Source organism: Ornithodoros turicata, chromosome 1 (assembly GCF_037126465.1).
Source record: "Ornithodoros turicata isolate Travis chromosome 1, ASM3712646v1, whole genome shotgun sequence".
NCBI classification, from domain to species: Eukaryota; Metazoa; Arthropoda; class Arachnida; order Ixodida; family Argasidae; genus Ornithodoros; species Ornithodoros turicata.
The window spans coordinates 95133639-95255534 of NC_088201.1; the positions used below are offsets into that span (position 1 = coordinate 95133639).

General features: G+C 43.9%; 1 protein-coding gene and 1 pseudogene across 1 annotated transcript; one reads left to right on the forward strand and one right to left on the reverse strand.

Moving 5' to 3' along the window:
• Positions 1-83976: 83976 nt before the first annotated feature.
• Positions 83977-86266, forward strand: LOC135379131 (uncharacterized; annotated as a pseudogene).
• A 24988-nt stretch (positions 86267-111254) lies between these two features.
• LOC135379141 (uncharacterized) lies at positions 111255-117937 on the reverse strand. Its single transcript, XM_064612394.1, has 3 exons — positions 117330-117937; positions 116710-116920; positions 111255-113571 (listed from the first exon to the last, which is right to left on the reverse strand). The coding sequence occupies exon 3, from the start codon at positions 113166-113168 to the stop codon at positions 111255-111257; it is 1914 nt and encodes a 637-aa protein (XP_064468464.1). The 5' UTR covers positions 113169-113571; positions 116710-116920; positions 117330-117937.
• Positions 117938-121896: the final 3959 nt, after the last annotated feature.

Sequence of the window (121896 nt, forward strand, 5' to 3'; positions counted from 1 at the left end):
CGAGTTGTCACGTGGGCGTCGGGAGGTGGAGCGACCGGACCCCGCCCCGATTTGATTCAAGATGTGCGCCGTGGGATTCGGACGATGGGAGGTGAAGAGCGCGCCGTTCAAAAGCTTCGCTCTCCTCCGATTCGCTCTCGTCTATCTTTCCTTCTAGCCTCTCCCTTAAGATTTCTATGACCAGCACACCTCTCCGAGTATTCCGAAACTATGCGTTGGGGGCTCCCATAGAGATGTACGTAACCGAAACCGGAAGGCGAGCGATGATATCACTGGAGTGGCCCCCAATCTCGGCTTTACTTCTCAGAGCAATAGGGCTCCTCCTCTCTTTCTTTCCTCCATGGCCGTCAATGAGCGTCTAGAACCCGATGATCCCTCCCGTACGATGCGTGGGCGAGGAGGTGCTCGCTGAGCTTGCGAGAATGCGAGCTTGCGTACATACTGGACTTCGGTGCGAATACCGTATTTACTGAAAATGATACGGGCGTCCACGAAGTCACCATATAGATATTGCCATTCACTGTATAATGATATACACGAATCTCGTCACGCCCACCATAGTGGGGAACAGACTTCATCCGATAATGAAATTAATTCCATTCGTTAACGATTGAACAAAAGAACAATTCAGTTTCAGCTTTCTTCCCGTTCAGTACTTTAAGTTAGTGCAGCGCGAAATTTCCTCAATCACCGTCTCTATACGCGACGACACGGGTCGCAAGCTACCGCAACAAAATCGCGGTAGATCGACGCTAACGCTGCACTTTAAGCATATACACTAAAGCGGTACCAATCTACGGATTTGGCGTTCCGACGGCATACAGGTCGCACCTGTATCAGAGGGGAGGCAATTTCTTTTCTAAGCTCGGGCATTTCGCTATTCCACTATTTAAACGCGTATCGCCGTACATAAAAGAAGACAGCTGTAGTCGCGGCTAAACCTTATCCAAAAATCTGTCAGAGGCAGATTCTTTCCGAGGAGCCCTTAAACGATCGGCGAAATATATGGGCCAAGAAATTCTGCGAGATCTAGGAGGGGCCGGACAAAGAAAGAGCAGAAAACAGGACGTCTTCCATAGCATAAATCACGCCGGGTGCGCGGCAACCATTTAGTTGTGAGATGGACACGATTAACGTCATACGTCCTAACACTCCTCTGTTGGATAAGTCTGAAACACAAATATTTTTTTCTGCTGGGAACGCAATGGCATATGCTGAAGGGGGGATACGAGGTATTCTACCCTGTAACTCACATATCGTCCGTTGTAGAGTTCCAACTCTCAAATTTGGGGCATCACTATCTCGATTTGAACTCCGCGTACATAGTGACAAAAGTCCGCATCGTACGTGACGATGGTTCGCTACCCGCAACAAAGGCGGGCGATAGGACGACGCACGACGAGGTCTACCCCGTCACCGTGCTCGACAGCTCGCTTTTCAAGAACGTAGCCTTTTCTTGAATGAGGCCATGATTACGAATAATAATTTGTATAGCTATAGAAGCTACCTGGATATTTTCCTTCACGCCAGCACCACGGAGCAAAATACCGTGCATAAAGCGGGTCTGTACACGCACGAAGGAAAACAACATTTGCGCTCGTGGACCGGGAGTGGAAATTAGGCTAGTTTTTCTTTCAAGTCTCTGATGAATTCAGAATTATGAAGACCGATCAAGAGCAGCACACACCGTGTCTCCCAGTCTACTCCTCAGGCACGAAACCGGTTGTAGCCAGGGAAAGGGAACAGAAACAGTAACAGAAACGGTATTATACCGGAAATATAGCAGGTAGCGGTAAAAAAAACGGATATCGCACAGTTAGAATACCTGAAACGGAAACGTCATTAATTTATGGTAATAATTCGGGTACCGCAGGACCCGAATTATTGCAGTTCTTCACCATATCATGTAGATAAATTTATCAAATAAACCTCAATGAAGCAAATTAACGTGAACCGAAGAACTAAAACTAAAATGAACTATCAAATAGGAGCATATAAGTAAGTAGTATACAGTAAATAGAAGAAGCATACTTCTGATACGCTTATGGTGACCTGGAATTTGCAAGCGTGAGTAACATTCCTGGAAACCATGTTGATATTAGCTGTTCCCCGAAATCACGTACCGATATGTGTATTTTGAATAAACGTTGTCTCTTGTATGCATGTATCCCTGGTGTCTCAAAATAGAGTTTGTAGAGGGATTAAGTTTTGTCACTGTCTCAGTGCTCTTTAAGAAAAGGGAAAGAAAAGAAAGAAGGAAAACAAAAAGCTGGAGCTGGGGGGGGGGGGGGGGCGGTACCAAACACCGAAACGGAAACGTAACGAAAACGAATGCAACAATGGTGGTAACCGAAACAGAAACAAATAAGGGCCAGTAACGGAGGTGGTAACGGAAACGAAAAATATTCCGCTACCTTTCCCTGGTTCTAGAAGTACAAGGCTCTCTATACACCGGCCGGAAGTGAATCACGTATTCGTGGATAAGAACAGGAGCGTGACACTGTATTAGCGCGCGATGTTCGAGCAAGACATCGAGATACTTTTAAGATACAATGACTGGACTTGGGCACTCTGCCGTGGTGTATACGCTCGAGACGACTGTCTGCCCGCGCTGGATAGACCGGGAATAATAGTGGTCTACACGGATCGACGACAGCAAGGCGGGGAGCACTGGATTCTCTACACGAAAATGTAGGATAAATCTATTTACTTTGATTCCTTTGGGTTGCCACTCATCAAACCCAAACTGGAACGTCTCATCGTCGACGAATATAATGATGTCTGTATTCATAGCCCGCATTCTCCAAAGTGTGGTGTGTATTGTTGTATCGTGCCGACGTTGTTGGCGAAAGGGAAATCACTGAAGAGCATTGTATCCCTGCTTTCCAATAAACTCGCCGTTAATGACCTAAAATCAACAAAAATGCTAGAAAAGTTGTTTGTTGCTTAAAAAGTGTGATGTCCTTTATTCCATATAGCTCCCCACAAACTATCATAAAAAATCTCCAAACGATTCATTTCACAGAACACGCGCACTATTTTTATCGCAATGCGCAGGCGTTTTATTCATTATTTACAATGACGGTCGCTGTCCACGACCAGCGAAAGGTAACTGTTCACTGTCATACACAGCGGGTGCTAACCCACGCCCGACAAAAATTCCAGCATTTTAATTCTCCAGCGACACCTACCGCGTTTCTACTCCAAATAAGATAGTGGAGCCACTTCAGTGTGGTCGTGGTGGTGCTTCTTGACGTCCCACCACAAGCATACGAATGTGGGACCCCTCGGGTAGCTGGTTACCACATGTAGGGTGTGGCACCTGAAATATGCGACCCAATCTATAGCTAATGGATCATGCGCTGAGAATAAGTTGCTGCTCACAGTTTCTCTTCCTAAGACGAGACCGGCACGAGTAACGCTCTCGGGTTCCACCCCAAAAATATAGATACTTCGCCGGGGAAGCCGTCTCTTTCAGATAATGCGCATCTTTTCACATACAGCGAACCCCATCTCCCCCCCCCCCCCCCCAACAGGTAAAACAGATTACCCACAACTATAATTTGTAGGCAATGGCCAGACTTGAGAGAAACGTTTATTGGCAAGGCATCAGTGGTTAGATACTAGGAAAAAAAGAAGGCATACATGACTTGAGCGATGTGCGGTCGTCCTCATGTGTGGCACTTGATGAGGAGCTCAGATGTTGGGTCTTGGTGCTGGCGGCGTTAGACGGATGGCGCCGCGTTGAGATCGATCCATATGTACTCCGGTGGAGGTAATGGCGACGGTGATGGTGAATTCGCTACCTTAGGTCCCACCACCAAAATCCGGAAGTGTGATCCATCAGATAATGGTTGGGCACAGGTTGGGCACATCATCATCTGAAACGTGAAAAACAATGTAATACCCATTGAATAACATGTAACATTTGGTACTCACGATTTTTCCGGAGGTGGCGATGGTGGCAATCAGGCGAGCAGTGTGTGAAGTCCGGGCCCTCGAGACGGCTTTTGTATGCAACCTAAAGCATGGGCCCCATTCCAGCCTTGCGGAAAGGCTCAAACTTTTTTTCCCAGAATGCGTCAACTTGTTTTGAGCGCACAGAACAAGTGACCGTTTGTGGGAATATCAAAAACAAAAGCGCAAGTTCGCGATGGTTTGTGGTCTCCCTGTTTACATGGTGCCTTGAAGCATATATAAAAAAATGAATCGTTAGTTACAGGTTGCTGTTATCTTAGGTGTCGAAAGTAAGTATTCCGAATTCTGTTTACACAACACACCGTGTTGAAACATATGCAACCTTTTTCCGATAAGGATATTACCCTAAAACAAAGGCCACCGCAAAGTGACATAACCTCATTTTGGCCAGGATTTATATGTCATCTAGAGCGGGCGGGAGGCTTTTTTGGAAGGCATGATTGGACACGCGGAAACAAGTGAGCTTTGATAAAAAAGAGATCGCCCCAGCCTCAGTGAACATGTTGTGGCATCCGGTCGGCTCATTCTCAAAAGCTCGATGACCCAATTTCTTAAAAAAACATTATTTACAACCTCCAAATCATGGGAGTATGCGAAAACAAGCGATCTTTGGTATAAAACAGGTAGCCCCAGCTCATTGAGCGTGTTGGGACGTGCAGCGTGGTTGCTGATTTATAAGCCACGGGAGCGTCTCGGGGGGAACAGTCTGCATCGAGTCACAACTCGCTTCGAAAGTTAGTTGTTCCCCTCACTTGTTGCACGTTATTTACACGTTATTCTATTTTCAGGGCCAAGATGCGTTTTCTGCCTTTTTGACCCCACGACGAGTTCTCGGAGCATGACTCTCGAGACGGCATGCCTCATAGACTGTGCGCCCATGTGATGTGATCACACCCCGATGTGGATATACCCTTCTTGCCCTTCTTCCAGGCTTTCAATTCACTTAGAGATATCGTCAAAAGCTTTGTGCTATTGACATGTTTTCACGATAAGGGAGTAGAGGATTTGCGACAACATTTAATGGTTCACTTTCACGATATCGTCGCTATATTGAGAGCGCAGGGAATATCCTTTAGGTTTTGCATTTGTTCCGATGTTTTAATGATACAGGAAATTAGGCGTTATATAATCGCGCACATCGCCCACTTTACGGCGTTTGCTCGTGAAGTTCACAGTGACAGAGCTATCGCAAATACCTTGATGATATAAGGAGTGATTCAAGAGTCCACAGGGCACGTCGAAAATTATGAATGAATTAATTAATTAATTGTGGAAGGAAGTGGGTTCGTATCCACCGACGTCCTAAACGTTCGAATGTGAATGTCCGCCGTACTTTCCGCTAAGTTGGCTAATCCCAGGAACGTCCTAACGAATGTCCTTTTAGCACCGTGTAAGGATAGCGAGTGTTTTAAATACAATACGCTTGCCCTCCTGCACCCACAGGAAATGAATAGATGGAAGCAAATATCAGAACTACGCAGCACAGTACTGGTGGTCTAGCCATTTCCCCGTTTCTTTCTCAGACCTGGACGAACTCGAAAGCAAAAACAAGATATCCCTGTGCGAGTACGAGTACGTCGATCAGGGAGTGCACGTGTCGCCTCCCCCAAAACTGGAGTGTGAAATGAAAATTGGCTTATTGGCTATAGAAGAGCTTTTTTTTTCTGAATCAAGTCCCTCGAGGGACTATTGCGAACGTTGCACGCTCTCTCGTAAAGGGTCTCTGACCAGAAGCTGGAGAGGCTTTTCCGCAGTGGCTACCGATAGAATAGACAAAAGCAACTTCACATACGAAAATGCATGCCTCAACACCTCGTAATTTTCGTAAACTCGAATTTTGAACATCGCGGTTCACGCCGACGCTGGCACACCTAGCGTCAAACCAAGAAAACGTACGCATATATAGCAAACTCATCTGGTCATCCCACTGCGATGACGTCAATCGCCCATGCAATTAGCGCGCAGAATGCCGTCACGTGATCGAGCACTACAACAACTTTCAGCAAGAACCAACATTTTTACGCTGATACGCTGTTGTCACAATATCTGGAAATAAAAAGTATGTATATACTTCGAAATCTGCGACCTGTTTTATAACTGCGATAATCCAATTAGCGACTTCCGTGGAAAGAGGACCTAGCTACGAAGTTACGAGCTACGACGACTTTCGGGATCCAGCGCGCTGTTTTACAGCGTTAGTGTAGTGTGTGTATTTCCAAGTTTTCTTTATTTATATCTTTTGGAACAACCAACAATTTATCGAGGCACACAGACTTCATTTGACATGCTTCGGTTGTGTCGTCAAAGCGAGATTTCTCGGCGGGCATTCAGTTCCGTACGATACTGCGCGTTAAACCGCAGCGGCACATATGGTTGGCAGCGGATTTTGCCAATCGTATTTGAAGAATGCGAACTATGAGACGGACCACTCAGTTTGAGTACAAAGAACCTCCGCCTACAGCAGTCCGCAGAGCTTTTCTTGAATCTATCTTCCAAGACTGTTGCATCTGTACGTGACGAGGTTAGTGTCTTCTCTATATAATTTATACAGTGATTACACTCTCCTTGTGAGAATTACTTTGTGGCATGCAAGTGTAGACAATTTCACTCACGATTGTCTAGATCGAAAACGCACGTCTGGTCGGGAGCATCTTTATTGTCCGACTGCTTCTCCTCTTTCGAGGATGTACATGGTATTGGCTTACATAAACATATATCGGGGTTGGGGGGCCTCTGGGCACGTCTGAATCACGTGGCGGATTGGCGCCGTGCTTTTGTCTTTTCTTAAACTCGAAGTGCTCGAGTTTCGCACGTTTACACTCGGCCATCCTGCCATGCTCTCGTCCCGAGAGCACAATACAGAACGCAACACAGAACTCAGCTACATTACAGTTCATGAGTATCTGAAAGAACGCAAGTTCAATTCAATAACAAAAATACGTCGCAAAATATGCAACAAAACCAAATCAATCAGTCACAAAATACGATATATGAAACTAAACTTCACTGTCGCTGAGGACGTCGTCACAGTCCTCCTTAGTGAGCTTAAACAATTTCATTTGACTTGCATGGGCAGTCGTGGTGTAAGTCGGACGTGTCGACTTTTCCGGAACACGAAGATTGGTTACACGGTAGGTGTCCGCTGAGAGGACCTCTATAACAATGAATGGTCCGCGGTATTTTGGTTGTGTCTTTGTCGGTTGTCCCGTGTGTGTTGGGAGCCTCTTGATGACTACGACGTCACCGATCTTATAGCTCGGTGCAGTGGTGCGATGTTTGTCGTACCCCTCCTTACTCTTTTCCTTCTGCGCCTTCATGGCTTCGATGGCCTCTGCTCTTAATTCAGCTGGTGGCACGTACTGAGGGTCGGGCAGAACACTGTTCAGGTTTCCGCCATGAAACACAGGGGAGTATCCGTACAACAGTTCAAATGGTGATTTTCCCGTTGATCGGCTTTGCGCAGCATTGATGTTTCGTTCGACTTTGTCAAGGTGCGCATCCCAGTCTGGATGAGTGACATTCTCCATTGATGTCGCGGTAGCTGGAATTAGAACGCGGTGAATTCTCTCAACCTGTCCGTTTGCTTGTGGGTGTTGCGTGGACGTAAGACAATGCTTGATGCCGCGAGATTCACAATAGTTCTCAAAGCTTCTGGACGTGAAGCAAGTGCCTCTGTCACGAATGTAGTTCATGACTTCCTTGGACAAAATGTGGAACTGAATGTTGGAAATACAAGGCAGGGATCAGGTACAAGTTTTCTTCTATTTGTTTTCCTTATAATATGCAGCATTCTGCACATGGTAAAGAAGGGCTCTGGATTCTAAACCAACGCAGTTGAAATCCTTAGATCACCCCAAGCTGTGCTATTGTTGTCTAATCTGGGGAAACACCGCAGAGGGCAACTGCGATAAAATTGCAGTGCACACAAAAAAAAGAAAGAAAGAAAGCCTGGTGTACGACAACCATGTCTACAGGTGCAATGTGCTGGACCCTCGTTGCAAAGAGGCTCACCAGGGGTGCCACTACAATCCATCGATCCAGCCGCTCAGCTCTTCAAGCTCAGCTCCTTCATGACATGCAAAATACAGTAGACAAAGTGTTCACTTGGAAATCAGACATTTACACAAATTTGCCTTGCAAATTCAGGATATTTTAGCGCCATCCGAAACACTTGCCATTACGGTATGAAATCCATCACTGTACCACCTTACAAGGTTTCACTGCTACGGACCAACTACGGAAATCAGCAGAAGCCGTTCCTTTTCCGAACAAATTTTTTCAGCTGATTGGAAATGGCCTTCCTGTGTCCAGTTTCAAAACAGAGTTACACAAACTTGTTGAAGTCTTATTAGAGACAGGCCACTCTGTTATGTATTTGTGTGTGTGTGTGTGTGTGTGAAAATGTGCACAGCTCGGTGCAATTGTGTATTTTATTTATGTGGTTGTGATTTGCTGTATGCTCGTAGTGGTAATATCTCAGTTATCGCACACTGTATTGGTGCTACGCACCTCATCAGGGTGATGCCTTTCGTACCTGGTAGCCTCATTTAATTTTGTATGAAATGAGATCCTCATAAATTTATATGGCTTTTTTTTAATAATGTTAGGGTGATGAGTACATGGAGGGGGAAGGAACAGGAGAGGAAGACATTTGGCAATGGTCATGACAGTTATCCGTCAGGTACGGGACCAGTTTTTTTATAAATGTGGTATATAGTTTTCTGTTCCCTTTAAATGAATCTACAGGTGGTGAGCACGCGTAAGGACTTGACATATCTCAATACAACTTAGACCTGCCTGTCGCACATGAGATGTGTGTCTCTACTTACACACACAAGCTTCTGCAGGTTCGATGCATGTATATTTTGAAACATGAAAGACAGAGTGCTAAAAATATATCTGAGGTGAAAAATTGAGCACTTCATTGCAGTAATTCTATCGATTTATTTTCAGCATTGTGGGAGAACTCTGACTTAACATAACAAAATGACCAGGTTTACTCAGACGTTTCGTCCGTCATGCGACGGACATCATCCAAACTGAACGGACAGTGCCAAACTGAATGAGAGATTACACAAGCGGTCGCTATTTAAGGAGATGGGAGTATTGTTCAGGAAGGGGGGCACGGTTTTTGTTACAAACCGAGGGGTCACCCCGTATGTGCCAAGACTCTAGAAGCTTTCTGGGTCCCCATCTTTGTTCTCGAGACAAGGTCACTGCGTTGTCGAAGTCAAAACAATGTCCCGTGTCCCAACAATGTCCTGTAAGCTGCGTCTTAAACCGTGTGGCGTGCGTCTCGCTCTTTATGTCCCGCTTATGTTATTTGAAACGAGTGTTCCGTTTCCTGCCTGTCTCGCCAATGTAGCACGTGTCACATTCTTGGCATTGTAGTTTGTAGATTACTCCAGACTGGTCTTCCGGGGGACGGGGTACTTCGGTTTTGATATGAGACTTCGGAGTCTAACATGCGGTTTAAACGTAGTTCTGATATCCAACGGAAGCAAAGCCCGGCGGATACATTCAGAAACGCCTTTGATATTGGCAACTCCAACAACCACAGAGGGCGCTGCTACTTTTCAAAATGGCGCCCGAAAACAGGTCCGTAGGCACGCTCACACTTTCTGCGATAATGAAATTCCTCGCTTGCACGCCCGAGTCGCGTTGCTTTGTTGAGGGTGAACGTGTGCTAGCAGCAAAACACCTCATCCTTGCTGGCATCACGCAAACCGACGCCCTTGAAGTAAAAGTCGTCGGACTTTGCCTCCAAACTTCGGGCATATACGACCAGCCACATACCGTGGAAGCCGCGTTCTCCATTCAATCACGCGGCAGTGAAACTCCACAAGTGATCAAATGTTTATGTTCTTGCACAGCTGGGCAATCGGAGAAATGTAAACACATTGCCGCGCTACTGCTTCACTGCTACCAGTAAGTAACGTTTATTCTCAATGTAATTAGCACCAGCATGTCGAAAACGTAGCGTCTGTTTGTGACACATGATACAAATTATGGCTACAAATATTACTTGGCTGCTCTGCATATTGCAAGTTGCATATTTGCGCAGATTCTCATTATGAGTGATGACACTCGTTTCCGAGCATTGCCGCAGGCGTAGCCAGAGAGAGGGGTTCTGGGTGTTCAAACGTCTCCTGAAATGGTACCTTTGGTAGTGCATTTGGGAGAGGGAAACGAGTGGAAATCCTCTTCTCCCATGTAAAGTTCCCATAGAACCCTTCCTGAAATATTTTTTCTGGCTACGGTGCTGCCGCCAGCAGAGTAGAGCACTTGGATCTCTACGCCTTTAGATTTTCAGTTTGTTAAACGATTACAAGTGGGCTTATGCAGTATCACTTGTGGTTCCTGTGTTAATAGCATCGCAAAAACTTTTGCTACAGTTAATCTGTCCTTGTGTCTCAACAGTGTTGGGATATCATCGTTGAACCACCTAAGCTGCACTCATGTGGAGTGCGCATGGGCAACCAAAAAAAAGGAAGTTCAAGAAATGTATGAAGCAGTCCCTCTTCATGACTTCTGTCACGTGGCTACAGATATAATGCCTCCCCTTTCTCGCCAAAGTCAAGAAGCCAATGCAAACATCCTACGAAAGGGCTGCCCAGATTCTGCAATCGAACAACATCGGTAATACAATTGCTGAGGATTTGTCGATTTAGAACAGGTACCTTAAGTTCACCAGACCATTTAAGTCAAGTCTACGCTGTTTTGCAGAAAGCGAAAGAGGCAGTTTTCACAAACAGTAGATGGAAACGGCATCAACAACCATCGTAAGCAAATTGATTATGTACTTTAGGTGCAATTTGATATGCTCATGCAATTATGCAAATGTTACAGTTCTGGACTCTGGGCATCCCATTCCGCTGTTGGAGTACATCAGGCTGCCACATGTGCAAGCCCTGCATGCTGAACAACTGCTGCAACACTTGCGTTCTGTATACAGCAACCCTGGAGCAGTGCAGCACGTCGAAGCTGTAACGCGAAACCAGTCGGAATCACCAGCATGGCACAGTCACAGAAAGGGTTTGGTGACAGCCAGTATTGCTCATGCCTGCATGACAAAATGTAATTCAATACTGCGTAGCCAAAAACCTGTAAATTTGCATCCCCTTATTGAGCTGCTACTTCGTAGCAAAAGGGTCTGTACCAAGCAGATGTGGGCGGGGATTGATAAAGAAAGAGATGCACGTGTGGCATACTTGTCACTTATTCGTTCTCAGGGGCATGAGGTCTACATTAAGATCAGCGGGCTTGTGATATATGCCAAGGAGCCTTACATTGGTTGTTCACCAGATGGTATAGTGGTATTTCAGTGCAACTGTTGCGCAGGCAAGGAAGTCCTCCTTGAAATTAAGTGCCCAACAAAAATCGAAAACTCATTTTCCAACTATAAAAAGGGCAACATAAAGAGGGACTATGCCACTCAGATAAATGTACAGATGGGAGTGTGTGGAATTACATTAGCGCACTTTTTTGTGTATGTTGGTCTTACAGACTATTATTTGCAAGAAGTAGTGTATGATGCCAATGCATTTCATAGCCTGTGCAAACCAATCACCGAAGTTTATCGGGAGTATGTGATTGATGAGCTGCGCACCAGGATTTGTGTAAAGTGAACATGAATTATGTTGCCATGAAAAAATTGCTTGTATTAGGTTGTATTGCCATGTATATATTTTGTATGTTATTCTTTGTGAAAGTCTGATAGTGTATAAACACATTCACAGCAATATCTAAGCTTGTAACTTTACTATAAAATTAATAGCATAGGCACATTACAAGGCTGGAAGAACGGCAATAGTATCAATGCTCTGTCACAACTCTACAGCTCATCACAGATGCAGGGCAGTTAGTAATGACGCAGATCTAGAAAACAAGATACTGCAGACACACTAAGCAATTATGACAAGACTAAGGCTCAGTACTTCACACATATACAAGACCAGCCATTGATATACAGAGGTCAATAAAAGCTATATAATAAATATCACAGAAAAGTACAATATCACAGCTTCCCAAGTAAATACAAGGTCAAAAGCTCATTATTATATATTTACAGGAAAAACTATTGCACAAGTCACTGTAAAGGATAAAAAAGTCGAGAGAGATCACAAAAATAATGTTATTGAACACATATATCACAGCTTGAGAAAATGTCGCAGAGTGTATTACGGGGATATCTCCTCCGGAAGTACAGGGTGTTACCCTATAAAAGTCTACCCGCGCCGGCATGCCGTGCTCGCCAATTACTCAATGCAGGCGGTACAATGTGTTGCCTACGTATAAAACTCATAAGGACATTCCATCATGGTAAATATCGAAGTGATTGAGCACCGTAACGCAAAGTTATAGCGCAAAACGTGAGGTTCCCGTAGTCAAAACAGCCAAGATGGCGCCTCTCAGTTAGCAGACGACATCCCTTTTGGGTGTCGTCTGCTTAGTATGCGTCGGCATTTATCGTTCCTCACGTTTCTTACTTCTGAGCAAAATATGACAGTTACACGAAAACGAAATGAAATCTGCAGTTCGATCCGGCTGGCAGGACATGCGACACGTTGTCGTGTGGGGAGCGGCATGTGCAAGCGCTCTTCTCAACGCCGCCATCTTGTTTGTTTTGACTATGGGAATTTCACGTTTTGAGTTATAACTTCGTGCTGCGGCACTCCATCACTTTGAAATTTACCAAGATTAAATGTCCTTATGAGCTTTGTATAAAGATCGCACAATATGCCACCTGCATTGAGTAATTGGCGAATACGGCATGGCGGCACGGGTAGACTTTTATAGGGTAACACCCTGTACTTTGCACAATGTCCTACGAAAACCTATCTGGTGCCACAGCTCGTTCACAAACCTACAGCTCATTACAGGTGCAAGGCAGTTAATGATGTATACGTAGATCTAGAAAACAGTATTGTGCACACACTAAACAAATATGACAAGACTCAGTACTTCACACATGTACACTGCTAGCCACTGATGTACAAAAGATATACAGAAACTAAAATATCACAAAAAAGTTTATCACAGCTTCCAAAGGAATTACAAGGTTACAGCTGGTTATTGTACTGTATGGGACACAGCTGTCTAAAATCAGCACTCCGTGGTTTATCCCATCTGAAATGGCAAGGTGTTGCAAGACTTTCTTTCGAGTAATAAACACGTGCAGCACATGGTCCACCTTCAAATATAATATTGGCACAACACTTTTAAGTTCAACTGAGGTAATACGGGCCGCGGAACTACTGACATGCGATTTTAGCTAACCGTGTCCCCAAAAGTACACGCACGAGAACATCTTACACAAGTCACTGTAAAGAAAAATCTCCAAAGACAATCACAAAAATATAATGTATATGAAAATGTATATCACAACTTTTAGCGAGCATTTGTACTGAAGAAAATATTTCAGATGAAATCTCACTGAGTGTAGTACGGTGATATCTCCTCTGGAAGTACCTTGCACAAATGTCCTACAAAAATCTATCCGGTGCAAAAATCGGTGCAGACAGATTTGTTACACCAGCTGTGATCATAACGATATCATCTAGGATAGGTACCATGCTCCACAACACTCTGGTTGACAGGATTTTGAATACCTTTATTCTTTGAATTGCACGTTCCACATGAACCCTTGCGGAAGCAATGCTTTGCGTCTGTAGAGCTTCACGCTTAGGAAACTGTTTCATCTGTTTCTTAAAAGGTGGCCTCACCACATTAACAAGGTGTTGCTCACAGATTGAATCAATTAAAAATCCCCTGTCCACCATAAGTGCATCGCTGAATGGTTCAAGTTTTTCGACAAAACCGCTGTCCTCAAATATTTTTTTATCAGAGGCCTTACCCCCGTAACCCTTAGAAACAAAGGCGATTATGCCACCAGGTGTAACTGCAATCATATATTTGCATGTAAATCCCTTCTTGTAGTAAGAGTACACGTTAAGTGCACAACTGAGGCACTTTGGCTGCGACACTGGGATTTCAGTGCAGTCAAGAACTGCCCTGACATTTTGAAACTGCTTGAACTGCTTCGGCATATTCCTTATTACCTCGTCCTTATCAGGTAGCACTACAACTGATGCCAAAACCTGGGCTAGAACTTTGACAGTGTGCGTAATTACACTTGAGCATGTTGTAAGCGAGCAACCAAAAAGCTTGCTCAAAAATGTTGTTGATACATTATGTTTCAATTTCATCATTGTCAGCACAATCTTTTCTCTTGCTGACAGCTGGTGCCTTGCAGAAAGAGTAACTATGTTTTCATAGCACTGTACAAGTGAATTGAGAAGTGCTAGTGATGGCAGACCAGTGAAGGATGTTATGTTTGCATCATTTATCATGAGTGTAAACTTTTGTGCAAAGTCACCTGAGGTAACTTGGACTGCTCTTTCCTGGGTGGTAGATGGCATTGAGCTTCCTGTCTCGTTCTGGATGGTGCTCTCTAATGAGAGCATCAGTTCTGCTACCTCGATTTCAGCAGCAGAGTACTGTCTGTCATCTTGGGGCTCGGCCAAGGTGTTTTCGTCACAGCCGCAACAGTGCACCTTTCAAGAAAGAACAACAATTTTGTTGCACAAACTTGGTTTTCTGGTCGTTTCCATTGCTTGGTGTTGTGGTTCAAATACATACATTTAGGCTAAAGTGAATAACATGAACCATGAACACATGGTTGCACTTACGTTGTTTTCTTGGACTTGAGAACGCCGCTCCTTGCGAGCCAGTCTCTCATCGCCAAGCCTCGCCTCTCTTTCAGCTCGTTTGGCATTGAACGTTGATGTTGTAGGGAGGTTTCGACTCGGCACTGCCGTCTTCTTTAGTCGCCTCGTCTTCGTGGGAATTTCTGTGGCAGGGAGAAGACACCGAAGGAAAGTTACAGAGCGCGTGCACCCACGATATTTGCACGCTGAACGAAGTGTACGTAAACTGAAACTTACGTGTACGTAAGCTGTATGTAAGTGAAACTTACGTGGCAAGATGTAGTCCTCATCACGAAAGTGTTTAGAGCAGACAAGCATCGTTGGGGTGACAGTTTTCCCGATGCGAAGGCGATGTATCCATGCTTTGCGGCGATTTGTTCGACGCTGTGGCTGGTCGGAGTGATTTTCGCTACCGTGTGGGAAGTGATGGAAAGATATTGATTTATCTTTCCATCTGGCTGATAGACACTGCGGTACGCTACAGAATTCCTTCGACACACGTTTTTTGTTATGTGGACACATGCCGCATGCAAAACACTCGCAATGTCTCCCTTACAATCGAAGCGGGCCGCCCCACTACCACTACTACGTCGTGACCTGTTTTCAGAAGTTCTAAGCTTGAGCGCTAGGTGGCGTCCGTCTTGCTGGAGTTGCCAATAGGGGATGACAACTCGTGTCTGACGGGTGCGGTTCCCGTCCTGCGGTCCAGATGCTTGTATGCGTTTGCAAGTGTCTTCAATAAACCTGCGTGAGTAGCCACGTTTGTCCAAGTAATCGGCGATCGTCGCGTCCTCAGAAGCCCGTAACTCGGTGCAAGATGATAACTGTTCAGATCGGTGAAATAATGTTCGTCCCACACTCCGTTTGTGCTCCGTGGGGTGGTGTGAGTCAAAACCAAGGAAACTGCTGGTATCACAGGGCTTTCGGTAGACACACATTTGAGTGCCTCCCGAGCTACATCGGCGCGCACACTGATCCATGTGTGTGCGAAATCTTTCGAAATTGGCACCTTCCTATTCGAAGATACCATGCCGTACCTAACTTCGTTGCTGGTTGAGCTCGTAGAAACCGGCAAATCAATGGGGAGCGCAGAGGCCAGCGAAGTACTTTGGGGGGAGGGGGAGGGGGGCAACGTCTGCGAGCCTTTAGCCAGTCGCTATCTATTGTGGTGCGATGGGGGAGGGGTTCTGGAGACGGGCTCAACCTTTTCTCGCACGAAATCCTATCACTGGTAATCCATTTTAGGTATAGTGCCCAGCATAGAGCCTGCTGTGCTCTACCTGGACCGCATTCATGTCGACCTAGCTAGCATCGAGCCGCCCATATAGTACTCGGCAGTGTATAGTACTCGGCAGCTGTTTCCAGTGGAGAACTGGAAACAGCTCCCGAGTACTGTATGGTATGAGTAACAAGTTTGGGGGTGCGCCTTCTTCGCTCTCCTTGAGAGTGTCACAGGGAAAGAGACGAAAACTGAACCAGGAAATGCTTTTGGGGGAGGAAATGCGACGTCCTCGAACGCCCCCCCCCCCCCTTGGGACCGCCACTGGCAAAGGCGTTCCAATGCGTCAAGCAGGTATTTGGAGACGACTACGAAATTCTGCTTCGTATAAAAGAGTACTCTCGTACAGTCACGTTAATTCTTCTGTGGTGTATGACGAACTGGCTCTGCCGGCAAAATCCGCCTTCCGAAACGATCTGACGGAGGAGGATATAAACGACGGAGACTACCAGTACGCGCTGCACGTATTTGAACGTTTTGGATGCTCGAATCTGAGGGTATACAGGGTGTCTCAGTTAAATCCCCGGGCTAAATAATTCGCGAATGGGTGCACCAATCGAAGAACTTCCTCTTTTACAAGTATCTGTCCTATACCACCTACAAGCCGCGCACCATGTGAATGAGGGCGAGTGGCTCAGTATTTAAATAAAAATTCAAATGAGTTTCGTGAAAAAGATGACTTTAAAGCAGGGCGCAGTCGGCATTAAAACACCTTTTAGTGAAAAATCTGTCACCGAAGCGGGTCATTTGTTGGAGTAATTAATTGGTTTCGGTTTACATATTTTTGTCAAGGCTTGTCGCGGTGAAGCGCAAAAGGACGCTCTTCCACCAACGAATTACGTGTCCTTGAGCTTACTTGGCAAAGGGGAGTGCTGAAGAAAAATGGAAAGCATGTGATATCAAGGTACTATGTGATTATCTGTGTTTCGTCCGTGCGATCATAACAGAGAAAGGGCGCATATCAGTTAGATAAGCGTTGTGGGGACTGGTGTAGCCTGTCTGACGCTGTTACTGTTCCTTCAGCACTCCCCGTTGCGAAGTATGCTCAAGAACACGTAATTCATTGGTGGATAAGGGAGTGGAAGAGCGTCGTTTTGCGCTTCGCCGCTACCAGCCGCGACAAAAATATGTAAACCGAAACCAATACATTACTGCAACAAATGACCCGCTTCAGTGGCAGATTTTGCTCTAAAAGGTGTCCACTGAAGGTCCCACAAGGGGTAGCACCCATTTTAATGCCGACGGCGCCCTGCCTTAGAAGTTATGTTTTTCAAGAAACTCATTTGAATTTTTATTTAAATAATGAGCGCCTTCCACTCAGTCACACAGCACGCAGCCTGTAGGTGGTATCGGACAGATCTTTGTAAAAAAGAAAGTTCATCGATTGGTGCACCCGTTCGCGAATTATTTAGCCCGGGGATTTAACTGAGACACCCTGTATAATGCATTGTACGTGAAATCGGATTCCCTACTACATGCTGACATAATGCGGCATTTCCGACGCGCGCGGATTGGAATTGGTCATTGACGAGGACTTCTAGAGAACCCTATAAAACACACACACACACACACACACACAAAACAAAAAACACCAGAATCATTCTAATGCTCTTAGTGGATGTGATTTGGGACATTCCTAGTGTTCTTCTCTAATTTTCCACACCAGGATCCCTGGTGTGTGGCCTCTAGTGTTGCACACCAGGATCCCGTGGTGTTTTTGTGACGTTCCACTTAGAGTTGGGAACCCCGAGGCCTTTTCACGATCCCGGGATTTGGGGATTGAAAAATTATAATCCCGGAATCCGCGATTATAATCCGGGATCCCGGGACATCGGGATCCCGGGTTGCCAGCTCTAGCTCCACTGTTGAACATTATGATGTCTCGTATGCATTCTATCCCGTGTTGTACTCGGTTCCTCGGGACCCTCACGAGGCACTAAAACCTGTGCGTAACTGAAGACGTCAGAGAGACAGCTAGAGAGAAAGAAAAAAGAAAAACACACAGGCAACAGCACAAGCACGGAACCACAGCACGAACACGGAATTTGTGGTATCCTGTTTGTTTTTCCCGTTCTCAACTATGCACAGCTTTTGGAGCCTCGTGAGGGTGCTGCTGAATGCGTCGCTTGTATTTTCTCATACTTGCACTTGTACAGATGTTGGAAAGCAAACTAGGACATATAACGCAGAACTTCAGAAATACATATTCAAAGTTGATCACATTTGTGTGCGGTTTTTACGTTGAAAACCAGGACAGTACGCTACTTCAACTACCTCGTCGAGCTCGGTGAGTTCATAACAGACACTAATGCCGATGGCGCTGTCTTATGTGACAATTAGAGCGTAAAGTTCCGTTACCAAACTCGAGTGAAAGCCGCGAGAGCGTATCAATTTCTACACTCGAGGGAATTATTTGCAAAGCGAATTATCATTGCTTTGGAAAAAAGGTTGCGCTAACGACCTCATTATAATTGCAAATTGCAGTTTTCATGGTAAGAGCGCGTAGTGCTCTGGCGCCTGTAGGTCTGGTGTCCGTGAATCACACCAGTTCGCTCTAACAGTCACGTTAAAACACTACGTCCGTCTACTGCGCACACCGAGCATTCTAGAAGGCACCAGAATCATTCTGATGTTGTAGTAGGCCACTCTGGTGTTGACATCAGGAGAACTCGACAGCATCAGAGTCACCCTGGTGTCACGTCAGATATTTTTAATGTGCACACTGCAAACACCAAGAGAGCCTACTCTTAAGAGAATGAAACCGCTTTTTTTTTTCAATCGAGAACCATTGAACCGGGTGTTAGAGGCAGGATCTGTCAGGCGAGCAGGCGTCATTTGCGGGGAACAACACTCTACGCAGTGGCTGTGACCCCGATAAAGAGGACATACGTGTACATACCATATATAGATTGCAAGTTGTTTTTTTTTTTAATTGCGTTTTTAGATTGCAAGTCTTTACGGATTCAGTATGATAAAACACCTCCCCGTGGACGATTTCGAATGGGTCGAGGATTTTAGCTCCGTGGGTTTTATGCGTCACCCCACAAATTCGGACGTGGGGTGTGTGTATGTATGTGACTTGGAGTATCTAAAATCTATCCACGCGCTGACGTGGTACTTCCCCCTGGCTCATAAGAAGGTGGCCATCCCAAGGGAATGGTTCTCGCCATTCCAGCGAGGGCTCCTCGAAGAACAAATGTATGAACAACGAACAGCAAAAAGTTGTTTTCGGAGGTTTACATTACGCAGCAAAAAGATGCTGCTGACGTGCAAGGACAAGGCCGAGTAGGTCGATTACTACGCGCTGCTCGGGCTCTGTTGTAGATGAGGGTGACGAAAATTCACCGAATTCTAAAATTTCGTCAGGCACTATTTCTGCGTTGCCACACCGAGGACAATGTTGTCAGACGCGTTGCCTCAGGCACGACGTTCGAGAAAATTTGTATAAAGTCTGAAATAATGCGGTCTTCGGGAGAATACTGCTAAATGAATTGAACATGAGGGATATTCGAGTAGCCTTCGATGAGGAACGGCGGAATGCGTGAGGATGGAAATTGTGTGCCATAGGAAACCATAGGATGTTTGACCGTACGGAAGGTGTACGGAATTATTGGACAACGAATGCCATACACTGTATGGTGCCCGCAGACCATTGGTAATGCGGACTCCACTTGCTGTGCTGAGTCCGTCATCCATAGATGATATGGACTCCGCATGCTATACAGAGTCGCTATGCCATAAATAGGGACAGAAAGCAAGTATCAGTTGATACAAACATGTCGTTCGGTTTTTGCAGCTCAAGTGTCCGTTTGGCGGCAGCGGCGGCGTGCGTCTTGGAGTGAAGCAGCCTTTCGGGGCAATGCCGATGAGAGCAGGGGTGGTCAAGTTCAATTTTTTTTTCGCTGCTAAAACAAAAAGTGATGAAACTTTGTAAAATAAGTGTTCAAGGGACACACTATTAAATGGAAGTTGTCTCATATATTTATCAGGACCACCTCAGTGCGCAATTGACGGCAGTATATCTGGTAAAAAGCAATATTTCGAAATTAATGATTCCTTTCTACGTACCCTTCCAAATCTGCACCCCTCAAAATATTTTTAACACGTTCTATACCTCCTGCAATTTGTCTCATATTTTTATCAGGACCACCTGAGTGTGCAATTGACGGCTGAATATCTGGTAAAAGGCAATATTTCCGAAATTCATGATTTTTTTTTTTCTGCGTGCTCTTCCAAGTCCGCACCCCTCAAAATATTTTTAAGACGTTCTATGGCTCCTGCACAACAGCGCTAAAAAGTTTAAATAGCTATGAAAAAATGGTAGAGTTCCGTAAAAAAATCCAAAAGTTCACGAAATTTTACAGTTTTCTCGGGTCATAAATTTTGATAAAAAGTGTCGATCATGCTTCAACCGGTCTTGGCACGAAAGTATTATGCTCTGCCTTCACTCAGTAGAGAATTGGTTGGAATTTGCGAAAAGGCTATTTTGGTAGATTTTTTTTCGCCAGGTAGGTTACATGTCAAATCGCCATCTCCAAGAGGCGGCCCCCCCACGACAAGAAAAACACTTTCTGCGGCAAAAATAAGTCGGGGAGCATTGGCTATACATGGTAACAATCAACTACATTATATTTGAAAGAAATCGGGGTCTGGGACGTTTGGCATGCAATGACCCTAAATTGTTTCGGATTGCCCTGTGCCTGTGGACCATTTTTTGTTGTGTGGTATCAGCAGCTTTAATAGAACGTAAGCACTAGGCGCATTTATGAAAATAGACTTTTGCATAGCAATATGCTACAAAAAAAAGATACAATTGTAAAAAAATGACAAATGCAGAGTGGGAGTAACGAAATTAACAAACATCCGAGCCTTGACTTCATGCATTTTAAACTGGCAATACTAACGCTACCATGGCTGTCTGTGTACATGCGAGAAGCGGTGAGAAACAAAATACGCTCTAAGCCCAGCGACGGATAGGTGCCGTCTAATCAACGGCACATAAAAAAAAATGTGCCAGATGGCTTTAAGCGGCACATGGTGCCTGCGAAAGCTGCAGGTGCCCTGTACCCCGTGAAACAACTGGTACGACATCCCTGCTAACGCCAGGATCCATAGTGTACCGAACGTATTGAAAGGTTACCTGTACCCACTCATACACGAGATAGATTGTGCCTCTCGAGGTCCCTAACAGAAAAATGACCTCGAGGCTTCGCAAAAAAAAATGAAGAAACTGCTCCAAGGGCACCGAACATGAAACACCAAATTTCATTGGCTTGCACATACCTTTAAATCATCGTTTGCCGAATGGAAATCATACACGGTTCACTAATCCCCACACACATATGGAGCACACGTTGCACGGACAGACAACCCATCCGATGCACCAGGCAGTCCTCCAAACGTCGAACACACAATCCTCGAAACTTCGAACAGGCTGGCACTGCAAAGCTCTATCAAGATCATCCTTAGTGACGAACACGACAGTTCCTCAAACGAAATGGCCGACGAACAATTGTCGAAGCAAGTGGCACCAGACACGCTTCGACGTGAGAAGCCGTTCCATTTTTTCACACGTATGTGTGACCGTTGCAACAGATTTCAGATCTTATTTATGCACAATAAACAATGTATACACAAAATACCAACTGGATTGCGAGGTCAAAGCCTATAAATGCAATCCAGTTGGGCAATCAAGTACAATCATCAATCAAGTACAAATGCAATCAAGTACAGCCTTGTGCGATAGAATTAAATGTAAGAATACACAGTACATTTAAGCGTATAGTGACCTGATGTCAAACAGATCGGTAACTTAGAGGCTAACTAAGATCAAGAACAAAACTAACAATACCCACAAATTATGAAGCGTACAGACTATAGTATCAACTAACTTTGCTCAGAACACCGGCGCGGTTACAATAAGCAAAAATTCACACATTTAAATGTTCTGTGTCTGATAGGTTTTGCAACAAATTTACTCTAAAGCTACTTCTCATAGAGTTCAAATTGGCATTTTCCTTAAAGGGACCGAAAAGTGAAAAATAACCCCCATATTTTTGCCCCCTGTCGTGTACAACATAATTGTTTGATAAGACACAGAAAGCACTACTTCTCAATCCGGCATATTTTTTACGTATAAATATTTTGAAGAATGCCGGAACATGGATGGTGCTGCCAACAAACGGCGAAAAAGAGCAACTTGCGTTTCGGGTCCAGGGCTCCCTGGGATTGGTCAACCCTTACCACGTGAGAGTTAATTTTGTAGAGAACAAAGTTGACGTACGATATCTTACAGCTAAACGCCATTTTAAAAGTGACGCTCACACCCATAGTTACAGTAGTATATGATCAGTTCAACTGGCCCACAACTCACACAGTGGCCATGACCTGAATAATAAGTGAATAAAGCCGTGCACCTGTCCCCCTCGCGGTTACTCTCTGAGCTAAATGAATCGCAAAATTAATAAGAAGAGCGGTACTCCCATTCAAGGCAGCACTATCGACATCGTCAAGAATGTTCCTTGTCAAAAAGAAAAAAAAAACTACATGTAGAAGGAAAACATGACAGAACAGGTCAGGGCATGTCAGCGCATGTTTGTCAGACAAAAAAGAGCAAAAAAGCAAAGAGAAACACTTGAACCAAAGCAGAAAACCAACATCAAACTATTTCTATGCACACGCACTCCTCTTATTCAAAAACAGTGCTCATAATAAATCCGTCCAGGACAATACACACCAGTTTTCTATTGCTACACTTTTTTCCAGTAACGGTCAGTGCATTGCTACGTCATTGCTGACGTCATCACGTCCTGTCTGAAGAAGGCAGCGGCAAAGACTCCTATTATTTATTGAATGGCACGATTATTTCCTTTGTCCGACTCTTAATGACGTTCACTTTTACAATGAAATTCAACAAAAAAAAGCACCGTGCATATTAACGATTTTCACCCCAAAGGCTCATCATGGTCATTAGAATCACAACACCAGTAAACTACCACTGCTCTTTTAAAATAATAAGTGAGACCACACAACATCATCACCAGGCTTGTGTAATACATGACCCTTTTTATGCTCGTATACTCGTTGTCTGAGGCTACACCTGCGAGCAAAAAGGCGCGAAAGCCTGGGAGCAAAGTGCCATTCGCGCTCGACGGAAGACTAGAGAGAACGCCGTTACGGGAACATGATGGCATTCCTACTATATATGATTTTCTATCTCGCATTGCAGTTTAGAAAAACTACGCTCAACTATAGTATAGGAGCCTTATAAATCCACTTTCTATGGAAACTATAATTGCTCTGTTACTTGGAACACTATTAATCAAATGCTCCATTTTTTCTCTCTTCCCAGGCGGCGTGCTAGGAATTTCTGTCCTGCGCTCAGATGCAAGCATTTTTGCACGGATACCTATAACAGCTTACTTCTTCAACATACCGAGCTCCTAACAACATCTAACAAACAAGCAGAGAAACCCACTCCTCAGTTGTACCATGCGACTTTCTTCTGCGTAAAATTGCTGAAAAAGGAAAAGGGCAACAAAAAATTGTGCGCACTTGTGCTTGACTTTAAAAACCGAAGCATACGCTAATAAATTAAGAAAAAGACACCCATTTCTGGTATCAGATAATTCTTGCATAACGCTACATACACAGCCGCATTGTCCTTGCGTAACGAAGGCACAGGACAAGGGCACACAAATTCCTTTAAGCGAGCAGGGAAAAGGCTTAAGACCTCGGGAATAATAGCAGAGTCACCGGACATCGCTACGCGGCTAACACAAGATAACAAGGTACTAGCGGCGGGTAAAATTGCAACTCTTCTAAACAAGTTCAGACATGCCATGATGACCTCACAAATCAAGCAAAAAGCACGCACACACAAACATCAGCTCAGGAATGCACAAGAAGACGTGCTTTATACGAATTTCTACTCCACATTCAGATACCAGCATTTCTGCACAAATATCTATACTCCACCAACATAGCTGACATTGTAGTAGCCTCGGGATAAATCTTTTATACCAGCGCCAGCAGAATGTATTCAGAAAAGGTTTCGGGTGTGTAAGGTCAGCCCAAGGCGTGTTGACGGAAGTGCACTGCTCTGTTGGGTACCCAAGCTTGCAGTCAGCGATGCTGGAATGATTATTTGATTTGATTTTATATTGAGTTATAATCGGCTCACTTATTTAGTGGAGGCCTATGAACACATGTTAACTGGTGTGGTTTAAAAATAAAGGGAGCTACATTGTGTAGCGAATGATGTTCACATTTACCCGTTCCACTCTATAGTATTCTTGAAAAATATATGGGTGCAAGGAAATAAAAGGAAAACGAAGTGAATTCACTCCTGCATAATGATCGCTGCGTAGAAGCACGGCACCGTTTTCTCCCTAGATGTATAGCAAACGTGCATTCCTTTCTTTTTTTTTGGTTCGCGCCGGCCGAGTGGCGATATCCTATTACATCCGGAACGAGGACCTATCGTTTTGCGTTCGCATACATGTGTGTGCCGCCTTTTGACGATGCTTTTGACGATGGTAGGATAATTATTGACCTGAGGAATAATATGGATTTATGTGGTTGTAAAAATAGACTTTGTGTTTGGGAGTGTGAAAATGTGAGTGTGTGTGTGTGTGCGCGCGCTCGCTCGCTCGCTTTTCTGAACCAGGGACCCCACTTGACAAGTAAGTTCTTTGTGTGTGCCTTTTCGTGTGACATGAGTGATACATTTATGTACTATTGCGTTAAATAGTGGTTTAAAAAATAAGGGTAGTCGCCTTTGCATTGCTATCTGTAGGATAGGCCGAGAGCGTTTTTAAGAGGAATTGCCTCGCGAACCTGGTGAAGTCTTTGTTTTGGGCAGCCTATTTTATGAGAGCCGGTCCTGTTGCGTTGCATTTGATATGCTTTCCTGAAGCAGTGTGCTTTGTTCTTGTAGTGTGGTTCACGCCTTTAGCTACAATTTTATCAGTAGAAATCAATACGAGTGTTTGTTTGTTTGTAAGTATGTGTCTGTCACGTTCGTAGCGCTGTTCAAGCTTTGTTTTTTTTTGTTTTTGACAAAATTCAGACGTTATGGTATTAAGCTGTCCGAGAAGAAGTGACTTTCCGTGCTCGCTCAAGATAAATTGTGTGTCCTTTTCTTGATGCAGGGGCAATGCAATTGAGTATTTAGCATTATGCAATAATTATCTGATAGCAGAAATGGGTGTCTTTGTCGCAGTTTATTAGCGTGCATGTATTAAGTGCGTGTAATTTTTCGCTGCTCTTTTCTTATTTTCGCTACTTTTACGCAGAAGAAAGCCTCCTGGTACAAGCTGAATAGTGTTCTATCAGTGGAAGTGGGGTTGTTTGTTTGATTTTGTTGGGTGGATGAGGTAAGCAGTGCTTAATCTTGCAGGTTTCTGAGCAGAAATGCTGGTATCTGAGCACGGAGTAGAAATTCCTATATTTCTCTGCTCCGTAAGAAAATCTGTACGTCGTTTTCCAAGCAGACCGCGTTTAGTTTACGCGAAATACAAAAATGAACTTGTGTATGCTCTATGATGACGGGCCGCAGGCTTAGGCCTTTTCCCCGATCACCAGTGTTTTCGAATTCGATGTCGCATGTCTAGACTTGTTCAGTAGTGTCTTTCAATTTGTACCCTCCGCTAATATCTTGTTGTTGTCGTCTAGTGTTAGCCGTTGAGCTTGGTAGCGATGTGCGGTAACGCTACTGTTATTCCTGAGTGCTCCGTGTGTTTAAAGGGACAATCGCATCCGGGAACGTATGTATCATACCGATAGGGTAATGTTCCTCATCGCTTTAGAGTCAACTTTGCCAAATTTCTCTTCCGAAAACACCTTACATATTAAGTAAACGAGTTTTAAAGGTTCGCATTCCATCTGCAGCCAATAGGATGATGACGTAAGCCAGGCGCACGAATGGGAGCGCAGCGCTGGCGATTGTCTCCGAGATCGTCTGCTTGGCGTTCGCATCGCACTATACTATCGGTAAATCCGCTGACTTTCGCTTACCAGTGTGAGTGCAGACGTAACCATGTTACGTGAAACACGGCGTTACGCTCCTGGCTGTACGAACACGTTCAACGTTAACCAGAAACAACATTCCGCGAGCAGAGAAGACGCCGTCCCCTAGCATTCCGCCTCGCCCGCCCGCCTGTCGGTCGGTTGCCAAGGCTACCAAGGTCCCTCCGGCCGCTCCGTGATTGGTATTCTCCATGTCAAAGGGCGCGCAGTGATTGGCCTCGTCCGCGTGACGTTTCCAGAGAGGGAATCCAGGAATGCGTCGTCTGCTCTTGCCATGTTTTATATCAAACTACACAGGAACGACGCTGCCAATTCGCGTGGGGTTTTCGGCGTTATTATCAGTGATGAACGCGGAGTAAAAAAGCACTACAGTTTCGGAATCGACCGGGACGGATGCGATAGTCCCTTTAATGCGTTGTCCTGTGTGCGTGCGTGCGTGTGCTTTTTTCCTCATTTGTGATTACATCATGGCATGTCTGGACATGTTTAGCAATGTTGCAATTTTACCCGCTGCTAGTATCTTGTTGGTGTCATGTTGTGCTAGCCGTCGAGTTTCGTTGCGATAAGCGGTGATTCTCCGATTATTCCTGAGCGGTTCGACTTAAGCCTTTTCCCTGCTCACTTAAGGAAATTTGTGTGTCCCTGTCCTGTGCTTCCTTTACGTAAGGGCAATGCGGCTGAGTATGCGGCATTATGCAAGAATTATCTGGTGGCAGAAATGGGTGTCTTTTTCCCAGTTTATTAGCGTGCGCTACGGTTTCTTGCAGTTACAGCTATTGGAGCACAAATGCATGTAATTTTTCGCGTTTTTTTTCTCCTTTCACTGCTTTTACTCAGAATGTAGATGAGGGGAAACAGTCAGCATCCAGGTAGAGCAGAAGAATGCCGCTTCGCAAAGGAGAGTTCACAAGAATTGAATTTGTTTGTTTTTTGTTATATGTTGTTGAGTGTCAGTACTCACTTTGCTCGATATGTTGTTGGAGTAAGCTGTTATAGGTGTTTGTGCAGAAATGCTGGTATCTGAGTGTGGAGTAGAAATTCCCATAAAGCACGTCTTCTTGTGCATTCCTGAGCTGATGTCTGTGCGTGCGTGCTTTTTTCTTGATTTGTGACGTCATCATGGCATGTCTCAACTTGTTTAGAAGAGTTGCAATTTTACCCGCCGCTAGTACCTTGTTGTTATCTTGTGTTAGCCGCGTAGCGATGTCCGGTGACTCTGCTATTATTCCCGAGGTCTTAAGCCTTTTCCCTGCTCGCCTAAAGGAATTGGTGTGCCCTTGTCCTGTGCCTTCGTTACGCAAGGACAATGCGGCTGTGTATGTAGCGTTATGCAAGAATTATCTGATGCCAGAAATGGGTGTCTTTTTCTTAATTTATTAGCGTATGCTTCGGTTTTTAAAGTCAAGCACAAGTGTGCACAATTTTTTGTTGCCCTTTTCCTTTTTCAGCAATTTTACGCAGAAGAAAGTCGCATGGTACAACTGAGGAGTGGGTTTCTCTGCTTGTTTGTTAGATGTTGTTAGGAGCTCGGTATGTTGAAGAAGTAAGCTGTTATAGGTATCCGTGCAGAAATGCTTGCATCTGAGCGCAGGACAGAAATTCCTAGCACGCCGCCTGGGAAGAGAGAAAAAATGGAGCATTTGATTAATAGTGTTCCAAGTAACAGAGCAATTATAGTTTCCATAGAAAGTGGATTTATAAGGCTCCTATACTATAGTTGAGCGTAGTTTTTCTAAACTGCAATGCGAGATAGAAAATGATATATAGTAGGAATGCCATCATGTTCCCGTAACGGCGTTCTCTCTAGTCTTCCGTCGAGCGCGAATGGCACTTTGCTCCCAGGCTTTCGCGCCTTTTTGCTCGCAGGTGTAGCCTCAGACAACGAGTATACGAGCATAAAAAGGGTCATGTATTACATAAGCCTGGTGATGATGTTGTGTGGTCTCACTTATTATTTTAAAAGAGTAGTGGTAGTTTACTGGTGCTGTGATTCTAATGACCATGATGAGCCTTTAGGGTGAAAATCGCTAATATGCACGGTGCTTTTTTTGTTGAATTTTATTGTAAAAGTGAACGTCATTAAGCGTCGGACCAAGGAAATAATCGTGCCATTCAATAAATAATAGGAGTCTTTGCCGCTGCCTTCTTCAGACAGGACGTGATGACGTCAGCAATGACGTAGCAATGCACTGACCGTTACTGGAAAAAAGTGTAGCAATAGAAAACTGGTGTGTATTGTCCTGGACGGATTTATGATGAGCACACTTTTTGAATAAGAGGAGTGCGTGTGCTTAGAAATAGTTTGATGTTGGTTTTCTGCTTTGTTCAAGTGTTTCTGTTTGCTTTTTTGCCCTTTGTTGTCTGACAAACATGCGCTGACATGCCGTGACCTGTTCTGTCATGTTTTCCTTCTAGATGTAGTTTTTTTTTCTTTTTGACAAGGAACATTCTTGACGATGTCGATAGTGCTGCCTTGAATGGGAGTACCGCTCTTATTAATTTTGCGATTCATTTAGTTCTGAACTTCTGAGAGTAACCGCGAGGGGGACAGGTGCATGGCTTTATCCAGTCGAGGAACAAAGCGACATTATTCAGTTAGCGGCCTGGCTCTCGGAAGGGATGGACATGTCTTGCTGAACCATTATTTTGTTTTTTCCTGTACAGTAAGACTTTGGAATTCCTACAATCTCCTCTCATGTATGGTGTTTTTCTGCAATAGTTCCCTATGCAATCATTATAGTAGAATAAAGGAAATAATCTTGGGATAGTGATTCAATAAATAATAGGTCCCCTGTCTACAGCGTACGCAGCTGCATGATGACGTCATACCGCGACACTATTGTTTCAGGTAGACCATGTCCAGAGGAGCATTAGTGGAAAAAACTGTGTAGCCCTGAGCCAATAGGATGACGTCACGACCAATGAGCAAAGCCTGCGGGGGCGCAAGGATTCACTTCTCTCGTGGGCGCTGGCGGGTGTGGACACGTTAATTTCGTTCCTAGCAATTGCGTTGGCCGTTAGTGGAAGAGCGAAGCTTCGGTGGGGTTCCGTCTGCCTTTGATGGGGAGCGGATGTGTGGTTCGTCATTGGTGAATGGTGTGTGACGAACGGGTTTACAATGAGGGAATGTAGTGAACGTGAATTATGATGGTGGGTGTCTTTTGCACTCTGTTCAAGTGTCTCAGTGTTTGTTTTCCTCTGTTGCTCAGCAGTCGTGCGATTTGTCCTGACGTGTCCTGACATGCCCCGACATGCATGCTTTCCTTTGTTGACGCTTTGTATTTTTTTCTTTTTTGACAAGGAACATTCTTGTCTTGACGATGTTGATAGTGCTGCCCTGAATGGGAATAGTGCTATTCTTAATAATTTGACGATTAAATTAGTTCACAAATCAACCGCAAGAGGGACAGATGCATGACTTTATAGAGGAGAAAAAGCATTACGATTCAGTTCCGTGCCCTGCTGTCGGATGGAGTAGACGCATCGTTCTGCGCTCCTTGTTACCCGTACTCTGTGTTGATTTGTTGAGTGCCTAGTCCTCTTATTAGCCATTGATGGAGTTAGGATATTTTGTTCTTTTGCTAGTCTAATTTAGTAAGACTTTGGAATTCCTACGATCAGTTTTCAAGCATGGTGCTCTTCTCCAATAGTTTCCTATGCAATCCTCATAGTAGAATAAAGGATATAATCTTGGGTTAGTGATTCAATAAATAATAGGCCCCCTGTCTAGAGCGTACGCGTCCTTGAGCCATGCAGATGCATGATGACGTAATACCGCGACACTATTGTTTCAGGTGGACCTTGTCCAGAGGAGCATTAGTAGAAAACAACAGTGTAGACCTGGGACAATAGGATGACGTCACGACCAATGAGCAACGCAAGAAGAGGGCGCAGGAATGCTCTTCTCTGTTAGCCTCTCGCACGTGGGCCGGCTGTGCCGTCTGGGGTTTTTCCTGGGTTTCCCTCAGATGTGTAATAGGCGTATGCCGGCACAGTTCCCCTGAAGTCGGCCCATGGACGCAGCTATCCTCCCTCCGAGCGGATTCCGCTCGGTCTTCCACTTCACCCTTTCCTCTCCTCCTCTCCACCACCTTTCCCTTCCCGAGAAACATGCCGCCTAATCAGGCAGGCAGACCTCTCGGGTTCCTCCCAACGACACTCCTCCTCCTCCTCCTCCTCCTCGCACGTGGTCGCCGCAGAGGGTGCTAATGCGCGTATGCGTAGCTGCCGCGGCACGGCGTCCCAGTCAGTTGCTCGCTCGCTGTCGCGGAGAGTAGACGTGTCCTCGGTCGCTCCGCAGTCCCCGCGCGGCTCAGTTTGTGCCAGGCTGCCGGATGGAGCAGTCGCATCGGTCTGCGCTCCTGTTGTGGTGAGCTGATTTGTTGTGTAACTAATGCTTTCGCCAACTTTGTCCCCGCTTTGTTGGCGATTTTCATGCCCGTGCACGTCAGGTGCTGGTTGCTGTTGTCCGGGCATCCTCGCCATTTTCTATCTTCTTCTGCCTTGGGAACGAGAGTAGCGCTGGCGTCATTCTTAATAATTTTGTCGTGAGATTAGTTGACAAAGTAACCGCTAGGGGGTGCAGCTGCGGGACTTTATACAGGAGAAAAAACCATTACGAGTCAGTTCTCTGCCTGGCTGTCGGATGCAGCAGTCGCATCGTTCTGCGCTCCTGTTGTGGTGGGATGATCTGTTATGTAACTAATTCTTTTTGTTGATTGCTATTGATGGTTAGCATACTCTTGCTTTCCCAGCTTCTGTATTACGAGTGTTTTTCTCCTCGCATGTCCTGAGCTGTCCTAACCTGCCCAGACAGGCCATGATGACGTCACAGCTGACGTCACAGGATGTCTGGAACTTGTGGTCACAGCTGTGATGCTTTGCAGCCTGCCTCTGGCTAGTTCCATCTCAAATCGAACAATCCGGTACACTTGATGTCTCGAATGAACGGGAGAAAAATATGTGTTGAAGCCATCGGTGAGTTAGGAGATATAAACGCTTTCGGAATTCTCTGCGCTGCCCGGTTCGGGAAATAGGAGAGGAAGAAAAAACGGCCTCTCGGAAGACGGTGTCATCGCGCGCAGGTTTGAGCGCGTGTATTTGTCCACAGTGACCATATTGAAGCATATTTACAGTACACTGAATAAAAACAACTTGACAGCGAAGAAGACAAGGTAACGAAGGTAAGAAGATAACGTAAGTAATGCAGAGCATCCTGCGTGGATGAGAGTGCTCGTGTCATCATGAACTGCTTTAGACTGTTGTAGGAGCCACTTTCCTTAATGTTACTTTTGATGGCAGGTTCTTGTCAGATTTTCTTGATAGGCTGTTCTCAGGTTACATGCTAACTCGCTGCAATCCTGGCCACTACTCCGGGATGTTCCTGGCAATGCAACGCCGAAAGCGGTGTCCACTTTGCGGCCTGTCTTTCTGCCATTTCTTCATGTATTTGGGAGTGTTTCCGCTGTGCATATGCCTTCACCAACTTCCGTCTTTACTTAAGCGGTGTGACGTTAATGGCTTCAGATGATATGATTTCTTTGACCACGTCGGGCTGGTGCACAAACGGTCCCTTGAAATGTGGGAGACATTGCTGCTTACTGTGATTGAGCCACCTTTGCTGTGGAGTACTTGAAGCAGCTTCTGCACAGCTAGGCCATTTCTGATACACCTTCCGTTTGATCCGCTAGAACCACATTCTTTATGGCAGCTACGACGATCTCGGAAGCAAAGCGAAAGTTCTTTGTCCGAAGCACACTTTTCCTGTGTGTGAGGGCGGTCGGTGGTCAGCGCAATACACGCGGTCAGCGCTGTACAACGAAGAGGCCATTGAGGTAGGCGTGATGCCAGGACGACACAGTACAGTAATGCAAATGTCTTCACATGCTCTGTATAAGGGCACTCCGTGCACTTCTGTAGTCGACAATGATGCGGAACTTTGTGCAAGGTGCCTTCCGAGAGTTAATCCGACATGGATTTTCCCAGGGTCGCAGCATGTCGAACCAAAGAACATATTGGACTGCGGCGCCAGTCGGGCTGTTTAGGTAAGTTTCACAAAAGGCACCATGAATTAGTCTTGAATGTGTGCGTAAGACAGTACACAACAACACTTTCCTCTGTGGGATTTCCGCTGTCCGAGGTCATGGAGCCGTAAGAAAGGAAATGTTTCAAAGAATGCTGGAAGTCACTGCGTCTCTCGTGACTTAATGTGTACACTAAATATACTTGTTTATAATCACCCTGAACAGATATACCTCTTACAAAGATGCAAAAGCATTCTGTTCTTCACGGGCTCCCAGCACTTGCAATGCATGTGTGACATCCCGCAAAAAAGTGCTAGCACATCTGGTTGCTCGACAATGTACATTCAGCGATTACAACACTGTTATGAACATAAACGCTCAGAACGGCTTCAAACTGTACCAGTTACTTTCATGTGAAGACAGAAGTTGAAAGTCCCTTTGGAAAATTCAATTTTGCGACACGCGGGACACCGGGCCACCACTTCCCAAGCAAGCAATGGCCGATGGCCGACGGTTGGCAGAAGGTCGGATGATAGTTGGCCAACGACTCTTTTGGCCATCCAACGTTGGCGCAGCGTTGCATAGTGATAGGCAGAGCGAGGATTGGAAACCCGTCGGCCAGGGTATAGATCCGTATCAAGAAACGAGCTCGTTGGCCAAGCACTTGCCAAAGCGTTGATTAATCTCGCCTGGGCGAGAGGGAAACGTTGAATGGTCTAGCGCTGCATAAGTTCGACTTTCGATGGACCAAGGGAATTTCTCAAAACTAAAGCAGTAAGAAACAGAAGCATTACCTTCATGGCTAGTTAATACGACAAGCAATTCATAATTTCAGTGTCATTTGTGTACGCGCCAGATTAAACTTAGACACGCCTCACCCTTCATTTTAACTCACACGCGAGCAGGTCTCTCGAATTTGCGGAAGCTTACGCGACAAGCTATGTATAGTATCTGTTTTTCCTCCGGAAACGTTGTGGGAAATACGAGCAACAAACAAATAATGGTATATCGTTACCTTACGCCGCGAGACAATTGAGTCTGAAAATGAGGGACGCCACTGGAATGCTTTGGTCTGTATCTTGGCACAACGTCGGCTGGCCAATGCTTGGCAAATCGTTGGCCAAGGTACGGATCTGTATCAAGAAACAAGCTTGTTGGCCGATGATGTACCAAGCAAGGCCAGGTAGGCCAGCCTAACTATAGCCTAGCTTGGCCCAACCTTTGTTTGGCCCAACCTTGGCCCAACCGCTCCAAGTATAGGGGTGGCTAAAAATTCATAGTGCGCATACCGATCAAGTCCGAATTTCCATTTTTCTTCTGTGCATAGTCTAAGGGACTACCTACGACATATAAAATTTTCGAGGCAATTTTTGGTGGGTTTTTTTAGATAAAGGCTTCCGAAATTCGCCATTTTCCGGTGGTATGGTGTTACTTAAACAGGTATCGCTTATGTTCCTGACAGAGTAGAGTAACATATTATATATAATTTGATAGCCCCATGAATGACAAATTAAACGGCATAAAGCTCCATCCTATCCGTTTTTTACGTCGCCCGCAAAGTTGCAGTGAATATGGTGCTTTTCGGCGCTTTGAGTCAACTTTTATATTTTTTGCAGAGAAACAAAAACCGACACAGCACTGCCAACCCAGGAGCCTATTGTGCCCTAGGTGGTCTGAAGCCAGATCAAGAAATTACTACAATGCTGCAATAAATAGCCTTGTAGAGAACGCTCAAACCTGCGCGCGATGACACCGTCTTCTGAGAGGCCGTTTTTTCCTCCTCTCCTATTTCCCGAACCAGGCAGCGCAGAGAATTCCGAAAGCGTTTATTTCTCCTAACTCACCGATGGCTTCAACATATATTTTTTTCTCCTTCATTCGAGACATCCAGTGTACCGAATTGTTCGATTTGAGATGGAACTAGCCCTCTGTGCTCCGTTACCCAGCGATGGTCAGCAACCGTTCCGGACCGCTTTCTTGAAGATGGCGTCATTGATCTTCAACTAAACTTCTTCTCTCCACTCTATTTCTATCTTTCTATTTTATTTTCTACCTATTCTTTTATTTTTTACCAGCTCAACTAGCCCACAACTCACACAGTGGTCTGGACACGTCTTAGATGCTCCCCAATCAGTGTAATGACTCACTGAATGATCCTAATTACTGTGGGGGGTCCCAAATTGCTCATTAATGGCGTCCAGGCCACTGTGTGGGTTGCAGGCCAGTTGAGCTGATCATATACTACTAGTTTCTACGTTAATAAAGCATTCAGCTGCTTCGCCGCTACGAGCTACGATCCGCCGCGCCATCTGCAGGACCACCTGTGTTATCGCGTTGATTGTTTACGTCGTGGGTGGTCATATTGGTCGCGCGAAGCAGAAAGTGGAAGTGAATGACATGTTCGTGGCTGCTGTGTCACGTATTCGAGATATCTACATATGCCTGGTGTAGTTTTGGTGTTCGGGGATGCAAAAATCGTGTTCGTTCATCTTCGACGGCGGCCGTTTTCTACCACAAGATTCTACAGGGGAGTGCGCGAAAAGGAATGTGGTTCGAAACACTCGGCTATTAGATGCAGCTGTCTTGTCGTGTGTGCTGAGCTCATTTTGCTGCCGCTGACTACGAAGATTCCGCAGAAGGCGAATTGCGAAGGCGTCCGAAGCAAACTGCCGTTTAGTAACGAGTGATTTTGCTTCACCGAGACGACAAGTTCAACACAACGTCTTAGGTATGTACAGGCGTCACACATGTATAAATTATAATATAGCGATGACGTATTCCATTTAACATATGTTATTCTCCTTGTCCCGTACTCATTATTGTCAACATCAACAAATTTAGTTTTAGGGGCCCTTCCAGTGTTGAAGTGGCGCCAGACTGCTTCGTGTGTGTGTGATCTAGGCACTCAAGTTGACATGACAGAAATAGCTGAAAGCAGGTATGCAAAGTCCAGACCAGAGATGGAAGCACTAGATTTGTTATGTGTTGCAGACTTTGTGACATTTTTGGAGTCTTTGGACAGGTGAAGAACATAAGTATGACATCAACAGTACGAGAAGAAACCGATGAGAACTATTAGCTTGTTTGAAGGGTAGAAGAATACTTCCTGTTGAGGTGTAGTTATGCCTAAGGAATGCTAATTAATTTTCTAGAGATGCATCCTCTACACTTGAATGCCCAGTGAAACAGCGAAAGTTCATTGTCTTTGAAGCCCCACTACTGGAATTGTTCAATGTGTGTCACAGTTGCAGTGAGCCATGCAAGGTTACCACATCATATTGGTTCTAAATTTGCAGAGTTCCCTTATCTCGGACGCAACCATCATTTCTCTTTATTGCTCTCCCGATCCTACCTTCTCAGTGATTAATGTGGTTCTCCACGCATTGCATGGCCACTGCCTTTTTCTACTCATGCTTTTGGTTTCTTGTTCTGTTGAATAAATCTTCACTTGAGAGTTTGCAGCCATCACGCTGTCTACGGTGTTTGCTCCTCATCTATATTGATGTGCTATAACGGTATAGCACATCAACATGCCAACAACCTACCAACAACAACCAAACAACATTGCCTAGTCCTACTTTTGGATGGAAACTACACGATGTGGTAACAACCACATATATAAAATTTTAGTCGACAGAGATTTGCTGTTTTTGTACAACCTTCATTGTACATGTCTTTTGTCTCACTTAGCATGCCTGAAGAAAATTGCTCATCTTCATCAAGATGACAGGTCATTGTTGGATCTGCAGCATTATTGTCCCTGTAATCTTTTCATCAACAGAGAATACAAAGGTGCACAAATGGTAAAATATAACTAGCTTGTTAAATTCAAAAGGGAAAGACTAAACTGTTTATACTTCTCTTGTTTGTTTTGTTGCAGGTTTTACAACTCTATCAAGTACGTCAAAACATCAGAGGGCAGGAAGTCATACTCTGTTTCCTAAATCCCTGGACAATAAAAAAAGAAACATATAGTTTGAGTTGCGACAAAATGTTGCATCTACTCTTACATTATATTTCAATTAATGCTACGAAGTGTTTGTCGTGTACACTGAAGCCGATTTCAATTTACAGGGCTATCAAAAGTACTTTACAGCAGTACATCTCAATTACAGTAACAGAGAACTTATGCATATTTAGCCATGTTGGAGTAGTATTGCCCACACCAATGTTGCATGGTTAACTTTAAACCCAGATCAAGGGTTGCTAATACTTGAAGTCAGCCCTGAAGTCCTTCTTTACAAATGTTGGTTGGTGATATGATAATGAATCAGTTACAAGTACTCCTTTTAGCAAAACAGAGCTAATTAAGTGTTAAATCTCAATCTCGGTTCAAATATTAATCGGCAATTGGAAACCTGGTCAATAAGAAGTATGTTAAATGCTATGAACACAGTTCCGCTGAATGACACTGATGAAAATTAACTTATTTACTCACATATACAAGACATGAGTATAACCTACAAATAAAGATATGCCCGCAGGTTACTTAACCCTCCAGGAACAAACTAATAATAATATGCTGTGACTGCAAAGAAAAAGCAATGAGAAAAACTTGCAGCAAGCAAGAAATGAAAAGTTGTTGACATCAATATACATTTCTACAAGTCTGCACACTGATGTGGAAAGCGTCCCTAATAGCATGCACGAGTAAGGCAGGAAGGGTACTTTCTATTATACTTTCTCAGAGCACCCCATATCCGTCTTGTAAATAGCCGACAGGTGATATAACTGAATTTACTGCAGAAATAAGGGTTTTCCGTCCAGTTTTATGTTCAAGTAGCACGTAAAGACCACAGGGCCCTGCCGAGTATGTTGCCATGCCCTTCGGTTTCTCGGATGTACGTAAAAGACACTTGCAGTACTTCGGTGTCAAGGCACAGTATTTCAAATAATTGTTAGTTGTGATGCAATTGTCTGTCTGCTTTTCACACGCATTCTCTACCTCTCGGCAGCAAAAACACTTGCCCGTAGTATCCATCGGTTTGCATTTCCCACATGAACACCTGGACGACGAAAAAACAGCGCTTGTTTCGGCTTACACAAGTGTTTCTCCCTGATACATGTAAATTTCACAAACCAGACCGTGTTCACGGCACGGTGAGGTACTGGTGAGGACGAATGTGACTCCGGTATATCTCTGGGCGAGGAATCTTCTGCTGCGAAGCACACACTTTCCAGCACGCTGTCGCACGAACAGAAGCTGTGTGTGAGCGATGTGTTCTCGAATGCGGAATTCCAGCGCACTCATGTTCGAGAGGTTCGACATCCTAGACATAGAAAGTGGTCACAAATGCCCTCTGCCATTTTCGTTTTCGCCGGATTATAGCAAGCAGAAGCGCGCGTATTACATGCGTCCTCGACAGATGGCGCGGGGTGATGCAATTGTTGACAGACTGCTCGGTTTCCTACTAGGTCCCTGGACATGCAATCATCGGAAATTCGATTACAGAAAAACTACAGCGATTTCAGCGGAGTTCTTTGATATTTTATCTTTTGAACGTTCAAGCTTTTCGCTGAACATAAAGTTTCAAGAGCAGCATTCAGGGACACCCCTTCTGAAACCGGGCTTGACCTGATAGCAGAGGACTACGCAAGGAAGCTAAGTTTACAGGGTGGTGCGTGAGTACGTGAGGAGGAACAGATCTGGGAAGGGAGAGGAGGACATATCTGAAGCGAACAATTCCCTTTTCGCGTCCCGACCTGATAACAACACCGATAACACGCCCGGGTACATTCGCGTAAGATAAAGAATAAGGAGTGATGTATAACTGTGGGAACGAGCATGAGACTTTCCAGACATCGGGAGATTGCCGGATGAAATTGGCAGGTTGGCGCCAGTGATAGCCTTCTGGACGACAAATTGACTAAATGCGAGTTCTAAGAGTGCAGCAAGGACAGCAGCTACGGTCCGCAGACGACACACAGACTACGTAATTTTATGATGATGCCGTCAGTATCAAATTGGTATCAAGAGTTATTACGAGCTAAAATAGAGGAAACTGACAAATTGGCGCCAGTGAGTGCCACTTGGGCGACGATTTGGCAAAATGTCTGAAGTATATAGATTGGGCTGGTTGGTGTAAATCCACAAGCGACCAAAGAACAAACACGAAACAACAACAGAGCGACTTGTGTGTGATCTTGTCTTCTGTTTGTACTTTGGTCGCTTGAAAATGAATGATTTGACCAAACGCTACTTGGCAGGCTCTAGCAAGGGAAACAGGTATGGGCCGAGGACTCATAGCTATTAAGCATGGATATACAGACTACGTAATTAAGTGATGGCATCTTCGATATCACGTTTATATCCAGAATTATTACTAAATGAAATGGAAGATATGGACAATTTGGCGTCTGCGAGTGCTGCGGCGATGCGACTGGTGGCGTCTGCGAGTGGCAATTATGTGATCAAACGCGACTTCTTTGGAACAGAGATTTTGGAGCAGAACTAAATACCAGATTTGGAGATAACGCTAAACAAGTGGTACGCGCCCTCGAGTACAGTATTTATTTCTCGCTTAAGATGAAGCAATGCTTAGATCAGGGCAATCGGGGCTCTCACACACGCGGGCCGCATGTGCATGGCTTGAGGTCAGCTATTCAGTGTCCTGAGGGCTCTTGACCACTAAATGGAATAAAGCTGCCCCCCCCCCCCACACACACGCACACACCAATAATGAAGAATTTGGAATGAAACCAGGTTTTCAGGCATTGTTTTTACCCTTGCTAGATGTAGTGCTGCTCCTGTCGACGTTAGGAAGTACATTCACATTCGAGCAGTTCTTGTGACTCATGAACCTCAACAAGTAGTTATAGCGATCTGGTCTGAACGTGCATTTTGATAAACTACACTGTAAGTAATATGATAACTGAGAAGTAATAATGGAGACAAGTGCAGAGAATGACATAATCTTAATTATTACACTAAGTTTATGGGCTTACAGCATAGTAGCAGCCTCTCCGGATATCATGCGCGAAAAACTACATACGGAGCACAGAGAGGTGCAGAGAAAAAAAAAAAGAAAAAAAAATAGATGGAGTAGTAATGTTCGAGGGTCATTGTGTGAAAATTTTTAATTATCTCTCTTTCCCAGATTTTTTTTCTTTTTCACGATAAAAATGCAAGCAAAATCAACAATACAGTGTGTAAACCGACAATTTCAGTGCCCCTGAACGTTGGGATAATCGTTCGTGAAGAACTATGAACGAAGAACTTGCAACGCCTTTCAAATTTTCAATGTCTCATTTGGAAAAGAAGCTCATTTGTTTCTGTTGGCGTGTCAAGTGAAGTTTTTCATTGACGAATTGTATTTGCGAATGCCTAATAACTATACCGCTCAGCTGTTTACGCTAAGGTACTTTGCTATAATTGCGGTCCTTTCCAGGGTTATAACTCCCACCCCCCAGGAAGGTGCACACTCCCCCTGAATTTTTCCAACCACTCCCCTGTAATTCATGAGATTTCCCGATACAGCTTGGCCACCAATGCATCTACCCATAGATATGTATCCATATAGATATACCACCCTATGGTTCGCTCCACTCGAAATCACACAGACATCTTATCACGCCGGGTACCGCATCTTGTCTTCTATGCGCATTGATGATAGTGCCAGCCGCAACAACAATGACAAAAAAGAAATTGTCGTTCCTCTTCGCTGCTGATACGAGTTGCGCAACGGACTAAAAGCTGATACCTTCCGTTTGAATTCAGCATGAGAGAGCCGCGACGATATGGCAAGGTAAAAAACTTGCCAAGCTACGGGGCACAAAAGTGAACTTGCACAGCAAATCGCCGGCAGTCCGTTTACACGGCAACAGACACCAACGAGCACTGGTGCTAAAGTCTGAAGAAAAGACATCATAGATGAAAATACATATCCGTTACGAAGCCGTTTGAATTTCACTGTTCATGGTAATCAACCAATTTTTCTCGAAGTGCAGCACGCATAAAGAAGTCCATGATTCGCTTACAGGTCGACCTGCAAGAAATGACCCACAGTATCCTTCTGAAACATTGCATCACTTGCCAACTTCTTTGAGAAAAGTAAAAAGTAACCTTTCTGCAACCCCAATGATGGCAGGGGCAACCAAGGAATACACCACAAAGAGTCACTGGTGTATTCTGCATAGCGAAGCCATTATCAACGACTTATACTAGGCCCTTGTACTGGGATTTTAACAGTGGTGATCGCTAAATCCGTAAAAGACCGCGGGAGAGCCCTTTAGAACGGGCGAAACCTCTTTAATCATGGTTCCAAACAGATATTATCAAGGACTTATGATGGTCTTCTACAGGGATCGCAACAGAAGCGACCACAAACTTCGGAAAAGGCAGCAGCAGAGTCCTTCAAAACGTACGAAACCCGTTGTATCATGGTACCAAAGGCATATTCATGACGGCTTATGGTTCCGGTTTCTACGGGAATTGCGCAAGAGGGAACCGCAAAATTTGGATACGGCAACAGCAAGGCCTTTTAAAACGGGCGATACTCCCTGTATCATGGAGCGAAAGAAAGAAAGTTATCAGTGACTTGTGCAATGCTATTCTGCTGGAGTTATAACACAGGCGATCGCCATATTCGAAAAACGTGGCAGCAGAGCCCTCTTAAACGAGCAAAACCCCTTGTGTCATGCTGCCAAAGACATATTATCAACAACTTATACTATGTCATTCTACCGAGATCATAACACAGGCGACCGCAAATATCGGAAAAGGATGCAGCATAGCCCTTCAGAACGGGCGAGACCCCTTGTATCATGCTGCCAATGACATATCATCAATGGCTGGTGCTATGCCCTTCTACTGCGATTGTAACAAAGGCTACCGCAAAATACAGAAAATGCGGGAGCAGAGCCCTTTAAAACGGTCGACACCTCTTGTGTCATAGTTCCAAAGTCATATACGTATTCGCAGCGGTCTATGCTATTGCCATTCTACTGGAATTATAACGGACGCAGCCGCAAACTCCATAAATGGTTCGAGCAGAGCCCTTTAAAACGGACAAAAACCCCTTTAAACATGGTGGCAGACATTTTACACACATATAAAGATGCGACGGCTTATGTTATGCCCCTCTCCTGTGATTGCATCGGAAACCACCGCAAAATTTGGAAAAGGCGGCAGCAGGGCGCTTTGCTATGACTCAAATAACATGTATCATGGTGCCAAAAAGATACTATGAACGGCTTGTACTGGGATTGTAACAGAGGTTACCGCAACGTTCGGCAGCAGATCGACCACTTTAAAACGTTCCAAACCCCTTTAATCGTGCACCACCCTGCACCCTGAGAGGTCGCGTTTGACAAAATCGCCTCCAAAACGGCACTCGAAATGCCGAAATGGCCAGTTTCCTCAACTTCGGGGCTTAATATCATTTGATATAAAAATATTATTAAAGATGTCCTAAGCTGATTTCGTAATATGTATATGTGAAAGTAAAATCACGGGGTTTGAACCCTGCACCTTGTTCCCCTGTTCCACCCTGACAGGTCGCGTTTGACAAAATCGCTTCCAAAACGGCATTCAAAATGGGCCAAATGGCGAATTTCGTCAACTTCAGGGCTTAATATCATTTGATATAAAAATAATACTAAAGATGGCCTAAGCTGATTTTGTAATATGTATATGTGAAAGTAAGATCACGGGGTTTGAACCCCGCATCTTGCTCCCCTGTTGCACCCTGAGAGGTCGCGTTTGACAAAATCGCTTCCAAAACGGCACTCGAAATGGCCAAGTGGCCAATTTCGTCAACTTCGGGGCTTAATATCATTTGATATAAAAATAAGATTAAAGATGTCCTAAGGTGATTTTGTAGTATATATATATGAGAAAGTAAGATCACGGGGTTTGGACCCCGTACCTTGTTCCCCTGTTGCACCCTGAGAGGTCGCGTTTGACAAAATCGCTTCCAAAACGGCACTCAAAATGACCAAGTGGCCAATTTCGTCAACTTTGGGGCTTAATATCCTTTAATATAAAAATAATATTAAAGATGTCCTAAGATGATTTTGTAATATGTATATGTGACAGTAAGGTCACGGGGTTTGAACCCCGTATCCTGTTCTCCTGTTGCACCCTGAGAGGTCGCGTTTGACAAAATCGCTTCCAAAACGGCACTCAAAATGGCCAAGTGGCCAATTTCGTCAACTTCGGGGCTTAATATCATTTGATATAAAAATAATATTAAAGATGTCCTCAGGTGATTTTGTAGTATATATATATATATATATATGAGAAAGTAAGATCACGGGGTTTGGACCCCGTACCTTGTTCCCCTGTTGCACCCTGAGAGGTCGCGTTTGACAAAATCGCTTCCAAAACGGCACTCAAAATGACCAAGTGGCCAATTTCGTCAACTTCGGGGCTTAATATCCTTTGATATAAAAATAATATTAAAGATGTCTTAAGCTGATTTTGTAATATGTATATGTGAAAGTAAGATCACGGGGTTTGAACCCCGTATCTTGTTCTCCTGTTGCACCCTGAGAGGTCGCATTTGACAAAATCGCTTCCAAAACGGCACTCAAAATGGCCAAGTGGCCAATTTCGTCAACTTCGAGGCTTAATATCATTTGATATAAAAATAATATTAAAGATGTCCTAAGCTGATTTTATAATATGTATATGTGAAAGTAAGATCACGGGGTTTAAACCCCGTACCTTGTTCCCCTGTTGCACCCTGAGAGGTTACGTTTGACAAAATCGCTTCCAAAACGGCACTCAAAATGGCCAAGTGGCCAGTTTCATCAACTTCGGGGCTTAATATCATTTGATATAAAAATATTATTAAAGATGTCCTAAGCTGATTTTGTAGTATGCATATGTGAAAGTAAAATCACGGGGCTTGAACCCCGTATCTTGTTCCCCTGTTGCACCCTAAGAGGTCGCGTTTGACAAAATCGCTTCCAAAACGGCACTCAAAATGGGCCAAATGGCGAATTTCGTCAACTTCAGGGCTTAATATCATTTGATATAAAGATAATACTAAAGGCCAGGTCGCCGTATTGCACAACAGCCTCTTCAAAGGAAACGCAATAGTCGAAAGTTGAGGCACAAACTTTCCATAATAATTTACGAGCCCTAACAAGGAGCGTGCTGTTGCTTGTTAATAGGTCTGGGCGCTTCCACAATCGCTTTAACCTTTTCAGGTGACGTATGAATTCCAGAGGCACTGATTACATGCCCTAGATATTCGAGACTGTCTTCGAAGAAATAACACTTGTTTCGTTTTACGCGAATACCACGCTCCACCAACCTCGTCAAGACTGCATCCAAGTTGGCCAGGTGTTCTTCCGGTGTCGACCCCGTAATCAGTAGGTCGTCCAAGTAACAGCACACCTTCGGTAATCCTTTCAGGACGTTCTCCATTATACGCTGGAATATCCCTTGGGCTGATGCGATTCCAAAAAGAAGACGATTAACTTCAAACATCAAAAGGTTCGAATTGACCTACTTGCATATTTCGTGCCATTGCTGCTGCTGTGCTCGGGCATGTATCCGTTTTAGCTTCCATGCGTGGTCCTTCTGAGCTCGTCGCCAAAATATGTCATATCGCAGGGTAAAAGACCAGGCCGTACTTGCAGCAAACGCTTTATTGCTGGCACAATGAACAGTGCCCCCGGCGTGGGGTGCCACACAAATGACAGACTGGCGCACCGAACTGCGCCTTTTAACAGAACCAGGCGAGTAGGAAGAGGAGGAGGAAAGCAGATAGCGCGCGACGTAACATCGATACGATACTGGCATGCGTGCGCGGGAACATACATGACATCTTACTAGCAAGCCTCTTATACAGTAACAATGGCAGCATCAACGGAAAGTATGCAAGTGTTCTGCGGCGGCATCACCAGCCAGCACACCAGCAAGACGTTTGTGCTGTTGCAAGAAACCTTTTTCATTCCATTTTGCGCAATTTTTAGGCAGCTTTTTATATCGAATCACATTCCAATTGTTCTCTCTGGTAATGGGAATTCGTTCTCTGTCAGTTCTGAATCCGTATCTACAGTACAGGAAATATCAGACTCGTGGGTGTTTGAAGGCACCACCTTGTAGATGACAATTTGTCTTACCGCAAATGGAAAAAACAAAAACATTCATCTTGGTCAAAAATTGAATCATTCAGCTGTTCACTCGAACTGGATGAAACTGGTTTCAAGAAGTATAGGGCAATCAATAGCCACTAAGCTCAGCAAGTGCTAGTTCTTAATCGATGTGGATCATCAGATTTGTGCAGGGCTGTGATCAACGTCAATGTTGAGCAGGTGGTTCATGTGTTTCAATTTAAAGAGCAAAGCGTGTGTTACCTAGTCACTGCAGCCTATATTTATTTATTTTTTTTATTTATTTATGGGAATACCTCAAATGCCCGCGAGGGGCGTTACATGAGGGGAGTGTGAACTAATAACACAACAAGCACTATCACATAATGAATATATTATTATAACTAGTACGCGAGGTTTCGTATGTGAAGTAACACACAAACAAAATAATACAAGTAAATGAGACACACTTTATAATTCAAAAAAAGAACACAACTGTCTGCGAAATGCAGAAACATCAGAGATGGTGGCAATGGATTGGGGAAGGTCATTCCAAATATCAATAGCATGTGGAAAGAAGGAATTGAGAAACTGGGATGAACGACAATGGAGATGCTCAACTTTGCATGTGTGATCAGTCCGGGCGGAGACGTAGTGTGCTGGTGCAATGAAAGAGGGTCGGATGGCTTGATTGATTTAAAACTTGTGAAAGAGACACAAACAAAAGTATCTTCTACGGAGTGCAAGAGGGGGAAGATCGATGGATGACTTTAACAAGGTAATACTAGACGGATATGAGTAGTTGGACAAAATAAAACGGGTTGCACGATTTTGAATGGACTCGAGAAGATCCGTAAGAGTTGATTGGTAGGGATCCCATATGCTGCAGGCATACTCTAATTTGGGCCTAATTAGGGTTAGGTAAGCAAGACGTTTGACGTCCGGGGGAGCAGGCCTAAGGTTACGACGTATGAAGCCAAGTTTACGATTTGCATCCCTTACAATGGTATGAACGTGATCTGACCAGGAAAGATTTGATGAGAAATGAAGCCCTAAATACCTGTAGTTATCAGAAGTGTTGACAACCGACTCATCAATGTGGTATTGATAGGTGAGGGGGGACCTAGAGCGAGAAAATGAAACATGGCAGCACTTGGAAGCATTTAAGGGAAGACGCCAAAAGGAACACCAGTTGGAAATTGACGCAAGGTCTTGCTGAAGGGTTATTTGATCTGAACGGGATTTAATAGCACGGTATAATACGCAGTCATCGGCGAAGAGCCTGATGCAGGATGAGATGGAGTGCGGGAGGTCATTTATAAATATAAGAAATAGAAGAGGACCAAGAACAGAACCTTGGGGTACACCTGAAGAAACAGGGAGGAAGGCCGAAGAGGAGTTGTTTACAATGGTTGTTTGAGCTCTGTTAGAAAGGTAACTCACGATCCAGTTAAAGACGTCGGAATGTAGGTTAAGGAGCGAAAGTTTGTGTACAAGACCTGAATGTGACACAGAATCAAATGCTTTTTTAAAATCAAGAAAGACCGCATCTGTTTGCTCCGCGATCCATATTGGAGAGGATATCAAAGATGAATAGGGAGAGCTGTGTTTCGCATGAAAAACCCTTACGAAAACCATGTTGTTGAGCAAAAAAGGAATTGTTGCCTTCGAGGTGAGACAAGATAGCTGAGTAAATTACGTGTTCGATAATTTTGCACGGAATACTAGTTAGGGAAATGGGACGATAATTGAGGGGAGATGCCGTATCGCCGCCTTTGAAAAAGGGGACGACCTTGCCCTGTCGCCAGTCGTGGGGCACGTGCCCCTGTTCAAGTGATTGCGTGAAGATGAAGGTCAGGAACATGGACGAGGGTTCTTTGGTATTTTTAAGTACCTTAGAGTTGATGGAATCAAGTCCACAAGAGTGTGATAATTTCATGTTCTCAGTTACCTGAAGTATCCCGGGCTGGGAGACCACAATTTTGGGCATAGGAGTGAAAGCGCCGGTGGATGTGAGAGCACGGGGGAAACTTTGACGGTCGTCATGCGTAAACACACTGACAAAAGCTTCGTTAAAGACAGTCGCACAGTCGACGTCACACATTGCTGATCCGTCGGGGTTAGTCAGGCGGATGGGATCACGCGCCGGTGGATTAATTGCTTGCATTAATTAATTGCATATTGCTGCTACCTTGTCTCAAATGAGTGCTAATTGTCGAAACAATAAAAATCTCTTATCTTAAGCTACTAATCTCGAACCATTCAGTAGCTTGTTAAAAATACAGAATACCGTTTGCAACAAATTATGTCTTTCTGCTGTATGTTCTGGCTGCCAGTACACCTTGATGTAAGTGACCAAACGGAATTTATATTTGTACGTTCTGGTCAAGAACTGGTGCAGTTAGCGAGTACTGGAGTGGTCATGGAGTAGAGGCAGTAGGCATACGCTGTGTATAGTGAACCTTCTGCTTTGCAGTGACGTACAACCAACCCGGAACCCACAGTAATAGGTTAGAGACTGCAGGACCTCTACCGACATATACATCGGAAGGCCTGCAAAGGGCTTCTTGCAAGACTCCCACAACGGGCTCTTCCCACAGTCGTTCAGCAAATGTAATGGTACGATGACACATAATCTAACCTTTTATGTAAATGCACAGGGTGAAGCTTACTCATCTGTTCAAAATTATTTGAAATACCAGCGCCAAACTTTTGACTGCACTGAATTGGGGACGATATTTTAACAACAGACTACTCTTACTGTAAGCGCTGTGAGCGATTTCTTGAGAGTTTTTGACTGCGTCTGTAGCTGTTCCTCTGCTGCTGTTTTCGTTCACACATTCACAAAGGGGTCCACCAACCATCATAGAAATTCATAGTTAATTACTTAAGCAACGGAGAGACATTCGGTCAAGCGACTATTTTCTGCTAGGAACATTTGCACATATTGATAGCGTTTTGATTTTATTTCAATTGATGGAAATTTAATATCTGGAACTAAAAAACATCCCAAGTCAGCCTAACCTTTTCCTTGCAGAAATAAGTGGCTCGTGGTCATTTTACTCAGCATAGCACCTGTAATGCAACGACAGTTGCTGAAATTGCAACTGAAATAAATTGATGAAAATTTGCGGAAAGGAGTCCTTCGCTCCGCCTCTTTTCTGTCGGCTCTAGTTTCAGCGCCAAAGTGTGACGAAAGGGGGGTACACTGACACGCCATACGGGGGGAGGGGGGAAGAGAGATTGAAATTCAAACCCACTACCCCTTGTATGGCGTGTCATTGTAACCTCCTTTCGTTACACTTTCGTGCTCAATTTAGAGCCAGCAAGGAAAGAGGCGGAACCAATGACTCCTTTCCGCAGATCTACACAATTTATTTCAGTTGCGAATGCAGCAATTCAATCAGGCATTGTCGTAGCGTTAGAGCTATTGTACAGAGTAACAACAACAACAACTTTATTTTCGGCCTTGGAGAGTGGGGAGTTTCATCGCAACAGGCGATAATCTATCCCTTGACTGTAACTCCAGTAACATTATTTATATCATTCAATGTACAACATGCTCCGCGCAATATGTAGGTCAAAGTAAAAATTCATTTAGGATTCGAGTTTAGTATGGCCACCCGCGCTAGTTGCCACCCGCGCCATACTAAACTCGCCATTCCTTATAGCCAGGCACTCCGATACAGGAGGATCTGCTCGGACGACGATGTTCTAAACAAAAACCTCGCGGAATTAGAGCAGACCTTCGTTAATCGTAATTTTCCACCCAGTCTAGTAAGAGACGCCCTGTCCAAAGCACGACAAACAGACCGGAGGAACTTATTCGGTAAACGCAACGACGAACCCAAGGGCGACCGCGTAAACCTTGTTCTTACCTTTGGTGCAGGCGCGGGTAATATTAACAGTATCCTCCACCGGCACCATAGCATCCTTCTGCAATCTGAACGGACACGACAAATATTTGCCGAGAAGCCACGAGTTACCTACAGACGTGCTCGCAACCTCCAAGATAGACTAGTCAGCTCCAAAGTTCCCAAACCATTAACACCTACGGCGGGATGCCATCCATGCAATGGTAAAAGATGCCAAATATGCAAATCAATGCAAAGCACGGCAGCGGTCAAGAGTACAAACTCCAACTTCTCCCTTAAAATCAATGGCGACTTTGACTGTAACTCCAGTAACATTATTTATATCATTCAATGTACAACATGCTCCGCGCAATATGTAGGTCAAAGTAAAAATTCATTTAGGATTCGATTCAATAACCACCGATCAGATGTTTCGAAAAAAGGTAGCCTCCCGGTTTCTCGCCATTTTAGTCGACCCGGTCATTCCATTAATAACGTCGCACTTTTTATTTTAGAGTCAAATTTCACATCCGATCGCTGCAGAGAGCAACGCGAATCGTACTTGATCTACAAATTCCAATCTCTAATAAATGAGGATAAAGGAGTGCTATCAACTGTAAGAAGCATATCCGGATAACTTTTTTTCTGTATGTCCTCTGAGTGCCCGCTGCCTCTTTTCTTCTTTTCTTTACAGCTGGACACAATGACTCTAAGAACACCCCGGACAACAGGTTTTCAACGAGCGCGACCCAAGGCTCTGACACGTAATCTCCCCGGCCGATGACCCAGGAACCTTCCGGAATCTTCCAGAACATGACTCACTAACGACTGCCTCGCAGTGGAATTGTACCAACTGTGACGACACTTTTGTAACCTTTTAAAAGACCTTGTACAGAGATTTTCCTCTCAGTCCCGAAGAAGGCGGAGCTTCCGCCGAAACGTAGACTTCCCCAGACACTTAGTTTAAATGCCAGCTTAATAAATAACTTTCCCCTACTCCCTACTTCAGTCTCTGGTGTCTTTTCTCCCCTATCTATAATGCATATATATATATATATATATATAGGGTGAGGTAAAAGGATTATCAAACGGCCACGAAGTTTTACAGAAGTTCAAAAAAAGACGCGGAAACAGATTTTAGGGAAGTTAAAAACACTAGTTTATTACATGGGGAGACGTTAAAAAGTAAAATGGGCAAGGGGTCGACGTTTCGACAGTGGCACTGTCTTCGTCAGGACAAAAGATGCGTAGCTGATTACACATTTCTTAAATAGGTTTGCTACATGACGTCATAATCGGTAGGGGCACGCCACAGGCGTTTGTCAGTGAGTCAGATTCGGGAATATTCCAGAAGGTCAAGTCCGGGTGGTGATGTCATTCGCCGTAGGTCACTGTCCGCTTTGGGGAAAATTCCGGGCGGGAGGAGTGCTCGGTCACCCTCCCAGGTGTATATCGCTCGCTGAGTGACCCCTGGTTTGCCAATCCCGAACGATGCGCAGCTACCCAGGGCCGACGAGCCGCAAACACGGCGAAACACGTGTCCTCTGGTGCTGTCGCATCGTTCAATGAGTATCTGTTTCTCTACGTGCAGCCATAGAAGCCATCTTAACTGTAAGTTTGAATTTCAAACACGTGTAGCATCATTTACCTATTTTTTTAATGGCTTTTCCCCCCTCTTTATAATTCACTGGCTTGCACTGTGGCATTGAGGAGTGCTCGGTCACCCTCCCAGGTGTATATCGCTCGCTGAGTGACCCCTGGTTTGCCAATCCCGAACGATGCGCAGCTACCCAGGGCCGACGAGCCGCAAACACGGCGAAACACGTGTCCTCTGGTGCTGTCGCATCGTTCAATGAGTATCTGTTTCTCTACGTGCAGCCATAGAAGCCATCCTAACTGTAAGTTTGAATTTCAAACACGTCTAGCATCATTTACCTATTTTTTTAATGGCTTTTCCCCCTCTTTACATATATATATATATAGAAGTTCAAAAAAAGACGCGGAAACAGATTTTAGGGAAGTTAAAAACACTAGTTTATTACATGGGGAGACGTTAAAAAGTAAAATGGGCAAGGGGTCGACGTTTCGACAGTGGCACTGTCTTCGTCAGGACAAAAGATGCGTAGCTGATTACACATTTCTTAAATAGGTTTGCTACGTGACGTCATAATCGGTACGGGCACGTCACAGGCGTTTGTCAGTGAGTCAGATTCGGGAATATTCCAGAAGGTCAAGTCCGGGTGGTGATGTCATTCGCCGTAGGTCACTGTCCGCTTTGGGGAAAATTCCGGGCAGGGTGAGCGCTGCTTCAAACTTTGCTGAAAAAAAAAAGAAAAACAGAAGGGAAACGAAAAGGAGGAAAGTGTAGCTCATCTAGGCGACCAAATTTCTTACCGTTGAAAGTGCTCCCAGATCTTCGTTAATGGTTGATTGGAATTTGTAAATGAGATAAGATTCGCGTTGTTCCCTGCACCGATCTGAGCTAAAATTTGACTGGAGAATAAAAAGTGACACGTTATTTAGTGAATGACCTGGTTGTTTGAAATGGCGAGAGACCGGGAGGTTTGGCTTTTTGGTAACGTCAGATCGGTGGTTGTTGAACCTGATCCGAAATGATGTTTTAGTCTGACCTACGTATTGTGCTTGGCACATGCCGCACTGAATGACATAAATGACGTTAGATGAATTACAGTCGAAGTCACCATTAATTTTGACGAAAAAATTGGAATTAGTACTTTTAAGTACTTGGGTGCTTTGCATTAATTTGCATATTTGACACCTTCGACCATCGCACGGGTGACAGCCGTTTCCTGGATGCGCTGCTTTGCTAACTTTAGAGCTAACTAGATTATCGTGCAGGTTGCGCCCGCGCCTGTAGGTTACCCGCGGTGGCTGAGGGAAAATTTGTCCCATGCGCTCTGATTGGAGAAGGATACTATGATGACGGTTTAGTATATTGTTAACGCTTGGAATATTGCTGCTAAATGTTAAGATGAGGTTTACGGAACCATTATCTAACACGCGTTTGTGGTTTTCGAACAGGGATTTGCGATCTGCTTTGCGGGCTTTGTTTAGAGCGTCGTCAACTAAGCTAGGTAGAAATTGACGACCGATGAATGTTTCCCTAAGTTGAGCTAGATTTCTGTCCAAGCCATCGTCACTGGAACAGATTCGCCTGTATCGAAGTGCTTGGCTGTAAGGGATGGCAAGTTTAGTATGACGCGGGTGACAACTGTTAAATGCTAGATACTGTTGAGAGTCCGTAGGTTTACGGAACAGGTTTGTGGACAAGGCCCCGTTGGTTAACTTTACTTGGACATCGAGAAAGTTAACAGTTAAAGGGGAATAAGAATGGGTGAACTTGATGGCCGGATGTGCTTTGTTAAAGTCGCTGATAAATGTGATTAGGTCATCCTCTGAGTGTGGCCACACCATGAAGATGTCGTCGAGGAACCGCTTGTAAAGCGTGGGCTTCTTCAAGCGCTTAGACAGAAATTCTTCCTCTAGAGCTCCCATAAATATATTTGCATAGTTAGGTGCCATTTTTGTACCCATAGCCGTGCCATGAACTTGCAAGTAGTGCTTACCGTCAAATTCGAAGTTGTTATTTTTCAGAATAAGATTGAGAAATGTGTATAGGACACAAGGATCGTATGAGGTATCAGAATATTTTGAAAATGCCCTTTCAGCTGCAGCAATGCCATCCTCGTGGGGGATGTTAGTATATAGAGAGGAAACGTCTAGTGTGACTAGCAAACTGGAATAAGGAGGCTGACATTCACTTAGAACTTGAAGAAAGTGATTGGTGTCCTTAATGTAGGATGGTAGTTTTGGAGGTATATCTTTAAGAAGGTGGTCAACAAAGCTTGAAATGTTCTCGGTAGCTGTACCGTTGCATGAAACTATTGGGCGCCCTGGATTTCCAGGTTTATGGATTTTAGGGAGCATATAAAACCTGCCCGCTCCGGGGCCTTTGGGGAGTAGATAATCGTATAGGGTGGAATCTATCTTTTTTCTTGCTTTTAGATCTTTTAGACTGCGGATAATATAAGCCGTAATTTCCTCTGTAGGGTCAGCCTCGAGGAGTTTGTAGAACGATGCGCACGATAATTGCCGGATACCTTCGTTAATGTAGTTTTCTTTGTCCATTACTACGATTGCACCACCTTTATCAGCTTTTTTAATCACTATGTCACTGCGGTCCCGAAGTTCAGAAAGGCTGCGCTGCTCAGCCGGCGTTAGATTTGGCTTCGATTTGCTGTTGTATGATTTATTGTAAGCGTTAATGATATCTTTTTGAACTGCACGGATGTACATGTCCAGAGCCTTTTCACAGTTAGCCTCTGGCGTAAAGCTGGATAGCGGTTTAAATGGGTTGGAATCTGACTTAGGTTTGTCATGAAAGTATTCCTTCAGGCGTAGACGGCGGGCGAAATTATCTAAGTCCAGATAAAGTTGGTATTCATCTAGCTTGTTGTTACTGGGGCAGAATGAGAGGCCACGGCTGAGTAGTGATATTTCCGAATCGGTAAGTTCGTGGGACGATAAATTAACGACGTTATGGGACTTCTGAGGTAGCATCTCTGCAGATGAGGCTGCTGGGGTGGGACCTGTTTTTCTAGCAAGCGGTTGACGATTTTGCGACGGCGTATTGGTTGTACCTGCATTACTTATATGATCACAGTCCTGAGCTGACACACTGGGTTCAAGCGTAGCTGGAGTATTAACGTTGTCCCTGACTAGCTTCCTCCGCTTAGCATTGCGAATTGCCTCTTCCCTTTCTTTTGCGTATTGTGCTAATTCTAACTGGTGGTTGTCTGTTAAAACAGATTTACAGTCGATAGTTTTCGCCTGCTGGGATGATTGGGCTATGGCGTCCTCACAATGGGATATAAGCACTTCGATTAACGCGGCCGAAGCATTGTTGAGGATCTCATTCCACTTATTCTGATGTGCAGATTTTAGGGGAAATGTGGGTTTAAGGTTAATGGCGAGACCCTTGGGAATTTTGTCCTGATCTTTGTAGAGTTGTAAAGTGGTGCGATGGGAGTTATAGCGTGCTGATTTATCGGCTAGCTTACGAAGTTTAAAGAAAGCTTGCGTACTTGGGGGAGGTTCACTTTCAGAAGGAGAAGAGGCACGCTTACCGGCGGTTAGTCAGTCCAGCGTCGATGACGTCCAACGACGCTCTAAACAAAGCCCGCAAAGCAGATCGCAAATCCCTGTTCGAAAACCACAAACGCGTGTTAGATAATGGTTCCGTAAACCTCATCTTAACATTTAGCAGCAATATTCCAAGCGTTAACAATATACTAAACCGTCATCATAGTATCCTTCTCCAATCAGAGCGCATGGGACAAATTTTCCCTCAGCCACCGCGGGTAACCTACAGGTGCGGGCGCAACCTGCACGATAATCTAGTTAGCTCTAAAGTTAGCAAAGCAGCGCATCCAGGAAACGGCTGTCACCCGTGCGATGGTCGAAGGTGTCAAATATGCAAATTAATGCAAAGCACCCAAGTACTTAAAAGTACTAATTCCAATTTTTCCGTCAAAATTAATGGTGACTTCGACTGTAATTCATCTAACGTCATTTATGTCATTCAGTGCGGCATGTGCCAAGCACAATACGTAGGTCAGACTAAAACATCATTTCGGATCAGGTTCAACAACCACCGATCTGACGTTACCAAAAAGCCAAACCTCCCGGTCTCTCGCCATTTCAAACAACCAGGTCATTCACTAAATAACGTGTCACTTTTTATTCTCCAGTCAAATTTTAGCTCAGATCGGTGCAGGGAACAACGCGAATCTTATCTCATTTACAAATTCCAATCAACCATTAACGAAGATCTGGGAGCACTTTCAACGGTAAGAAATTTGGCCGCCTAGATGAGCTACACTTTCCTCCTTTTCGTTTCCCTTCTGTTTTTCTTTTTCTTTTTTTTTTTCAGCAAAGTTTGAAGCAGCGCTCACCCTGCCCGGAATTTTCCCCAAAGCGGACAGTGACCTACGGCGAATGACATCACCACCCGGACTTGACCTTCTGGAATATTCCCGAATCTGACTCACTGACAAACGCCTGTGGCGTGCCCGTACCGATTATGACGTCATGTAGCAAACCTATTTAAGAAATGTGTAATCAGCTACGCATCTTTTGTCCTGACGAAGTCAGTGCCACTGTCGAAACGTCGACCCCTTGCCCATTTTACTTTTTAACGTCTCCCCATGTAATAAACTAGTGTTTTTAACTTCCCTAAAATCTGTTTCCGCGTCTTTTTTTGAACTTCTGTAAAACTTCGTGGCCGTTTGATAATCCTTTTACCTCACCCTACGTTTCCACAATGGCCGCCGCAAGACAAGGACGGATTGTCAGGAAGTACCCTTCTTTTGCCCCCCTTATTGCTGTTCTTGGAGACTCTCAGACTAAGTACTTACATCATCATTTTAATCCCAGGTCTCGACTGATGCCAACGATGTTTGTATCCCGCAGCGGAGGAAAGATCATGGATTTCCTGGAGGAAGTAGACTTGCTGCCACCAAGTGTGCGTGTCGTGGTTCTACACTGTGGAACCAACAATATGCCACTTTTGGACCCCCAGCAGGCAGTCTCCCACTACCAGCGACTCCTCAACAAGATCCGGGCCCGTGGTGGAATTGAAATGACGGTTTGTACTGCTTGCGACATACTTGTTTGATATCTCCAGCCCCCGTAAAAGCGGGTTACCTAACCAAGTTGCTGTGCTACCGTCGCCTTCGCCTCACTTCCGTTCCCCTGGTGGCGGCGGTGCAGCGCAGAGCTACCAGACGGGAGAGATGGCGATCCGATAACCGCGCGTCGTCTGCTAGCTCCAAATGCGTCGACGGGGCAGCGCTTTCCTCGGTATACGGAGTAGAATGAGAATTGTAACCTGTTTCCTTTTGTTCCTGTTTACTGTTTTTGAAACATAAGTACACCAGGATTAGGCCACATTTGAGCAGATCCTGCGGTCGTCAGGACTTTTTGTGAAAGGTGTCACAGCAATGCAAGGGACCACGGCTGCTCCGTGAAGCTGGCACAAGCGAGGGATTACCTCATTTTATTTACTGGTGTTATGAGAAGCAACAGCCTCGCTTGCTGGCCAGGATTTAAAAAAGAAATAATAAATTTATACAAAATGAGGCAAAGAAACGCTGTGGAACACGGGACCTCAGTAACGCGTTGGTGCCCCTCCACTCTCATTCACTGCGTTCATTCGCCTGGGCAGGGAAGCGTAGATGGCGGAAGAACACCTTAGGAACAATCGAGAAAGTGTTGATAATCTTATCAACACACTCTCGATTGTTCTGACCATTCATTGGTCCACGCATCCACACTCCGCATTCCCAGGAAAGCGCTGCCCCGTCAACGCACTTGGAGCTAGCAGACGACGCGCGGTTATCGGGTCGCCATCTCTCCCGTCTGGTGGCGCTGCGCTGCACCGCCGCCACCAGGGGAACGGAAGTGAGGCGAAGGCGACGGTAGCACAGCAACTTGGTTAGGTAACCCGCTTTTACGGGGGCTGGAGATATCAAACAAGTATGTCGGAAGCAGTACGTTAGTGCTCCCTCGCTCTCATAACAGGCGCCGCCATTTCATTGACAGGCGTAGGGAGTTCCAGTGCAACCCGCGGACCTTCGACTTCAACCGCCGACTGGTCCAGCTTTGCCGGAACTCAACCGACCTCTCCTACCTGGACCACGGATTCCACCGACGACGACCAACCCAGGTCCTTGCAGCTGACGGCCTCCATCCAAACTTCTAGGGAGTTCGGATGATCAGCCGACACCTGCTGGACCTGCTTCCACGACTTCGACGGGTCCTACCATCACGCCGACCCAACGTGACTGCTGTTCCGGATCCAGTGTGGCCTACCCCTCAGGAGGCAGCCGCCCTGGAACGACGACGGCAGAATACAAGACCATCGACGCTGGACTGACTAACCGCCGGTAAGCGTGCCTCTTCTCCTTCTGAAAGTGAACCTCCCCCAAGTACGCAAGCTTTCTTTAAACTTCGTAAGCTAGCCGATAAACCAGCACGCTATAATTCCCATCGCACCACTTTACAACTCTACAAAGATCAGGACAAAATTCCCAAGGGTCTCGCCATTAACCTTAAACCCACATTTCCCCTAAAATCTGCACATCAGAATAAGTGGAATGAGATCCTCAACAATGCTTCGGCCGCGTTAATCGAAGTGCTTATATCCCATTAGTAGTAAAGAGGGTTGTCCCATTAAACCGCTGTCCAGTACGTTCCATGGGTGTCTGGTTCGAACCCCACAGCGTCTGGGACACCGTCGCGTGTGCGGAGGGCGCGGCGCCAGTGCGGAGGGTTGTCCGCGCGCTTATCGGCGAGGGGAGGGCTGCGTGCGCGTTTACCCTCTCACATTTTTCAGCCTGGGCCAACTTCTTTCGTCATCTTTCAATCTGCGCCGACTTTTTTCGCGACTTTTTCCCGTGCGCGGCAGGCGGCGCTCGGGTGGAGGGCTGCTGCGGTGGGTGGAGCGTGGCCGGAGGGTTGTGTGCGCGCTTACCCGTTCAGCCTGGGCCGACTTCTTTCATCATTTTTCAATCTGTGCCGAATTGAATCGCAATTTTTTTCCAGCTACAGCAGGTGTGCAGTAGGCGATTTACATGCAAAGGATAGCCATACACAAAAGTACAAGTGAAAATATATTTATTAAAGTCATTAGTGTCAGGAATTAGGTTATGACTCAGTGTGAAGGAGAAAAACTCAGCCAAAAATCTGATGCAATAGCATTGAAGGGGTATTTTATTAGTGATAATCACGCAAGTTTTCAATTAAGCAGAAGGAGTAGCACATTTTATTCAAAGAAAATATTTTTAATCAATACGATTACAATCAAATTAAAAGTTTTATTATAAAAAGTCTAACATGACCAACCATAGCGGAGTTTTAATTAGAATGTTCTGATATGTAGCTTCATGCGCAACAGCTAGTATTCCATTATGACACATTTAATCAAAGAATATATTTTTAATCAATATGATTACAACCAAAATTAAAAGTTTTATTATAAAAAGTCTAATATTCCTATACGTGAGAACCATCAGTGCAATAGCGGGAAGTTCTGACAGATGTATGTGAACAGCAGAGAACCCGGAAGACCATGGGACACGAACACAAGAGGAAATAAAATCTATAACAATACATTGGTTAATCAAAACAACAGAGGAGGAGACTATCATTTTAACTATCATAAAATCATCCTCGTGACTTCCCCATACAATTTTCATTCTAAGAGACACTTTGTTTTATGAATTCAACACAGAAAATATATTTAAAAATGAACTTCACCACATAGCACGCTCCTAGCCAACAATCAACTCTAATAATATCTGCCCTGATTTGTTGAAGACGGGAGGCGTACACCTGACAGTTATAAACATTTTCGAGCGCAATATGGAAGATTATTCAAACATTACACAATTCATCAATTTCTTATTAAGTAAACAGCATAGACATACGGAAATAATGAGAAAAACGATCAACAGCTAATAGAGAACCAGAACACATCACATAAACAACAGACACATGCAGGAAAATAAATGAAAAAGAATCTATCAAAACGATCAACATGCACGGATGAACAGCAGAGAACCTGGAAGACCATGGGACACGAACACAAGAGGAAATAAAATCTATAACACTACATTGGTTAATCAAAACAACAGAGGAGGAGACTATCATTTTAACTATCATAAAATCATCCTCATGACTTCCCCATACAGTTTTCATTCTAAGAGACACTTTGTTTTATGAATTCAACACAGAAAATATATTAAAAAATGAACTTCACCACATAGCACGCTCCTAGCCAACAATCAACTCTAATAATATCTGCCCTGATTTGTTGAAGACGGGAGGCGTACACCTGACAGTTATAAACATTTTCGAGCGCAATATGGAAGATTATTCAAACATTACACAATTAATCGATTTCTTATTAAGTAAACAGCATAGACATACGGAAATAATGAGAAAAAACGATCAACAGCTAATAGAGAACCAGAACACATCACATAAACAACAGACACATGCAGGAAAATAAATGAAAAAGAATCTATCAAAACGATCAACATGCACGGATGAATGGCAGAGAAACACTTTGAACAGCACATGATGAATAATTTAATACAGCACAGAGCTAACGCTGAATAGCAGAGAAACAATCTAAACGGCGCATCTGCCAACGTGTAAACAACAGACAGGAAAATATTACTGAAACAGATAATAGAGAGCGAAAATCCAACACGTAAACAAGAGGTACACAAAGGATAAATAGTTGAAGAACAATCTAACAAAACAAGAAACATGCACGGATGAATAGCAGAGAAACACTCTAAACGGTGCATCTACCAACGGTAAACAACAGACACATGCAGGAAAATAATTGAAAAAGAATCAATCAAAACGATAAACATGCACGAATGAATAGCAGAGAAAGGCTTTGAACGATGCATCTGCCAACATGTAAACAACACACAGGAAAATAATAGCAAAGATTACAATTTGAAATAATATATCTTTTGAACTATCATAAAATCAACCTTGCGAGCTAACAATATCCTACTCAGGCACTTACCTTGACAGAGTTATCCAAACACGCACCACAGCTTTACAATAATTACAACCAGACTCGAGACACGGCGGGGTCACTCTCTCCCTCTATGCAGGCCGGTGGGGTCACTCTCTCCATCTATACAGCCCCAAAAGCGGGAACCTGTTGTCAATCTGCGGAGTGGGGAAATCCTCTCTCTTTTTCAAATTCTTTCCTCCAAAAAGGAAATATTCTTAGGACCGGTGTACAGAGGCGAAATTTTTTATTGATCGCAAATAGACATTGGAATTATTCGACTCTCAAGAACACAATAAGAATCCTATCAAAAAAAAAAAAATCTAAGAATAGACTTTCTAAGCAAACGAGAAAATATTATCGGTGCAAACAATACTCAACGAGTAACGTTGCATTTAATGTATTTCAAATCAGACACAACTACTAGGCAATCATTATTCTCAACTCACAAAATATCAATCGAGTGAAAGTCAAGTTTATTCAGTGATAGAAACAATACTAATTCGAAAACGAGAAACAAATTTAATTACATCGTTTTATGTTAACTTTGCAATACACGCAGAAGTCGCAAACAACTCATCTGAAATGCAAATTATTGTGTTTGCTATAGCGGAAATCAACGCACACAACTTAAAAATACATTCCCAACTAGTAGAATATTTTTATTAATATCAATCGAGTGATCATCTGAAACAAAGTCAAAAGCAGTAATTAATTTAGGCAAACATTTTTCATAATCACACAGCGCAAATATACATCACAGAAACATGTCTTTTTTCATTCAGAACCCACTAGTGGAAACGAAATGAGAGAGTTCCCGTACACATTCGTTAAGGTTACGCCCGCAGGAAGTAGGGGAATCCAAACAATGGTCTCGGTATACAAAGCCATAAAATCGCTCCTACAAGTCAAGTTAGGGAAGGAGGGTCTCTTGCGCCGTCTTGTACATAGAATCACTGAAAGCAAACGTTTTTCCTTTACACATCACATCTTTTTTGTAAATTGACTTTCATAATTCTAACGTCAGGTGGAAGATTACGAACCCGATAATAAAATTTTAATAAATAAAATTAGCACCAATATGATTTAATTAAATGTCGAGGCGCACTACAAAACAGAACAGACAACTGATATACATTGAAGAGATGGACAGATTTTGTACTCGTTACCATTCGTCATGGGAGGACCTGATAAAAAGTTGCTTCGAAAAGGAGGAGCCGCGAAACGATTCATTTATCGCTGCATTTCAATACGTCCTAGACATGGTCGTATTCGGAGATATGGTGCAAATTATGGAATTCAAGATGCGAGACATTGTATGTCGAATCTACAATAGTTATAAAAATATTTGCACGTCAACATCGGAAGGACCGTTTGGACTGATGGTGGAGTTTTTGAGGTTTGCTAACGAAGAATTGAAATACACTAGACCAAACGTAATTGTAATCATTGCAATGGGCATTGCATTAATCAAGAAAGCAATCAGATCAAATTATCATATACAAGCAGTCTATATCGCACGATTCATTACTGATTTGTTGAAATTACACCTAACGGTTGAAATGGAAAGTACATAAAAAATCTTATCACGTGGTATATTCCACCCTAGAACCTCTACACATGTATTTTATTCTACCAGTCAAGGATGTCGAATGAACAGAAGTTCAATATTGTCGTGCAAGGTCTGATGTATCATCACTTATTGAAACTCAACAAACATATCAATTGCGGTGGGCCACCGGACGATTTTCATCTAATACTCTCTTGTACGCCATTCAAGAATCTTCATACAAAGAAAGGAAGCATCAATAAGAGACTGTGCAAATTCGTCGCAACAAAGTGCAAGTTGTTGAAGCAATACAAACACGGCGACAACATATCACCTGCGTTAATCAACGCTGGATTCAAGCGCCCAATAATCAGAATAAATTACTTGATGTCTTCGGAATTCATCAATCAAGACAACAAACGAAAACTTCGGAGTTTGGAATAGAATTGTAATTTATCGAAATAAACAAGTGTATAATTGAAATAATAATTGTATTCTTTGTCATCATTGTAATGTATTCTACACAGCGCAACGAAAACAGCTTTTGATTAGATTGCTAAGGAGACACTACGTACAAGGATCTTCGCATGGAATCAGCGCTGGCAATCAACGAGATTTTTACACGACCACATTCTATACAACACCGACACCCGAAGGAAAGAATTGTAGAAGAATCGATAATAGAAATTTAGAGGCATGTTACATCAATCTTTGTTTACAAAGAGGATCACTAATATTTCGCGAAAGCTTATTTTATGAATTAAATTGCATAGTGTATATATTTTCTCAAACGATTGGACAGTTGACAATACTATATTGAAAGGAATCTATTATCAAATGACGCGATGCAAGTGATGGACATGCATGACGCGCTAGCGGAGTCTACAATTCTAATCATCATAACATGCGGCACACAATTCCAATAAGATTTGGGGAGAATCGAATCACATCACTGTCATCAGAAATATTTAACCACTATACAATGAAGATGAGCACTATCCATAAGATATGTAATTATAATAAGTAAATATTCCTTTTGCAAACTTAACCAAAGCAGCACCCATAAACAGAGCTCCAATTCACAGAATGTACCCAAGGTTTTTAATTAGCCACACTGAAAAACTATGAGTCTGTTCATTATGTCACGGCATATGAGGCACTACAAATGGAAGGACATACATTAATTTTAGGAGATTTTAGCTCATAATGAAACAAAACGCAAACACCAAAGGTTCGTGTTTAAATTTTCAAAGTCAAAACTGTATACGCTTTCTTACAATTTTTTAATATATAGATTAAAAAGCTGTCTATATAGTCACACATTGTATACAATATATTTGTTTGTACATTAATGGATAAAATTTATCAGATCACATTCCGGAGCAATGGTGACTATCGGTAAGTGTTTAATTAAAACTTGAACTGCTGCCGCAATTTACGAACTGAGTTGTAGAAAGTGTAATTTCACGGCTTTAGCTGGCTCACTTTGATACGCGAAGGTTTTAAGAACTCTTTCACGACGACAAAGAATTTAATCGAGTGTATTGATATTTTCTATACACTCTATAACGTAATGTGAATTCTCCATGATGCGGATAGTAAAAGTTACGAATATTTTTCGAACAAAATTTACTTAAAACTCGGAGAAAGGGTCATCCGCGTCGTCGAACCCGTTTCCGGTAGAAAGCAACACGCTAGCGTGCGGTACCGCGTTAACGCGTCGGGCGCAGAATCGCGTTCGGTTTCGGGTACGGCATTCGGGAAAGGCGGCCCGGCGTGTTGCCGAAACGCATTCGACGACGCGGATGACCCTTTCTCCGAGTTTTAAGTAAATTTTGTTCGAAAAATATTCGTAACTTTTACTATCCGCATCATGGAGAATTCACATTACGTTATAGAGTGTATAGAAAATATCAATACACTCGATTAAATTCTTTGTCGTCGTGAAAGAGTTCTTAAAACCTTCGCGTATCAAAGTGAGCCAGCTAAAGCCGTGAAATTACACTTTCTACAACTCAGTTCGTAAATTGCGGCAGCAGTTCAAGTTTTAATTAAACACTTACCGATAGTCACCATTGCTCCGGAATGTGATCTGATAAATTTTATCCATTAATGTACAAACAAATATATTGTATACAATGTGTGACTATATAGACAGCTTTTTAATCTATATATTAAAAAATTGTAAGAAAGCGTATACAGTTTTGACTGTGAAAATTTAAACACGAACCTTTGGTGTTTGCGTTTTGTTTCATTATGAGCTAAAATCTCCTAAAATTAATGTATGTCCTTCCATTTGTAGTGCCTCATATGCCGTGACATAATGAACAGACTCATAGTTTTTCAGTATGGCTAATTAAAAACCTTGGGTACATTCTGTGAATTGGAGCTCTGTTTATGGGTGCTGCTTTGGTTAAGTTTGCAAAAGGAATATTTACTTATTATAATTACATATCTTATGGATAGTGCTCATCTTCATTGTATAGTGGTTAAATATTTCTGATGACAGTGATGTGATTCGATTCTCCCCAAATCTTATTGGAATTGTGTGCCGCATGTTATGATGATTAGAATTGTAGACTCCGCTAGCGCGTCATGCATGTCCATCACTTGCATCGCGTCATTTGATAATAGATTCCTTTCAATATAGTATTGTCAACTGTCCAATCGTTTGAGAAAATATATACACTATGCAATTTAATTCATAAAATAAGCTTTCGCGAAATATTAGTGATCCTCTTTGTAAACAAAGATTGATGTAACATGCCTCTAAATTTCTATTATCGATTCTTCTACAATTCTTTCCTTCGGGTGTCGGTGTTGTATAGAATGTGGTCGTGTAAAAATCTCGTTGATTGCCAGCGCTGATTCCATGCGAAGATCCTTGTACGTAGTGTCTCCTTAGCAATCTAATCAAAAGCTGTTTTCGTTGCGCTGTGTAGAATACATTACAATGATGACAAAGAATACAATTATTATTTCAATTATACACTTGTTTATTTCGATAAATTACAATTCTATTCCAAACTCCGAAGTTTTCGTTTGTTGTCTTGATTGATGAATTCCGAAGACATCAAGTAATTTATTCTGATTATTGGGCGCTTGAATCCAGCGTTGATTAACGCAGGTGATATGTTGTCGCCGTGTTTGTATTGCTTCAACAACTTGCACTTTGTTGCGACGAATTTGCACAGTCTCTTATTGATGCTTCCTTTCTTTGTATGAAGATTCTTGAATGGCGTACAAGAGAGTATTAGATGAAAATCGTCCGGTGGCCCACCGCAATTGATATGTTTGTTGAGTTTCAATAAGTGATGATACATCAGACCTTGCACGACAATATTGAACTTCTGTTCATTCGACATCCTTGACTGGTAGAATAAAATACATGTGTAGAGGTTCTAGGGTGGAATATACCACGTGATAAGATTTTTTATGTACTTTCCATTTCAACCGTTAGGTGTAATTTCAACAAATCCGTAATGAATCGTGCGATATAGACTGCTTGTATATGATAATTTGATCTGATTGCTTTCTTGATTAATGCAATGCCCATTGCAATGATTACAATTACGTTTGGTCTAGTGTACTTCAATTCTTCGTTAGCAAACCTCAAAAACTCCACCATCAGTCCAAACGGTCCTTCCGATGTTGACGTGCAAATATTTTTATAACTATTGTAGATTCGACATACAATGTCTCGCATCTTGAACTCCATAATTTGCACCATATCTCCGAATACGACCATGTCTAGGACGTATTGAAATGCAGCGATAAATGAATCGTTTCGCGGCTCCTCCTTTTCGAAGCAACTTTTTATCAGGTCCTCCCATGACGAATGGTAACGAGTACAAAATCTGTCCATCTCTTCAATGTATATCAGTTGTCTGTTCTGTTTTGTAGTGCGCCTCGACATTTAATTAAGTCATATTGGTGCTAATTTTATTTATTAAAATTTTATTATCAGGTTCGTAATCTTCCACCTGACGTTAGAATTATGAAAGTCAATTTACAAAAAAGATGTGATGTGTAAAGGAAAAACGTTTGCTTTCAGTGATTCTATGTACAAGACGGCGCAAGAGACCCTCCTTCCCTAACTTGACTTGTAGGAGCGATTTTATGGCTTTGTATACCGAGACCATTGTTTGGATTCCCCTACTTCCTGCGGGCGTAACCTTAACGAATGTGTACGGGAACTCTCTCATTTCGTTTCCACTAGTGGGTTCTGAATGAAAAAAGACATGTTTCTGTGATGTATATTTGCGCTGTGTGATTATGAAAAATGTTTGCCTAAATTAATTACTGCTTTTGACTTTGTTTCAGATGATCACTCGATTGATATTAATAAAAATATTCTACTAGTTGGGAATGTATTTTTAAGTTGTGTGCGTTGATTTCCGCTATAGCAAACACAATAATTTGCATTTCAGATGAGTTGTTTGCGACTTCTGCGTGTATTGCAAAGTTAACATAAAACGATGTAATTAAATTTGTTTCTCGTTTTCGAATTAGTATTGATTCTATCACTGAATAAACTTGACTTTCACTCGATTGATATTTTGTGAGTTGAGAATAATGATTGCCTAATAGTTGTGTCTGATCTGAAATACATTAAATGCAACGCTTCTCGTTGAGTATTGTTTGCACCGATAATATTTTCTCGTTTGCTTAGAAAGTCTATTCTTAGATTTTTTTTTTTTTTTGATAGGATTCTTATTGTGTTCTTGAGAGTCGAATAATTCCAATGTCTATTTGCGATCAATAAAAAATTTCGCCTCTGTACACCGGTCCTAAGAATATTTCCTTTTTGGAGGAAAGAATTTGAAAAAGAGAGAGGATTTCCCAACCCCGCAGATTGACAACAGGTTCCCGCTTTTGGGGCTGTATAGATGGAGAGAGTGACCCCACCGGTCTGCATAGAGGGAGAGAGTGACCCCACCGTGTCTCGAGTCTGGTTGTACTGTGGAAAGTATAGCTGTGGTGCGTGTTTGAATAACTCTGTCAAGGTAAGTGCCTGAGTAGGATATTGTTAGCTCGCAATGTTGATTTTATGATAGTTCAAAAGATATATTATTTCAAATTGTAATGTTTGCTATTATTTTCCGGTGTGTTGTTTACATGTTGGCAGATACATCGTTCAAAGTGTTTCTCTGCTATTCATCCGTGCATGTTTATCGTTTTGATTGATTCTTTTTCAATTATTTTCCTGCATGTGTCTGTTGTTTACCGTTGGTAGATGCACCGTTTAGAGTGTTTCTCTGCTATTCATCCGTGCATGTTTCTTGTTTTGTTAGATTGTTCTTCAACTATTTATCCTTTGTGTACCTCTTGTTTACGTGTTGGATTTTCGCTCTCTATTATCTGTTTCAGTAATATTTTCCTGTCTGTTGTTTACACGTTGGCAGATGCGCCGTTTAGATTGTTTCTCTGCTATTCAGCGTTAGCTCTGTGCTGTATTAAATTATTCATCATGTGCCGTTCAAAGTGTTTCTCTGCCATTCATCCGTGCATGTTGATCGTTTTGATAGATTCTTTTTCATTTATTTTCCTGCATGTGTCTGTTGTTTATGTGATGTGTTCTGGTTCTCTATTAGCTGTTGATCGTTTTTTCTCATTATTTCCGTATGTCTATGCTGTTTACTTAATAAGAAATTGATTAATTGTGTAATGTTTGAATAATCTTCCATATTGCGCTCGAAAATGTTTATAACTGTCAGGTGTACGCCTCCCGTCTTCAACAAATCAGGGCAGATATTATTAGAGTTGATTGTTGGCTAGGAGCGTGCTATGTGGTGAAGTTCATTTTTTAATATATTTTCTGTGTTGAATTCATAAAACAAAGTGTCTCTTAGAATGAAAATTGTATGGGGAAGTCATGAGGATGATTTTATGATAGTTAAAATGGTAGTCTCCTCCTCTGTTGTTTTGATTAACCAATGTAGTGTTATAGATTTTATTTCCTCTTGTGTTCGTGTCCCATGGTCTTCCAGGTTCTCTGCTGTTCATCCGTGCATGTTGATCGTTTTGATAGATTCTTTTTCATTTATTTTCCTGCATGTGTCTGTTGTTTATGTGATGTGTTCTGGTTCTCTATTAGCTGTTGATCGTTTTTCTCATTATTTCCGTATGTCTATGCTGTTTACTTAATAAGAAATTGATGAATTGTGTAATGTTTGAATAATCTTCCATATTGCGCTCGAAAATGTTTATAACTGTCAGGTGTACGCCTCCCGTCTTCAACAAATCAGGGCAGATATTATTAGAGTTGATTGTTGGCTAGGAGCGTGCTATGTGGTGAAGTTCATTTTTAAATATATTTTCTGTGTTGAATTCATAAAACAAAGTGTCTCTTAGAATGAAAATTGTATGGGGAAGTCACGAGGATGATTTTATGATAGTTAAAATGATAGTCTCCTCCTCTGTTGTTTTGATTAACCAATGTATTGTTATAGATTTTATTTCCTCTTGTGTTCGTGTCCCATGGTCTTCCGGGTTCTCTGCTGTTCACATACATCTGTCAGAACTTCCCGCTATTGCACTGATGGTTCTCACGTATAGGAATATTAGACTTTTTATAATAAAACTTTTAATTTTGGTTGTAATCATATTGATTAAAAATATATTCTTTGATTAAATGTGTCATAATGGAATACTAGCTGTTGCGCATGAAGCTACATATCAGAACATTGTAATTAAAACTCCGCTATGGTTGGTCATGTTAGACTTTTTATAATAAAACTTTTAATTTGATTGTAATCGTATTGATTAAAAATATTTTCTTTGAATAAAATGTGCTACTCCTTCTGCTTAATTGAAAACTTGCGTGATTATCACTAATAAAATACCCCTTCAATGCTATTGCATCAGATTTTTGGCTGAGTTTTTCTCCTTCACACTGAGTCATAACCTAATTCCTGACACTAATGACTTTAATAAATATATTTTCACTTGTACTTTTGTGTATGGCTATCCTTTGCATGTAAATCGCCTACTGCACACCTGCTGTAGCTGAAAAAAAATTGCGATTCAATTCGGCACAGATTGAAAAATGATGAAAGAAGTCGGCCCAGGCTGAACGGGTAAGCGCGCACACAACCCTCCGGCCACGCTCCACCCACCGCAGCAGCCCTCCACCCGAGCGCCGCCTGCCGCGCACGGGAAAAAGTCGCGAAAAAAGTCGGCGCAGATTGAAAAATGACGAAAGAAGTTGGCCCAGGCTGAAAAATGTGAGAGGGTAAACGCGCACGCAGCCCTCCCCTCGCCGATAAGCGCGCGGACAACCCTCCGCACTGGCGCCGCGCCCTCCGCACACGCGACGGTGTCCCAGACGCTGTGGGGTTCGAACCAGACACCCATGGAACGTACTGGACAGCGGTTTAATGGGACAACCCTCTTTACTACTCCCATTGTGAGGACGCCATAGCCCAATCATCCCAGCAGGCGAAAACTATCGACTGTAAATCTGTTTTAACAGACAACCACCAGTTAGAATTAGCACAATACGCAAAAGAAAGGGAAGAGGCAATTCGCAATGCTAAGCGGAGGAAGCTAGTCAGGGACAACGTTAATACTCCAGCTACGCTTGAACCCAGTGTGTCAGCTCAGGACTGTGATCATATAAGTAATGCAGGTACAACCAATACGCCGTCGCAAAATCGTCAACCGCTTGCTAGAAAAACAGGTCCCACCCCAGCAGCCTCATCTGCAGAGATGCTACCTCAGAAGTCCCATAACGTCGTTAATTTATCGTCCCACGAACTTACCGATTCGGAAATATCACTACTCAGCCGTGGCCTCTCATTCTGCCCCAGTAACAACAAGCTAGATGAATACCAACTTTATCTGGACTTAGATAATTTCGCCCGCCGTCTACGCCTGAAGGAATACTTTCATGACAAACCTAAGTCAGATTCCAACCCATTTAAACCGCTATCCAGCTTTACGCCAGAGGCTAACCGTGAAAAGGCTCTGGACATGTACATCCGTGCAGTTCAAAAAGATATCATTAACGCTTACAATAAAGTATACAACAGCAAATCGAAGCCAAATCTAACGCCGGCTGAGCAGCGCAGCCTTTCTGAACTTCGGGACCGCAGTGACATAGTGATTAAAAAAGCTGATAAAGGTGGCGCAATCGTAGTAATGGACAAAGAAAACTACATTAACGAAGGTATCCGGCAATTATCGTGCGCATCGTTCTACAAACTCCTCGAGGCTGACCCTACAGAGGAAATTACGGCTTATATTATCCGCAGTCTAAAAGATCTAAAAGCAAGAAAAAAGATAGATTCCACCCTATACGATTATCTACTCCCCAAAGGCCCCGGAGCGGGCAGGTTTTATATGCTCCCTAAAATCCATAAACCTGGAAATCCAGGGCGCCCAATAGTTTCATGCAACGGTACAGCTACCGAGAACATTTCAAGCTTTGTTGACCACCTTCTTAAAGATATACCTCCTAAACTACCATCCTACATTAAGGACACCAATCACTTTCTTCAAGTTCTAAGTGAATGTCAGCCTCCTTATTCCAGTTTGCTAGTCACACTAGACGTTTCCTCTCTATATACTAACATCCCCCACGAGGATGGCATTGCTGCAGCTGAAAGGGCATTTTCAAAATATTCTGATACCTCATACGATCCTTGTGTCCTATACACATTTCTCAATCTTATTCTGAAAAATAACAACTTCGAATTTGACGGTAAGCACTACTTGCAAGTTCATGGCACGGCTATGGGTACAAAAATGGCACCTAACTATGCAAATATATTTATGGGAGCTCTAGAGGAAGAATTTCTGTCTAAGCGCTTGAAGAAGCCCACGCTTTACAAGCGGTTCCTCGACGACATCTTCATGGTGTGGCCACACTCAGAGGATGACCTAATCACATTTATCAGCGACTTTAACAAAGCACATCCGGCCATCAAGTTCACCCATTCTTATTCCCCTTTAACTGTTAACTTTCTCGATGTCCAAGTAAAGTTAACCAACGGGGCCTTGTCCACAAACCTGTTCCGTAAACCTACGGACTCTCAACAGTATCTAGCATTTAACAGTTGTCACCCGCGTCATACTAAACTTGCCATCCCTTACAGCCAAGCACTTCGATACAGGCGAATCTGTTCCAGTGACGATGACTTGGACAGAAATCTAGCTCAACTTAGGGAAACATTCATCGGTCGTCAATTTCTACCTAGCTTAGTTGACGACGCTCTAAACAAAGCCCGCAAAGCAGATCGCAAATCCCTGTTCGAAAACCACAAACGCGTGTTAGATAATGGTTCCGTAAACCTCATCTTAACATTTAGCAGCAATATTCCAAGCATTAACAATATACTAAACCGTCATCATAGTATCCTTCTCCAATCAGAGCGCATGGGACAAATTTTCCCTCAGCCACCGCGGGTAACCTACAGGCGCGGGCGCAACCTGCACGATAATCTAGTTAGCTCTAAAGTTAGCAAAGCAGCGCATCCAGGAAACGGCTGTCACCCATGCGATGGTCGAAGGTGTCAAATATGCAAATTAATGCAAAGCACCCAAGTACTTAAAAGTACTAATTCCAATTTTTTCGTCAAAATTAATGGTGACTTCGACTGTAATTCATCTAACGTCATTTATGTCATTCAGTGCGGCATGTGCCAAGCACAATACGTAGGTCAGACTAAAACATCATTTCGGATCAGGTTCAACAACCACCGATCTGACGTTACCAAAAAGCCAAACCTCCCGGTCTCTCGCCATTTCAAACAACCAGGTCATTCACTAAATAACGTGTCACTTTTTATTCTCCAGTCAAATTTTAGCTCAGATCGGTGCAGGGAACAACGCGAATCTTATCTCATTTACAAATTCCAATCAACCATTAACGAAGATCTGGGAGCACTTTCAACGGTAAGAAATTTGGTCGCCTAGATGAGCTACACTTTCCTCCTTTTCGTTTCCCTTCTGTTTTTCTTTTTTCTTTTTTTTTTTCAGCAAAGTTTGAAGCAGCGCTCACCCTGCCCGGAATTTTCCCCAAAGCGGACAGTGACCTACGGCGAATGACATCACCACCCGGACTTGACCTTCTGGAATATTCCCGAATCTGACTCACTGACAAACGCCTGTGGCGTGCCCGTACCGATTATGACGTCATGTAGCAAACCTATTTAAGAAATGTGTAATCAGCTACGCATCTTTTGTCCTGACGAAGACAGTGCCACTGTCGAAACGTCGACCCCTTGCCCATTTTACTTTTTAACGTCTCCCCATGTAATAAACTAGTGTTTTTAACTTCCCTAAAATCTGTTTCCGCGTCTTTTTTTGAACTTCTATATATATATATATATGTAAAGAGGGGGAAAAGCCATTAAAAAAATAGGTAAATGATGCTAGACGTGTTTGAAATTCAAACTTACAGTTAAGATGGCTTCTATGGCTGCACGTAGAGAAACAGATACTCATTGAACGATGCGACAGCACCAGAGGACACGTGTTTTGCCGTGTTTGCGGCTCGTCGGCCCTGGGTAGCTGCGCATCGTTCGGGATTGGCAAACCAGGGGTCACTCAGCGAGCGATATACACCTGGGAGGGTGACCGAGCACTCCTCAATGCCACAGTGCAAGCCAGTGAATTATAAAGAGGGGGGAAAAGCCATTAAAAAAATAGGTAAATGATGCTACACGTGTTTGAAATTCAAACTTACAGTTAAGATGGCTTCTATGGCTGCACGTAGAGAAACAGATACTCATTGAACGATGCGACAGCACCAGAGGACACGTGTTTCGCCGTGTTTGCGGCTCGTCGGCCCTGGGTAGCTGCGCATCGTTCGGGATTGGCAAACCAGGGGTCACTCAGCGAGCGATATACACCTGGGAGGGTGACCGAGCACTCCTCAATGCCACAGTGCAAGCCAGTGAATTATAAAGAGGGGGGAAAAGCCATTAAAAAAATAGGTAAATGATGCTAGACGTGTTTGAAATTCAAACTTACAGTTAAGATGGCTTCTATGGCTGCACGTAGAGAAACAGATACTCATTGAACGATGCGACAGCACCAGAGGACACGTGTTTCGCCGTGTTTGCGGCTCGTCGGCCCTGGGTAGCTGCGCATCGTTCGGGTTTGGCAAACCAGGGGTCACTCAGCGAGCGATATACACCTGGGAGGGTGACCGAGCACTCCTCAATGCCACAGTGCAAGCCAGTGAGTGCTCGGTCACTGAGGAGTGCTCGAGTGCACTGTGCTGAGGAGTGCTCGGTCACCCTCCCAGGTGTATATCGCTCGCTGAGTGACCCCTGGTTTGCCAATCCCGAACGATGCGCAGCTACCCAGGGCCGACGAGCCGCAAACACGGCGAAACACGTGTCCTCTGGTGCTGTCGCATCGTTCAATGAGTATCTGTTTCTCTACGTGCAGCCATAGAAGCCATCTTAACTGTAAGTTTGAATTTCAAACACGTCTAGCATCATTTACCTATTTTTTTAATGGCTTTTCCCCCCTCTTTATAATTCACTGGCTTGCACTGTGGCATTGAGGAGTGCTCGGTCACCCTCCCAGGTGTATATCACTCGCTGAGTGACCCCTGGTTTGCCAATCCCGAACGATGCGCAGCTACCCAGAGCCGACGAGCCGCAAACACGGCGAAACACGTGTCCTCTGGTGCTGTCGCATCGTTCAATGAGTATCTATATATATATGTATATATATATATATATATATCATATAACATTCATCGATCGCCAATTTCCACCTAATTTGGTTGACGACGCACTAAACAGAGCCCGCAAAGTAGATCGCAAAGCCCTGTTCCAAAACCACAAACGCATGATTGATAATAGTTCCGTAAACCTCATTTTAACATTTAGCAGCAATATTCCAAGCGTTAACAGCATACTAAACCGTCACCACAGCATCCTTCTCCAATCAGACCGCATGGGACAAATTTTCCCTCAGCCACCGCGGGTTACGTACAGTCGCGCACGCAACCTGCACGATAATCTAATTAGCTCTAAGGTTAGCCAGCCAGCACATCCAGGAACCGGTTGCCGCCCGTGCGATGGTCGCAGGTGTCAAATATGCAAATTAATGCAAAGAGCCCAAGTACTTAAAAGCATTAATTCTAATTTTTCCGTCAAAATTAATGGTGGCTTTGACTGTAATTCATCTAACGTCATTTATGTCATTCAGTGCGACATGTGCCAAGCACAATACGTAGGTCAGACCAAAACATCATTTCGGATCAGGTTCAACAACCACCGGTCTGACGTTACAAAAAAGCCAAGCCTCCCGGTCTCTCGTCATTTCAAACAACCAGGTCATTCCCTAAATAATGTGTTACTTTTCATTTTCCAGTCAAATTTTACCTCAGATCGGTCCAGAGAACAACGCGAATCCTATCTCATTCACAAATTCCAATCAACAATTAACGAAGATCTCGGAGCACTGTCAACGGTAAGAAATCTGGCCACCTAGTTGAGCTTCTTGCTTTCCCATTCCTTTCTTTCCTTCTTCTTTCTTTTTTTTTTTCAGCAAAGTCCGAAGCCGCACTCACCCTGCCCAGGAATGTTTTCCCCCAAATACGGAGAGGGACCAAAGGAGAATGACCTCACCACCCGGACTCGACCTTCTGGAATATTCCCGTACCTGACTCACCGACAACCGCCTGTGGCGTTTCTTGTACTTGTAATGGTGTGTTTTGTCGTCGTTTTTCCCATAATGAAGACCTCCGGCCATTTTGAATGGGCGTTCATGACTATTAAAAACATGTGACCCCTGAAGGGTCCCGCGAAATGCGCATGTAGTCTATGCCATGGAGCTGTAGGCCACGACCATGGGTGCAAGGGCGACTTCGGCGGCGCAGGCTGTACCTGTTGACAATCCAAGCATGTTTTTACACATTCTTCAATGTCCCTTTCGAGTGACGACCACCACACGTAACTTCTAGCAAACACTTTGGTGCGGACTATGCCAGGGTGTCCATCGTGCAACTCAGACAGCACAGTTTTTTTGAAATTTTCCTGGTACAACGACGCGCATTCCGTACAATACGCAACCTTGGTGGACTGTTAATTCCAACTTTCTGTCAAAGTACGGCTTCAGTTCAGGGTCCTTCAGTGATGAAGGCCAACCTCTCATGACCATCTCTCGCACACGACACAATGTAGGATCAAGTCCAGTCTCTCTTGCAATATCCGAGCTTCTCAACGGCATTGTATCAAGCCGTAACGTGTAAAACATCTCAACATCTGCAGTCTCGTTGCATTCATACGTTAAGGGCATCCTAGAGAGACAGTCTGCTTCTACATTTTTACTGGCTTCTTTGTAGAGCAGAGTGTATCTATAAGCGGCTAAAGTGACCGCCCAACGTTGCAGACGGGCAGCGGCAACCGTAGGAATCCCCGTCTTAGGCTCGAATATTGTTTGCAGAGGTTTGTGATCAGTTATCAATGTAAATGACCTTCCATAGAGGTAGTAATGGGATTTACCAACTCCAAACACGAGAGCAAGTGCTTCACGCTCCAACTGCGAGTAACCCTGCTCAGCCTTGGTTAATGTTCGGGACGCGTATGCGATGGGCCGGGTAGTACCATCAGGAAACTTATGACTAAGCACAGCACCTACCCCATACGGAGACGCATCGCCGGCCAGTTGCAGCGGTAAGTCGGAGCTGTAGTGGGCCGAAACTGGAGCTGTCGTGATGACTTCCTTGATCTTGTTGAAGGAATGTTCGCACACACCAAACCTATTTAAGCAATCTTTAACCCCCTGCGCATCTTTTGTCCTGACGAAGACAGTGCCACTGTCGAAACGTCGACACCGTTTCTCATTCAACAACTTTTACTTTCTGCCCATTAAATGAACTAGTGTTTCTAACTTCCCTAAAATCTGTTGTGCGCGTCTTTTTCCTTCCACAACTGTAAAACTTCGTGACCGTTTGACTTTTGTACTTCCCTCGACCTATAGAGGGTGTTTCAAAAAACATGTCATTCGCACTTTATAAAAAAACGGGGCGACGAAAAAATACGGGGTAAAGGGCACTTGTGTGGCAACTGAATTTGCCATCTTGAAAAAATATTTTCATTTGATTTTATTTAAAATAAATTGAATTTCTTTAATTGAACTCCAAAATTTCCCAAGTCAACCTAACGTTTTTTTTTTTTACAGAATTAGAGAGCCCGTAGCGAACTTAGTCAGATCCACTAAGAAATCCGCTCGATATTGCAAATGGAACAGCCCAAAAAAGACACGAAATTGAGGCTTCAAAGTTTCGGGTATTCAACGGCGCACGAAATCAGACGCAAAGATTCGTGGAGAACAGCACATGCTCCTGCCCCGATGAAAGATAGAAGGTCGAAAAAAAGAGGGCGGGAAAAAAAGAGGCGGAATCATTTTTGTTTCCCGCTTATCAACGTATGGTGGAATGTCACCCGAATTCTTATCGGCGCGTCTTGTGCTGCACGCCGGTACGACGATAAACTGTTCTAGCTTCATGGGGGCAGGAGCATGTCCTGCCCTTCGCGCATCTTTGCGACTGATTTGGTGCGCTGTTGAATACCCGAAACTCTGAAGCCTCAATTTCGGGATTTTTTTTGGGAGGTTCTATTTGCAATATCGAGCGGATTTTTTGGTGGATCTGACTAAGTTCGCTACGGGCTCTCAAATTCTGTAAAAAAAAAAAAAACACGTTAGGTTGACTTGGGAAATTTTGGAGTTCAATTAAAGAAATTCAATTTATTTTAATTAAAATCAAACAAATATATTTTTGCAAGATGGCAAATTCAGTTGCCACACACTTGCCGTTTACCCCGTATTTTTCCGTCGCCCCGTTTGTTTATAAAGTCCGAATGACACGTTTTTTGAAACACCCTGTATATACAGGGTGTCCCAGAAAACGTGTCATTCGGACTTTATAAAAAAAACTACACCACCTAGAGTCATGCGGTCAATGGCATTTGTTCTTGCTGGGTTTTTGCCACCTCCTCATATGAATGTCGTGTAACGTAAGTTTAATTATGTAAATTTTTGCGAGCTTAAGTCGGAATTTTGCGTAGTAAAGGTCACTTTTTTACCCCACCAATGTGAAGAGCGTGTCTAATTTAGTCAAATTAATGATAATTGACAGGGATATTCAGGAGCTATCCCATCGGAAAAAATAGCCGAACATCATGCTCTACGGAGGTCGCACAGAATAGCGCACGATGAATTTTTCAGCGCAATCTTTGTCAGTCCGACGAAAGGAGGTTGGAAACCCAGCCCTCCCCGACATCGCAGAAAGAGATAAAGCAGGCACGGCTTATCACGTCCGAATTTCGCTGGATAATGCTTTCCCTCTCCCAATTTTAGGATCTGTTACTTTTTCTACTATCACTCTGTGGGCTGGCTTCGGAACCTCCTTTCGTCGCACTGAGAGCGATTGCGCTCAAAAAGTCATTGCGCGCCATGGTCCGGTGCTCCGAAAAGCATGATGTTCGGCTACTTTTTCCAATGGGATAGCTCGTGAATATCACTGTGAATTATCATGAGTTTGAGTGAATTCGGCACGCTCTTCATATTGGCGGGGTAAAAAAGTGACCTTTACTTGGCAAATACTATCCGAGTTCAGTTCGCAAATATTTACATAATTAAACTTGGGGTACATGACATTCACATTAGGAGGTGGCAAAAACCTAATAAGAACAAATGCTGTTGACCGCATGATTCTAGGTGGCGTAGTTTTTTATTATAATTCAATGACACGTTTTCTGGGACACCCTGTATAATGCAGGGAAAAAAAGCCATTAAAGAAAGAAGTAGATTACACTAGACGTGTTTGAAATTCAAATTTTTTTCTTGCATTGTAATTCACTGGCTTGCACTGTGGCATTGTGGAGTGCTCAGTCACCCTCCCAGGTGTAGATCGCTCGCTGAGTGACCCCTGGTTTGCCAATTCCGAACGATGCGCAGCTACCCAGAGCTGACGAGCCGCAAAAACGGCGAAACACGTGTCCTCTGGTGCTGTCGCATTTTTTAGCAGGACACACACAGCAGGACGCACAAATTAGCAGGAGCTCTTTGGCTGCACGTATAGCATATGTTTGTAAGTCAAACGTCGCCATGCCACTACTGGACAGCTGTTTCGGCCTTCTTGGGCCTCATCAGCAGTACGCAGGCAGGCAACGTTTGAGCGGATGGCGCCAGAAGGTCACGTGGCACGTGATGCCTCCCGGCAGGGCGTCCTAAGACACCTCTGAAAGCCCAGTGCAGAGCCAGTCAAGTGTATAAGGGAAAGGGGAAAAGGGTATAAGGGTGTCTTAGGACACCCTGACGGGAGGCATCACGTGCCACGTGACCTTCTGACGCCATCCGCTCAAACGTTGCCTGCCTGCGTACTGCTGATGAGGCCCAAGAAGGCCGAAACAGCTGTCCAGTACTGGCATGGCGACGTTTCACTTACAAACATATGCTATACGTGCACCCAAAGAGCTCCTGCTAATTTGTTTTCCCTTATACACTTGACTGGCTCTGCACTGGGCTTTCAGAGGTGTCTTAGGGCACCCTGACGGGAGGCATCACGTGCCACGTGACCTTCTGACGCCATCTGCTCAAACGTTGCCTGCCTGCGTACTGCTGATGAGGCCCAAGAAAGCCGGAACAGCTGTCCAGTACTGGCATGGCGACGTTTGACTTACAAACATATGCTATACGTGCAGCGAAAGAGCTCCTGTTAATTTTTTCCCTTATATATATACAGGGTGTTTCAGTTAAATCCCCGGGCTAAATAATTCGCGAACCGGTGCACCAATCGAATAACTTTCTTTTTTACAAGTATCTGTCCAACACCGCCTACAAGATGCGCACCGCGTGAATGAGCGGGAGGCGCTCATTATTTAAATAAAAATGCAAATGAGTTTCGTAAAAAAGCGTAACTTCTAAAGCAGGGCGCTGTCGGTATTAAAATGGGTACTACCCCTTTTGGGACCTTCAGTGGACACCTTTCAGAGAAAAATCTGCCACCGAAGCGGGTCATTTGTTGCAGTAATTAATTGGTTTCGGTTTACGTATTTTTGGCGCGGCTGGTCGCGGCGAAGCGCAAAAGGACGTAATTCATTGGTGTAATTCATTGGTGTAAGGACGTAATTCATTGATGGATAAGGGAGTGAAAGAGCGTCTTTTTGCGCTTCGCCGCGACCAGCCGCGACAAAAATACGTAAACCGAAACCAATTAATTACTGCAACAAATGACCCGCTTCGGTGGCAGATTTTTCTCTGAAAGGTGTCCACTGAAGGTCCCAAAAGCGGTAGTACCCATTTTAATACCGACAGCGCCCTGCTTTAGAAGTTACGCTTTTTTACGAAACTCATTTGCATTTTTATTTAAATAATGAGCGCCTCCCGCTCATTCACGCGGTGCGCATCTTGTAGGCGGTATTGGACAGATACTTGTAAAAAAGAAAGTTGTTCGATTGGTGCACCGGTTCGCGAATTATTTAGCCCGGGGATTTAACTGAAACACCCTGTATATATAGGATAAAGAGGTTAATACATCAGACGGCTGCGAAGTTGACTAAAAGTAAAATAATAAGACGTGGACGACAGAACCAACTGGTCCCAATGTGTCCCAACTGGAACCATTCTGTCGGGATGGGTAATCTGTTGCACGGGATCAAAGCGTGCAACAGTAAATCTCATGATCACGTTCAATAGCAGCATTCCTAACGTTAACAGTACATTTGCCCGCCACTACGCAATTCTCTGACAATCTGATAGGATGAAGGAAATATTTTCCGAGCCACCGCGCGTAACTTATCGTCGAGCAAGTAACATACAAGACAGAGTAGTAAATGCCAAAGTTAACAAACGTCCAGAAGATAACATTGGTTGTCACCCTTGTAATGCAAGTAGACGCCAAATCTGTAAATCAATGCAAGACGCAAAATCTGCAGAAAGTACCAATTCCAATTATCGGGTAAAAATCAATGGCGTTTTTAACTGCAATTCTTCAAATGTTGTCTACCTTCTTTAATGCAATGCATGTAGCGCCCGATATATCGGCCAGACAACTACGTCATTCAGAATGAGGTTTAATAACCACAAATCTGACTCGCCAAAAACCATAGCGGAGCGAAAAGGCGACACATGGTACGCAGTGACATCTCACAGCCGTACGGCTGGATTAATACACCGCAGGCGTGCGCTAATGTCTGTTTATCCACGTCACCATTTGTTTCCTGCGTTCCCATATGCAGGAGAATGATCCATAGTAGTTTCTTGCGCCGTCATCGTGTAGGCGTGTTTATATTGTTAAACTATATGAGATCTAACGCCAAAAGGCCAAGATGCTGCTGCCAGTCTTCCGGCTCTTTCCTTGCATTTCGCTTCGCCTTACATTCATCCACCTATCACGCGTCAACGCATCTATGACGAACACATGACCAGCTTCCAAAGCCATGTCTTGGGAGGTCGTTTTCATTAGGTCTGTCGCCGGAGCGCTGTACTTTACAACCGAACACTTCCTTTCCTGTGTGCTTCGTAGACGTGCTAACGAATATGACCTTGCCAGCTCACCTTGTGGCTACTAATCACCAGGGGAGAGGGGAGAGCTTGAACAAACGCGTGTTCTTCGTTGTGTCCAAAATGAAGGCTCCAAACCATTCCGTGTCCCTGTTCGATATAGTTCCATGTTTCGACCCGTCCATAGTACGGAACGTGCCTATTCTGCGGATTACGCACGACGATATCGTAGGAGGATCTACAAGCAGCGCGGCTTCGTGTCTGTTTCATGCCTCGACATCGATGCACTGACGCAACTCCTCGGCTCGGATGGCATTGGTGCAGTCAATGATGAAGACCAGTTGTGCAAGAACTGCGCAAGGTATTTCCGTTCAGCTGTAGCTGAACTTTCTCAGTGGTCTCCTCCCTCATCTCCACCAGACGCAGTGTACGTTCACAGCGCAGAAATTGTTGCTGAAATTAACGAGAGTATTTCCACTGCGAATATTGATGTCACTCCACTGCGGCACCCAACGGCAGTAAAACGGGAAGGAGTAGCGTCGTACGTTTTGCGTAAAAAGAAAGAAGTTGGCAACGCACTAAGCAAGACAATAAGCCGCAAAATCAGTGAGGCATTTAATGTGGATGAGCCTGCGACGTCCGATGCAAGTTGTTCGAGCTGCTCTACCTACGTACAAAATAATAGGAGCGCCTACCAGAAGTGCACCTCGATTCAACAGCGGTGTCAACTCCTGACACTTCTTCACGAAAACATGACAAAGAAAGAAGCGTTGAGACTAATCCCAGAAGCCACAAAATACGTCATAGAGAAATCAAGAGCTTGGAGGGCGAAGCACGGAGTGTGGGCAATGCCCGAGAAGTACACGGGACACCCTGTCAGCGAGGCTTACGTAGTTACTGCGCTGAAATACTATCTCCAAGACGAGATGGACTGTACTGTCCAAAGCCCTAACAAGAAGGATGTTATCCACGTACTGGAAGACGGCGAGAGAGTGGCTGTGACGAAAAGGTTTATGACACGCACCATACATGAAACCTTTAACCTGTTTCAAAGCGCTCATCCGTGTATCAAGATGGGAATAACGAAGTTTTATACACTCCGGCCCCAAGTTGGTGGAGACAGTCCCACGTCAACAGCAGTGTGTGTGCTCGTACTGCGCGAATTTCGACTTGGTCATCGCAGGTATCAACAGTGCTTCATCCGCGCAGCTAAAGGGAGAGGACCTAAAGACGACGTCTTCGTGTGATGAGCCACAAGATGCCTGCTTTTCCCAAGACTGCACACGTAGCGCTGGGGACAAAAATATTTTTCTGCAGAAATTGAAGATACAGCGGGACGACGACGTTAATCTAGCAGTCTGCGAAAATGGAGACCTCATAACGACGACGCTAAAAGCATCACAATTTCTTAAAGTGACAGTCCGGTCGAAAACATAGGTCTGGGAAACACCGCCTTATGATTTCTAATACTCCTCACAACAACTGTGCAAAATATTTCAGAAGAAATCGCATCGCACGATTTATAACCGACATTTTTCTATGCCGCAGTTGGTCCCGAGTAAAGGCCGCAGCGAGCTCTCGCGTGACGTGCATAAGAGCAATGCCGCACGTGACTTGCGCATGCCTGTTTGCGCGATAGTTGATTGTTGCGTGCTAGCATTTGTCCATTATGATGTTTTTGAGTAGCAACCACGCGTTATGTAGACTAAAATGCAGAGTAGCGTCAATGTAAACACAGGTATCACGACGTAGCCTTCTGTTCAGTACACTCATAGACAAAACACCTCTCTGCATTCCCAGCAACGGCGCAGTCCTCCGCTCCACTTTGCCCATTGGGGACGTCATGCTCACGTGACGGCTGACGTACATAGAGGATCCTCGGGGCAAGGAGTATGCGAGGGAGAAAAACGAAACCGGATGTCTTCAGAGGAGTATTTTTTATTCGATATCTCGAAAACCACGCCGTTTTGTGAGCTGAAACTTTCCACCCAGCATGTAAGCTTCCGTGACAGTTGAAAAAAAAATCAACTTCCGGTTTTCCCGGACTGTCCCTTTAAGCAACTCAGGAAATGCACCGCATTTTACATCAAGCACGAACACATACGCAACGTCAGGAGGAATGCCATCTGGAACGAAAAACATCTTGTCGAACGACGTCATGTCCTGTTGCACTCTGATTTTGCCGAAAACTGGTTAGTGAATCTGTTAAGCGAGGTCCAGGGACGGTACTAGAAAACAGATCAAATTTATTTATTCACTTGCGTGGTAACAACACCTGTGTCGAGAACGAGCTTCGCAACGGTGACCGACGACATGTCCCATGACACGGCGCACGCACTTCTAGACCTGGACAGGATAGTTGAGGCCCTGGAAGAAATTCTACCTGTGTTCACACATCTCATGTATATCTCAGACGGTGCAGCTGCGCACTTCAATAATAGGTATCAGCTGTACGAGATGACGAAGAACAGGCTTCTAGTGAGATGGTTGTATTCTGCTAGTGGTCACGGCAAAAATGCTTGCGATGGTGTTGGCGGTTCTCTGAAACATATGTCAAGCTTACACAACCTGCGGTGTACAGTTGCTGCAGCTATTCAAACACCTGCTGATTTCGTCCGCGTTCTCAAAGAGAAAAGTCACTCAACGCTCCTGCTGGAAATTCCATCGAGCGACATCGCGGTGTTCCGAGAAGCCAGAAAGGAGCAGTGGGGGACGGCCCGTCCCGTCGCAGGCATTCGATCCTCCCACGTGTGGTATAAGAAATGGTATAGAGGGTTCGACAATGAAGACGTCCTGCTAGCACGAAGCGTCATCGACATGTATCCGTCTGAGTGATTGGGCCTGGCTTCAGGATTTGAACATTCCGTAGTCCAGACCCGCTGGTTCGTGATGCATGCAGTTCATCTACTCCAATTTTGTGATATTGTGCCCGTGAAATCATAGACTCACGAGCCACGAACCTCGTGATGTTCAGTGCCACCTTGTACGTGCCATGTGAAATACATTTTATACAGGGAACAGCGAGCAAAATACATGTAAAGAATAAATACTAAATAGTTGTCTGTCAACCTGTGTCCTCTTAACGTGATATCTCGTGACTGCGGAAATGAAAATACGCCCGATAGTACAAGAAACAGTTTAGGATTATTCGCTTGCATGTAGGAACGCAGGAAATACATGGTAGCGTGGATATACAAACGTTAGCGCACGCCTGCGGTGTATTAATCCAGCCGTACGCCTGTGAGATGTCACTGCGTACCATGTGTCGCCTTTTCGCTCCGCTATGGTTGTCAAATGTTTTTAGTCCCTATAAAATTTATACCGCTTGAAAGGCAATAGAACGATGAATACATGATATTTTTTTAGAGAAAATGAAAGGTGGGGTTTTTGAGAAATCGATCGTGAAGTCGGCGTATTTTTCGATTGTGATCCCAGTTTGCTCCCTCATACCGCCTTAGCTTTACCATTCACAATCTTTAACAGCATGCTGTTAGAAAGAGCACTTAATGGGCTATCTTTCAGTGTAAAGATCACTTTGGTCGAATGGCCTCTTCCCCGACAGGAAGGCGACAAAGTTCGCGTGAGAAAAAATCGCAAAAACGCCGTAGAGCGCGTTTTTGCGATTTTTTCTCACGCGAAAGGGTGGTAGTAGGTATCACCGTATGCCACACAGTTACAGTCCAGTATGTAGAGAACGGGTAGAAAAAATGTCGTCCCCGTCACTTGTACGTAGGGCGCATAGGGTTGTCTCAAACTTCTGCCCGAGTGTTCCGTCGTGCGCTCCGATGAGGCATCGTCGTACGCGCTTCAATGTTCTTCTCGGCATCCGTTCCGATTTGAAGTTCGAGATTTGTGCCAATGGTCATCACAAAGATGTGGCTTTCACACAAAAATATGTAGCAAAATCGAAGGACCTCGACGGACGGGCTTTCCTGAATTGAGATGAAATCACCCTTCTATGCCTCGCACGCTTACTTTCAACTTTCGGGAGCGACGACTTGTTTTCTTTTCTTTTTACATATTTAATAGACAATGAAAAGACAACATATGAAAAGGGGAGTGTCACTGGATCAGCGAAGACAGCCGGGTGAAAAGAGATTCAGGAGGGAGGGGTGAGAGAAGTGGGAGGAAGACAGCCCCAGCCCAGGTACCACCAATAAAGGTATCGCTCGGTTCTGCTGGGGGGCAGATGATGATGCTATCTCGAGCTGAAAGATTATGTAATGCGAATTGCAATGATTTATGGGCTCGGCGCCCCCGGGGCATCACCCCTTCACCAGCGCGGCGGCACTGAGCCGCGGCGGCTTTATCTCAGATGTCCAAACTTACCTCGTGCCACCAGATGGCGCGACTCAGGTGCATCAACTCCACGCTGTTCCGCTTTCAGGCGTCACACGAGTGAGAGAACTTCGTCGAGATGTGTTGCCACATACCGTGCTCCCGTTTCACCGCAAACAAGTTGTGGGACATCATACGCGAAATCTTGCATGAGTACCTGTCGGCTAACAGGGAGCAGTCACTGCGCGAGCTTCAGGAGCTATGTCACGAAGAAATAAGAGTCCTGGAGACGATCATCAATCGCGCTAGGAGCTATGGATGAAAATAAAGATGCATCACACCTCGCTACACAATCTGTGTAGAGTGAGTGAATGAATGAGTGAGTGAATCTGGCAGCGTTGAGTGAAATCATTAGAAAGCATAAATAGTTAGGAATTGTGATACGAATCAAGTCATACGTACTAGTGAAAGTGCGTCTCGTTGAGATCATTATGTACCATAAGCAGTATTCGTTATTCGAAATACAATATTCTACATATGAGGCTTGCCCTTATGTTCGCATCACTTCTAGGTCTGGGAAATCTTCACCTCTTGAATGAACGGAGGAGAGGCTAAACATCGTTGCAATTCACTTTTCAGATAGTACTATGGCCTACTGCTGCGTGCCTCTGTGCAAATCTGATAGAAAAAGACCAGTTCCAGGAGTGAAAATCACATTTCATGAATTACCGGCGCAAGTGGATATTTGGCAGAAGTGGTTGGCTGCTATCAGAAGGGACGAGTGGTCACCAAATTCAACCTCAAACTACTCCAAAATATGCAGCAAACATTTTGTTGCCTCAGACTTCCTTGAAGGCCGCCGACTTAAGAAAGCAGCTGTCCCGTCTAACTTCAAAAACTTCCCACCCTACCTCCAACCTAAGGTCATGAAGGAAAGAAGCGAGACCAGCATCCGAAAGCCGGCACGTTCACCCCCACCTGCTGTACCAAAGAAAAGAATTCGCCGCGAAGCTAAATCACCACAAGGGGCAGGATTAAATCTCAAATGAGCTGCACACTCAGGAGACCACACATGACCTTGCACCAAGTCTGGGCAACTCTAGCCATTATGAAGCCACAGGAGAGCCTGGCACCTCTACCATGAGAGGAACTCAAGTTTGCTGTGGTGGCAGCCTGTCGTCAACACCAGCAGTGCCATTGCTAATGAGAGTTCAGTCAACCCATGCAGACATGCGGAAGACTCAATACACCACGCAGCTGGAGCACCGCAGGTTATCTCGGAAAGCCAGAGGCTTGAGAAAGCAGGTCGAACGACTGCAAAGAACAGTGGACAACTATAAAATGGAGCTGAATAAATTACACGAAGACCAAGATGTGGGAACCTTCTTGTACATCAGAAACAAGGCTGCAGATAATGATACTCAGGCAATGTTCCTCATGAATCAAGTGAGAAATTTAAAGAAAAAGAGCCCAAGATGGTCAGAAGACACGCTGAGACATTGCATTATACTGAAGCATCTTTCAACGAAATCCTACGAACACATCAGAACTGATGGGCTGCTCAAGTTACCGTCTAGGAACACTCTACAGAACTACATTGGCAGTGCAAGTGATGAGAGTGGATTTAGCTCCTTAGTAAAAGCCCGCCTGGAAGCAGAAGTTCTAAACTTAGGAAATGTTTAGTCAAGGACATGTTCCCTTATCATTGACGAAATGCAAATCAAACAAGAACTGCAGTACAATAAGCACAGGATGCCGTTGTAGGACAGGTGGACTATGGTCCGCTGAATATGGTCCGGTCTTGGCAAATTCATTGCTCTGCTTTTTACTGTGTGGCCTCAGTCTGTCATTCCGAATACCTGTGGCATATTTCTTTACGAAAGGCCTGACAGGAGGTGAATTTTCTGGACTTATACCTTTTGTCTTGGGTAAAGTTGAAAGCGTTGGATTTCGGGTACTGAGGATTGTGACAGATAACCATCGTGTAAACGTGTGCGCTATGAAGATACTATGTGGTGGGAACCTTGCTCACCGCATCGAGAATCCAGTTGATTCGCAGAGAACACTCTTCCTTAGCTTGGATGGCTGTCATATCCTTAAAAACCTTCGGTCCCAATTTTTGGATCGCGACATAGGCAAGGACAATGAAGTGTCGTGCTCTTATTTAAAGGAACTATACGAACTGCAGAAAGGGGCATCAATCAAAGCTGTCAGGTTCCTCAGCCGGAAGCATCTGTATCCAAATAATATTGAAAAAATGAATGTTAAAAGAGCTATACAGTTGTTTTCCCCGGATGTCACAGCCGCACTCAAGTTCCTCAAAGCCCAGGCGGGCCACACATGCAACCTGATGTTCACCAATGCTGGACCTACAATACTACTTATGAAAACATTGTACCGCTGGTTCGTCCTGCATGATACAGGTAACTGTACACAGTACATACACCAGAAATTTCCAGATGTGCGTCACTATGACAGCCCTGAGGACTCAAGACTTGATTGGTTAGAATCCACATTCCCAGAGTACCTGGCCAAGCTAAAGGAGGGTACAAAGCCTGCTCAATTCCTCACCAAAGAAACATATGAGGCATTGCTCATGACAACAGACTCGACGGTTGCTTGTGTGAGGCACTTGCTACAGAAAGAGCAGTTTGCATTTGTGTTAACAAGAAAGTTCAGTAGTGATGCACTGGAATCTCTGTTCGGCGCCTTAAGACGGTCCCATGGGTGTAATGATCAAATGAACATCAGATCGACGATACATGCACTGGAAAGAATTCTGAAGACAGGAATTGTCAGTGCATCACAGCACAGCAATGTGTCGCACACAGTTTCAACGACATCAAATATAGTTGTCACCAACGTTGCACGTCCTGCACAATCAGCACTACCATTCAAGATTCCTTGTGAAGCAGAATCTGTCCTGCACAAACTGAACGAGCCAAGGCAAGGGTGCGTGCCTACCCTCCAACTGTCTGCCACAACCCACGTTGGGGGCTACATTGCCTGCGTCGTGACTGAAAAGGTTCACTGCGAAAACTGTTGTCAGCTTGTGCTTAAGGGGAAGTCAAACCAGGCCGCTTAGGGGCTCACAATGCATCAAGATCGAGGTGGGCTCCCGTACCCTTCAGATGACCTTGTGTACCTGCTGTGCGTTTTGAGGCAATTCGCTGAAACTGTGCTCTCCAGTCAACCGAAACCATCAAAGCCACTGGGCACTCTGCTGCACTTTGCAGTGCCTGCAGTCTGTGAGTGCCCCCTACTACAATGTCCACAAAACAAACACAGACTTCAGCTTGTACAGTTGATCTGCTCAAAGTTTTTCCGGCCACTTCTTACAAATTATGCATTCCATGTGACCGACAAAAATGACACCGCAAAAACTTTTGGAAGCAAGCCCCTGTCGAGAAAATACCTGAGGCTGAAGTAACTTCTGTCGTCCTAGAATGTTCAAGCAGTACTCACTAGGTATTGCAGTGCTCGTGCTCTCTCTCTGTTACACATCTTGTGCAGTTCACTACATTCCATAACAATTATTACTGCATCTTTTCTTTCCTTTTCTAGAGTGTTGTACTTGTGTGCTATTCTTGTGCATGCCGTCTCTTTCTTTCTTTTTTTTGCAATAAGTTGTACGCAAATAAAAACAGACTAGCTGTGGCAATTTATTTTGAGTGGCCAACTGAACTCATTTACTTTCTTTCAGTTTTAAAGATCTTGTACACGGCTAAAGCTTCAGACACGGGTTCGTATTGGGTCCGCTTTCGTTTCATTCACCAGCGCAACACTCGATCCGAGAGTTATCTCTTAATTCGTCAGAGAGCCGACGAGCTCAAATCGTTCACCAGAACCCGCACCGATGCGAACTCATAACCAACAGATACGAATGCGATAATCGGCGTGCTGCCGCGCTCGTTCTCATCGTCTGCGGGTGTAACCTATTTGAAACCGTTCAAAATAAACCATCAAGAAAAAACGCGTAAGTATCCACCGTTAAAAATAAAACGCCCAGAACATACGCTTAAGAATCCACCATTAAAAATAAACCACGTAACTATCCACTTTTAACAATAAATTCTCAAAAATCTACGGTTAACAATATACCGTTAAGAATGAACTGTTCAGAATCCACCCGATTTGATTGGCCGCTGTAGTCAAGTGGTATAGCAGCAAACGGGGTGTCGTTGTCCGCTCTGCAAAATAGTTCTCAACTTCCATTCGTCGTGGCTTGACTGAACAGGGATTATCCTTGTGACAGCGCCACACCCGCGGCAGAAAATATTTACAAATGCCTTGTGAGTTTTGGTGTTGACTGATCAGACGCGCCACTTTAGCTGCATTTTTTTCTTCTGGGTGTCGGTCCAAAATATGCTTCGTGCCATGAAACAACTGCACGGACACGGTGTTTTCTTTAGTGTGCTTGTCATCATGCAAGAAAGCTGATACGCTGTTATTTGTGTGTGTGTGTGTGTGTCGATAAAGCCGTGGGCCGCATTGCCAAATGTTTAGGTGTTTACTTGTTCTGTTATTGGTGAATCTCATCATAAATCATCATTGAAGGAAGGAGCAAGGAAGGCATCGCTGTGCCCGATCGGATTGGGATATCGTGTGATATTGTGTACCTGTGCTACTGCGTAAACCCGAAGTGTGTAACAGCGCCTAGGAACAACAACAACAACTTTATTTGTGACCTTGGAGAGTGGGGAGTTTCATCGCCACAGGCAATACTCTACCCCATTGCTGGTTGGAATGGGGGGCATAAAATAACGAGCCCCTTCACAATAACGATCGAAGTGCGATGGTGTCCAGAAATGTCAGAAGAGCTTTGAGCGCAGAGCGTTGCTGGGGTGGATTGGACCAGGGACCACGCAATTTCGATAGGGAGAAAGGGCGAGAGTCCAGCTGACGAAGAGACTCGGAGAGTGTGGTTTGGGAAGGTTGGTAGTGAGGGCAATGAAGAAGAATATGCTCCAGATCCTCAAGAGCACCACAGTGGCAGCAGGTGGGAGAGTCAACTTGTCTCAAGCGGTAACGCCACTGAGCTGTAAAGGCCACATCGAGGCGCATTCGGTGGATTAATGCAGCATCTTGACGAGAGGTGTTTCGTGGCATGCGGAAAGCGAGCGTTGGATCAACTCTGCTCAACATAGAGGGGAGAAGAATGCCGGTTGTCCGTTGGCGGGAAGCCAGGGGTGTCACTAGGCGTCGCAGAATTGAACGGCGGTCTCCTCTCAGCAGAACAATACGGGTCCGTTTCCGATACGAGAGTGCTGCTTCTGCGGCGCTGTCGGCCTGCTCGTTCGCCACGACACCACAATGGGCTGGAACCCACTGGAGAACTATTCTGTGGCCTGCGGCGTAGATAGTGTGGTAAGCCATTAACACATCTGTGACGAGGGCTGTGGATGGGCCTCGTATGCCTGAATTTTCAATTGCTTGAAGTGCAGACTTGGAGTCTGTAAAGACTGCCCATTCCCGGGGTGTAAAATCAGCGATGTGTTGTAGAAAGAAAAGGATGGCATAGAGTTCCGCAGCTGTGGAGGAGGTTGGATGTGAAAGGCGTCTTCCGTGCACTACGCCTTCGGATGGTATGACGAATGCTGAGGCGGATTTCTTTTTTTTTTTTTTTTCGGGATGCGCCATCGGTATATGCTGCCGTAAACCTAGAAAACTTCTCGTCTACCAGAGCATGAAAATGGGCTCGGAGGACTTGAGGGGGGACCTGATCTCTTCTTTCCAGAACGTTTGGGAGGCGTACAAAAGTGGGCGGTACCGGTAGAGAGCAGGGGGCTTCCGGCGGTATAGTGTCCTTAGTTATGAAGCCAGTGAGAGTCTGGCGTGTCCTCTGCGCTACTCGATAGAAGTCGCTTTCAGGGCGGTATCGAATTTTCCTGATGAGCGGGTGGCGGGGAATGTGAGCACGCAAACGGAGGTAGTGCCGAGCCGCCTCCTAGGACGCCTAGGGCGCCTAGGAAAATGCCGATGCTACACTCTTAAAAATGAACTTCACCGCATAGCACGCTCCTAGCCAACCGTCATCTCGAATGACATCGTTATTTCCCATGATTTGTTGAAAACTGGAGGCGTACGCTTTTTTTGTGACCCTTATGCAGTTCATAATTGTCACAAAACTGGCGTACGCCTCCCGTTTCCAGCAAGTCAGAGGAGAGAACGATGTCATTCGAGATATGATGGTTGGCTAGGAGCGTGCAATGCGGTGAAGTTCTGTTTTAAGAGTGTACGTGGAGTTTCATGTTATGCTGCCTGCGCTGGTGACGGTTGAGGAGAGAATTGGATTACCACACCGCGATCTTTATTTTGAATCATTATTTTCAAGAAGCAAGAGACACATGCCGTTCACTTGTTTAGTCTCATGATCGGATTTGAGCACAGTTTGATGCAGTGTGGTGTCAGTTGTGAGCACCGTAGTCACAGTGAATTCGTAACGGGATCACTGAATTTAGGATGAAATTAAACTCTCCGTGCGGCCACGCGTCCGCTTTCGTTCGTGTCTCGTGGTTCTCTCTCTCTCTCGGGGGTCGGCCGGTGCGCCTCCGTTGCCATCTGATACCTGTATTTAGAGAAGCAGCGATGCCTGGCGATAGATTCTTACTTCGCTAACAGCTTGGTCTGCTTAGTTACACAAACTGTAGACATTCTGACACGCAAACACAATGGCATGGAATTAATGATAATAAACCATTCCCTGCTCAGAGTGCAGGTGGTCCCCAACATCTGTTTGTTTTCTTTTTGAGCACTCCCAAGTCTAAGGCATTTTACACTTTGCAGAGGCTTTCAAAACGCATGGTTGTCGAGTGCCAAGACGTGGGCGCTTGCCAAAAGTTGCTATGTTAAAACATTAAACGTAGGTGGTCCATTTCTTGTTTGGAAAAAGCAGATGCAATGCAAAGGACTGAGCACTCTGGTGCAGTTTTAATCGCAAGTATTTCTAGTAGTAGAAATAGAAGACAGGAGCAGTGAAGGGAGAGACAGATTTACTACAAAATACTCAAGATATTTAAAGGACACCTATGTGGGATGCAAGGTAATAAAATCAATGTGTTGAACTGATTAATTGTTGCGCGAAGCAGACACTTCTTCATGATAATACGTATATTACCAGCAAACTGTTAAATCTGGCATTCTATAGAATGCCCCCCCAGCCATTTTATAAACTATTTGAAATCAGCCGGCAAAGGGTGAAATGAAATTCATTTCATACAGTGTCTAGGCATTCTATAGAATATGTACAGAACGTGTACGCTGTGGCTGGCAAAGTGCAAAAATGTCCTGTTTTCATCATGCAAAATATAAACAAAACTACCTAAGTCAGTAACGACAGCTGAACAGTGTACCTGTACCCACTCTGGCCCTGTGTTGATGCAAAAAGATACTCAAAACTAACCAAGTCACGAAGGATGAACAGTCTATGGGCGGACCCACTCTGGTCGCATGTCTTTGCAAACAATACACACCAAAAATAACAAAAATTAGAGATTTCATTCGTCAACAAGTGTTTACTGTCGAGAAGAAACATGTTTCATACTTTGCCCGAAGCGGCTTTGGCAATGTACAGAATGCCTAGGCAGAGTGTGAAAGACGTTTACCAGGAAGCAGACTTCATACTTTGTGAAAAAGATATTGGTATCCAACAGAATACTTTGCCGGTAACATATGCTACAGTGAGACCGACAACTGCAATCTGAAGAGCACAATCTTTGTGGCTACTCAGAAACATTCATAGTGTTACAAAAGGGCATATACATCATCAGGTTTTAAACAAAGTGGTACTGGCCAATGTCATTGTAAGCGATTACTTAGCCAGACTGACATATGTAGTCTACGCCGCCTTCTACATTCTCTTCATTCACAGGCTTTGCTGATTTTGAGCAGGTGGTGGCAGTGGTTGCCACTCGATGTTTCATAAGCAGGGCATCATCATTTCACACGCTCAGGAGCAATTACTTCGCAAGATGAAAGTTACATGTTATAGTAATGCTAGCGCAAGTTTAAAGGATTGAAGTTGTGCTTGCTATTTGCTATGAAAGCAGGGTGCACGTCTTTCACTTACTGTTAAAATATATGCAAAGTGTCAGATAATGGTACAGTGCCTGTTCTCAACTTCTCAGAGGAAGTAATGATACCATACTTGGGAGAACGAGAACGCCTGATTTACTTGTGCACATTGCCCATTCTCCGCACTAGAGTGCCCACCATAAACCATCCCAAAAATCTGTCATGAGCATTGCAATCCCCTGCCTCAGTCCACCATAAAAAAATAAATATAACAAACAAATGTAGTGCAGTAGACATAATGTGGATCATTGCAATGGAGGCAAGTTCATGTTATTGAGCTCGTTCATGGACCGAACTGTTTATAAATAACAGGTTTGAACCACTATAGTTGCCTTTTGGAGCCGAACCCTTATGGCTGGCACCCAACTGGCACTTACCTAACACTTTTTTTTTATCCTACAGATCCCCACGAAATTGAGCAGCTAATTAACGGACTCAAAAAAAAAAAAAAGAAAACGCTCGGTTCACTACGATCGGATCTCAAGTGAATTTGTCAGGCGGTTCTTTTTGCCTCCTCTCACGACCCATGGCAACCTTGTCAACAAAATGTTTGAGGCTAGGGTGTATCGCTCAGAGTCAAAAATAGCAAGAGTCACACCTATATACATAAAGATGCTAAACAAGGAGTTCAGAACTACAGACCTATAGCTATTCTTCTGGTCCTAAGCAAGATTGTGGAAATGCTAATCTTAAAGCGCTTGCAGCATTTCTTTGATTGTCACAAGTTATTGACACCTTTTCAGTTTGGTTTGTGCAAAGCAAAATCAACAGAGTTGGCCTTTGTGAATGCAACAGAAGACATAAAACAAAACATTGATCAGAAGCTGCTGACTATGGGCATATTTATTGACTTAAACAAGCATTCGATCTGTTTGATCACAGCATACTACTAAGGAAGCTCCCCAGGTATGGTGTATGTGGCGTCCCCCAGAGCTACCTTAACAGCAGATATCAGTATGTACAGATCTGTGAAGCATAGTCACGCATGTTGCCAATAAACAGTGACATTCCACAGGGGTCTGTTTTCGTCCCATTTCTCTTACTAGTATATGTAAACGGCGTGCTGGACTATTTACGAGTTACATGTATATTATATGCGGATGGCACAAACATCCTTGTCGAGGCTAATGATACACGCTCATTGTTTTCCAAAGCTAACGCAGCTCTTCTGAAGTATGCAACATGGTTATCAGAAATATTGAAATTGCCTAGTAAATCTAGCTACATCACATTTCATCCTTAACAGGAAGCAATCGCAACTACTCACTATAAACTGCATTTTGGGGACGATGAGATAAATAGATTCTCGTCTGCAAAGTTTCTGGGTGTTTTCCTGCTTGAGCACCTTGATGGAAGCCACATATTCTGGATGTTTACACCATGATTGTTCCTGGTCTTCTTGCACTTGCAAAAGTCAAATCTATTTTACCTACCAGAGTCCTTCTTCTGATATATTAGGCATTGAACCAGAGCCACATAAATTATGCATTTACTGACTCACATACGCATCCCATTTGAACGGATGATATATTACGCAAAAAAGGTCACTTAGGATTGTGCTATCGTTACATCCTCACGCTTCTGTTAGTCTCACCTTTCGTTTTTATCTGTAAGTACTGTCTTTGACTTACTAAAGGTAAAACTTGCCAGCCTTGTCTATAAATTCAGGGGATCTGCAATTCATCAATGATCTCCTTACGACTTTATTCATCACCATACTCACTGCCTACTGATAACCTTACTCTGAAGCTTCCAATTTCCAGAACCAATTTTGGACAGTTTACTGTTGCATTTTTTGGTGTCAAGGTCTGGAACATTTTGCATTTGGTTGCACATCAGACTTCTTCCATTCGTAAATTTAAACAGGAAGTTTAAGTGTTCTTTTCTACTGCTAACGGCACTAAATAAGTTTTGACATTGTCAAATTTTGTTTCCTGTTTGTAAGTGTGCTTGTTGTTACTTTTTGTGTGCTGTTAATTTTTGACATCAGATTTACGTTTGTAGTTTCAAAGTGTGTTTGTTGCTACTCTGCTGTATCCTCACAAGACAGTGACACTATTTTAGTATTATTATTATTTATATTATTTTTTGTATCTAGGACAGCGTCGCAGGCTTACCCTACAATCCCATTTCTTGCATGTTTTCTTTTGTTTTGTATTGCTAATAAAGGAAGAAATAAATAAAGAAAGAACACGTATCAGTGCGCAGAAACAACAGTCCCACTTCAATCAAATCTGTAGTGTCCGTAAAACCAAACCTCTCACACGAGAATTGGCCGAGGCAGACCATAATTAGAGACGACACAGACACGTAAGCCTCACACGCCAAGAATTTAAATTCCTTTCTGTGATTTTAATTAGTAATCCAGCATTTCTCTTAATTTTTGTGAACACACTAATTTTGCACAATGTAATACCCCTAGACTAGGGAACATGAAGGGACAGATACAACACGAAGTCGTGTTGTTCGTGTTGTGTCTGTCCCTTCGTGTTCCCTAGTCTCGGGGTTTTACATTTCATATCATTTCATTTATTCATAACCCAAAGGCCCTAAAACGGCATTACATGGGTGAGTAGTTGAGGCAGCAATAGAACGATAATAAAACATTGAAAGAAGAATACATGTTATAACAAATACATGGTGACATAAAAAGTCGTGGATTAACTAACAATTCAACAATTAACAAGGATGGTCGAGAAGGTGGAAGAGCAAAACCCTGTTTCGAATGATTATGAGATGACCTGATCTAGAGCGCCGTGGAAGCGAGTAGGTGAAACGAGGGACACTATGTCGTGTGAGAGGTTATTCCAAGCAACTGAGCTGCGCGGGAAGAATGAGCCGGTGAACCTTGATGTTTTGAAACGTGTCACTTTGTATTGATGATCAATGCGGGAAGAGATGAAATGAGCTGGGACAATGTATGGTCGTACAGCGAGAGAAGAATGGAACATCTTGTGAAAAAGACTGAGGCTGGCTATGGCCCTTCGTCGACGAAGTGGTGGAAGGTCAAGGGATTGTTTTTGTCCAGAGATGCTAGTGCCACGGTGATAGTTATTTGTAATGAATCGTGACAGACCTGTTTTGAATCTTCTCAATCTCGTCAGATAAAAACAGGGGTTGAGGATCCCAAACGACGAAAGCATATTCCAGCTGGGGGCGGACAAGGGTTAGATAGGAAAGGCGCTTGATGTCAACTGAAGCTAAATGGAGGATACGTCGCAGGTACCCTAAAGTACGAGTAGCCTTGGCAGTAATGTTAGCGATATGCAGATTCCACGACATATTAGATTGTAAAGTGACGCCTAAGTATTTGTAAGATGTATTAGAGGGGATAATAGCAGTGTCGAATCGGTACGCATGAGGAAATTTCGGTTTGTTCCTGCAAAATGGGACGTGACAGCATTTATCTATGTTTAGTGGCATAAGCTATTTCTTACACCACTGATGTATTATTAAGAGATCTTGTTGGAGGTTAGTGAGGTCATTAGTAGTGGTTATGCGTCTATAAACTACACCATCGACAGCAAACAACCTTATATTTGAAGTGATGTGAGACGGGAGGTCGTTAATGTAGATCATAAAGAGTAGTGGACCAAGAGTAGTGACTTGCGGAATGCGTGACGCAACGTTGACGAATCCGGAAGTGTGGTTATTAGCTGCGACTGACTGTGAGCGCGTTGTGAGAAATTTGGAGATCCAGGCTTGGATGGACGGGTCAATGGACATGTATTGGAGTTTTAGTAGCAGCCGATTGTGAGGAACACGGTCGAAGGCACGAGAAAAATCTAAAAAGATAGCGTCAGTCTGATAGCCTTTGTCGAGGTTATCATGTAGGTCATGTACTAACTGCGTAAGTTGTGATTCGCATGAATGACCCTTACGGAAACCATGTTGGTGCTGATAAATTATGTTTAGGCTGTCTAAGTGATTGGTGATGTGAGAGTAGATTATGTGTTCTAAGATCTTACATGGCACACTTGTAAGTGAAATAGGTCGATAGTTATCTCGGGAGCACTTATTTCCTTTCTTGTGAACGGGGATGACTTTGCCTAATCGCCAGTCTAATGGTACCTGACCTGTGCTGACGGATTGTGAAAAGATGACTGATAGGTAGATGGCGGAAGTCTCTTTAGTGCCTTTCAGAAGTTTAGCACCAATACTGTCAAAGCCTGCTGAGGACGTGAGCTTTAAAGAGTCAATTATTTTGATAATGCCGGGTACAGTAATGACTAAAGGTTCCATGGGAGGGTATGGAGATGGTGGAGGTAAGGGAAAGGCCAAGGGGTATTCGATCGTGAAGACGCTGGCGAAGGTACGATTAAAAACGTTGCAACATTCAGATGGCTCAACCACCAGGCCCTTCTCGTTAGTAAGTTGGATGTCCGAACTGTTGCGCGGGTTGATTGTATTCCAAAACTTGAGGGGGTTAGTACGAAGGATAGAAAGAAGGTCAATCTGAAAGTATTTGTGCTTCGCTAACCTCAGCGATCGCTTGTATTGTGACAAGTACGAACGATATCTGCTCCAGGCGCTATCGGTGGCTGAGCGCTTCCCAGCAAACCACCAACATCCAAAAGATATCCCAGAAAGGTCAGATATGTCACAGATATCACACCTGTCACATGGACGTCTCATGGACATAGAGAATTTTACGTTCGTGAATGACTTTTTCTTTATGCCTCATAGACGTCCTATGGATATCCTTGATGTGACATTTCAGAATGTCGTGTTTTCAATGTCTCATAGACGTAACACGGTGGACGTACTTAAGTGTGTGCAAAATGTGACTAAAAAAGTTGCATTTTCATTTTTTTTTATAATTCCAGCTTAATATATGCCATTCGAGTACTATCAGGGTTCCCGAGCGAACAAAAAAACAACAACTAATTTTGGCTGAATTGGAACAGAAGAAAAAACAAAATTGTGTGCTTCTTCCCTTTTTTTTTTTTTTTTTTCAAGATATGTTTGCAGTACGGGCATTAAAGTGCCTTCAGAGGCTGTTTCAAAGTTGCAGCTAATCTGAGAAAGACAAACAGCACTTTTTGTATTTTTGCCACTGCTAGACGTACTGCAGTGACTTCCTCGCTGTTGTAGGATATCTGATGGCATTATTAGCATAATCCTTTTATGTTCATCATTCCTTTTTGCTTCTTTTTCTTATTTTTGTTTCTCCCCCCAGATAAGCAAAGAAACAATGATTGATACTGTGCAAAGCCCTTGGTCATCATTTCATTTCCCATGCGAGAGACATCATTATGTCTGCCAAGAAAGACTGAGTGAGGAATGCCCAACCAGTTGTCGCATTTGAGGTCAGCGTATACCTCGCGAAGTGGGCCACGGTTAACATTTCATACAGCCTTATCTTTCCTAATGTGCCACAACTCGAGGAATCTGCGGGTACCCCACCTTTGTTCGCGACCCAGACTAAGTGCATTCATGTAGCTGAAGCTGTGGCTAGTTGTCCAACAATAATCAGGCAATTTTGTCTTGGACCTTGTTGCATTTGTGGCACGTGATTTAGAGAGAACCACAAACTCGACAAGGTCAGAGACAAAATATTTTTATCATTTTTGGACAACAGGTAACAGCTTCAACTACATGAATGAACTTAGTTTGCGTCAGTGTTTGCGAACAAAGGTGGGGTCCCCGCACATTCAGAAAGATTAGACCCTATGCAATGTTAACCGTAGCCCACTTCCCGAGGTATACACTGACCTTAACTGGGGCAACTGGGCATTCCTCACTCTGTCTTTCTTGGCGGACACTGATGATGTCCCCCCAGAAATTACATGTTTGAGTAAATTACTTTGTGTTGTTCAGTTAAGTCGGTGTGTAAACCTTTTTTTATAATAGTCATTTACTGTGATGTGTGCAAGCACACACATTTGGAGGTTCCTGTTGTCTCTCTTGGTCTTCCTGGTCTTGATTTTGGAATAGGTTGTAGAGGCAAATAAGGCCTCTGGCAAGGACAAGAACGGCAGTTGCTTATCACAGCCTGTGACTAAAGCATATGGATGTCGTGCTTCAGTTTAGTAAATTTAGTAAATAGGAAGGACCATGTTCCTAATGGTCGTCATGTGTGGCCAACCCAGCCGAAAAAAAGGAAATGGTCCAGTTGGAATTTCTAATTGGTTCGAATGGGACCCAACAGGTCCCATGTCAAAACCTGTTGGATCGTTCAGTTCCAATTGGACTGTCCAGTTGGTAGTTGAGCACCAATTGGAAGGTCCATTTGGTTTCATGCACTCAATTGGACACTCAATTGGACATAATGGGTCCAATAGGTCTTTCTGATAGGGAACTCCAGTTCCATTTGGTCTCTCGGTCTCCAACTGGTCCGCCCAATTAGCAGACAATTAGCAACTGTTGGCCCAACTGGCAACTGATTCCAATGTAGAGTTGTAAAATAAGTGATGTTACTCAGTATTCTCAATACAATTAGTTAGTGCATGTGTACCTAAACTATTAATGCTATCAATAAGCAACAGTAATTTATTACAGTATATACAGTTTACAGTACAACAGTTTATACAGTATTTTATATTTTAAGGATTAGTTCGTCCCACGGAGAGCGAGATTTTTCGATACAGCAGAAAATGCGTAAATTAGGTTTCATAGCCACAGCTGGATATAATATAAAATGACAGCGCCAAAGAAAGTTCGTGGTTCTACATCGCACGAGTAAAGCTTTCGATGTCTTCACTTGAGTTTGAAATCGAAACTTTGATGCTCTCATCGTCATGTCTGACGCAGCGCATCGGCATCACCCCAGAATCTGTTTGAACAAGTTTCCGTTGGCGTCGGTCGCGTCGATTGTGTAGCTCCGTGAATGAAGCGTTTCGTCTAGTTTTTCAAACTGTGTAAGAACATAATTGTATCTGTCGTGAGCTGCTGTGTTATGCGTGGAATTTTCTCTTCGCACCCGTGCACCAGCTGAGTTACGAGAAAGGACAAGCGGCCCGTGTATGACAGTTGTGAATTTCCTGAACTCTCAAATCCGAACTCAGGTGGGTGATAGTAACTCGATAGATATGTATGTTTATCTGAACCTCCCTTATGACGTGTCATCGCCTTGCGCCAGATAGCTAATTGCGTTTTAATAAAAACCTGGTGTATTGTTTTCGTTTCGAAATGACCATTGTAAAGTACTTTGTTCTGAGCAGTTCTAGTCAACAAGACTAGTCCCAACGCACAATAAACAAGTTATTACCTCCTGCATATGTTCGTGTGTGATATTCACTGATGAAACCGTAGCTGTAGCCCTATGTGGCAGACCCGGTAGGGCTACTTGTTTCCAATTGGAGACCCTACTGAGTCCACCTGGACCATTTGGGGGGACCAATTGATTTCAACCGGTTTCAGTCCAATGGGTGACAAAAACACAACTGGAATACCAATTGATTTGAATGCGAAAATGTCCAATTGGACCAATTGCTTTTTTTCGACTAGGAATCTCATGGACAGATAGAATTTGTTGTAATGCTTGCTTTTACTTAAACTGTATTGTGTTCAGAACTTCGTTTTACCGTACCATGATACACCTTTCTACGCTGTACTGTGTACATTTTGCAATGCCGCACAGTAGTACATTTTGATACTGAGAAGTTTTGACATGCTCTTGTTCAGTAAAGTGTTACACCGCACTGTGATAAACATTACACTGCCATAAATTTAGTCATGTGAAACTGTGATAAAAACACTTGTGTAGTGTATTGTGATATGTTTTTCTATGCTGCGCGTGGTAAACTTTGTAATGCCACAATCTGCAATACATTTTGCGATAAATTGTATACCATAGTCGTAAATAAACAAGATTATATACCTTACTAGAACACTTGAGATGTTTCTGGTTAGTATAGTGCATTGCCTCTGCAGAAGCTGCTATCATGGTGATGAAAACAAGTACAACATTAACACAATGCAGAGATTTAAACAACATCCTGGGAACATCCTGCGGTGACATCTGTGCAACATTTCTGCAATGTGGAAAAATGTGGACAAATCAAGTCTCCTGGATGTACATGTGACATCTACAAGCTCTCTGAAATAATCCCTGGGATATCCAAATATCTTGTGGTGACATCTGTGGGACGTTCCTCAAATGTGGAAAACCGTGGAACAAATTAAGTCTCCTGGACGTACATGTGACGTCTACAGGCTCTCTGCGAAAATCCCTGGGATATCCAAACATCCAGGTTGGGATATTACCCGGACGTCACTTGTACATCTATGGTTTACTGGGTTAGCGTGTCTAAATAACCGTTTCTTCTTGTTGGACAATGATTTTAGCGTATGGGTGAACCATGGTGCACAGGAACAAGAAGGAATAGAAATCTTGGGTATGTGGGCGTCGGCAAGATTAAGTAACGTTGTTTTAAATAGCGTCCAGTTTTCTTCGACTGAGTGTAGAGCGCTGTTGGTTATGAAAGAAGAAATTGAGCTCTTGATTGATGGCTTCGAAATTGGCTTTATCATACAATGTTATTACCTTACATTATGCATCATCTTCACCAGCTTGCTTGCTTCCTAGCCATTTTTTCATTAACACTAATTTTACCTAGGTAAAACTGTCAGTAGTATTTGGCACATCATGGCCTTAGTAACTTGTGCACCACTAAAATCCAAATCAAATCAAATCAAATGTGAATGTGACACCTGCTGCATTTATGTTTGTTACTATGACATACCAACTGCCCTGCTTCAGCACTTCAAGCTATTGGATAGTAATTTCAAAAAGCAGTTCATCTTGTGAACTAACAAAGCTTTCTTATGCCCTTCTCAAATTCAAACAACTCATGGAAAAGAGCTGCCGAGACCAAGAATAGAACAGATCAGAAGAATCACGTTCGATTCCTTGTGTCAGCACCTCTTTTCCCTGAGGTGTTTGAATTTGAAAATGGCATCAAAAGTCCTTATTAGTTCACAAGGAGAACTGCTTTTTGAAATTACTTTCCAATAGCTTGAAGTGCTGAAGCAGGGTAGTTGGTATGTTACAGTAACAAATGGAAACGCATCAAGTGACACATCCACATGATAGGAACACACACTCTAAAATACCAGCTTTGTTAAGGTGTCATCAGTAACTCACGGACAGGAATTTGCGAGGACAAAAACCTTTATTCTTGCTGAACACATACGAACAAGAGCTCTTCCTTCTTCATCTCTATAGAAGGGATGCGCACACAGTTCTTCCTTTCATGTGTGTCACTTGCTGCATTTACATTTGTTACTATCAGATAGCCTTCCCAATTTTCTTTCTTTCATATTGAAGCTCTACCCCCAATACTGTATAGGAGCTCTACACATACAAACGAACTCTCTACAGAAATGACTGACTTCACCGTCGCTTTGTTATTCATTGTTGCTTAGTATCCTCGTACAGAGGCGGATTCAGGATTTTTCTGGGCGGGTTCCTGCCTGCACATCATGCTATTGCACAACCAAGGTCAATTGAAACTCTATGTAACAACAGAAATTGAGGGTGGGGTCAGGACATCCCCCCGTAAATCCACCCGTCCTCATAAACGGTTATTAAGGAATTTTTGAATGAAAACGATATGATAACAGAAGCTATCAAATCCAAGCTTAGCAATGTGCGCATGTACTAAAACTCCCTATTAACATTTTACGTGCCCTCTCTCACTCCTCATTCGGCACGGGCCTTCTGTCCTGCCTGGTTGGGGTCTACTCACACAAACTCACAAACCCAAGGTGCTGCACGTTGACCCTTCTCAAGAGAGACGAGGAAGTCCTGGGTTAGAGAAAAACTTGCTCCAGGGAAAAGGGTCCCGAAAAGAATGGCACCAAAGACAATGTCCCAGCTGGCATGGGAGGAAAAAATTGTCCTATGTAAACTGATGTTGCTTCCAGGCTGCTCTATGGTAGCCTCATTTTATAGTAGACGTCATACTTTAACGAGTTATGTTTTAAGGGGAAAAGGCACATTTTAGTGTAAAGTTCCGGTTTCAATATATGGGAGGGCTGGTGGGCCAAAAGCTGGTGTAAGTTGGCAATGTATGCCATTTGAAGTTGGGTCACTCTCTATTATCCAGGAATCTGTGCAAGTATTCTGCGTTTCCAGCTGCTTTCCTCAGAAACCTGAACCACGGTTTGCGAGATTTGTCAATGCAAACAGAAGAAACACAAAAGACAAGAAAAATACAGACGGCTGGTTTTGAGGCAGAAGTACTGTCTTCAACACTGTCCTGCATTTTGCCAATCACCCCAGTGGTCACCATGAGAGACACTAGACAAGCACACGGTTGGGGCATCCCTTCCCCCACGAGACCGTTGTTTCCGTCTTATTGTTTCTGTAACATGTGCAACTATTTCAGTGATGGGCAAAGTACTTCAAGATTATACTGAAAGTAAAGTACTAAGTACCTGGGGTCATTAGTACTTCCAGTACAAAGTACCCAATTCCAAATGTACTTCAAGTAAAGTACCAAGTACAATGCAAAGTACTTCAAGTATTCATCAAGTACATTGCTACTTTAATTTTTATCACCTTGTATTTCACTGTCTAGTATCTGTGTTGCTTTTTTGGCAAAACTTTAGCGAGCATTCTTGACAAATCCTCTAAAGCCATAAAGTCCTAGGTTAAGTGCTAACTTAGTCAGATGACATAATTTGCAGTTACATATGTAGAGAGGTAATCCGTCAGCTGTGCTGTGATTATGTATTATACCCTGACTGATCCAAGATCACCCGCCTAGTGTGGTGTTCCGGTACTAATCTTCTGCTATAAGAGGCTAGGAAATTTCAAGGAAAAAAAGTACAAGCCAACGGAGATTATATATTCCTGGGCATTCCACGCTGCTTTTTGAAATACAACATGCTTTGAAAACGACAACAAAAGAATATGAAGAAAGTAACAAAGGATGAAGCACAATGTAAGCCATCATTTATATACGGCTGTGATCTGAAGGGATGTAATCCACGTGACAAATGAAAAAAAAAAGAACATAAAATGTAAAAATGGAAGCATGTGTGTCTTTCAGAGTGTTCATCGTGTAATGCAATCACACATTGTGATATCAAATGATTATTAATTGCCAATGAAGAAAATAATATCAAAAAAGCATAGAACCCTGCATTGGGAGAACTCAAATGACAACTGACCAAGTCATTGTGCTGCCGGTAGCAGTGTCATAATGTGTACGTGCCTTTGCATTCCATTCGTTTTACATAATCATATAAGCGTTGATACTTTTTCAACATTTCAAGCCTCTCAACAATAAATCAGCTTCAACAATTATGCTCTTTAAAGTGCAGCTCCGCTGCTGTTCCGAAAGTATGAAGACGTTGTGATATTCAGAACCGTGGTCCCAACTTCATTCATAAACGCACATTGCTTTCCAAATTTCCATACTCCTTCGTGAGAAATTTGAGAAAAACTACCGGGCGGCGGTTCCACTTGTGACGTCATACTTGGAACTGCGCGGACTGGATAGCCACACCTAGCCAGCTCTGCCTGGCAACCAGTTTGTGTTTACACTCCGTCATGGCCGCTGTATCGTGCTGAAATAGCTGTCACGAGCTATCGGGGACCACCGCACCGTTTTATCATGTTTCTTATAAGAAATACTTCGTCTTCGAGCACGTACTCGTTCTCGTTCTCAATAGCTTTGGTGGTGCTTTCTGCACGCGCAGCAAGTCCACGCATAGTGCGCTGCCAAAGCTATTGAGAATGCGTACGAGTTCGTCACACGTTAGGTGTGACGTCACGTCTTGTTGGTAGCATGAAGCACAGTGCGGGCACAGAATGTCCGCTCACGACGGCCGTCGTTGCACAACGAGGCCATCCTGTAAGGCTTGTTAAAGAAGACCGGCAAAGCTATCTTTGAGGCTATTAACGACAGCAATTATCACGGAACACACCCAAAACATTCACCTTCGCCCATAGATCTCCGCCATCGCATCGACGATTTGGCGTTAGCCAAGCCACGAGCGCGGCTAAGCCAGGACGAAGCCGGCATTGGTCAGGGTTTGCCGACCACAGGACCGCCGTGCCAGGGAAATTTAAAAAAATTGTTTTCTTAAAAACTACAAACAAATGGGTGAAAATTTTTCACATGTTTGCTCCCTGTGCGGAAACGAACGCACAGCCCAAGAATGGCTCCATTCTGTCGCAGTCGGAAATCGGCGGAGCTGAGCTTTAACAGCACAAAAATCATTTTTGCTAAAATGTCAGACTGGGACTCTTGGTACTGCATCCCTCTAAAAGCGCAAAAATAACGGCAAGAAGACGAAAACACGCAGATAGTGCTATCTGTATGTTTTCGTTTTCTTGCTACCATTTTAGCGCTTTTAGTACGGTGCATGTTTGATACTCTTTTGTGATTTTTTGTCTGGGGTCCAAGTTTGGGTACTTGAGTACTTGATAGGAAAGTCCAGGGAAAAATTACTTTAAGTACAGTAGAAAGTACACGATTTCAAATGTACTTCAAGTAAAGTACAAAGTACAATGCAAAGTACTTCAAGTATTCATCAAGTACATTGCGAATTTAATTAAATTTTTAGAGAGCATGCATAACAAATCCTCTCGCTTTGAAGCCGATACTAAAGCGGGCAATAAGACCGAAGTTTCTCATCGCTGCAGATGTTACTTTGTTGACATGGTGAACAAAAGATAAGGAGTGTTCAAGATGAACGCTGAGATCACAAGTAACATCGACACGTACAATTGTTAAAGTCGAAAGATAGTATTTGTGGGTAATCCAATTAATTTTCCTTGTGAATGAAAACATGAGTGTCTTACCATCATTAAAGTGCAACTCCGCTGCTGTTCCGAAAGTATGAAGACGTTGTGATATTCAGAACCGTGGTCCCAACTTCATTCATAAACGCACATTGCTTTCCAAATTTCCATACTCCTTCGTGAGAAATTTGAGAAAAACTACCGGGCGGCGGTTCCACTTGTGACGTCATACTTGGAACTGCGCGGATTGGATAGCCACACCTAGCCAGCTCTGCCTGGCAACCAGTTTGTGTTTACACTCCGTCATGGCCGCTGTATCGTGCTGAAACAGCTGTCACGAGCTATCGGGGACCACCGCACCGTTTTATCATGTTTCTTATAAGGAATACTTCGTCTTCGAGCACGTTCTCGTTCTCAATAGCTTTGGCGGTGCTTTCTGCACGCGCAGCAAGTCCGCGCATAGTGCGCTGCCAAAGCTATTGAGAATGCGTAAGTGTACGTCACACGTTAGGTGTTAGGTCTTGTTGGTAGCATGAAGCACAGTGCGGGCACAGAATGTCCGCTCACGACTGCCGTCGTTGCACAACGAGGCCATCCTGTAAGGTTTGTTAAAGAAGACCGGCAAAACTATCTTTGAGGCTATTAACAACAGCAATTATCACGGAACACACCCAAAACATTCACCTTCGCCCATAGATCCCCGCCATCGCATCGACGATTTGGCGTTAACCAAGCCACGAGCGCGGCTAAGCCAGGACGAAGCCGGGATTGGTCAGGGTTTGCCGACCACAGGACCGCCGTGCCAGGAAAATTTAAAAAATTGTTTTCTTAAAAACTACAAACAAATGGGTGAAAAATTTTCACATGTATGCTCCCTGTGCGGAAACGAACGCACAGCCCAAGCATGGCTCCATTCTGTCGCAGTGGAAAATCGGCGGAGCTGAGCTTTAAGCATGAGTAAGTTATTATAGCGCCCCTCAATAAGAGAAGTAATATGACCCTGGAGCAATATACAATCTCTAATTAGCATCTAATTTCTCTGAACAGCTTCAGGTCATCTGCTTATTGAAGAACATTTCAATTTTTCACACAAGTTGGCAGGTCATTCACAAAGATGTTAAAAGTAGGGGACCTAGGTAAGACCCCTGGTGGTACACCCGCGGATACATGATAAGAGCATGAATAACCGTTGACACGAACAACATTCAATCTGTCAGAGAGATAAGAGGCAAACTATGAGCAAAGTGGATTACTAATACCATAGCGTGATAATATACATAATAACAATGGGTGACAAACCGAATTGATGCCCTCCAAAAAATCAAAAGAAACAGTATCAACTTGTAAGCACGATGCTACTCTTTGTCCCATATAATTAAGGAAAGTGACCAAGTTTGTTTCTACTGCTCTACGAGAAGTAAAGCCATGCTGGGTAGCTGACAGCAAAGGTTTAAAAAACGACGAAAGGTGGATGAATGTTATCTTTTCGAAGAACTTCGAGAAACGAAAATAGCCACATCAGCCGATAGTGTGCCGAAGAATTGGTGCGACCCAGATTCATGTATAGGAATAATAGATTTTCCATAACGATGGGAACACACATTGTCTAAGAGACCTATCAAATATAGTTGCTAGTATGGGAGCAAACACTGAAGCACGACCTTTCACAATGAAGTTGGGTATCTTGCTGAATCCACAACTTCTGTTACCTTTCAGGTCTTTTATAGCAAAATAAACATCTGACTGAGTTATGTAAATGTGTGACAGTGTAAAAGAAGTTGTCGGAATGCTCGATGTACACTTTGCAGAATTGCAAGGGGAGTTTTGCATTGTTCAAACCACTTCAGCAAACTGCTTAGGAAATGCATTGGCAACCTCAGTGGAGTGAGTCATAGGGGCGTTGCCTTCTAACAGACACATACAACAGGTATCAGGCGACATTTTGATTTTAACGTATCTCCGGAACATTTTAGGATTTCTATTAAGCGAACCCTCTACAGTAGTGATAGATATAGCACTTGGTAACAATGGGCCGCTCAGGTTACATGCGACACGCACACGCACGATACGATATATCAGAAAATAATGGAAATCATATATCGATAGTGTGAACAATGGGTTCCCAGGTTTCAATAACATGCGCCGCCAGGATAAGGTAACGGTTAACTCAGGTAAACAATGGGAACTCATGTGTCGATAGTGTTTGATGGGCACCTGGATGCACGTTTAATGACATTTAATAACACACAATGACATGTAATAACGCGCAATGACATGTAATAACACGCAAATGACATGTAATAACACACAAATGACATTTAATAACAGGCAATAACATCTGATGACATTTAATAGTATTTTTCCGATCGGGTTGACGTCAGTCCGTCACCTGGTTTGGTTGCCGCGTCAGAGCGCCAGGTAGTTTCGGTTCCCACCAAGCGCCCTCTAGTTTTCAAGCTTTGGCCGTCTGTAGTTTCGGTTTCGGTTTTAAATGAATGGACGCCAATCTTGGTTGCTCCACGTGTAGTTCTGGTTTCAGTTTCGAATTCCTAGGTGTTGCCAGATGCCCTCTGGTTTCAAGCTATTGACCGACTGTAATTTCGGTTTCAAACCGCGGCACGCTAGTTTCGCTGTGACAACGTCAACGCATTTTCTGGCGATATAAATTAAGCGTACGCGTAGAAATTTCATCAGAAAAAGAAAAAAAAACATGGTTGACCAGTTCTATGTGAACCTGCTCTCAAATGCATCTTTGGATGTGTTTCCTGACAACACAATGAGCAAGTTCCGAGCAAAGCTAGCCCATCCACAGACGTTGGAGGGTAGGTGGGAGGCCGCTTTAACAGAAATCAACATCCCTTTTGCGATTAAAAATGTAACTGACACAGTCAATAGTATATCGGAAATGACATTCCTTGGTTCTACGATTGAAGCAACAGAGAAGGTCAAGTTCAACGCTAATGAAAACATTCTCTTGCCTTTGAGACAATTTTTAGCAAAACATTTGCAGTATAAGACAAGAATTATACGTGGTAGCGGTCATTATGAGATACAACTTCCTCTGAACTATGGGTTGGAAATTAGCGCAACTCTTGCCGCTAAGCTTGGCATGGCTGAAAAGATAATCGGCTGTGGAGAGTTGGACAGAGGGTCACCCGTGAAGCTACTCAAATACCAGGTGGATACGGAAGAAACGATTAACATAGTTACCTATCGTTCACGAACGGTAAAGTATGAAGTTCCAGAAGGCTACTACGAATCGGGGAAGGACCTCGTTAATTCCATTAACCATGCCTATCGAACAAAACTTCATTTGTCGCAAGATGCTCGTCTCCTCGTATGTAACCCATACAACAGAATTTGTCACCTGGAACGCATGAACGATGGCTATGTGACCTTTCATCCTTATTTGGCTTTGATGTTGGGCTTCGGAAAGAGGACAACTTTCTCAAGTTATGCAGTCGCCGAACGAGACGTTTGTCTATTCCTTGCTCAAAACTATATTTTCATATACTGCGATGTCATCGAGAACGAATTTGTGGGTGACGTGACAGCACCACTTCTTCGATCGATACCGTTCAGAGTCCAGGGTAGGAATGATGTGATGTCTTATTTATTCACAAACCTCTACTATAAATATGTATCTGCGAAGGAATTGACAACCATTCAAATCGAGTTGGCAAACGAGATAGGTGATTTAATTCCATTCATTTCTGGCTCTGGACGTGTCGGGTTGACGATCCACCTACGTAAATGTATATAACAAACCCACCATGTTGCATAGCACATTTTGGTGCAGGAAAGCGAGAGCATCTACCACACTATACTGCTCCCGAGCTTTATCAGATTGGAGGAGGCATATTTGGTGACGTATTGAGGGGTTTCTTGCCCATACTGACCAAGAAGGTAGCGCCATACGTTGGAAGAAAGCTCCTTGATACTGGAAGACATATAGCCGAGGAAGTCCAGCAAGGAGCATCATTTCGAGAAGCCGTCAAGAAAGGAGTAGACCGCACAGTGCATAAAACTCGTGACGAGTTACTTCAGAGACTCACAGGGAAAGGAAGAAAACGCAAGGCCGTTAAAAAAGCTCGACCTGCGGAGAAGCGGAGGAAATCTGACTTCTTTACTTGACAGAAAAAAAAAAATGTCTATTGCAGTAGTGCATAAAGATTCCTGTCTGCGTACTACAAACCAGCTGGAACTCTTCTCTCTTCCACCTACAAACTTTGCTTTGGAGAAGTCTGAATACGTCGAGTTTTTCCCAGTATCTGCTCCGACATCAAGCGGAGTGATCGAGTACAATGTTCCAGGACTCGGTGGGGGCTTCTTTGATCTTCAATCCAGCTTTTTGCATATTCAGTGCAAGATCATTCGAAAGAATGGAGATCCAGCGGTAACTACAACAAGCACTTCAACAACACCTGATGCAGTCATACCTGTCCAAGCGTTTGGTTCATCGTTGTTTCAACATGTACATATCTACCTGAATTCAACCTTGGTTTCGAGTTTCGAACATTATGGTTACCGTTCCTACTTCGACATCATTACGAATGCCAACAATGTAACTCAGACACACACCCTTTCAGCAATGTTATACGAGCCAGACCCTTTAGGTACGAGTGAGGTATATGCTCCCACATCTGATTCAAAAGGAGTTTTCGCTCGTTACAAGCGAACCAAAGGATCGGCACTGTGTGACATGTACAGCCCAATCTTCAGCGACATATGTCAACAACAGAAGCTCATTCTTAACGGAACCGACATAAGAGTTGTGCTACGTCAAGCGTCGGACGATTTTCGTCTCTTGCAAGCTGATGGTTCAACAGAAAAGCACACTGTGGAATTTTCACGTATCGTGCTCTATCTCCGACGTGTTCAGTTATCGCCGAGTATACTTGTTGGTATAGAACGAAGACTTCAAACAACACCTGCAGTATACCTTCTCCGAGGCCTGGAAATTAAGTACAGAACCATCGCCCCTAACCAATCTCAGGTGATATTTGACGACTTGTACAGCGAGCGAGTTCCCTCCAAGTTAACAGTATTGATGGTCAGGAGCGATGCCTACCAAGGTAGCAGACCACGAAACCCATTCAAGCTTGAGAACTTCAAACTAAAACGAGCACTACTGGACGTTGGTGGACAACAGTACACGGATGAGTTCGACTTCCAACGAGACATCTATTCCAAAGCCTATATACACCTGCTTCACAAACTAAAACGCAAGGATATACCAATAGCTCCAGCTGCGTATGCAAAAGAGACATTTATGCTTTATTACCATCTGACTCAGATGCAGAAGTGAATGCTCTTTGTCCTGTTGTTCAAGCCAACGTTCGTCTGACCCTAACGTTTGCTGCCAATCTAACAGAAGCAGTTACGGTGTTGTTTGTATCCGAAACACCTCGTGTGCTAGAAATCAACAAAGACAGACGAGTGAAATTTGTCTGAAAAATAAACATGGAGGAGTGGCAGTTCTATGCAGCATTCAGTAGACACTACTGCACCAGAGAACTGTTTCGGGGAACCTTTGCATGCAATGAAATCGCAAGACAGGAAGCCATACCCGGGATTTATGTGATTAACACAGCTCCAAGGAGCAGTAACGGTGAACACTGGACCATGACTTATGTTTCCGGTGACAATGTGGTTACGTATTTTGATAGTTACGGCATTCAGCCCGTCTACAAAGAATTCTACCAATTCATTCATCCTAACAGGTCATTTTACTATAACAAGAAAAGACCTCAGGGCTATGGATCAGCTACATGTGGCCTCTACTGCCTGTATGTAGGCAGCATGCTGGCTTGTGGATTCTCGCTCTGAGAGTGCACTCAGAGATTTTCGTCAACAAACTTCACACTGAACGACAAGCTGGTACCCGTCCTTGTACGGAAGCAATTCCCAAGAAAGACAGACAACATGTCATGTTGCAGTGTACTTTAACACAATAAATTTGTATTTATTTCCATGTCGTTACAGGCACAATCTTATATATAAAAAAAAACAGCATTACAACAACAACAGCCAGGTAGGGCAACATATGCATAAAAACTGTCTACATCTTTCCATTGGATGCGTACCCAAAGGGTAACGTGTGGATACCATCCTCACAAATGAAACGCTTTGTGTCTAGGGGATTTAAAGCTACTTTCGTAACACATACACTTTTATTTATATTTTCCTTGCGCACAATGAGGTTCTGACAAACTTTGTACACTTCACCAAGCTTAAGAGAGTCTATGTACATTGAATAATGCAACTTCTGGGCTTCACATTGTTTCACCCCCTTAGCACGATTGTATCGTCTTTTACTATGGAGGTCTAGTGCATAGAGCTTTGGTTTCAGGCAACAGAACCCTAGGATGTGGTCGTGGGGCATTTCGTTCTTAAATTTTCCTAGCACCATCTTGTTTTTCGTAGAATACATCGAGTCATCACAAGAATGACCAGATGTATCAAGGTGGGTATCGGCGAGCTCCGCAAGGGCCTTCTCATCGCTCAGCATCACGATATAAGAATCTGTGTCCATATACAAGAGCCTTGTGTCCGGGGCTACCCGAAGCAAGTTGTTATAATAAAAGTCATACATCATGACTTTAGACAGCTCGAGAATAGTGAACCCCAGGTACAGAGGCTGTCGCATACGGACTATCGATTGAGCGAACTGAAACAAGACTACGTTAGAGCTTAGAGCCCTGAATTGTTTGAGGTTCGGTTTACGCAAGAATCTCAACACTTGCTCCTCGGAAGTTGCTAAGCGGCAGTCGACGAACTTTCGTACATTCATACATGTTTTCCCATATACGGAGTTAATTAAACACTTGTACAGGTTACGTTCGAAGGTATTGGTTGCCTGCTTGCGTAGTTCATGATGGAAGTCAACATAGGATCGCAGGAATGGTTTTTGTTTGAACCTGAGCACCCGGTGAATTTTCTCGAGCCGAAGACCCAACTGTAGGTACAACTTTAGACTGCGATAATGAAGAAAATACTTCTTCTTGTCAAGCAATGTAAGGAGTAATTTCGGTTCTATATCATGCTGTGGGAGGTTAAATTTTTTCATCAGGTCTTTCTGATAATCCGAAAGCAACTCATACGGGACGCTCATTTTTTCGGGCGCGAGCGGTAAATCTTTATGTCGTTCGTGGAGCTCTTGTACGTAGGCCAGGTCTACCTCTAAAAAATAACCAACGTCTGCATAATCTGCAACAAGGGTTACATCTAAACCTGCAACCTCTTCGGGTGACAGCCATTCAAAGCCTCCGAATGGGAGTGGTTCACGCATCACTGTGCCATAGAGTCCATTTATGTCCATGTAATGAATTATGGTCTTTGGTTTTTCGGGATCGTACTGCTCTGTCCCTGGGACATTTGCAGTGGCCATTCGCGTTGAACACTGGGTCATACCACCACGCAGGCCCCGTTCAATTAACAGATAGGCATCGGGATCGTGGATTAAATCCAGATTAATCCGGCTCATTTTTAGTGCGCAAGACATGCTTAGTCCCTGGGAGTGACACGAAATGAAGTGGTTCAATTTTGTGCGTCTCCAACGCCCATATTCGGAAGTTTTGAAACACGTCTGCCAGAAGCAATGCGTCCGTCAGAAGGTACAAATCCGAGTACTCGCCCAGGCTCTTCAGTTGAAATTTTTCAAACACACGTTTTGCGCATGGCGGTAATCTTCCTCGCTCACTTCTGATCCGTTCAGTTGGTTAAAGAACTGGTCACGTGATGGCAAACAGGGCTCGTCGTAACGTTCAAAAGAGGTAACGTAGTTATAACAGAAAACCCCTTTACGTACAACCAACTTGAAGTAGTCCTCCTCTGCGAAAAACTGACGCAGACACCTGAAGTTAGATTCACCTTTGTCACATAGATTTTTCGTCAATGTGTCGAGACTAGCATTGAGGAAGCTTAACGAGTCTATGAAGCGGAACACACCAATGTCTATAGCCTTAAACTTTTGACAACTGGAGGCTATCACTCTGATGTCTGTCTTCCGAAGCAGGTGCAGATGAGCTACTATGAATCCGAGGTCATAATTGGCATTATGTGCAATGATGGGCACTTTCCGTGGTATCCGCAGTTTCAGATTACATCCCTGACACAATGATTGGCGAAATTCTCCACTTACGTGATCATGGTCTCGCACTTTCTGCTTCTTAGTGAATGGTTCTTTACAGATGTTACAGTGAGTGGCTTCAGAATGTTCGAGTTCGTCTCCTGGGGTCATTTGCAAGGGCACAGTCTCGTGCAACATCGCATACAGCTCATCATGCAAATTACGCAATAGTTCCATGAAAACGGAAACGCAGTCTGCACCACGGTAAATATGTTTCTTCAAGACATACGAATCGCACGAGCGTATGACGAGGAGACAGAAGGATGAAGGGATGTGTTCCTCGTAGACATTCCCGCCTCCCGAACACGGTGATAGTACACTCTCAAAGTCGTATACACAGTAGAAGGGAACTTCCGACATCAAATGCTCTCCGGCAAACGACAGTGTCTCACCCTTCTTTGGAAAAATAGTCTTGGACACTTTTTGTTGTTTACACATTAGTAGATGATCGGCGAGTACACCCGGGGTGGTGAAACCCATCGTACACCGTTTGCAGTGAAAATAACCAGGTGGTGTGAACAAAGCATTGAAATTAGTAATGAGTACAAAATGGAAGTCAATCAGCAGTAGGTCGACATGCTTCTTGCACTGGTCGTCGACAACCTTAATCGGGTAAACATATTTTTCATCTTTGTCATAACCGTACACGTTAATGCTCACATCGTTCTGCTTCTCAAACATTTCTACATCTTTCGGGAACACTACAGGAAACGTCTCTGGAAATACATATTGAGACAGGTATGACCTGTAGGATGAAGCTCTGCGTCTGTAAGAACCCTTTGCAGGATGTAGACCGGCAAGTACGCAAAATGCGAAACACATGTTCTGTTCACTATCCTCGTGAAGGTCGACACTCAGAAGACACCGACACTTTTTTTTCAATTCGTTTGGCAATTCAAAGTCGGTACAACCAATGAGCTGTGGTGCGAGACGACCGACATGAAGAATGCAGGCGTGAATTCGAAATAAGAAAAATCCCGACCCTTGCATTTCAAGCTTTTCTAAATTGTTGGTGACTTCAGTGCCTACTTCAATGACAGCACGTTCTACGTCTCGTTCCGACCACAGCGTATGCACACTCGAAGGAATAAATTGAGTGACAAATATGATCTCATCCTCAGGCGTATGTCGACCGAGTTCCGCCTTCAGCAAAACATAAAAGCGTAACGGAAATCCGAAATGTCGAAGTACACCGGCAAGGTAGCGTCCGTTTTCATGAAAGAATGTGCTGACATCCTGCCCGTCGTCGTCTCTGTCATGTAGATGAAGCTCATAGCGGTTGGTATAGTTGCGGAGCGTACAGAGTGTCTCACAAAATGGGATACAGGGTGTTGCAAGGTTATGAACGTTAGCCAGATGAACTTGAAGTCCCAGCGCTGTTGTGTAGTGCTGCCGATCGGCCGGAGGACAAAGGTGGCATGTCACCATTTCTTTTTATTTTTTTACTCGGATTGACCGAACACGATGTCTGGCGAAAGAAGACGTTTCCCGTCTTTTCCAACTCGCTCTTTCTTCTCCATCCAGAGTCCGCTCGTGTTCCTCATGTCTTCGATGTCTTGAGTGCTTAGTTTATGAAACCGAGCTGGAAGGAACACCTTTACGTGCTCGTGATCCTTCATAATTTCTACGTAGACCGCCTCGCCATACCTCGTTTCAATTTTGTTAACATCAACCACATCATACTTGATGTTTTTAGGAATTGTCGCCATTTTTTGAAACTCTCCACATTTCTTTAACTTGTCAAGTTTATGCAAGATCGACGAAGACATGATGCTTACTTGTACACTGATGCAATGATGACGACGATGATCCTTCGGACACGTTGGACCGGCTGAAAACAAAAGGAGCACATGTTAGAACACTGCAAAATATTTCATCATTCTGAACACCATACCTCCTCAGAAGGAGGTTCGAGAGTGAAGGAGCTGAGCGTCAGACAGTTCTTATATAAGAAGTTGCCAGCATGGCAACCTTGAGGAGTCTTCTTTTTTTTTACATCGTCAACTCTGCAGTCGAACCTACCTTTGCAGTTTGCTTTTTTTTCCTGCAGTTTGCAAGCACGGACTTGTTTATCTAACGAAACGTATCTTGACCAGACTTCATTCCCTTGCACGAAATGACAGTGATAGCACCTTTTAGGTTCGTGACGCCTGCCTCGGTGTCAATTTCAGGGGCTAGTCAAAGTGGGAAATCCACCTTCGTGGCACGACTAATTAAACACAGAGCTGTCCTCTTTGACAAACCGTTCAAGCAAATATGGTATATCTATCTTTATAAGCAGCCGGTATTCGATACTCTTCCTGAAGTAAATTTCAGTCAAGACATCCCTGCAGATCCGGAGAATTATAGCCACTCATTATTTATATTTGACGACTGTTTAGCCGACCGGCAAAGACTCAAAGAAATCTGCAAATTTTATATCGCTGGGTGTCACCACCTGTCAATCACGGCTGTGTTCATCTCGCAATACCTGTTCGTCAACGACCCTTTGTATCGCACAATACAATTCAATAGCACGGCTCTCGTTTTATTTCGTTCACCACGCACTACAGACCAGCTGCGTATGCTGTCCAGGCAGATTTTCGGGCGAAATGATTTGTTGCCCACGATATATAAAGATGCCTGTCAGAAACCATACTCATACTTAGTTATCGACTTGTCTCAACAGAGCAACGATCACTATAAGGTGTGGACCAACATTTTCCCGGATGATCACAGACAGATCGTATACAGGTCATGAAAAGGCTTAACAAACACATTCGTTTCCTTCGTATGATCGCTGAAGCAAAGACAGGGGAAGATCGTTACAACCTGATTCAACATGCCAGCAGGGAACAGCTACGAACAATCAGGGAGATTTGTATGAACCTCTGCAAAGGAAACATCGACGTACCGCCGAAAGTTAAAAAGCAATTGCAGCCTTTTGCAACACCCATTAGGACACTGGCTTCCAGGCAAGACCGTGCAGATGTGAAGAAAGTTAAACGGATTCTTCATCAGTCCGGCGGGTTTTTGCAATTTTTGTTGCCCCCCTTGTTAGGTCTCGTTTCAAGTTTAGCGGGCAAAAGCATCGCAAAAGCAATCGGCATTTAAATAATGCAGAAATACGAGCTTGTTCCCTATCGGGAAAGCACTATTCCGTCGATATTGAATAAACAGGAGCCTGATGATATCAAGGCCAAGGAGATCATCCAGTACTTGCACAAGCTATTGCATCCTCCCGCGAACACATTAAGACAGCCTAGTGCAGCAGGTGAGGAGACAAATCATGTGGCATCGACAAGAGAGCAGACACAGATTCAAGCGGACGAGGAGGAAGATGCCATCGTTAATTTTATGAGCAGCGGCTACAAGATGAGAGCAAGCCAATTACTGCGTTTACTAAAACCCGTGCTCGGCTGGAATAGTAAAACGTTTGAGCTCATTGTCAATGGTGAACAAATACCAAATACCAACGTTGTAGACCTTGTTTATTATTTGGTCACAAGAGCGCGAAATGTGTGGCGACCCGCGTATCTCGAGAGGATCCTACCACTATTGGTCAAGCTAAATATACCGACACTTATCGTACATCCATCTCGACTTGAAAAGGAGACTGCAGAGCCATCAGCCAGTAGTCCTACGTTCACACCTGAGACACCTCGTCGACGCATTTCTCCGGTTATCACAAGAGCGGCTAAGAGACTTCGAGAATGGAACCAGTATTGAGCACGTTGGAAACGCAACAGGAACACTGTGGTTACCTTCGGGACGAAAACATTCTGGCGCATTTTCCCGCACGACACAGGAAGAAGGCCCTCGCCATTCTGCAGATGCTAAAGACCGTATTTGCGATAGATGAAGAGGGAAGGATTATCTGTCATTCTCGCGTTGTTCCAAGTAGTTCCGTCATCGAGCTTATAAAATACGAACTGCACAATCGATCGCCCTCTTGGTACAAAGGTGACGTGGCAGCCGTTATAAATGCCTACTTGTCATTCGACGGACTTCGTGTTCGTGGAAGAAAATTGTGCTAATGGCTGCTTACGTGGACGTATACCATCCTGGTGCTCTAGGTGGTGTTCAACGACTCGCACGAGCGATCGGTGAAAAGCCGGCGAAGGTTGCCAAGTTCCTGGAAACCAGTGATGTGTACTCTCTCTTCAGAGAACTTAAGCGACCACGTCAGTTCCGGAAGACCATCGTTTTGGGTGTGAAGGATATATTCCAAATAGATTTGAAAGACCTTCAGAAACTGTCGAGATACAACAAGGGTTTTCGCTATCTTTTGTTTTGTATCGACGCATTTTCTCGTATGCTTGCTGTAGTGCCTGTGCAGAATAAACGAGCAGCGGAAATTATACGTGGACTGAGACTCGCTTTTAGACGTATTGGGACTCCGAGACTGATTCATTCAGACAGAGGTACAGAGTTCACCAATAAGTCAGTCGGAGCATTTTTAAAATCAAAAGGGATATCTCTCTTCCACTCTAATTCAAATACGAAAGCAAGTATTGCAGAACGATCTATTCGAAGTCTTATGACGCCACTTTATCGTGCTTTTGAATATCAGGGACATAAATCGTACTTGAAAATTTTACAGCCTCTGGTCAAAGCATATAATCATCGTGTTCATAGAACTCTGTCGGCACGACCTGTGGATGTCAACAAAGAAAATGAACATTTATTTAGACAAAAGCTCTATCCTACTCCGAGCAAACCCCCAGAGAAGCCACGTTTTCGCGTTGGCGACCTTGTCAGAATAGCAAAGTCTAGACACCAGTTAGTCAAAAGTTATCTTGGTTCGTTTACGCGTGAAATTTTTGTGGTGAGAGCAGTCAAGATTGGTTACCCGAATACCTATCTCTTACGTGACCAGCAGGAAGAACCTATTGAAGGTCAATTTTATGCAAGCGAATTAACACGTGTGCAGCCTGGAAAGGGCCACCGCATTATAAAAAGACGCGTTCGGAACGGAAAGGTGCAGTACCTGTTGCAACCTTCTGGAAGTCGTAGAAGGACTTGGGTTCCGGAGAACTACCTGCCACCACCGACGACGAAATGACTGGCGATCACTGGTCCGATGTCGAACAGCCAGCCAACGCTGGCGATTCCTGGTCCCAATCGGGTGATGATGTGTGCGGCATGCGGGACGTTACCCAGGATCATCAACTCCAAGGAAAATGTCGCCGTCCTCATACCTGTTGGAATGACGTGTTAGAATGCGGTTCATCGAAGTCAACGGACGACACAGTGCTCGTCGCAGCATTTAAGATAACCAGAGACATTTTCCTGTTCCAGTCCCTGCCTCTGAACCTTCCCGCGAAAAAGACTGTGTGGGAGTCTTCAAAAACAATGTATGCCAGGGTACACAGGAAGTGTGAGCACCTATCCGACCACCCGTTCGACCTGGTCTCCGAATGGGGAAAACAGATGAGCTCCATATTCAGCTATTACGGTGATCGTGACGTCGACGTAATGCAACTGGTGGCCGAAAGTCTATGTATCATGTACTACGCAATGAAGACTGGCTACCATTACCTGGCTGTGTACATAAACGACATGACAATTGACCTGTTGCAAAATAGGTTGTCACCCAAAGACGCTTACCAATAAATATTGAAATCCATGACGAGTTGTCTCATTTTACTGTAGGTCGTCATGGTAAATAGATGTCCGGAGATGTTCTGCTACACCTTGTCCTTTCTGAGTGCTGTTTCCCTGTTCGTTTTCGTAGCTACAACAGAATTTACAAAACCAACACTGAAACAGGGAAAATGCACTACCGTGACTCAGATTGACCATAACATCTACGTCCACCGATGTCCAGCTGCAGTAACTGCCGTACGCCTTTGGCTCAGCAATGGTCATCCGACGAGATACGGAGTAAATCTGTCGCAAAATGATACACGTCAACTATGGCATTGCTTGAAAGAAGCAAATGTCGCGCACAATTATTATAACTTCGAGTGCTCGAAGCTATGTGAAATAAGCTTCGAACCCAGGCAAGTAATAGAACGATGTCCCGGCAATGTGTACAATATTGCAAGACTCATTGGGAATGGAAAGCACAGCGGTTACGGTATCACTCTTTCGAAATCGGCTACCATGTCTCTGCTGTCTCATCTGAGCGAAACAATAAAAAGAATTTAAAACAAATACATGCCCGCATTTCATTTAGCTATAAGATACACTGTAACACAAGAATGGTTTGAAATACTCACATCACTTGGCTCTTACGTGGCACACTCACTGCTGGAAGCTCGTACGTGGCAGACAGCGTATACCACCAGTCGAAAATGCATCTTGCGAGGGCGATAACGTTTTCTTTTTTGTGTGTGTGTGGTTGGTGTTCCCAAAGAGCGTTTGGAAAAAGCCAGACGGGTGTTTCGCGGTTGTGTTATCATACCAAAAGAAGAAGAAAAAGAGCGCGTCGGCAAGAGGTATCGCATTTCACATGCTGCTCCTGCGAAAGGAGAAGCTGTCCACGATGCATTCACGTGATCCTTCCTTCCCTTGAAATAAAACAAAAATGAAGGGTCTTATAAGCTAGCTGTCGACGACTGAGACCGATCAGACCTTCATCGACGACGCAACTTTGAAAGGATGTGAGTATACCTCTTGTCTTTATGCCTTTTTTTTTGTTATTTTTATTTCGAAACCATCACAGCTGGTAACCGCAATACGTAGTCATGCAATGCTTCTCGATTCGTTGTATGCTGTTGTCGCAATGCGCAACACAAGTTTGGAAATGCGTGTGTATAGAACACCTCTATTTTATAGTGATTGTTGTCACTGGGTTATTTACTTCCAAACGTCGTACTCCAATGCAAATGCATGACACAGTAACAGAGACATATCGGAAAGTGGAAAACGTTAACCGATTCTTTGATAATGCTGCTTGTTGTTGTTGCGTGGCACCTGATCGAGATTTGAGTCATCCTAGACTTTGTCCTGATTGAGAAGAGCATTCACAGGATGTTTCGTTTTCCCTTTGTTTTTGCAGATTGCTTCTGTACAAGGATGAAGTCAAGCAAGACTCTGGTAATTTGTAACATATCTTTCGTTAGTTGAATAAAAGAGTAGTAAAATAATGTGCTGAAATAAAAAAGGAATATATACAGTGTTGTCTGGTCTCTGATATACATCATTATTTGAGTGTACTTATCAAAGTAGCATGGGGGGAAAAAATCATGCTGTGACGCGGCATTTATTTTTTGTCAAATGAAACCGAAAGTACAGACGGTCAAAAGCTTGAAACTAGAGGGACATCTGGTAACCATTCAAAAACCTGCGTTGACGTTGTCACAGCGAAACTAGCGTGCTGCGGTTTGAAACCGAAATTACAGTCGGTCAATAGCTTGAAACCAGAGGGCATCTGGCAACACCTAGGAATTCGAAACTGAAACCAGAACTACACGTGGAGCAACCAAGCTTGGCGTCCATTCATTTAAAACCGAAACCGAAACTACAGACGGCCAAAGCTTGAAAACTAGAGGGCGCTTGGTGGGAACCGAAACTACCTGGCGCTCTGACGCGGCAACCAAACCAGGTGACGGACTGACGTCAACCCGGTCGGAAAAATACTATTAAATGTCATCAGATGTTATTGCCTGTTATTAACTGTCATTTGTGTGTTATTACATGTCATTTGCGTGTTATTACATGTCATTGCGCGTTATTACATGTCATTGCGTGTTATTAAATGTCATTAAACGTGCATCCAGGTGCCCATCAAACACTATCGACACATGAGTTCCCATTGTTTACCTGAGTTAACCGTTACCTTATCCTGGCGGCGCATGTTATTGAAACCTGGGAACCCATTGTTCACACTATCGATACATGATTTCCATTGTTTTCTGATATATCTTATCGTGCGTGTGCGTGTCGCATGTAACCTGAGCGGCCCATTGTTACCAAGTGCTATATCTATCACTACTCTCTACAGAAATCATCCCGTCTATATAAGCTTTTTATTTGACGACGAACAACTTAAAATTTATTGTGCCAGTAGGAACTGCCCCTAGTGACATATATGTGGTGAAAATGAAGCTTTCTGCGCATGTGGCATCTTAGTCTCCGAGAAAACCAGTAAGGGTATCTTCTCAATTTGACTTTACATTTGGGAATAAATCTGTCGATGCCACCAAGAACTAAGCTGGTAAGATTAGCTGTGGCAATATTAATGTCATCAACATTTGCTACTGGAGACCAGTCAGCGTTGGCATAAAGTCTGCACAGCTGTAACTAGTCACCCCTGCTGTACTCATAGCCGTTTCTGACCTCTGGATATCGTCGATTAGCGGTAAGGGAAAAAATAGTGATCAAGGGTGGATGATATTTGTCAGGCTCAACTAATGCGGTTGAAGTAGTTATGATGGGAATTGATGTTCTGAGGCTGGAACAGATAGAAAGGACAAATACATACAGAGACTGAAGTGCCTAAGAAATTAATGATGAAAGAAGGAAGTCACTGAAAAGGTTAGCTAGCTGTAGCACTCAAACCCACATCTTCTGGATTACCGGTCCAGGGCTGTTATCAATTGAGCTAAGCTAACATACGTCCCCAGCGACTTCCGAAGGTGCGTCATCTGAAGGGACAAACCAACCACTACAGCTGGCTAGCTTTTCAGTGACATCCTTCTTTCACCATTGAAGTGGTTATTATATGAAAGTTGCTAATTACCAAATCCAGTGTGTTGGAGGAGCAGTTCTTAAATATATTTGTCAGGACAAGGCTATCGTAATCGAGAAACTCAAGGACATAAGAGACCTTGAGCCTTAGTTCGCCAGTTGATCCTTGGTATTTCGACGCAAACAGACTTGTGATTACTAGAGCCCGGATTTTTAAGCACGAAAAAACCTTGTTTTTTGGCACCTATAAAAGGCGAAAAAAAAAACATTTAGGCACCAAAAATGGCATTATAGACACCATAAATTTGTTTATTTTTTTCATCTGTAGCTCTGAAAGTACAAAAACAAAGTGAATAGATAAGTTACATCTGCAAGAACAATATGATAAATGAGAGTTGTGGAAATTGATGTTCTGAGGCTGGAACACAGAGAAAGGATAAACACACCAAAGCACAGTGACTTCCTTCTTTCGTGAGAGTTGTGGCTATTTCTCCATTTATATATATATATATATATATATATATATATATATATATATAAGGAGGAAAAAAATTAGCAGGAGCTCTTTGGCTGCACGTATAGCATATGTTTGTAAGTCAAACGTCGCCATGCCAGTACTGGACAGCTGTTTCGGCCTTCTTGGGCCTCATCAATGAGGGCCTCATCAATCTCTCAATCTCAACCTCAATCTCAGCCTCAGGGCCTCATCAATCTCAATCTCTCAATCAGGGCCTCATCTCAATGGGCCTCATCAATGCCTCATTGATGAGGCCCAAGAAGGCCGAAACAGCTGTCCAGTACTGGCATGGCGACGTTTGACTTACAAATATATATATATATATATATATTTATTATATTTATCCATCCTACTGTGGTCACAAGGCTTCTAGTCATTGCCACCCGTTTAACGACACTTCTCAGAAGGGCTTGTCACGGGCAGCGTACTGGCGCTATGCGAGATGGGCTTGGAGCATCGGAAGTTTTAGTCTAACGCGCAAATTTCTTAGTCCTCGAATCATTGAAGCTTCACCTTCTACATTTCGTTTTCGGCATTACCACAAGACTCGCACTAGCAGGCAAATATGGGGGATCAAGTCTGCTTACACTAGACATGGTGTCACTTTCGCTCGTGTACCTATGGTTATAGTGGACTATAAACTCCACTCTGGCCCTGACTGCCCGCAAGGAGTTCAGCTTCCTCATGTTGCAAAACTGTAGGAATCGTACAGGGCCTGTGCTGTACCTCTCTTCGTTCGTCACACCCCTCATTTACCCCACACCCGGCAACACCGTTACAAAACAATCAGCTTTACATTTCAGCACCTTTGAGATACTCGTGCCTTTCAAGCGATCGATGGCTTCAAAAGGATGTGCGACGTGACAAATGTCAATTCCACCTGGCCAGTGAAGTTTCGCCACCGCCTTAGAGCTGTTAAAGGCATTTCTCGATGCGTTATCGGAGTTTTAGGCATCTTTTCCAAAATAGGCACTAATGCTGGAATAGGCATTTATAGGCACTACCAAATCGATACAGGAGGTT

Excerpts from the sequence above, each read along its gene's own strand:
- LOC135379141 (XM_064612394.1), bottom strand. The coding sequence starts at position 113,168 with ATGGTGACATGCCACCTTTGTCCTCCGGCCGATCGGCAGCACTACACA.